At 38.0% G+C, this 144179-nt stretch overlaps 9 protein-coding genes across 11 annotated transcripts; 4 read left to right on the forward strand and 5 right to left on the reverse strand.

Annotated features, from left to right (window-relative positions):
* Nucleotides 1-959: 959 nt before the first annotated feature.
* On the forward strand, nt 960-20010 carry LOC145783390 (putative methyltransferase NSUN7). 2 transcript variants are annotated; one of them, XM_082595245.1, is made up of 17 exons: nt 960-1089; nt 2716-2856; nt 4634-4689; nt 5765-5925; nt 7839-8064; nt 8394-8452; nt 9109-9279; nt 9647-9759; nt 10276-10468; nt 11261-11388; nt 11947-12167; nt 12880-13131; nt 13609-13883; nt 14814-14935; nt 16565-16779; nt 17783-17880; nt 18959-20010. In XM_082595245.1, exons 2-17 carry the CDS (start codon nt 2804-2806, stop codon nt 19133-19135), a joined length of 2520 nt encoding a protein of 839 aa, XP_082451371.1. In that variant the 5' UTR covers nt 960-1089; nt 2716-2803; the 3' UTR covers nt 19136-20010. The 2 variants fall into 2 exon arrangements, with proteins under 2 accessions (XP_082451371.1, XP_082451372.1); XM_082595246.1 differs by having other exon boundaries at nt 984-1089; nt 2722-2856.
* An 868-nt stretch (nt 20011-20878) lies between these two features.
* On the reverse strand, nt 20879-32772 carry LOC145783045 (vesicle-associated membrane protein 7-like). 2 transcript variants are annotated; one of them, XM_082594812.1, is made up of 7 exons: nt 32596-32772; nt 24890-25066; nt 24224-24336; nt 23871-23938; nt 23503-23595; nt 22894-22988; nt 20879-22222 (listed from the first exon to the last, which is right to left on the reverse strand). In XM_082594812.1, the coding sequence occupies exons 1-6, from the start codon at nt 32739-32741 to the stop codon at nt 22899-22901; spliced, it is 687 nt and encodes a 228-aa protein (XP_082450938.1). In that variant the 5' UTR covers nt 32742-32772; the 3' UTR covers nt 20879-22222; nt 22894-22898. The 2 variants fall into 2 exon arrangements, with proteins under 2 accessions (XP_082450938.1, XP_082450937.1); XM_082594811.1 differs by having other exon boundaries at nt 20879-22988.
* Nucleotides 32773-34844: 2072 nt separating this feature from the next.
* LOC145782820 (uncharacterized) lies at nt 34845-35192 on the forward strand. Its single transcript, XM_082594587.1, has one exon. It carries the CDS (start codon nt 34845-34847, stop codon nt 35190-35192), a length of 348 nt encoding a protein of 115 aa, XP_082450713.1.
* A 16166-nt stretch (nt 35193-51358) lies between these two features.
* Nucleotides 51359-51946, reverse strand: LOC145782821 (protein FAM200A-like). Its single transcript, XM_082594588.1, has one exon. It carries the CDS (start codon nt 51944-51946, stop codon nt 51359-51361), a length of 588 nt encoding a protein of 195 aa, XP_082450714.1.
* Nucleotides 51947-52037: 91 nt separating this feature from the next.
* LOC145782822 (zinc finger BED domain-containing protein 5-like) lies at nt 52038-52742 on the reverse strand. Its single transcript, XM_082594589.1, has one exon. The coding sequence runs from the start codon at nt 52740-52742 to the stop codon at nt 52038-52040; it is 705 nt and encodes a 234-aa protein (XP_082450715.1).
* Nucleotides 52743-61399: 8657 nt separating this feature from the next.
* On the forward strand, nt 61400-64021 carry LOC145783543 (dynein regulatory complex protein 9-like). The gene has a single exon (XM_082595443.1). The coding sequence runs from the start codon at nt 61481-61483 to the stop codon at nt 62612-62614; it is 1134 nt and encodes a 377-aa protein (XP_082451569.1). The 5' UTR covers nt 61400-61480; the 3' UTR covers nt 62615-64021.
* A 4-nt stretch (nt 64022-64025) lies between these two features.
* On the forward strand, nt 64026-102279 carry LOC145783544 (von Willebrand factor A domain-containing protein 3B-like). Its single transcript, XM_082595444.1, has 40 exons — nt 64026-64124; nt 66863-67117; nt 67508-67599; nt 68100-68222; nt 69438-69565; nt 70362-70521; nt 71050-71219; nt 72075-72328; nt 72637-72836; nt 73246-73400; nt 74127-74265; nt 75151-75274; nt 75706-75812; nt 76667-76696; nt 78220-78402; nt 78845-78964; nt 79398-79528; nt 82929-83101; nt 83240-83371; nt 84081-84141; nt 84411-84567; nt 84887-85059; nt 85415-85536; nt 86176-86288; nt 86896-86990; nt 87204-87357; nt 87661-87753; nt 88163-88305; nt 88747-88876; nt 89062-89151; nt 89514-89602; nt 91863-91930; nt 92382-92465; nt 94785-94890; nt 95435-95558; nt 96575-96712; nt 97367-97487; nt 98257-98385; nt 99294-99402; nt 100462-102279. The coding sequence occupies exons 1-40, from the start codon at nt 64049-64051 to the stop codon at nt 100553-100555; spliced, it is 5145 nt and encodes a 1714-aa protein (XP_082451570.1). The 5' UTR covers nt 64026-64048; the 3' UTR covers nt 100556-102279.
* A 146-nt stretch (nt 102280-102425) lies between these two features.
* LOC145783545 (uncharacterized) lies at nt 102426-115483 on the reverse strand. Its single transcript, XM_082595445.1, has 7 exons — nt 115364-115483; nt 114228-114415; nt 111534-111678; nt 107756-107927; nt 107135-107332; nt 103716-103837; nt 102426-103003 (listed from the first exon to the last, which is right to left on the reverse strand). Exons 1-7 carry the CDS (start codon nt 115466-115468, stop codon nt 102668-102670), a joined length of 1266 nt encoding a protein of 421 aa, XP_082451571.1. The 5' UTR covers nt 115469-115483; the 3' UTR covers nt 102426-102667.
* A 14615-nt stretch (nt 115484-130098) lies between these two features.
* On the reverse strand, nt 130099-136492 carry LOC145782825 (uncharacterized). The gene is made up of 7 exons (XM_082594590.1): nt 136382-136492; nt 135692-135879; nt 133758-133902; nt 133090-133270; nt 131757-131954; nt 131243-131421; nt 130099-130542 (listed from the first exon to the last, which is right to left on the reverse strand). Exons 1-7 carry the CDS (start codon nt 136490-136492, stop codon nt 130207-130209), a joined length of 1338 nt encoding a protein of 445 aa, XP_082450716.1. The 3' UTR covers nt 130099-130206.
* Nucleotides 136493-144179: the final 7687 nt, after the last annotated feature.

A 144179-nucleotide genomic window follows, 5' to 3' on the forward strand; every position in this document is an offset into this window, starting at 1 on the left:
GGAAGCAACGCAAAGCAACATGGAAAGAAAACTATAAAACATAAATAACAAAACAAACAAGTTAATTTAGTTTTTCTATATTTGCGCCCCGATAGCTCAATTGGTTAGCGCGTCACTTCTGGAACGAAGAAGCTTCAAGATCAAGCGGCGCTGGTTCGACTCTCGGGGTGTGCGTTTGAGCACCGCACGTTAAGGATTGCTCTCCATTCAGCGGCATCTATTGGATGGAATAGTTCCCAGGCAACAAGACTTCAACAATCGGAAACTTCACTCTGTCAATTTCGGTGACCGGGCCTGCGTCAGTGATTCAAAGCCTCTGCAAGTATGCAAAACTGCCAGGATTAAGCTCTGCAAGAAGCTTTCCCAGTCCGAGGATAAAGATTCAATCAATCAATCATATTTGTTCAGCCAATGTCCAAAATAGTTTGAAAACCACTGCCTTCTAGGAAACTAGTCCAACCCAATTTAGTACACCTTGGTTAGAGAAAGTGATGTTTTAACTAGGCTACCTGCTGAACTGTTTTTTTTTACAGCCATTGATTATTCATTGACTGATTTTTTAGCAAAATGTCCGAAAAAAATTATAGTCAATTTGATCAAAATGACCAAAAAAATATATAGTCAATTCGTTCAAAATGTTCTTTTCTCAGATAAAGCACGACAGCGTTTTTCAGCGAAACTTAATGTTGTAGCTAGTCAGGAAGTGCAAATTTTGGTTTGTTTAGCTAGTTGAAAGGAAGTATTTTCATCAGAAAAAATAACCGAAATAAATAAAAAATGACCGAATTTTTTCAAGTCATTTCGGACAAATGATCGAAAAGTCTCAGCAAAAAAAAACCAGCTGCTGAAGCCACGATGGAAACATCGCTATATAAAGTGTTTGACTGTTTGTGACAAAATGTGAATGGTACAGAAAGCATCACGACATCTTTCATCATACCTTAACATTTTCATGCTTTAGAAACATGTTGTCTGATAACAACGTTATTAAGAAAAAGTTTTAATGCCTTAAAAATAACTATAAAAATCAATGTTTTGTTTTTGTGCATCCAAGCGAATTTGGTTCAATCCTGCAAATAATAATACAAGGTACAGTATGTCAATAATTTAAAGCTGAGTGTGGATTTTCCATATAAGACTATGGATGCATTTTTTTATTTTTAATATGAAGCTTTAAACGTCATCAAAAGCTTAGTCTATATTCAGGGTCAATATATATATATTGTATTTGTAACCGACTTGTAGTTGTAAGCTATTGAAAAACTGTAGCAAGGTTTGTCAAAAAAAGATGTATATATTTTTTATACAACATCCAGACAACACTTTTACTTCTAACGGTCTTTTCAATAAGCCATGTGTTGATTGTGACATCACACTGCCGAGTGTTGGTTTACTAGCCTATATAAGCTGATAATTGAGACATCATATTCTGATCTTTTTTAATTGAGATAGATGAGCAATCAGGAAAGCTAGTGGCTAACTCTGAAAGTACTTTCAGAATGCAAAATTTCAAGGTATTTTTTTAAATTTTGTGATCTTAGACCGCCCTCTGGATTTGTCGCCTTCGACTCCTTGATATTTGCAACAACACGCATTTGCCCCCTCCCAAATTTTGTACCGGTTACGCCCCTGGCCATATTCTAAGCAAGAACTATGAACAACTAATTTGTGTTAACCTTTTCATTGACTATAATTGGAAACATAAAAAACAATTTTTTATTTGTATGACATCATTGTTTATTTGAAACATACATTATAACACATTGTGTAAGTAAATATGATTTGCAACTAACTGTTGTATTGTAGTATAAATAATTAGCCTATTATATAAGGCAGGGTGGTCCAAACCCTGGCACGTGGGGTGCATGCGGCCTGCGTGAAGCTTTTGTGCGGCCCGCAAACACTTTGTGCATGCCGGAATTATCAGTGCTAAATCTAAAGTTTAAAAATACACCGACGTTTTATAAATACATTACATTTGCCACAACCCTAAATAAGTCGCGCATAATCGGGTCAATAGGTAACTATGAGGGAACAATGTCGGTTTGTGACGACACAAACATGCGTTGATATTTTGCTTTTGTTGCTGCACTTGCTCCGTTATTAAGGCACTTCCTCCGTTATGAAGCGATTAAAAAGCGACACATGGAACAGAATGGCTGATGAAACCCTGGATGCCTGCGTACGTCTGCCGACCACTGAATTTAAACCAGAGATCGACACTATATGCAGAAGCAAAAAAAAACAATAAATTGTTTTGGTTTGCTAATATGTTGACGTGTTATGTATCGCATCTTTTTTACTAGCTGACAATCACTTTTTGAGTTGCAAGCAGAGATTAAAAAGTGAGTTAGGTGTGCAGCAAAACATTAGGTCGATCAGAACAGTAAACTCAGTCCTTTCATTGCAACTGTATTTTGTCAGCGACAAGATTTGTTAATGTTCATAGCCTGCGAACAGTAAGAATGTAGCTAAAACAGATTGAAATCTATAGAAAAGAAGTTCAAAATCGCAACCTAGTTAAGTTTTTATTTAACAACGTTTCTACTTTCAGCAACGCGTTATCATTTCTCACTATGCGGCTCGTGAAGTTTTTCTCAGACCCTAATGTGGCCCTTCATGTTTGCAGTCTTGGACCACCCTGATATAATGTATATATAACCTAGACTGTATATATCTACATTTGTGATTTGGCTGACATGTTAAATATTTTAGTTGCAGATAATGAAGTAAAGAAAGCCTTCTGGAAGCAAGCAATTCTTTTTTCTTGGTTAATGCTATCAACAACCATTAAATCAGCAAAATGTTTCGGAATTTGAAAGGACCGAGCACTAGCAGAAGGGCTTCTGTCAGACGGTAATGATTATTTTGCATGGTGGGCGGTGGCATGAAGTACCACACTGTAGGTTGCAGCTCACGCTTGTCCAGCACTTTTTACTTGCCTTTTTCCTAGACCATTATTTAAATGCACAGTTGAAGACGATGAAAATTTTTGAAAAAGTAATATTTGTAGACGATGAAAAAGCAATATTTTGAAGTGAAATGCTAGAAAACAACAAAAATCTAAAAAGGTGAACAACTTGTTGGCACAACATTGCCATATAATTTAACAATACGGTACATTAAAATTGTTTTTGTTAAATTATGTGTAAAGTAGCAACTTGCCATGCAGTAAGTCATACTGCAAGAGGAAAATTTTATTAAATTCCTGTGTAAACTTGCGACTACGATTTGATGAAGATAATTAAGATATTTTGGTTATATGGAAGCAGTAAAATCATCATGTATATATAATTATATATACCTGCTTGTAAAATTGGAACCTCAGCAAAACTTATAGTGAAATATTTAGAGTATTAACACTAGCCTAACTATGTTTAAAACCGTCTAGTCTTTCCTTTATATGTACATTGAATTGAAAAACGCAATATTATGAACAGTGAGGTTAGTTTGTTTTGCTAGATCTGTCACAGGTGATGTATAGTATTCACTATTCAGCCGACTTGCTCGATTTACAGAACATAGCTAAAAACCATAGATGAAATCAACTGACGACAATAATCGGTAATGTGAGGCTTAGAAATCCAGAGCGGCAATCTAGTATAGCCTTGACCACAGTCAATTGCTGTTGAACATAGCAGTTTGCATAGATGCCACTCATATGTTATGCGACTTTAATATATATCAACCTATATGGTTAACAAAACGTCAATTCTTGTTGTAGCCTACTACTACTGGGTCTGCTACTATTCGGCGAGTCCAACTCGGCTAGTCCGATTCGGCGAGAGTCCTTTTCAACGAGTTCCCTATTCGGCGATTTTTTGAATTTTATTTTAAATTTTTGGGCACCGCAGCCTAATTGTCATTGCTACTTTTACATCGTTTTAACGTCGCTAAACGTTGAAATAAGACCCTAACCTCCAACCCTTACCCCTAACCTTAACCTCTGATCCCTAACCCTAAAACGGCAATGATAATAAGGCTACGGTACCCGATAATTTTTTTGAAAAATTTCAAAAAATTGCCGAATAGGGAACTCGCCGAAAAGGGCTCTCGCCAAATAGGGCACTCGCCGAATTGGACTAGCCGAATTGGACTCGCCGAATCGGACTCGCCAAACCGGGCCATTCCGACTACCACTAGTGAATGTTTATAGATCACATCTAGGACTTTATCGTGCGTCCTTTGTCTTGCGCATGGTTTTCTACGAACAGAAAAGTGGGACAGTTGATTGATCGCAATCTATCTTTATCAGTCTAGGCCAGCGGCTCTTAACCTTTTGCCTTGTCGGCACCACCTTAAAATTACCAATAAATTCTCGCACCCCCCTCCTAGGATTGGCTGAAAAGTAATAAACGCCTACAGTTCGAAATTTTTATTGAAACCAGGTAAAACAACTTTGTTCTTATGTCATATTATAACAAACCTTGATAATTCAGCCACCTCGCACCACCTAGGCACAGGTCTCACACCCCTTTGTGACGCGTGCGCTCCTGGTTAAGAACCTCTGGTCTAGCCTATGCCGTTACTTTAAGCGAGTTTGTTTGTCAAATCGACTTCAGGTGTTGAATTGAAAAAAGTATTCGTAAACTTTCAAGGTACCGGTAGGCTATATAATTTAAATATTTTTTAGGCAGCGCCAATCATTAGTAGCATCTGCGGAAAATGTTCTTTGCAAGCACGGTGATGGTGAGGTTTTGTATATTTTTGTTATTAGCTTGATCAACATATTATGTTAGACAAGACTGTCTTCATATTGAGCAAGACGTACTAACTCAGTTCTATTTGATGATTGATTTCAATTTGGGCAGGGCAGAAAGTTTGCCGAAAACGTTTGAATTTATGTAGCTATTTTTTATTTTATGTATTGTTTCTAAATTATGCAATTCAAACCCCTCAAGTTGCTATCAATTATTTGTTGTCTATGATTTCAGTTTTGAGCAGATGACTGAATTACTGTAAAGACAGTTGCAGCTTCCAGTAGTCTGTTGATGTCACACCGCTTGATATAGAGGTGTCTTCCTGTGCAAAGCCAAACGCTTAGCCAACAGAGCTATCTATTCTTTATAGTCTTCATATTATGTAAACAATTGTATATACTAAGCTAAAGGCATCACTATGTCCAGTTTTACTGCATCAGCACAAGACGTTACTTTTGTTTCAAAATGACAAATATGTTTTGACGAGCAGTGTTAGAAATCATTTCAAAGTGTTTTCATTTGTTTTTTGATACTTTTTCATAACCAATATATATAAAATTTGAACGCCCTTAAAAGAAAGCATTGAGTTTTATGTCGCATTTGCCCAAAGAGCCAAAGCCAGCTTGATTTAGCAATATCTTCCCAGCCTTCGGAAAAGAATTCCAATGGATTTATGTTTCAATTTTGTTGGGAGTTACTTTTGAGTCAACGAAAACATGTCGATTGTCGAAGGTGCAACACAGTTAACGTTGCAACATCGTTTTCTTGCACTGCTTGGGAGCATGAGTTTGTGACCACTCATACATCAAAATCCGTCAGTTTTACATTGGACGTTGAAGCAATGTAAAAATGAAGGATTTTACTGCCAGGGAAAGGTTACATGATCCGATCGTGTGTTATGTCGCCTTCTGAGATTATTTAAAATCGAACGTGCTTCTAAAATCTGTTTTTCTTCTGTCAAGTCTTCTAAATTTGTATGGTGGTCCACGAATTGACACGTTCTACTACAGAGTTATACGTTAGAAGTTGGTGTAAATAGTTACGTTTGGTGCCACTTTTTGTAGGACGCATTGTGAGTGGATCTGATGGGTCAATCGCCGATTCGACCACATCAATTGAACGTAATTTTATGTTTGGAACACCCACCCGTCATGTGAGCGAGTCGTTCATGATCAAGGCGACTTTTGGGAACGTACCTGACTTTGTCACGATGCAAGAGCTTGAGGTAGTGTTTGAGGTTCCGACTTATATATAATTAGGCTACATCTTATGTTTTTGCTTTGGGGATAAATTTACTTTTTTTGGGGAATTTTATATTTCTTTGCAATGTCTTCAGTCAACTTACATAAAATTTGCATCCTGCAATTAACTAAAACATCTATGAATGTTCTTGCTCTTGTAACAGCTTTTTAAATCTATTTTTTATGCAAGTCCGTAACAACACAACAGTTAAAATGACACAATTTCTCGGCCATGTAATAAGAAAGCAAAAACTGGAGCATCTCTCTTTAACTGGTAAATTGTTGGAAAGCGGGCACCTGGCAGACAAAGACAAACACATCTGAAACAATTCAACGACAAGACAGAAACAATCATCCATGCAACATACAATAGGAATATTTGGTCTAATTATTCATCTGAGGCCGTCGATGCCTGCTTCAGGCAAGGCAATTGAAGAAGAAGAATGACCACTTCAACTAAAGATAATAGTCAAAGGCAGGTCAACTGCATCTTCAATTGCACGGCAACGGAAAACTGTTACGTTATAGTCAAGTGGGGTAAAAAAATAGCGGGGGTATTAGGGTAAAAAAAAACACTTACCATTTTACATCTAAAATGAGTAGATATTCACTCAACTTTTTTAGTTTCTGTTTAAGTGGTCTCTGGTGAATACTTTGAGGGGTAGAGGAAAAATATTCGATTTGACAAAGAAGATATATGTCAAATAGAGAAGCTACTTGATGCAACAAAGACTGGGCCTCCAAATGTTTGTGTAGATTCTTATTGAGGTGTTTTTTTTACCCCAATAAATTTCGTTGATTTGAAGTAAAAAAAATTTGGGGGATGAGAAGATAAGGTTCTCATTATACTAAGCCTTCGGCACAAACGAGAGTAGGGTGGACAGTTCCTTACTCTCGGCCGCCTTTACTTCAGCAATTACGCCAACCCAATTTATTACACCCTGGGGCCTGGGTAACAACCAGCATAAGCCGGGAGTCGAACCAGGATTGCATAATTGGAAAACGAGCGCCTTATCCGCTGCGCTATCCCAGCCAAGCAGTAGGCTATATCACCAAAAGATACAAAGACAAACTTCTGGATGCATCAGTGCCAATGTATGCATGTGTTATGCACAATCAATTGATGTAGTTGGAATTGGGGGTCCGAGGTTAAGGTTATTGTTGCGGGTTAGTCGATCATTTCACAAAGCTTCTTTCCTCCTGTGGAGAATCATTTACACTAAATATGAAATCAATAGCAAAACATTATATGAAATCAATATTATGATAATAAAGAAGAAGACGCAGCTATACTAACAGGTGTTTTTACCCCATGAAATTTTTAATTTTTTTCAGGTATTTTGTGCATAATTTCTAACCAGTTAATGGATTTAAAAATTTTCATTGGGATGATAGACATACATGATCTCTATATTGTGACCAACTTTAGTGGTCATACTTGATAAGCTGAAAAATCTAGGACAACCTTTCTGAAAAAAATTTTTTTTACCCCACTTGACTATGCCATGACTTTGTTCGAGTCAAACAGTTTCCGTATTCTCGTGTTAGTTGCTAAATAAGTTCATACCGTACGTTTTGTTCCGTTTCATATTTTTGGACCCGTGCTATGTCATAACGATTTTTATTTTTTCATGATATGATTTTAAATCTCTACAGCGTATGTAAAGATCATAACATTGATCAGTATGGGGTCAGATATTCGAAGCCGAAGGTTTCATGTTTTTTAAATTTGAGTTTCTAACTTCTACTGTAACACATTTGTATATGAAATGTGAATTTAATTTGTAATAATTGTCCAGCAGCCTAATCAACAAGTGCAATAAATCGCTTGCCAATAAATCTGTTTCATACTGAAACTGTTAGTTACAAAACTACTCAACTAGTTTCTAATTTGCAGTACAAGCAACGAGCTCGTAGCATTCCAAACTTTCTGTCTGGTGGTGCCTATGGTTACACTCACAACGTTTACGAGGTGGCTGCTGACATCTTCGAGCGCTTAGCGGAACGCAGTCCTGACGGCTGTGTGCAGTACCCCGCACCGAAGGAGGATTCACTACCTCCCGTGTTCACATCGCAAAGAATAAAAAGACAAGCATATGAGTTAGCCTATGAAACCTTGAAATGTAAGCAGATTGACGTCATGCTTTTTTGTGGAAAATGTAGCTAAATTTGATTTTTTTCAGTTTTATTGTTGAGTGTGTTTACCAAGTTATAGTAGATCTACCTTGTTTTATTATTTCGTGTTTCCACGAAGAATCTGTGCTCTCCCATGTCAAATAAGGGCTTAAGGGGGTAAACTGTAAAGAAATTTTTCTTGGTAGCGACAGATGAGAAAACATGATTTTTAAAACACTTTCAGTCACTGCAAACTGTGTCGAACCAGCAGATGTCCACTGTGTAAACTCCACGATCCATGTGCCGAGTTCTGCCATTAAACTTCCAAATTTTTTAGATCAAGAGCTTTTAGAAGAGATGCTTTCTGAAAGTGACTATTTCTTCGAATATCCGGCTGTAAGTGCTTCTTTTGGTAACTTAAACATCGAAAGTAATGTTCTACAAGAATCTACACGTTGCATGAATATTATTTTGGGGGCATGTTGAACCAGTAGCTGTCTTGTTCCTGAAGCTGCTTTGTTGTGGCTTCAGCCGCTGCTCTAACTCGCCTTGTGTAGCTTTGTGCTTGGCATTGTGTTTGTTTGTAGTATATTGATTATATATTTCAAAGCAGCTATGGTTGTCATCATCACAATCTGACACAATACTGCAGATTTCTATTGCGTATTGAAGGTACAAACACGTGTCTAGATCTTTATCTTATTTGTCAATGTCGACAATATTTATTCTTTTATGCAAGCAGAGAGATGTTTGGTGACAAGCGTAGCCTAATCTAAATGGCAATATTTAGTTGTAGGTTGGTTGCTGTATGCAATGGCCTGTGGTCCATCAAAATGAAAACATTACTTGCTATAACATAGCAGAGGTCGGAAAAGTAGAAGCGACAAAATGCAAACGTCAAAGCGTGCTCGAAACCGACGTAATTTACCAAATACAAAAATCATGTTTGTGGTAGGCTTGGCAGGTCGTGTTGTTTTTAGAGATGCAGCAGAATGAGATTTTGTTTCAAGACGAATTGTATTTTATGAGTCACAATCTATGATTTTCACAAGAACGATGACACCACTGCCTTGATCATGGTCTTACTCTTCGACTTCCAAAACCGGAAGTGGACACCGCGTTGCCACATCATCGGCGAGAAACGAGACCATCATATCTCCGAGCTTGAGAACAGTCTTTACGAACACCGCGTCAAACTGGCAGCTGCCCTGGCTAAGTGTAGGGTGAGTGCTGGTAGCTTACTGGTGCAGATCGGACCCTTTATGAAAAGTCTTCAAAACAGTACGTTTAAAGCCTGCAAAGTTGTCTGCGAACGGAACAAAAAGGGAATTCAGTGGTGATGAATTCACTATGTTGTTCTATCTTTTGTATTTGTAAATAATTTTGGCATGATGTTAACCTCGTACTTTGCTCGATTTTGTCAAAGTATTTCATTTTGTCGTCTTTTTGTCCTGTTGCCTTACACGATATCATAACAATGAGTTTAATTTGAGAAGAAAATATCATACTATAGCAATGCACTACAAAGAACGACTCAATATAACAACATAACAAAAGTCAAAGAAATTTTGCTTAAATTGATCCACTTAGGTGAAACATCAGTCGCAGAGCATCGATTACGTCTTGCACGACAACGTACGTCAGCAGGAGAAGTGTGCGTCTACTTTGCCGCAGTATGCGTGGGTGAACACTGCTAAATCAAGGTGATGGTGACCTAGACAGCAACGTCTACAGACGTTGAATTAATGTAAATTTGATAGATTTTGTTGTCTGGAGACGGTGTGGTTATGTATGTATTGATGTTCTACGACTGTTATTGTATATTTCTCAACAGTCGAGTGTAGCGAGAATTGGCAGCGATAGACGCGTGTTTCGCCCATTAGGCCGGGCTCATCTTTTAGGCGCATACCGCACTATGGTACCGTGTCATTCAAGTATGCACACTTGGTCGTGGTGATTTTTATGATACTTTGAGTAAAGTATATTTCATTAGGTGCATCGCCTATCCACTTTTTAAACATTAATCATAATTGAATGAACTAACCACTAGACCAGAGAACTGGTCGACGTGAGAATGTTTGCTTACCAGACAGCAAAATCCGTCATTTTTAAAAAATGTAAAAATGATGGATTTTGTTGGCTGAGGTTGTTAACGCGATTACTAAGCACTTTAACGTTACATTTGCGTTGTTTTAACCTCATATCTTTGTTAATTTCAGCACTGAGGCTGTTATTGAATCATTGAAGGAGAATCAGTACGAGGAGTTCGAGGACAATGATGTTCTCATCCCGCAGAAGGGAAAGTTCTACCGCAAAGATCTCCACTGTGATGACGTACTCGTGTTTCCTAGCGACCAGAAGGAAGCCTTGAAGTGTCTCGAAGTTATAGAGAACGGAGACCTAGTGCTGCAGGTTGGAGCTTAGTTTCATAACTTTTTGCACCACGGCGGATCAGTGGGGAAAGCGCTTGGCTTCCGAAATTGCTAGCTCGAAACCCGACTAAATCGTATACTGAAAAATCTCACTGACATCATCAAGAAACTAAACAACTAGAGACGATGACGAAACTGTTTCCACTTTCTACAAACCTGCCCTGGCGTTTCACTACCTCCTTTAAACGTTTGATATTCTGTCTTATACGAAAGAAGTAGTGTAGAAAAGAATGGATCCTAGACCTAGTGACAATATGTAATTATCTTACTTTTTTTAATTTGCATTCTGACTTTCGACGCCACCAGAATGTCCTTTCTCAATAACACTCTTACTACCTGATGTATTTCAAATAATTTGTTTGCACTACTCAAGTACTCCTTCAGTCAGTTTCCCTTTAGCATCGGACCATAATTCCACCCACACCAACTTGACTGGTATAAAGCTTATTAGGTTTTTGCTACTACAGTAGACATCCTATACCCAAATGTTCGGAAGTCGATGATTTTGAATTAATAAAATTATCTCATCGAGTTTAATTTAATGCTAAAGCTTTCATTTTCGGTTAATTCTGATGGTCGAATGATACAACAAATGAACGTTTCAGTAAATTATAAGAAACCTTACCTCAACTCTGTGAATTAACCATGGGTGTGGAGACGGAGGGATTTTGGTGTGTTTGGAGTCGGAGTCTGCCAGTTGTAAACCGAGGAATCGGAGTCGTATATTTCTGTCCGACTTTACAGCCCTGAAATTAACCACATTCCTTGGCAGGATAAGACGAGTAGTTTGGCAGCAAGATCTGTGGGAGCTCTTCTCACTGAAGATGATGAGTGTGATCTCATCCATACTGAGATTGGATCAGGTCTTACCACAGCGCACTTGGCCATGATTTTATGCAAGTAAGGACTCTTAAAAAATGAAGGAATGCTTGTGATGTAGACTGTTCAATTTAGCATGCCATAGCCCTAAGGAGGGCCGTAGACATTTCTCTCCAAAGCAGCACAATGTTTTACTATGAGAAAAGTCAAGGCCTATAGTCGAAGGGGCGTCACTGCATGTCTAAAATTACACAATATTTAGCATCAATTAGCTTATACAATATCAAACATCAATTAGCTTATATGAGCCATGGAAGTCTGGCAAGGGTACAGAGGTGAGGTATGATATGGCTAAGCGAACATTAGGATAGGTAGATTTATGCCAATGTTGATGCTAAATCAGTAGACGTGCATCGACTTGCAAAACATGCGAAGTGGCAGCTGCGATATTGTCAGAAATAAACAGGTACAAGTGTGTGAGATCGTCGTCTCGATAGCTCAGTTGGTTGAGCGTCTGATTTGCATTGACTCAACGTTTGCAGACGTTAAACTAATGCAAAAATGACGGATTTTTCTGTCTGGAAAACCTCGTTGTTATCCTTGTTGCTTCATAAAAACCTCATCCAATGTTTTATCAAGCATTACGAAGAAGCGCATGGAGGCCAAAGAATATATGACTTTTGGACGAAACCTGGCCCTACAATCGAGCAACTTGGGCCTTGCTGGCCCTAGCCACGCCACCACTCAGCTCGGGGAGGGAGATGATTTAGAGCCCCAGCCTACCGTGTATGCATTCGGCCTTCGAAACGAGGAACATTACGACAAGATGGCGCAATTTATGCTCCACATGGGATTGTTAAGTGAGGACGCACCGTGTTGTTTGAAACATAATTTATTTGAAAATACAAATTGTTTGAAAAATTATTTGAAATATAAATACAAGGACCAGTTACAATGCACGTTTGCTTGCTTGCTAATGCCTGAGATCAGTGACTAAAGTCTTTCAACGTTGATTAACTGTAATGCCAGCGGAGACTAGATCAGTGCAGCAGCAAGCCGCTTTATCCAGCTTGGAATAACGCATGGCAATCAATGTCGGCTACACAGGCCTGCGAACTGAAGGCCGGTGTAATTTCGATTGTGAACTTTAAGCTACATTTTACTTTATATTGCTTTGAAATGATAGTTTTGAGAGTTCAAATTGCCACAGTGTGATTACTGAACGTCGAATCACTGAAAAATGCTTAATTTTATTTAAAAAGAGCAACAAATATTCCTTATTACCAGGGTTGCCAGACGCTTTTTGCATTTTCCGCACAAGTGCTAAAATCTGGTTTATTATTTTTATGGTAACAATAACATGGAAGTAGTTCAAAATCACACGAAATATACAGAAAAACTATATTTACTAACTACTACTCAAACAATCAACTTACACTAGCAATTTTGGCTACTAACAGATCGGCCTCAAGTCAAATTTAAAGCTGCCCGTTGGCATTGCTTATGTAGCCTACAGGTCGCTATAAAATAAAGTTATTCAAACTTGCTAACACTTATTTTTTATGCACTTAGACGTGAAGCTGATAAGAGAAAAGTTCGAGGATATTGACCATAAGCACGATAGCCGGTTTGACCGCGTCAAAGCTATTTTGGTAACGCCTCAGTGCACACGAACAGCGGTAGCCAATCCCGTTGAGTTTATGTTGAACGAAGGGGACAAAGAGAACTACGACACTTTGAAAGATCTGTCTCATGGTGAAAGGCACAAGAAAGCAGTAGAAGCTGGCCTTCTTCACATGGAAACGCTCAAAGCTGCCCTCCGGTGTAAGCTGTCGATCATAGTTTATCACCACTAACTGGCACAAGCCACAATACCTAGATGTAAATTGCTATTTGTTTTATTGTCATTTTTAACACCGATATGGTAGAAAAATTGTTAAAATAGTTTGTTTTTTGTCATATCCCCTTTGCTTACGCCGGCAGTTGGAAATTTAGATTAAGCGGACAGGAAGGCAAGGAAGCCAATCTTCGTGTCCATCCTACCAATGCTCGTTAATAACTCCTCCAGTCAGCTGCATTGCCTAGTGGTGAGGGCACTGGTACGGCAATCGAAAGGGCGCCGGTTCGACACCGCTTGCGACTGTGTCTTAGGCAAGACACTTAAGGGCATGCCTGAAGGTACACACGAAGAATAGCTTCCTTGTCTTCCCGTCTACTGCTAAATCTTCAACCACCGGGCGTAATCCTGGATACGACTAAAAATAACTCCTTGATTAAAAAATTAATTTAATGCATTTCCAGTCCCTCACGCTCAGTCAGTTGTCTACGTCACAAGAAGTACCCACGGTCACGAGAACGAGCAAGTGGTCAACGATTCAATCAAATGGCACAGGGAGTTTGGAGAAGGGGTACGCTCCTTCAAAGTTTGCCCCCCAACCCTCCCCATCCTATCCAACGAAATCGAGAAGCGCCACAGGTTCAATCCTCGCTCGATCACTCACCCCAACCATAATTTCCTGAGGATGCGGCAGACGGCACAAATGAACGGATGCTTCATCGCGGTCCTGACTCGAGAGGTTTGCATCACGATGATATCTGCCACCTCCCACCCACGTGGTGGATGCTGGCAGGAGTAGTTCAAGTATCATGTGACTTTGGGATGTGTTTTGGGCCATTGTCTTACGTCACGAATTGATGGCAATGGTTTGTCGTTTGTCGTATCCAAGCTTACACCCGGTGGTTGAAGATTTAGATTAAGTGGACGGGAAGGCAAGGAAGCCAATCTTCGTGTCCACCTTCAGGCATGCCTTTAAGTGTCCTGCCACAGACACAGCCGCATGCTCTTGAGCGGTGTCGAACCGGCGCCCTTTCGATTGCCGTTCCAGTGTTCTCACCACTCGGCTACGCGGCCGACATGGCAATGGTCATATTTAGCCACCTCTAGAGGAGTGCAGCGGTGGGATGGCGCAGCGGGTAAGGCGCTCTCTTTCCAATCACACAATCCTGGTTCGACTCCCGGCTTATGCTGGTTGTTGACAAACACCGCTCACCTCTTCCCAGGGTGTAATAAATTGGGTGGGCGTAATTGCTGAAGTAAAGGTGGCCGAGAAAAAGGAACTGGCCACCCTACTCTCGTTTGTGCCGATAGCATAGTATAATGAGAACCTTATCTTCTCATCCCCCGATGCTTGGATTCAAGTATAGGACTCACCTAGAGGGGTGCAGAAAGGAATATACGTCACGTGATACTTTAACAATCCATGTGCAATAGGATGTTGATCAATTCTGAATCAAAACTTTTTATTAAATCCTTACAAAATCAAGATTTTGATTGAATAAGAAGACATCAAAACCAATTCCCTTAGGTCCTCGTAGTTTCCAAATAGTAAGTTTTTTCAATCCGATAAAAAAATTTGTACTCCAAGTTCAGATTCGGGTTGGAGTGTTCGACCAAACCACAGCCGCATGGTTTCGGCGGGATTTGAACCGATAACCCTCCGTTGCAGATGGATGGGACGGATCCTGCCATGGTGAGAGATGTTCTTCGTCGGGCAGCCCTTCAAGGTTTGATCACACCGATTGGAGCTAAGTCGGAAGAAGCTGAACCGCCAACCACTTCGGGAAATGAGTACAAATGTTTTTCTGGCAATTGTGACCCTAGACCTTATCAATATGTATCATAAGTTAAAACTTAAACAATACCCTAAATAAATACTATAATGCTACAATAAAGTACTCAGCCAATACCAACTCAAAAAGCCTAGCAGAAAGAACTATAATATCAATATCACGTGTAGTTTCTATTCACCTGAAAACCTTACAGCGTGTTTCATCCGCATTGGGATCATGAGTTTATTAGAACGTTTTGATGACCCCAATAAGGGTGAAACAAGCTGTAAGGTTCGTTATATGTGACTTTTTGTAGGATACCTACGTAATTGTCATTTTTTAATATTGCAGATGCAATCTTTGTTATGTTATTTCTGATGGGGACGCATCGATGTGTTGAAAACATTTTGTGATTTTCATCGTTTATTTATGTTAACAGTAGTCTCTGCTCTGCTTATTAAACCTTAATAAGCCCACCCGCTTATTAGGCTAAGTCCAATTTGGTCCATTTCGGAATTACTGGATGTATGGGAGTGACAGAGAATCATCCCAGGTTAAGCCTAAAATCGCCCGTTCACGAAGTGGGCTTAATAAGCGGGGGACTACTTATAGTGTTACTTACACAGGGCAACCCACTACAAGGTTTGGGCTTAACGCTATTATCTTGGTTGGTTTCAATCTTTACTCTAGAACTGAAAAAGTCTCTGATAGTCTTTTCCTTGCAGTTTCACATACTTGTAAAAGCTTTGAACCAATGACGCGGACCCGGTTGCCGAAGTGTTGTTGTCTGTGAATTATTTCCTGGAATTCGAAAGAACGGATTTTCCAATTAACCTACGTTAACTGCCAAAAAGAGAATGTGTAAAGACAAAATGTTGCCAGATGTTTTTCAAATATCAAGTAGAAATGATACTTTAAAGTTGTGGCCGCCCGAATTTTGCCCTTTTAAAACTAGCCCAAAGTTTGAGATTAAATAAAAATAGTCTAAAACAATTTGTAATCTCCTCATTTTGCTTATTTGATATTTGTAAACTTACTGAATCCAAAAAAAAACTGCTAGCTTGAAAAATGTTTCAATAAGTCTTTGTAACCAAACAAAAAGAAATATATCTATAAAAACTACGCCAAAGGCATATAAAGCATCATGTGTCAAGTGATAAATCTTGTTATTTCCTTCTAGTGAAAAGTTCTGTATGTAGATTAAATTTGTAAACATTATTACGGTTTGATGAGTTTAATTGAAATGATAAACAATGCTTTAAATTAATTTTAAAATAATTTTCAATGAGCAAGATTTCGGCTATCACTGCTGTAAAACCACACTTTACCCTAAAAATACTGCACTTGGTGGTAAGCTGGGGGCACACAATAAGATGGTCCGCTGCTCGGGGCTTGGTGCCTCAGATACATGATATTGACCCCATGTTGTAGCCCCACTTTACCATTGCAGATTTAGTACTGCCAACACCGGTTCGGGGCCAATTCAGTGTTTCCACTTTGCCCAAGGGGAGTTTGCTCCAAGGGAGAGGGACTCTGATGGTAGAACCTTCATTTCCGCGTGTGATGGGTCATGGATCTACTTTGTTCAGAGTGCTGTCACGTTTTTAACGTTACCTTGGTTTCATGACGTCATTCTCTGTTTTGACAGTCCATTTGAAGAGGCTGATGAAACGCTAGCAGTTGATAAGCTCCCCAAGCCAGTTGTCAAAGTGGCTCATCCGAAGCGAACGAAGCCTGCGGAGAGGCCTTTGCCTCTTCAGGCGGCGAAGCGAACCATTGTCCCCAAGCAAGCTGTTGTGCTGAACCCAGTCGATGCTATTGATGTACACAACTTATTCACTGCGCTTGACTTCAAAACCAAAGGTAGGTGCTGTGAATTCAACTCCGTTCGAGATCCTTTTTTTTCAGTTTTGGTCTTTGGAATGTAATTTCTCAGATCTAAAATCGATAGAAGTATATTTTCGCACAACAAGCTCCACCAGCGTTGTGTTTGTACCTCGTTAGGTCTGTTTAATGTAGGCATCATTTCAGGGGTGACATTGGGCCATATTGCATAACTTTAATTTGCATCCCAGAGATGTACTTTGACGTAAAAGATTGAAATCATTTGTATCACTTCGATTTATTGTGGAAATATTTACACAGCGTATTTGTCTTTTTTGACTAATAGCACTTGGGCTTATAACATTGTCTAGTGACCCATACTGTGACACAGCGTTTTGTAGCCAGGGAAATTCTTATAGCTAGAAAAAGCATTCATTTGTATGAGAAGATTGCCACTTTTCTTACAAAGTCTTTAACAGTCCAGGTCATGGCGCTATATTCAATAACATGTAATATCGGCGGCGAGTTTGTCTTAACGCTGTTGGCGTACTTTTTTAAACCACTTTGGGGTAGGATTCTGTTTGCTATGGCCAGCTCCTACAATAATGTGTGTTTTATATAGCGCTGTATCTATCGCAGAATGTGTCGCTCCTCACCGCTTTACAAAGCAGACAGTGTCAATGCAGCCGTATAGCGGCCGAACTGAGTACGTTTTTACCCCAATCCATTCCATTGCTCAGTGCCGAGCAGAAATTAAATTCGGCATCATTTTTAAATTCTCTACGATGTGCCTTCTTTCACGTTATTACCCGAATCCATTTCATTGCTGGGTGGCAAGCATGATAGGATTCAGTACCACATTTTATAAAGTCTTTGGTATGACCCGATAGGGTATCGTACCCATGACTATCGATTCAGAAGCGGACACACAAACCACTAAGCAATCGAACCCGGTTCATCATTATCAGTTGAAGATTTAGACAACGTGGCCAGGAAGGCAATCTCATGTCCTCCTCTTCACCAAAGTTCTATCTTTTTCCAGAGAAACCGATGAGTCCTTTCCGGCATGCAAATCTGACACTGAGTGGCGCTAATGTTAACTCTCCCACTAAAGACCCAAGAACATCTGATACCGAACAGGTTTGCAGTGGTGTGTAGTAGTCCAGTTTTCATCCAGTGATATCCCCGTTACCGAGGGTGGCCGGATCCACCTCCAAGTGCCGCAATCGCCTTCACACCCTGCCTCCACATCGATCTGTCTAACGCGTCCTCTCCTGCCAAGCCCACTTTGCTGCTTTCCTCCTCAACTTGCCTTTTCCACATTTTCTTGGGTCTTCCTTGTTTTCTACGACCCTCCACTCGCAACTCCAGCGCTCTTCTCAAAACACCATCTTCACTCCTTTTCAAAACATGCCCATACCACCTTACTCCATTCGCTTTCGCCAACATCAACATTCTCATTTAACCAAAGCAAGGTCATGAGTTCTTCGGTATTTCTTTTGTCCGTCAGCTTCACACCATTCGTTGCCCTCACCATCGCTCTCTCAGTTCTTCCTAAAATTATCCATTCGTTTTCCCGTAAGCACCATGTCTCACTTCCGTACAGCATTGCAGATCTCACGCAACTACAGTAGTACAAATTATTCCTCTTACTTTCAACGAAAATCTTCTACCACACCTTTTACCACTTTTAACAATTCTCGACGCTCTCTAAATTTCACCCAACCAAACCTTACTGGACATGAGACAAATAAGACAAAATGGACATGAGACAAATTAATTATATTTTTACATTTTTATAATTAATTTGTTTCATGTCCAAATCATTCTTGTTCAATTTTATTTATTTCTCTTCTATCTTATGACTCTAAGATTATTTACTTTTTATTTAAATTATTACTGCTAATGGTTAGTGGTGGTCAATCACTAGTCAACATCAGTATGATCAGTTCTGTAAAGTAAAAAAAAAAATTAACATCATCCGAGAGCCAACTCAACTCAGAGCTGGCCTTTGTCAGTCTTCACAGCTATGGCTCACCCAAACCTTCAATCCGTGTTGAGTAAATGTGCCGCGAAAGAAAACCCCCTCAGCTGAAAAGAATAAACTGCTTTCTTGTTTGAAGAAAAACATACATATTATTTCTACAGAATAACACAATTGTGACGTACGGTAGCGTTCGAGTTGCGCTATATTAGAAAGCTACGTTTGTATTTACAGGGGAAGGCACACTCCTCTCAGACTCCGCATTCCAAGAAAACCCATGGAAAGCATCACAGCGGAGAGCATGGAAAGCATCACAGCGGTGAGCATGGGAAGCATCACAGCGTTGAGCCTGGGAAGCATCACGGTGGTCATCATGGAAAGCAATCAAGCCACGATAAGGGGAAGAAGTAGTCCGTTGCATCTTCGACAACGATAAATTTAAAATATGTAGTGTTTTTATTGGTAGTCTATATTTCACATTGCTTCACCCTCTCTGACAAGCTCGCACCCAAACAGCACAATCCGCCATTTTCACATCAATTCACATATAAAAAAGACGAATTTTGCTGTCCGGGTAGTTGTTGTTGTGTAAACTAGTATTTGGCTTCGTATTCCAATGCATCAATTTCTGCAAATAAAACAAAGTAAAAACGTCTACGACTATTTTACATAAGTTCCACATTTCTTTCTTTCTGTAATCCTCATCTATAACCCCTCACACGTTGCATGTTTTCTGTGTCAATTTCGGATTTCTTTGTAGACATTTTTGTTTCGTGCCTCCTTAACCGCCTACGTAATATTCGTTTTAACTGAATAGAGTGGCCGCCGAGATATTTGTGCGATAGTTTAGCGTTTCACATTGTGTCAAATGCTCCACACCAAACTGTGAATCACAATTGCTCTTTGGTTAAAGGTTTAACTCAAATCTTCGTGAAAAATCGTTGCTTTTCAACACTGTAAACTCTACGTTGTATCTGCTGCTGTTGTGTCAGTTTGTTCCAAGTAGCCTGCCTTGATATCCGCCATTATACAGAAGAACTCATGCTGTCAGTTTTTAATATCTATTTTTTTCATTTGTGTAACATGTACAGTGGCGTACTCAAGAGGAGGGCATTGGGCTTTGCCTCCCGTTGTAAAGAAAAGTTTCAGTTATTTAACGAAGTAAAGTACTAATCAATGCTCCCCTGCGTACGCCACTGAACTTGTGTTTAATTTCATGTCCAACGAGACCCGCCGCGAGATTGTAAAACCAATATACGATACTGTACACAATAGTCTGGTGCATAAAGCTGCAAAGTAGCATAACAAAGCGCTGTACATTACATTGTTCAGTGAGAAGAAGCCTACTTTTTATAAACTTTCCAAGTTTCGGAAAACAAATTATGTCATCGCTCCGCTTTTATAGCAACTTATCCTTTTCTTTTCGATGCAATCCAGAGGTATGCAAATGCATGTACTGTAGAATCTTATATGAGCTGCTTATGGGACAGAAACAAAGTAAATTGCCAAGTATTGACAACAAAAACGATAAGTAAATTAGAAAAGTATTCAATTAATTCCTTCTACAAAGGCGGTGGGATGGCGCAGCGGATAGGGCGCTTGCTTTCCAATCATGCAATCCTGGTTCGACTCCCGGCTAAGCTGGTTGTTGAAAAACACCGCTCACCTCTACCCAGGGTGTAATAAATTGGGTGGGCGTAGTTGCTGAAGGAAAGGCGGCCGAGAGAAAGGAACTGGCCACCCTACTCTTATTATTGCCAAAAGCGTAGTACAACAATAACCATATCTTCTCATCCCCCGATGCTTGGATTCAAGTATGGGACTCACCTTTCACCTGCTACAAAAGCAGGCTTACGGCTAACACAAAAATCAATAGATTAAAATATAGAGCTTTCGCCAAACAATTGTGGCTTCTTCAGTATAATCTTATTCAAATAGAATATATTTGCATTTATGTATTCGTATTTATTTCTATTTAAAGATAATACTGAAGAAGCCAAAATTGTGTGGCGAAAGCTCTATAGGCCTATTATAATAAATTGATTTTTCTGACTTGGTGTGATATTGTTTACTTTATTTTTTTGAAAGGTTGAATTTCGCAACGACCAATTTGACGAGCTGTGACACTGCGTCTGTGGACAGAAGCCTCCTTTAACAACGAAGTTTCCCAATTCACTACAGAAGTGTTACACTGAAATAAAACAATGGACCTTTATTATAGTTGCACAATAAGACTCACATACTGTAATAGACAAACGTTTAACGCGAGAGGTTTCAACCTTCAGCTTGGCATCGAAACTTCCATTGACGTCACAATAAATACCGATTTTAGGGGCTCTCTGCCGGAAATATTCCTTTTCCATCACAAATAACATCACAATGAGAAATAACATAATTAACAAGCTATTAGCTTTAAGTAGGCTACAGTGAAAACAAAGCGATTGCTGTCTGGTTATCACAAACGTCAGGATGAGATATTGAAAAATTTCACGCCAGTTCAATGCAAACAAGAGCAAAGTGAAAAATGTTGCAAACACAAACTTTACATTGTCAATGCAATTGATGCGTTATGAAACGTCTTTCAAACAGATATGAGGATTCGACGTTTAAAACTACCCCAATAGCTATGTGGAAAAAGACAAAAGCATCGGATAGAATCAAAGCATGGTACAGGCATCGCAGCGGTTAGCATTCTTGTAAACACTTTTCTAAGAATGGATAGCTAAATACATTCACGCAGTACGGTATGTTCTAGTGGTCTGGTTGGTTTTGAATATTTATCCTCGGACTGACAAAGCCTTGATAGGTTATTCCTGGTAGTTTCGCATACTTGTAGAGGCTCTTGACGCAGGGCCGGTTACCAAGATTGACAGAGTGAAATTTTCCCATAGTTGAAGTGTTGTAACCGGAGAATTATTCCATTCACTAGGTGCCGCTGAATGGAGAGCAGTCATGAAATGCGTTGCTCAAGCGCACACCTCGAGAGTCGAACCAGTGTCGTATGAATTTGAGCTAGGCGCGTAACCACTGAGCTAACGGGGCGGACTGGTCTGTAACGTTGGGTGTATTTCGTGTTTGATTCGGTTAAATAAGATTAAATATCTATCGTAATGTTTTCTATTGATGAACAATTTATAAGTATTTTAATGTTTTTTTAATAGGTCAGAAGTGTTTAAACGATTAAATACTCTACGAAACATTGCCAACAGAATGGACAACCACTATCGACCAATTCAAACACAGCACTGAAACAGACGAAAAAAACTGACATCACAAATTGCAACAACACTGGTAAATCACATAACATCTGTAATGCGAATGGATAAACTCGGCCTATTGATCAAAACCAATACAAGTTGTCGCGGTCACAGCCATGTGTGTATCAATGTAATACAACCAATAAATCGTCTCATTGCAAAATCCCCTGAACAATATATCGAGTGGTGGTATATATGCCTCTACCCGAAAAACTGCCTCCCTTGCATCATCCGTAGTTACCTAAACATGATTGATAGAGTTTGTAATTTACACACGGTGTTGAATGCACAAGGGAAAAGTGAAATTGTTTACACCAAGGGCCAGCAACCTTTTTCTAACGGCGGGCCAAAACCAAAATTTACATGGCCTCGGCGGGACGTAGCCTACCAATACCAGTTTTGATAGATTGGGACACATGACTTCAAGGCGTTGACGTAATGCCTTCAAAATATCGGCTTCAATATTGTTCTTCCATTCGATTATAATATAATATAGCACTAGACGGGAAATTTGTCATATAATACTATAATTTGTAAAGGGGCTGCGGGCCGGATGATTTTCCTTGGCGGGCCGTAGATTGTCGACCCCTGGTTTACGCTGTGTCGTAAGAATCTATTTTTGAGCCAATCTTAAATGATTTCATCACAACAAGAACGAAGTGTCTTTTGGAAAGTGTACTATCAAAACCTTCTTTGATCTTCAGAGAAAGAAACAGAATATCAACAAAATAAAGTCTCAGGAAATTAGCTCAGGAATGACATCTACTCTTTCCACGTTTTTACGCAAGTTCAACGTCAAACAAACGTCGACATAAGTAAATTGGATTTAATCCATCACATGTTTCCAGATCTTGACTTCACGCTCAACACAGCAAAAGAAAAAGAGCAATAAAATATGAAAGCATGTATCACATTAGTCATGGCATCGTCTTGTTTCCATTCTTGTGAACACAATTCGGCCAACTAAGTCCCCCGCAGGCAGCCGACACGATTGCGTAGAGAATAACCTAAAAATCGTCAAAATATCGTTAGTAAAATGATGGGCCTGGCCTATTCCTATCCACTACGACAGCGGTTCAGGTAGATTTGGCGTGATGGAATTCCACACATTCGACACCAACTTTGAAGATCAGCTGACAAATAATAATTTAATCTTCACATTGAGGACCCGATCAAACGAAAATGGAAGACACCATACTCAAGTTTCACCCTTGTTTGGGAACATCAATGGTGCATATCCAAGTGTCTTGGGCGGGAATCGAGTATGACATCTTCCATTTTTGTTTGATCGAGGCCTTAATGGTTTTACAAATCACCACACCCCTTAACTCTTGATAATAAACAAACTAAATTTAAGTATTTCTCAGAGCCGTGAAAGAAAAAGTTAGCACTTCCGGAATATTTCCTCGAAAAATGCTAGAACCAACTCAACCGAGCAGGTTTGGCCAGTCTCCACACCTTTCGTATTTCTCTAACATGTTGCTACTAGTAACTATGAAAGGTAACAGATTGTTGACTTACTATGGCGAGAACAGCAAGAAGGATAGTCAGTTTAATGTTCTTGCATCGCAACTTCCTGGCTAGGTTTGTACTTTGCTTCTTGAAAGTGGTTGACTGTGGTGATGACAATTACAGAATTACACCAAACATACTGCAGTAGTGTCAATTCAAATACAATCCAATAAAAATCAGACAACGGACTCTCGCCTTGACTCCCACAGTTAGCAGTTTTATTTGAATTTTAAAAATGCAAAGAAGTTAACAATAGGCCTAAACAACTTTATCAGTTTATGTACGCTATATGTTGCATATCATTGCGTCATCAATAAAGGTTTATATAACAAATCAATGAAGTAATCTGTAAGACAAAAACTTATTCATGAACTTACTGATTCTGACAGATCTTCAGTTTTATCAACAAGAAGATTCAAATTCTCTCCTCTAGCAGCAATACTGTCTGCACAACGTATAGAAACACATTGTAGGAGTGCAACAATAAAAAAACTCTGTAGAATCATTATAAAAGAAGTAAACTGTACACGACATTTTTTCACAATGGTGTTATTTCCATGCGGCTACTTTACTTGTATATAGTACAGCGAATACAGGAGAAAACTTGATTTAAATATTTCTTTGGTTTTGACAAACATATTGCAATTGTGATTACACACTTATACCATGAAATGAAGATCACACAAATTCATGACATAAGCGTTTGTTCACCGAACGAATGTCCACATACCTACATTCTTCACCATAATATCCTTGAGCTCATCAAGTTGCTCTTGTGTTTGGTGTATTTTACTGAACTCATCTTCAGTTGTGCTATACCGTCTCATCTGCGCCATCAGCACACTGTTAACAACACAACACTGTCAAAACAAACAGTAAATCCAAAACATCAATAGCCTACTCAGTACTCATAGAACCTTCCCAGATTGCTCTTGTGGTCATGTATATTGTTTACTGCATTTAAACATTGAAAGGAATATAGCTCACAATATAATCGCAATCCGATATACTCAACTGTATGATATGCATTGTTTAGCCAAAATTAGTGTACAACTAGTCGAAATAGCATATCCTAATGCCAGAATTTACTTTTCATTTATCTGAAAGGTATTAAACATCATTAGGTCAACTTATTGCAATACTATAAAAATACGAAATTAGCAAAACAACTAGGCTACTAAACATCGAAAAGTTAGTGACTACATTTACAGTAAAGTACGTAAGTAAGAAGCAAACATGTTTTATGGCTAAATTCGTTTGTTGTATGTGAGAACAAACGCAGTAAAATATAAGCATTGCATAAAACTGCTATATTTAATGGTAGCGTAAATGTAGTAACTTGAAAAAAATACATCAAAAAATAAAAAAACCAATTTAATTTTCTACATCTACATACGATGAAAATTCAGTGTCCATTGAATAAGGCAAAGCAGTTCTGGCATTCTTGCCGTACGAGATTTGAAATTTTCTTTTAATATCAGAAAGATATCGAAATGCTCTAGATCTCTCAAAATCATCTTCTGTGATCGCCAAGTATACAATGTGATCTTCACAGATGTAGTGAAATAAAAAGCTAAAAAATAAAATGTGTGACATATTGATTCAAAGTTTCCTTGCAATGTTTCAAGTATATATAATAATAGGTTAAAATAAAAAAATCATAGGTACTATACTGTAATAACTGATATACCGACCGACACATAACAATATACAGAGATGTACGTATACGCCGCAAATTTTACGCCGCATACTTGCGGCGTAGACTTTTTGTTTACGCTAACGCTTGCGGCCACATTTTTTGGATAGTTTGCGCTTGAGGCTACGCCGTAAAGTTTTCGCGTTTTTTTTGTGCACAGCATCAACGCATACTTTTTAATGTATTTTTTTCGCTACTACACGCCAATACCTTCCAGCGCTGCAGTTGAAAAAATGTTTTCAATGGGCAAAGACATATTGGAACCAAAACACAGCAAAATGTCAGATGAACACTTTCAGATGCTTGTGTTTCTTCGTGGAAATTCAAAATAAAACTTGTTTGTTTCGAGTGGTTTATACCGTGTGAATGTTTGGCACCTAGCAAACAAAATTAGTTTACGCTAGTGTATGCGCTGACGCTGACAACTTTTTTTAGTTACGTTGACGCATACGGCGTATGGTTTTTCGAACGTTTGCGTTTACGCTGACGGCGTCAATATATTTTTTGTATGCGCGTACATCACTGACAGTATATGGTTATTAGGGTGTTTTTAATTTTCTCATATCGTAAGTTTGATTTGTACAGGGCACCAGGTTGTTACAATTGGTAAGAAAACAATGTCTTTCAAATTTCAAGAAATTATTTCAACATTTACAACTTGCGCAAAGAGGTTGAAAAATTCGCAAAATCAATAAAACAAGCAACTTTACAACACGCAACCAAATAACCAGCTTTATTCAGTGCTTTTAATATGCACGCATTTCAGGCACGTTTATAGGATAACAAAGCAAATATAGCAACAAAGCAACTATTCCTCTAACAACCTTTACACCGTGTTTCACCCATAACCGAGATGATCAGAAGCAGTGGCGTATTTAGAAAGCTTATTAGGGGGGGGGGGGCAATACATTGTGTCAGTCAGCCGTGTAGCGGTCCAGAATCTAATAATAATGTGATGTTGACAGGCTAAATTCAAGAATTGTTTCTTGAGAGAAGCTTCGATCAAAACACAAACTAAGTTCTGCCAGCCAGTATTGACACTGGTTGTGTCGAAACACATTGCACGTACAAGATCCGCTATGCCCCAACTATATATTTCGGAGACCACTGTTTCAGCTTCGACGATTGATTTCCCGATTCTAGTTTTGGTACAGCCAGAAGTTTGGTAACGTCTTTGCCAGACACTAAAATTGGCAAACGGTCTACTTTGATGTGATTGTATTGCTCATAATCACCCATGATCTTCCCATCCCAATGTATGGTCAGTGGGGTGCAAGGGTCAAAAGCCTCCCTAATTTCGTCCGCCAGCTTTTGGCGATAGATCTGGCGAGCTTTGTGAATTGAACTTGGGCTAATCATCAGATCACGGGTTGGATGGAGCAATTGCTTGGACACCGCCAGTGCATTTAAAATATGAACGGCCTTCCTCGAGGTAGAATTGGTCCTGTCCAATGCTGCTGCTATCTCGAGGGTTACTACAGCAATTTTACCTCGTCGGAATTTCGGCAGACAGCTTGCAGCACTGGACCCAGGCTGTTCGGAGCACGTCGATCCACCAGCTAATGGATGACGCCCATCTCCAGACTTGTCGAGATTATCTTCTTGCTGAGTATACATTTCTGAACCATTGGATTCCAGTATGGTTAAATTAGTAGATTCGGCAACACGAACTGCTTCCGCCTCAACTCGTTCTCCCTCCTTTAATGCTCTATTCCTCACTCGCTCGTCTCTCCTGCATAGAACCATATCAACGCCAACCATGGAACCTAGGCGTCCCTCTTCTCTCTGGGCAAGAAGGAACTGGCGATCTTCTATGTTGCTCATTTCCAAAGCATTACTGTGTGCTATATCGAATAGGTGATCCAATGATTTCTTAAAGTCTGTCCGTTTGATTAACTCAAGCGCACTCTTACGATTTGATAGATTTTTTGCCATTTCTGGTGTAATTTTTTCACCTGATTAATCACATGGTTTTGATGGCGTGTTGGAATTCGTGCTCGACTCCAAATAGGCAAAAGCAAACTGAAATAAATGCAACAGCACAACAGACTTGACAGTGTAATTTTTGTAGTTTTACGAGGTGTTGCAATTGTGACGTAACAATGCTTTATTTGTTCTGTGAAGTGACGTAGCCTACAAGTACCGGTAATTGCTTATATTCCGCTGCTAAATTATAGGCTAAACAACCTAAACTTTAGCTTCCTTGCGCAAGTAGTAAATGTCGACGGATTTCAACAAAAATTTGCCAAAAGGATTTTTTTACTGAAAGGAAATGAACACCACCCTGTACATTAATATTAACAATGGTTAGAATTTTGCGTATTACGCTAAAAACACCCTAATGGTTATAGGCAAATTGTTCGTAAGCAATTGTTCGTAAAACAATTGTTCGTAAACTGTTTTTCGTAAAATGAATTCTGTAAAACAATTCTTCGTAAAGCATTTCTTCGTATATATACATCAAATTTTAACTGCATGCACGAAAAAATGCTTTAGGAAGAATTGTTTCACGAAGAATTAATTTTACGAACAATTGCTCACGAACAATTGCTTTACGAACAATTTGTCGGACACCCAATATATGAATAACATAAACTAATATAATTCAATTTTATAAATTATTATTAGATCAAAAAAGCCTACATAATAAGTTATAGAAAGTGCTCAAGGATGAATGTTGAATAGCTGAACAAATACAATTTGCACAGCCTTATCATAATCACAATAAACTATGAATGATTTGCTGACAGCCTACGGGTCTTCTTCAATTGCCTTACTATACATTGATGAGTTTGAATTCATGATAAGTTGAAGTGCCGTATTCCTATTACATATATGTTTCATAAATAATTGTTTCTAACCGGAAATTAAATACAAAAAGCACCAGCACAAAAAAAAATCGGGTTACAAATATATATATATGATACACAATAAAACTAGTGATGGAACAAACTCCGGTTCCACACAAACTCTGCTTATTTTTCTCAATTTCGGCTCCAGGCCAGAGGACGGAGGTGATAGTAGCTTCCGCCCAGAGTTGAAGATTAGGGTGGAGTGAAAAAAGTTTTTTGTTTAAATCGAAAAAAACGGGGTTCTTAAATCCCGACAAATGACCTAAAACTTCATTAAAAATTGACTTTAGGGGGTTGCCCCCATTTTCCAGCCGGCAACCCCCCAATTTTTGCGTGTGAGGGGGTAAAATTGCCCATCTCGGCAACCACTGGTCGTAGAGTCATGATATATAGCTCAAAAGCTGCGAAAACATCATGTTTCTATCTGTCCTAAGAAGAAAGTTTGCTCTATTTACAATACAAAACGAGTTATAGCCAAAAAAACAAAATATACACACATTTTTGTTAAAGTTCAGCATTTTTTCTGACAAATTGTGGTCTGTCATAAGTTTTTTGAAAAAAAAATCTGATATGTTGCACAAGATATAGTAACACACTGATAATACCGAAGATTGGGCCCATGATACAAAAATATTCACAACACAGTCCTTTTAACATCGGTTCAAAACATCACAATGAAGCACTCACATTAAGCATGATGTTAATTGCAGCAGTGCAAAAATATCACAAGTGTTTGGTGATGAACTTCAAAGAACTCATATTCATTTTGCAAAAAAAAGTTGCTTTGCCTGGTGTGACATGTTAACGACATGGCCGAGCGGAACTGCTCGTGGTTTTCAATACTGCAGCGGCAAAGCACGAGTTTGATTACGGCTGGAGGCAGATTGTGTTTGACATATATTTGGGTGGCTGGAGACTCGAAGAGTGGTAAACTCATTTCCCAGTCGCCCCCAAACTTACGTTTTTTCATAATTTTGTTGATTTGTAATTCCTCAGTTGAAATATTTCAAGTGTGAGCTTTGCTAATCCTAAAATGCTCTGTTTTTAAAATGACAATTCAGGCCTTCTGATGGCACAATAGTCACAAAAAAAAATTGAATAGGTATGTCAATTGAATTAAAACGACTTATTTAACCCTTTGAAGGTTGCGGGCGGGACTGTCAATTCAACTTTTTTGGATCAACAGTTGTATCTCTAAAACCACTGAGGCTGCGACTACGAGATTTCTTGACTTTTCCTAACTTTTATGCACCTCTATTGAGCTGAAATTTTGAGCAAATAAAGGTTATAAATTGAGAGATATAAGGTATTTCTCAGCACATCCTGAAATATTTCATATTCTATTGTTCAAAATTTTCCCACCAGCTGGATGAAAGTAATTAATTTGGCCCATGTCTCGTTAAGCCTAATTATTTCACAGCGTGAAGGGAATTGGCTGTATGTAAAATTATGTAAAAAAAAATTAATCACAACATTGCAATGCATGTTCATTACTTTACCAAAAAATAATGTGTAAACTCACGCTACAATTACAGTCATAAGTCACCTCAACATTTCAACGTATATGAGCAGTTCTAAAATTCACATAATTTTAATTTTCGGATATGCTCAGCGTGAATAATTTTACAAAGTGAATCCCAAATTTTGAAACCGTGCCTTAAAAAATAACAGAGATATCACTCCTAAAGCATAAGAAGAATCGACACTCGACAGCCCCCCCCCCTCCCAAACTGAGCAAGACTCCAGGAACCCAACCTTCTTAGGGTTAAAATGCAAAGTGATCAAACGAATCTGTTAAAAATAAAACATTAACTTATCAATAACACATTAGCTTATTGAGAGTAAATAACTGCACTGTATGTTGCAAGCTGTAGTGTATAACGCCAAAATTTGAAAAAAAAATAGTAGCTTTATTGTTTTTTGGCTATAACTCGTTTTGTATTCACAATAGAGAAAACTTTCTTCTTAGGACAGATAGAAACATGATGTTTTCGCAGCGTTTGAGCTATATATCATGACTCTACGACCAGTGGTTGCCGAGATGGGCAATTTTACCCCCTCACGCGCAGAAATTGGGGGGTTGCCGGCTGGAAAATGGGGGCAACCCCCTAAAGTCAATTTTTAATGAAGTTTTAGGTCATTTGTCGGGATTTAAGAACCCCGTTTTTTTTTATTTAAACAAAAAACTTTTTTCACTCCACCCTATTGAAGATGTGGGACTGTGGGTGCAAGCTCACCATCTTATATGCACAAATTCTAAAACTGCTAACAATCAAAGATGACTTAATAATCAGGTATATAAAGCTTTGGTAGAGAGTTTGCTTTGTTGAACCATAGAGAAATAAAACATAGTAACTTTAGCGGGTTTAGCATACTTTATTTCACACAAAATATAACATAATTAAATAAAATAAACTCAAACGTTTTCGACACGTACGTGTGTCCTCATCAGGAATTAAATCTGCAATACACTGTTGTATTGCAGATTTGTTGTATTGCAGATTTAATTCCTGATGAGGACACACGTACGTGTCGAAAACGTTTGAGTTTATTTTATTTAATTATGTTATATTTTGTGTGAAATAAAGTATGCTAAACCCGCTAAAGTTACTATGTTTAATCAGGTATATATCACTTAATAATAATGTTATTTTGACCAATCGCAGCAATTTGTCTCTTAGTGGCCTGTGACTGTGATCAAGATCATGACCAAGGGTAAATGTAATCTATTGAATTATTACTATGATGTTGTACTACCAATAATCCAAGAATACACTTGTTACCTGTAACATTGGTCCTAAGACAAAAAAATACCCATCAAGGAATTTATGAAAAATTGTAATACCAATCTTAATAAACAATTGCTAAATCGGGTTACACTTTCATTCGGCGGTGGGATGGCGCAACGGATAAGGCGTTGGCTTTCAAATTATGCAAACCTGGTTTGACTCCCGGCTTCAGCTGGTTGTTGAAAAACACCGCTCACTTCTACCCAGGGTGTAATAAATTGGGTGGGTGTAGTTGCTGAAGTAAAGGCGGCCGAGAGAAAGGAACTGGCCTCCCTACTCTCTTTAGTGCCGAAGGCTTAGTATCCTGTATTTTAAGAATGGGAAAAAACCCACCAACATTCAAGTATATATACCATGATTCAAGACTATACTGACAACTCAAGAAAGGAATTGACATTTGTGAGTGACTATAAGGACCTTGGTGTAGTTATTGATCAGGACTTATCATTCAGAAAACACATAGAAAAAATGGTTTCTAGAGCTAACAGTATGATAGGACTGATTCGACGTTCTATATCTAATTTTGATACCACAGTATTTGTCACTCTTTTTAATGCATTAATTCGTCCAATTTTGGAATACAATAATTTGATCTGGTTCCCAACATATACGTACTCTGTAGCTGTAGTAGAAAATGTTCAAAGACGCGCAACCAAATTGGTTCCTGGATAAAGGCATTTGTCATATTTTGAAAGATTAATTAGAAAAATTAAACTTGCCTACTCTAGCATTCCGACGTCTTCGCCATGATATTATTCAAATGTATAAATATTTAAATGGTTTTTATGATGTAAATTATACTGTATTATTTCAAATGAATCCAAATACCTATGATACATACAAGAGGCCATAACTTAAAATTGTATAAGCCACCAACTATGTCAAGGCTGAGAAGCAACTTTTTCACAGTACGTGTAGTAAATGCCTGGAATAATTTACCACCAACAGTCATAAGTGCACTTAGCTTGAATGCATTCAAGGCAAGGCTTGACAAGCACTGGAGCAGTGTTCCATTCAAATTTATCTTGAAATCATCTTGTGATGTTATGTATTAAGTGACAGTTACTATTGTGTATGTATTTTTCATGTATATTAGGGTGTGACAGCCGCCCCATGATTTTTGAAACTTGGTTTTACAGTGCCTACCTTTTTTTGGTGGTGAGGTTTTACCTGTATAAGATTTCTGTAAAGTTTCAAAAAAATTGGTCAAGGTTTAGAGGTGGCCGTGGCCACTAATGTTTTTGGGGGGTGCACGATGCATTTTTAGGGGTGTTTTTGTTATAGCTCAGCTCATAGACATGATAGAACGTCATGTTATAGCTCAATCGATGCTATTGCCAGCCGATGTAAATTAGCACTTCGGATTAACATTTTGCTAAAATAAACATCGGGAATTACAAACCAGACTTATAGCTGGTGATCACAGCTGGATATTTTCCATACAATAGCAAATGTTTCTGCACAATACAACAGTGGTGATTATGATGCGCTGACCCAATTCTGCGTCACTCTTTGATACTAGATATTTTCGACAGTTAATCCACGATCATTCTATTGCAAAATTAAATTCGGTAATTAGTTAGAAGATACTGGCGGCCAAATTGGCCGACTGAGGAGGTAGCACTGGCGGACATTCAAGCACTACTTAGCGGCCATGGCCGCGATGGCCGCCGACTGCTTAGGCTTGCAACGTCATACCTGTTCAAGCTGCTACACACCTATTTAAGAGTGCTACCATCTTTTCACTAAGAGCATGAGGCCTTACCTTCCATGTGAATATGTCATCTTTGAGTCTTTGCTTGGTATTTTCTCCAATATCTGTTCTGTGACTTCTTGAAAATTCCCAGCACATGATGCATATTTAGCTAAAATAGTCGTTCCTCGAGCAACAACAGTATATAGTATCGACATTTTGATATTAACAACGTAAAAGTTAAGTTAGCAGAAACTGATGGAAAGAACATAAATTTAACTTAATACAAGATATCTTTTAAAGTTGAAGACACTTTGGATTACAAATCAACACAATTTGTAAGAGTAGGCTAGCAGATGCAGTAGTTGCACAACGGATAGGCGCTGTTTTTCCTTTATATGTATTTCTGTTACCCGCTACTTTCTAAATTTCTAAAGTGGAAAAAAATAATTTGTTTTTAAAAAGTTTTGATGGAAACAGTGGTGTGGTCAAACAAGGCACTTTCATTTTGGTACTTTCACTTTTGTCCACTTGCATTCGTACGTGAAACGTTTTCTCTTCACGCACAAATCTCTCATGCCGACGATAAATATGCTGATAAACGTTCTGCAAAAGACTGAATGTCAACCTATAAAAACTCATCGACTAGCTATACATTTACTTGAGATACAGTGCATTTAAATGCAACTGCACATATGTTTCAGAGACTTGTTTGCGTTGTTCTTACCTGGGTGAAGGTAAAAACACATGATATCAATTAACCGATTTCAAAAACAACATCTCAAAAGTGACCAAATCTTTCGCTTAGCTAAGCAGATGAAAAAAATAAATAAAGATGTCACAGGTGAGAAATGCATAAGAGATGATGACGATAACTTCTCTCTTGATGACCAGGGTAAGAAGTTAGCTTGGAAGCAACATTACGAAAAGCTGCTCAATGAAGAATTCTCTTGGAACCGCAACAACCTAACCTCGGAACCTTCTGTCCAAGGTCCACCCGTATACATTACCAAAGACATGATCATTAAGGCACTCAAACAGATGAAAACTGGAAAGGCAGCTGGCCCATCTGGCATCACAGCTGAAATGCTCAAAGCATCCGGCGACACTGGAATCCAACTCACCATGGATCTGGCCAATGATATTATCAGAGAGGGTGCAATACCGGAAGATTGGGAGGAGAGCATCATCATCAACTGTTATAAAGGCAAAGGAGATGCCCTACAAAGAGGTAACTACAGAGGTTTGAAGCTATTAGACCAGGTGATGAAGGTGATTGAAAGGGTTGCTGATAACATCATCAGAGACACAGTCTCCATTGACGAGATGCAGTTCGGTTTCATGCCAGGACGAGGCACTACCGACGCCACCTTCATAGTCTGACAACTACAGGAGAAATTTCTCGGTGCAAACAAGAAACTCTACTTTGCCTTTATCGATCTGGAGAAAGCTTTCGACCGGGTCCCAAGAGAGGTTCTCTGGTGGTCCATGAGGAAGCTTGGAGTGAATGAGTGGATTGTCAGACTCGTTCAGAGTATGTACAAGCGAACTAAATGCATAGTACGTGTAGGAGACAGTCACAGTGACGACTTCGAAGTCAAAGTCGGTTTGCATCAGGGGTCTGTCCTCAGCCCTGTGCTATTCAATATAGTACTCGAGGCACTGTCATGTGACTTCCGCACGGGTTGTCCTTGGGAACTCCTCTATGCTGACGACCTGATCATCATCTCTGAATGCCTAGACGAGCTCGTGGAAAGGTTGAAGATATGGAAGGACGGCTTGGCTGCCAAAGGCCTAAAGGTCAACATGGCCAAAACCAAGATCATGATCAGCGGAAAGGAGTTGCATCGACTGAAAAACTCAGGATGCTACCCTTGTGCTGTGTGTAGGGCCGGTGTGGGCACAAACTCCATCCAATGCCACACTTGCCTCCTCTGGATTCACAAAAAGTGCAGTGGCCTAAGAGGAGATCTGAAACCCGACCCATCCTTCAAGTGTAAAAGATGTGCAGGAGAAGCCCGGCCCATAGAGGGTAGAACTATCACTGACATCCAAATAGATGATGGAAAGTTAGAAGTGGTAGACGCTTTCTGTTACTTAGGTGACATGCTCAGTGCAGGTGGAGGTACCGTCCTCAGCTCCACTACCAAGGGTGAAGACAGCCTGGGCTAAATTCAAACAACTACTGCCCATACTCACCAACAAAGATATCTCTCTTTCCAGTAAAGGCAGGGTCTACAACAGCTGTGTCAGGAGTGTGATGTTGTTTTCGAGTGAATGCTGGGCTGTGCGAAAAGAGGTACTGGGAAGAATCAAACGAAATGACAATTGACAACGCAACGATACGGTGGATCTGCAACATCAGACCGCAAGAGAACCAGTACACCAGCTCAGACACTCTACTCGCCAGGCTGGGCTTGCGAAAGATTGAAGATGACCTCCGATTCAACCGTCTCCGCTGGTTTGGACATGTTGAAAGGAGCAGCGGATGGATAAATCAATGCCGAGATGTGCCAGCAGCTAGGACAAAGAAGCCTGGGCGTCCCAGGAAGACATGGAGTGACACTGTAAACGATGACAGGAAGCGGTGGCGGATGACCAACACTAGCCCCCTAGATCGTGATGAATGGAGACTGAGGATGTGCTTGCCAGACCCCATCCTACCCTGATTCTAGGAAATGAGACGTAAAACAGGAAGAAGAACAACAACAAATTTTTAATGGATTTTTATTTTGGCTGCAGGAAAAATAAAAGAGCTTAGAGACCTGTAATGGATGCCTACCGCTGTAAGTATAATTGATTCTTTCCTCGCACGCAATCGGTCAACAACAGTACTTAATCATTTGCTGACATACGTAACACACAAAATAGATCACACAACACTTCAAACAACTATGGAAACTTTACTCAGCCAAGCTCGCTAATCAGCCTAGCATCAACGGTCCAAAGCCTCTCCATTCTACAAGTATGTGAAACTGTCAGAAGTAACTTATGAAAGCTTTTGTTAGTCCATGGATAGTAGGGTGGAGTGAAAAAAGTTTTTTGTTTAAATCGAAAAAAACGGGGTTCTTAAATCCCGACAAATGACCTAAAACTTCATTAAAAATTGACTTTAGGGGTACGCCGGTCAACAGCACAACTGAACGCCACAACTTCCGCAGCCCAAAGTGAAATGGAAGTCGAACCGGCTGCTGGCCATGCCTCAGAGTCCAAGTCAATAAGTATATACAGATTCTTCACACCTTAGTCACTTATCAAATGTTTCCAACTTTTCATCTAAATCACCTCAATTTTCAACCCAGAATCGCAAAAAATGGCCGAATTTCGCCAGAATGTGTGAAAGGTATCAATTATCGGATCGAGCTGAACTGCAGTTCTGCAATGGTCTATACTTTGATGGACGTAAAGACGCAACACAAACGGTTGTGCAAGGTCCAAATGAAAAGCACTACAAATCTGTTCAATTGGAATAACACTATACTGCAGCTGGCGAGCCGGGGAGTTATTACCTCACCCACTTTTCTCCTGAAGATGGCAAGGGCAGAACCATAGCTCAACATCTATTCAATTCATTACAAGGTACAGAATTGCAAAATAAACTGGCAGTTGTTAGTACTGATGCCATTGCATCAATGACAGGACAACACAACGGATGCATTCGAGGCCTGGAAGAGTTGCTGAATAAGCCACTTCAATGGATAGTAGGGCCTATGTCTGCTACATAGGCTACTAATGAATTGCCTTTGCAACATGTGTTACAGGTCTCGATGGTGCTACAAGTGGCTCAGACACATTTGCAGGTCCAATTGGAAAATAACTACATGGAACTGTATCCTGGTGGCCAGTTACTCAATTCAAAGAGCTCTCACTACCACTTTTGGCCTTTTCAAAGCTCCCATCCGAAGTTGTGAATGACTGAAGTACGGACCAGTTCTATGCTTATAAAATGTGCTGGGCAATTATTGAAGGAAACGTTGATGATGATCTGGCTTATTTGGAGGTTGGACTAGTTGTGCATTCAAGATGGCTAACTTTGGAATGCAGAATTTTACGTTATTATGTGACAGTGGATGAACCGCCTTTGAACCTGGAGATTCTGGTTCGTTTTTGGCTTGAAGTATATTTTCCGACTTGGTTTGAAATCAAGCTAAACAACCATATAACCAGGGCCGGATTTATACCATGAGAGGCCCTAGGCTATTCCATTTGTGAGGCCCCTTCCTATTTTTGAACTCAGAATTTCTCTCTATACAACATCACATGTCATCGCTTGTTAAAAATATGAGTGCATTAAGCTCTTCGTTCTTTTCATTTTCCGCATTCATGGGTGCAAATTTTTAATAAGAATAAAAATTTAGTTACGGCAGTTTTGCTTTTAATTTTATTTCTTTAAAGGGCGGGAAACCCAAATTAACTTTGCGAGTTTTTTGTTTCAGTGTGATGTCATTGTGTACAACATGCGTTTTAGCAATAAAAAAATCCAAATTTTGTTACCCTCGTCTCGCTAGGGCCGCTTTTGTTTGATACCCGTTTGCGAGGTCTCGTTGCGCATCAAGCTGTGATTCTGTTCGCTATGACGTTACAAGGTACATATAGTTGTGGCCAAAAGTTTAAGACCAGACTTGATTTATGACGATTTTTGCATTACTTCAAAATACTGCATCAGATATAAGATGATGCATAAAGATGATGCAACTGAAACAATATATGATGCAGTATTTTGAAGTAATGCAAAAATCGTCATAAATCAAGCCTGGTCTTAAACTTTTGGCCACAACTATATGTACCTTGTGACGTCATAGCGAACAGAATCACAGCTTGATGCGCGCGAGACCTCGCAAACGGGTATCAAACAAAAGCGGCCTTAGCGAGACGAGGGAAACAAAATTTTAATTTTTTTTTTGCTAAAACGCATGTTGTACACAATGACATCACGCTGAAACAAAAAACTCGCAAAAAGTGAATTTGGGTTTCCCCGCCCTTTAATGAAACAACCGCTACAATAATTGTAAAGTTTATTTACGAGGACATAAGAAATAGTTACAGTCATCAAACAGAGTAAGACTAGGCTACCACTTTATTTTTCTAGCTTTCGTCAAAGCAAAATCATGCAAAAGTTCATCAAAATTTATCTGTTTAAGTTTGTCACTCTCAATGCTCAGTGCGGACAACCTTTTCTGAGACATTGTCGATCTCAGTTTATTTTTGAGCCTTGAGAAAGATCTCTCTCCTGAGCAGTTAGTGACCGTTAAGCTCAGAAACAGTCTTAATATTGCTTCCACATTAGAAAAGGCAGTGTTAATTTTTCCTTGCACATAATTTCATAAAGGTCTCCATGAGACATTGAGACAAGAAAATATATTGCTCTTCTGTGCCGGTAAGCCCTTGGTTTTGTGTTTGTCTCACGTACAAATGAAAATGTAGAAGTTCATCAGTAAGTTTCGGTTCAACATCTTCCGGATACGCTTCCGTTAAAAGTTCTACGCCTCGTACAATTTCTACCTTTGTTGCTTTCAGATTACCAAGAAAGAGGAACATTTCTGCAATGCCACTGTAGGCTTACACATTAGCTCTTCTTTTTAAATTTGCTTCAAGTGCGTCGAGCATAGGGATAAAGGAATTTACTTTAAACCTTTTCTTTGAAGAGAGTTCACTTAAGGGAACGTTCAAATATTACGTAACGCCTTTTTTCCGAATTTTTGACCCCCCCCCTCTCCCATGTAACGCCAACGTAACGCTTTTTGCAATCCCTCCCTCCCTCATGTAACGCTTTTTTACTACGAATTCAGCACAAAAAACTACCATTCCGTACTCGAAAGCGTTACGTAACGTTTTGCTTGAACCCCCTCCCCCCCGATGTAACGCTAACGTAACGCTTTGCATAAACCCCCCCCTCCCCCTCGTAGGCGTTACGTAATATTTGAACATTCCCTAAAGCGTCAGGTAGGCTACATTTCTTTGTCTCTTAGTGACAGCTGTGTACTAGTTAATATTAGGCAAAGTTGCTTTTGCTTGCTGATCAAACTCATCTCTAATTTCGCTTAGAAAGTTTGTCAAACCAGTTGTGTACAGAATTTTCTACTCTAAAAAGCTTGATATATATATACTTTAGGTAGGGTTTAAACTTGTCAAGTTTTTAAAAGAATTACAAACTTCGAACCGAATTTTGAGGCCCCTGGATGTTGAGGCCCTAGGCTTCAGCCTGCCTAGCCTATTGGTAAATCCGGCCGTGCATATAACACATGGATCCATTAACTGTTTCAACTTGATTCAACGGGTTTTGAATTTTTCTGACCAAAACGTTCGGAAAATTGCTTTGAATGTGGTGACAAGAAACGGTTATTTCGCACACCCCGAAAATATTCTGATTGCAATGCTGGGGGATGATAATGAAGACATACGAAATAAGGGTGTGGCCAAGGTGTTTGCAATTTGCAAACATGCCGCTGAAGAAAATTCAATTATGCCCAATTGTCGGTATTATCAGTGTGTTACTATATCTTGTGCAACATATCCCAGGTTTTTTTGGTTTTTTTTAAAAAAAGATGCAAAAAAGGGTAGATTCATGCTTATTTCACCTCAAAACTACTTTTTACGACTGAAGTGCCTTTAACTCACAGTACATGCTTGCATAACTCAATAAAATAATGCACTAGGGCTGTTGTTGCTTGAATGTTGCATCATCCATTAATTTCAAGATCAAGAACTGGATGTTGCATCATCCACTGATTTCTATACCAAATTGATGCTACCGTGGTAGAAATCACATTATTGCATCATTTGCTTTAGATTTGAAGGCAAGGAATATTTATGCCATCATGCTCTGAAACAGCCATGCGTTAGAATCCAGAATCTGTATATAATTGGTAAATAGCCTCCTAAATTGCATTTCACATCATATATATATACAGACTACAGTAGAGTACGGTAGTACTTTCACCAGTTTAACTATTAGGCCTTCTTGCATAAATGAGTTTTAGTGTAGTATATACACAAAGTGACATTACTTGATTTTTGTGTACTGTACAATATCCACTGCGTTTTCAGTTTATTTTTTGAAATTTACTTCACAATCACATCCTTCAGTCCTAATTTAAAGTTTGTTTTAAGTGCCTTGTAGTGTTTTTGTTCATTTTTTTAATTTTCTAATAAAAACTGGACAAATATGATGCACTGGTTTTTTTTTGGGGTTTTTTTACGTGGGTTTTTTAAAAAAAATCCACCCGGGTTTTTTTGGGTCGGGTAAAATACCGACAATCCTGAACATATCAAGACTTTTTTAAAAAAAAAAATTATGACAGATCACAATTTGTCAGAAAAAATGCTGAATTTTAACAAAAATGTGTGTATATTTTGGTTTTTTGGCTATAACTCGTTTTGTATTGTAAATAGAGCAAACTTTCTTCTCAGGATAGATAGAAACATGTTTTGAGGCAGTGGCTATTTGACCGGCTCCGGTCTTTGAATCTGAAACACTATTTGACCGGTCATGACGTCACTACATAAGTACTTTTTTCTTTCAAAGCAAAAGACGATAAGCGCGTTAAGTTTTAAATTCAACACGTTTCCTTCAACTGAGTCCGTGGCGCATACGTAACGTCTCGGGCTGCCATTCTAGAGGGAATGAGTTCAATACTTAACCAGAAGCGTTCATTTTCTTCTTTTTTTTTAACTGTAAAAGGATACAAACTGATATGAATGAATCAACAAGTGAATAAAAAAGTTTCAAAACGAATTAAAAAAGTTTTTTCTAGTCTTTATTTTTAACAAATTCCTTTCATTTCTTAGAACAAATTCTCTGAAAAAATCACACCTTCTGATAGGCTGTAAGATTACGTTTCGCTGAAGTCCGAAGTTAAAAATTAAATCCAGTCTCATTGTCGCACAACAATCAGTCAAGTTTCAAATCATCATCTCAACCAAGTTACCAACCCTTCAAGACAACTTTCCACTTTCACTTTACTACGCTACGCTGAAGAGGTCGGGAGATCGAAACACTGGCCTTTGTTCGTAGTTGCTTTTCATAATGTCTTTTTAGACATTCTTTTTGGGTCAATAATGTCTTTTTAGATATTACTTTTAAAGAAATAAAAAGGAGTCAAAAGGCATGTAAACTTCACTCTGTGTGGAGCTACATGTACTTGAGAGGTTAACTGTTATTCTTTTATTCACAAATTAAACAAACTTAACTTTATTACTCACATTTGGAAAGATTTAAAAAAATGGGCTGTAGGCTACTCAAATTAAAAATTGACCACAAAAATGCACTTTGGGTCAAAATTTAGTTAAAAAAAAAAAAGAAGAACGCTTCCGGATAGTATCGAACTCATTCCCTCTAGAATGGCAGCCTTAGACGTTACGTATGCGCCACGGACTCAGTTGAAGAAATCGTGTTGAATTTAAAACTTAACGCGCTTATCGTCTTTTGCTTTAAAAGAGAAAAAAAAAAGTGCTTATGGAGTGACGTCATGACCGGTCAAATAGTGTTTCAGATTCAAAGACCGGAGCCGGTCAAATAGCCACTGCCATGTTTTGACAGCTTTTGAGCTATATATCATGACTCTACGACCAGTGGTTGCTGAGATATGCAATTTTACCCCTTTGCGCGCAGAAATTGGGGAGTTGCCAGCTGGAAAATGGCGGCAACTCCCTAAAGTCAATTTTTAATGAAGTTTTAGTTCATTTGTCGGGATTTAAGAACCCCGTTTTTTCAATTTAAACAAAAAACTTTTTTCACTCCACCCTAATGGATAGAGATTCAAAACTAAATGCAATGTCACCAAACCCTACCTCCCATACATTTTGATTGCGCTGTTTGTTTTAGCAGAACATTCCAACTGTTAAGTATTGTTAAGTCCACTTTCAATTATACCGTACTTTATCTATATTTATGTTAAATACACCACCGTCATTCTGGCAGAATAATTTTTCCGCTTTCCGCCTAAAAAAGTTATCCGTGAATAAGTGCGAGGAACAAAATGCGACATGACATACCTTCGAAAGATCTACGATAAAAAACTATAATCCGCAACACGTGCCACTTAAATTTTACATGCATCGGATTCAGTATTAAATTACCTTTCCAGGGATGTGCATCAATAGGTCGGCATTTGGAAGGAACTCCCAGCAGAACGCTTCAAAGATGGAGCATATATTTACGATAAACATTAAAATAATACGATTTTTGCATAATAGACACTACTCCAAACATCTTTGAATAAAACTATAATTCGCAACACGTGCCACTTAAATTTTACATGCATCGGATTCAGTATTAAATTACCTTTCCAGGGATGTGCACCAATAGGTCGGCATTTGGAAGGAACTCCCAGCAGAACGCTTCAAAGATGCAGGAGCATATATTTACGATAAACATTAAAATAATACGATTTTGCATAATAGACACCACTCCAAACATCTTCGAATAAAACTATAATCCGCAACACGTGCCACTTAAATTTTACATGCATCGGATTCAGTATTAAATTACCTTTCTAGGGATGTGCACCAATAGGTCGGCATTTAGAAAGAACTCTCAGCAGAACGCTTCAAAGATGCAGGAGGATATATTTACGATAAACATAAAAATAATACGATTTTGCATAATAGACACCACTCCAAACATCTTTGAATAAAACTATAATCCGCAACACGTGCCACTTAAATTTTACATGCATCGGATTCAGTATTAAATTACCTTTCCAGGGATGTGCATCAATAGGTCGGCATTTGGAAGGAACTCCCAGCAGAACGCTTCAAAGATGGAGCATATATTTACGATAAACATTAAAATAATACGATTTTTGCATAATAGACACTACTCCAAACATCTTTGAATAAAACTATAATTCGCAACACGTGCCACTTAAATTTTACATGCATCGGATTCAGTATTAAATTACCTTTCCAGGGATGTGCACCAATAGGTCGGCATTTGGAAGGAACTCCCAGCAGAACGCTTCAAAGATGCAGGAGCATATATTTACGATAAACATTAAAATAATACGATTTTGCATAATAGACACCACTCCAAACATCTTCGAATAAAACTATAATCCGCAACACGTGCCACTTAACTTTTACATGCATCGGATTCAGTATTAAATTACCTTTCTAGGGATGTGCACCAATAGGTCGGCATTTAGAAAGAACTCTCAGCAGAACGCTTCAAAGATGCAGGAGGATATATTTACGATAAACATAAAAATAATACGATTTTGCATAATAGACACCACTCCAAACATCTTTGAATAAAACTATAATCCGCAACACGTGCCACTTAAATTTTACATGCATCGGATTCAGTATTAAATTACCTTTCCAGGGATGTGCATCAATAGGTCGGCATTTGGAAGGAACTCCCAGCAGAACGCTTCAAAGATGGAGCATATATTTACGATAAACATTAAAATAATACGATTTTTGCATAATAGACACTACTCCAAACATCTTCGAATAAAACTATAATCCGCAACACGTGCCACTTAAATTTTACATGCATCGGATTCAGTATTAAATTACCTTTCCAGGGATGTGCATCAATAGGTCGGCATTTGGAAGGAACTCCCAGCAGAACGCTTCAAAGACGGAGCATATATTTACGATAAACATTACAATAATACGATTTTTGTATAATGGACACTACTCCAAACATCTTCGAATAAAACTATAATTCGCAACACGTGCCACTTAAATTTTACATGCATCGGATTCAGTATTAAATTACCTTTCTAGGGATGTGCACCAATAGGTCGGCATTTGGAAGGAACTCCCAGCAGAACGCTTCAAAGATGCAGGAGGATATATTTACGATAAACATTAAAATAATACGATTTTGCATAATAGACACCACTCCAAACATCTTCGAATAAAACTATAATCCGCAACACGTGCCACTTAAATTTTACATGCATCGGATTCAGTATTAAATTACCTTTCCAGGGATGTGCATCAATAGGTCGGCATTTGGAAGGAACTCCCAGCAGAACGCTTCAAAGATGGAGCATACATTTACGATAAACATTAAAATAATACGATTTTTGCATAACAGACACTACTCCAAACATCTTCGAATAAAACTATAATCCGCAACACGTGCCACTTAAATTTTACATGCATCGGATTCAGTATTAAATTACCTTTCCAGGGATGTGCATCAATAGGTCGGCATTTGGAAGGAACTCTCAGCAGAACGCTTCAAAGATGGAGCATATATTTACGATAAACATTAAAATGATCCGATTTTTGCATAATAGACACTACTCCAAACATCTTCGAATAAAACTATAATCCGCAACACGTGCTACTTAAATTTCACATGCATCGGATTTAGTATTAAATTACCTTTCCAGGGATGTGCACCAATAGGTCGGCATTTGGAAGGAACTCCCAGCAGAACGCTTCAAAGATGGAGCATATATTTACAATAAACATTAAAATAATACGATTTTGCATAATAGACACCACTCCAAACATCTTCGAATAAAACTATAATCCGCAACACGTGCCACTTAAATTTTACATGCATCGGATTCAGTATTAAATTACCTTTCCAGAGATGTGCACCAATAGGTCGGCATTTGGAAGGAACTCCCAACAGAACGCTTCAAAAATGCAGGAGGATATATTTACGATAAACATTAAAATAATACGATTTTTGCATAATAGACACTACTCCAAACATCTTCGAATAAAACTATAATCCGCAACACGTGCCACTTAAATTTTACATGCATCGGATTCAGTATTAAATTACCTTTCCAGGGATGTGCACCAATAAGTCGGCATTTAGAAGGAACTCCCAACAGAACGCTTCAAAGATGCAGGAGGATATATTTGCGATAAACATTAAAATAATACGATTTTGCATAATAGACACCACTCCAAACATTTTCGAATAAAACTATAATCCGCAACACGTGCCACTTAAATTTTACATGCATCGGAATAAGTATTAAATTACCTTTCCAGGGATGTGCATCAATAGGTCGGCATTTGGAAGGAACTCCCAGCAGAACGCTTCAAAGATGGAGCATATATTTACGATAAACATTAAAATAATACGATTTTTGTATAATGGACACTACTCCAAACATCTTCGAATAAAGAGTTTTAAAAGAGTTTTGCATCATCAAAAGATTTGTAAAGCTTTCAAACGAAGAACTTTGATAACGGCATGCTAATTCATATATCAAAGCGCTGTCAATCAAGAAAAAAAGGCATACAGCATCCCGGAATTTGGCAATCATTTCATCATATATGAAAATTAACTTTTTAATTTTTTTATTTTTAAATATATATCGTCCATTTTTACCCGTTCTGCTGGCAGTTCGTTCTAAATGCCCACCTATTGGTACACATCCCTGGAAAGCAGTGGCGCCGCCAGACCTTCAACATTGGGGGGGAGGGCAAAATATTGACAGTGCAAGACAATAGCGTAGTCAGTAATTTTGAAAGGGGGGGTGTTGACGGCAGGCGGGCGAAGCCGGATGGCGCGTTTGCCGAAGGTGAAACCCAGTGGCGGGGGGTCTGGGGGGCCTCCCCCAGACATTTTTGAAAAATTGCTTTCAGTTTGGTGCATTTTGAGAGCATTTTCAACAAAATTGTGGGTATGAATATTCCTGTAAAATGGTACTATACCCAGTGGCATAGCAAAAGGATAAGATCATGTTTTCTTCGGCATTTTTCGGAAATAAAGCTAAGTCTATGTTTTGTTGTTGCTATTTCCAGGCTGAGATATTTGAATGTTTGATATTGGCAAAACTCGCTCTTTTAATGCAGTTTCGTTTAGGGCGCGTTCACACTATAAGAAAACATCGTGGCAGCAACGCGAAGCAAACGTTTGAAGAGAAAAAAAAGTGTCCACACTACAGTTATTTCAACGCAGGTAAAGCAAACCGAATACCCATGCCTTTATGACGCAACAATGCTTTTTTCAGCTTCTGTAAAAATTGTTTGATCAGTGTCAATGGTGCCACTACTAGTGTTTTTCCACTAGATCTGTTTTTTTGGATTGCATCTAGTGTTCTAGTGTTTTTTTTTCGCTATCTAGTGTTTTTTAGCGATTTAGCGCTATGTTGATGTGCATAACTTTGGACAGTGTTCAAAGTAGCCCTACCTATTGTTTTGTTTGTTTGGCTGTATCAATGTGTGTGTAGTACTTTTCAAAGTGGACTATGATGCACCCAATGATGACCAAATTTGAGATATTTAGCATAAATACTTTGAAAAAGTACACGCAAATAACTATGAAAAGTGTTTAAAGTAGCCCCACCTCATGGTACGCTTAGTCGCTTACATTTCGGGTGTGGATTATAATGGTAAAAGACGAGAGACCATTTTATTTTGTTCTTGCAACCTTTCCACTCGGGCTTTGAAAGTTAAACACAAGGACCTTATCCAAACAGGTTACTTGTGCAGATTAAATTATAGCGACATAGCGATTCTACTATATTCGCTCAGTCTGAATTTAGAAAACTATTAATCAGTGGGCAGCTTGGACTTCCAGCAGATAAACCGCTTCACTGACTACAAACCACCCATCAATGCCGTTTGTTTTGTAGATGAAGCTTTTTCCCTTAGTCAAAATTTGATGTGACCCTACCCTGGTTCAGGCCTATCTCATGATAAAAAAAAATATTCAACTACAGGCTGTCGCGTGCGCAACGAATGGTAGAAAATGCTTTTGGCATATTAGCTTTAAAGTTTAGATGTTTTTCTAGTTGCTCCTACTTCTGCAATTGTTCTTCACAATTTTCTCCGACGTGAGTGTGGTAGGGCCTACACAATATCAAAGTCCGAATTCTACTGACCATAAAGATAGCAATGGGACCGTCACCTTGGTGAATGGAGGGCATTTCTCAAATGCGTCGCATCGGAAGACGAAGCTCATCTGAAGCCATGAATGTACGCGAATCTTTCAAAGATTATTTCAGTGACGTTGGAGCAGTTTCATGGCAAAATGAAAAAGCTCTGAGCACCACGTAGTTTAAGATGAATTGTAGCATGAAATAACCGTTTTCAAGTTTGTTTCATCACAATGTATTTCAATGAAAAATGTAGAAACATCAGAAATGGCACACTAATATAATAGGCTACTAGTAATGATTCCACTTGTTGTGTGTACTTTTTAACCAGCTCCATCACTTCGTTTTGGAAATTCATCCTGATTAGTTTTGACATTTGTCTGTTTGTTTGTTTGTTTTGTTTGTTTTTCATATCTTTACCCTGCATTGCGGGAAAGCGGACTTGAGCGCTATCCATCGGTGTACGCCTTCCGACGTACTCCTGACCCACGCTGCAGCCGACGGCAATATCTGTTTCCGGTTGTCTACTCTACTTATTACTGAAATTTGGTACTACCCATTACTCGAAATCGATCACTGGGTAGAGGCAATTATCGTAAAGTTTCTTGCCCAGAGAAACAACAGCAAGTGTGGGTGGCTGGAGTCGAACATGCAGGCTCTCGACTGCGAGCCCAACGCGCTAACCACTCGGCCACTGCTGCCGACCATTTTTTCATTTTGTCTGGCCCCTTTTGCTACAAAGTCAAAGAAAGAGCCGGTGGAATCATGTTCTTGTTCTGCAAAAATGAAAACAGATACGTTATAACATCATCATCAACTAATTTTGATTATACAGGCCATGAATTAGTCCTCATGTCGAAGGTGTGGCCTGTCTGTCGGGAACAAAGTCTTACCCTCCACACCTCGCGATTTATTGGGTTGGCAGAGTCCATGTTCAGGACTACAAGGTCACGTTTTACAAGTTCTTCCCAAAGAAAGTTTTGGTCTACCTTGACCCCGCGGTGCTGCGATGTTGACACATCTGACCTGTGAGATCTAGCTCGAGCTGCGCTCCACGTGACCAAGCCATCTCAGTCTGCCTAATTGGAGGACTTCACTGATGTCTTTTAGTTTGAGCTTTGATAGAAGAGTCTCAAACTGGATGTTGTCTTCAGGCTTGACTAGACACCAAGCAGATCCATCTTTATACCATCGCTCTGTCATTACGTTGTAGGCGCTTGACGGTGTTCAGTTCAGTTCAGTTGTTTTTTATTTCTGACCATCATATCAAAAAACAATAGGCCCCTACACGTCAACATAGCAAAGGTCGAGAAAAAGGTAGAAGCGACAAAACGCGAACGTTAAAACGTGCTTGTGACCGAAGTAAGTTATTAAGTTGAGAAATTTGGCACGGTCGCAACACCTTCAGAAAAATTTAAGATATAAAATGAAAATAAAAAAAAGAAACTGTTACAAAAAAATAAAATAAACAACATATATTTAGGCTATAGCTTTATTAGCCCAAATAGCTTTAGCTGATATAGGCCTATTTAAGATTTGTATGGACAGTTGCTATGAAGATTGGCCATGGTGCGTTATCAAGAGTGCTGATGGTCTTGATGCGTTTAGCTCATAGCAAAGAAGAGCAAGAGGTGCTTGCTAAAGTAGCCCACGTTTCAGAGCCATAGAGCATGACAATCCTCACACAACTGGAGTAAACTTCTTCTATGGTTGCAGAAGGAAATTGTTTGCTTGTGAGGATAGGTGTTAACAAATTGTTAACAATAGGTGTTAACAACAAATTGTGTTAAATTATTTCATGTAGCCTACTTTCAAACTTGTGTGGAGTTCTCGAGGTTGCAATGCCAGTTCAGTATCATACCTATCTGTATTTCTGACCAACAAAGCGGAAAAATAAACTTCATATTCACAGCCGGGGTCTAGCTAAAAGTTGAGTAGGCCTACCGAATAGAAATTAACTACAGAACATTTTGAAGTTTATTATGACAAAGAAAGATAGGCTATTGTAGTTTCAAAACAGCAGATAGTTTGGTTACCTGCTTCCTTCTGTATGTCTTTTAACTCTTTTATGCAAAAGCTAGCAATGGATGTCGTACAATCGCTTAATTTGCGTTTGCGACCGCCGGTTCTTTTCTTTTGCTTTGTACAAGTATCTGTGAAAAACGTAAAGCAATATGAAGACATGTTTGGTTGGTTTTTGAATCTTTATCCTCAGACTGACAAAGCCTCAATATGTAAGTTTCGCATACTTGTAGAGGCTTTTGAAACAGGACTGGTTACCGAGATTGACCGAGTGATGTTTCCGATAGTTGTTGGCGGAAAAATGTTCCATCCACTAGGTGCCGCTGAATGGTAAGCGGTCCTGAAATGTGTCGCTCAAATGCACACCCTAAAAACCAAACCGGCGCCGCTTGATCTTGAGTCGAGTGCTAAGCCACTGACATCTGTTAACAGGTCCATGAACACACACAACATAACCCACAAACGATTTGCGATGAATTCAGCATTTACAGGATGCAAAAATCGTATTACTTTAATACTTTAATGTTTATCGTAAATATATCCTCCTGCATCTTTGAAGCTTTCTGCTGGGAGTTCCTTCCAAATGCCGACCTATTGGTGAACATCACTGGAAAAGTAATTTAATACTGAATCCGATGCATGTAAAATTTAAGTGGCACGTGTTGCGGATTACAATTTTATTCGAAGATGTTTGGAGTGGTGTCTATTATGCAAAATCGTATTATTTTTATGTTTATCGTAAATATATCCTCCTGCATCTTTGAAGCGTTCTGTTGGGAGTTCCTTCCAAATGCCGACCTATTGATGCACATCCCTGGAAAGGTAATTTAATACTGAATCCGATGCATGTAAAATTTAAGTAGCACGTGTTGCGGATTATAGTTTTATTCGAAGATGTTTGGAGTAGTGTCTATTATACAAAAATCGTATTATTTTAATGTTTATCGCAAATATATCCTCCTGCATCTTTGAAGCGTTCTGCTGGGAGTTCCTTCCAAATGCCGACCTATTGGTGCACATTCCTGGAAAGGTAATTTAATACTAATTCCGATGCATGTAAAATTTAAGTGGCACGTGTTGCGGATTATAGTTTTATTCGAAGATGTTTGGAGTAGTGTCTATTATACAAAATCGTATTATTTTAATGTTTATCGTAAATATATCCTCCTGCATCTTTGAAGCGTTCTGCTGGGAGTTCCTTCCAAATGCCGACCTATTGATGCACATCCCTGGAAAGGTAATTTAATACTGAATCCGATGCATGTAAAATTTAAGTGGCACGTGTTGCGGATTATAGTTTTATTCGAAAATGTTTGGAGTGGTGTCTATTATGCAAAATCGTATTATTTTAATGTTTATCGTAAATATATCCTCCTGCATCTTTGAAGCGTTCTGCTGGGAGTTCCTTCCAAATGCCGACCTATTGGTGAACATCACTGGAAAGGTAATTTAATACTGAATCCGATGCATGTAAAATTTAAGTGGCACGTGTTGCGGATTATAGTTTTATTCGAAGATGTTTGGAGTGGTGTCTATTATGCAAAATCGCATCATTTTAATGTTTATCGCAAATATATCCTCCTGCATCTTTGAAGCGTTCTGCTGGGAGTTCCTTCCAAATGCCGACCTATTGATGCACATCCCTGGAAAGGTAATTTAATACTGAATCCGATGCATGTAAAATTTAAGTGGCACGTGTTGCGGATTATAGTTTTATTCGAAGATGTTTGGAGTAGTGTCTATTATACAAAAATCGTATTATTTTAATGTTTATCGCAAATATATCCTCCTGCATCTTTGAAGCGTTCTGCTGGGAGTTCCTTCCAAATGCCGACCTATTGGTGCACATCCCTGGAAAGGTAATTTAATACTTATTCCGATGCATGTAAAATTTAAGTGGCACGTGTTGCGGATTATAGTTTTATTCGAAGATGTTTGGAGTAGTGTCTATTATACAAAAATCGTATTATTTTAATGTTTATCGTAAATATATGCTCCTACTTTGAAGCGTTCTGCTGAGAGTTCCTTCCAAATGCCGACCTATTGATGCACATCCCTGGAAAGGTAATTTAATACTGAATCCGATGCATGTAAAATTTAAGTGGCACGTGTTGCGGATTATAGTTTTATTCGAAGATGTTTCGAGTGGTGTCTATTATGCAAAATCGTATTATTTTAATGTTTATCGTAAATATATCCTCCTGCATCTTTGAAGCGTTCTGCTGGGAGTTCCTTCCAAATGCCGACCTATTGGTGCACATCCCTGGAAAGGTAATTTAATACTGAATCCGATGCATGTAAAATTTAAGTGGCACGTGTTGCGGATTATAGTTTTATTCGAAGATGTTTGGAGTAGTGTCTATTATACAAAAATCGTATTATTTTAATGTTTATCGCAAATATATCCTCCTGCATCTTTGAAGCGTTCTGCTGGGAGTTCCTTCCAAATGCCGACCTATTCATGCACATCCCTGGAAACGTAATTTAATACTGAATCCGATGCATGTAAAATTTAAGTGGCACGTGTTGCGGATTATAGTTTTATTCGGAGATCTTTCGAAGGTGTGTCATGTCGCATTTTGTTCCTCGCACTTATTCACGGATAACTTTTTTAGGCGGAAAGCGGAAAATTATTCTGCCAGAATGACGGTGGTGTTAAATACGGTTACCGTGCATCAAATTCAATTACACAATAAATGCTAATAATTAATACTACAAAAAGTGATCAATGCCAAGCAGAGCAAATTATATCAAATTCAAATACTATTTTCTAATAACCTCCACAGAATGTTTTACCGTTTACAGCAGTGGTTCTCAACCTTTTTGACCCACGGACTATTCTCAAGCTCGCGTATATATCCGCGGACTCAAGCTATATATTAACGAAAAATAGGTTTTTTGATTTTTATCCAAGAGAGTTTAATACGGTATCAACGAAAAAAGCAAGCACTGTTTTTCACTCAACACATACTCAATGAGAGCCTTGTCCTTGAACTTGCTTGACAAGTTTATCGAATTCCGGAATTATGGTTGTCAGTGTCACATCTGATGTCATCTTCCGGTTGAAGTCTATTGCGATACTTCGTTTTGATCATCGTCAGAGTTGAAAAGCCAGATTCACACAGGTATGTGGTTGGAAATGGCAAAAAAGCTGTTGCAGCTTGCTTGCAAAGATCTGAAAGACTAGGCTCCATCGGCTGCACATTTGCCCAAAATTGAGTCAAAGAAGCCTTTTTAAACTTGTCTTTCCACATCTGTCGGCTTTGCAATTCAAACAACTGTTCAGCAATGCAGTCCATATCTGAATGAAGTTCTAGCGCTGACACCTGAAAAGGATTCCGAACCCAATTAAAAATCCCGCAATAATCGTTGCAAGGAATATAACGATCCAATTCAGAAAGAAATGTGTTGAGGTGCTCAAGAAAGATGGGAAGAATGACGCCCAAATTGATATCTTTCTCTTCCACAAATAAGTTCAATCCTGGGAAAGCAGCTAACCTCCCACTTTTCATTCGATGCATCCACAGCTTTATTTTACGTTTGAATGCATCAACACTTTCCAAAACATCAAAAAATAGTTTCTCTTTTCCTTGCATAGAACTATTCAGTTGGTTTACATGGCTGAAAACATCGGCCAAAAATAGCAACTTCGCAATCCATTCATCATCACGAAAGCGATCAGCAAGTTCATGATTTTGCTCTAGGGACTTTTAAAAAAGCATGGGTTTCCTCTTTAAGAGTAGCCACTCTCTCAAGCACCTTTCCTCGTGACAACCAACGAACAGTTGAATGGAACAGAAGCCCACTGAGTTCCGCTCCCATTTCGTCACACAAAGCACGAAATAAGCGAGTGTTCAAAGGACGAGATTTAATATAATTTACCACAGATACAACCTCTTTGAAAACTATGGCAAGATTTTCTTGTATTTTCTTTGTTGCCAAATTTTCTCTGTGGCGAAGACAATGAACAACCGAAATGTTATTGTTTTTCTTTTTCACAAAACTCATGAAGCCTTTCTTACTTCCCATCATGGCTGGAGCACCATCAGCCCAAACAGACACGCAATTAGACCACTCAAGCTGATGTTCTTCAAAGAAGTAATCCACTTTCTTGAATATTTCTTCTCCTGTGGTATTTTTAGCAAGTGGACAGCAAAACAGAAACTGCTCAACGAAATCATTTGTGTCAAAATATCGCACAATCACCATGAGCTGTGCATCACTGCCGATATCGGTTGTCTCATCCAGTTGCAAACTAAATCTTTCACAGCATCTTATGGCAGCGATTGTTTGTTGCAGAATATTTCTTGAGATTTCTTCGATACGTCTCTTCATGGTGTCGTTTGACAAAGGAACCATTTCCAGTTTGTTAGCAACAGCATCACTACACATTATCCTGACCATTTCAACAGATGCTGGTTTAATCAAATTTTCTCCAGCTGTGTGAGGTGCTTTTGCACAAGCGATTTTCCATGCAACCGCAAAAGAAGCACGCACTGCATGACTGTGAGAATATATATTCCTCCCCAAGCAGTTGGGCGATCAATGCGACTTCGCTTCACCTAATGCTCTTTTTCTTTAAATACTTCAAGACATTTGTTAACAAAATTTCCATGGTTTGATTCTAGGTGCCGACGAAGTTTCGTGTCCTTTAAACAGCTGTGAGCTTTACGTTTTATTTGTAATACAATATGAACTGACTAGGCTACTAGCAAAAGCAACTGTGCTCGCGGACTCATCCAGGCCCTTCCGCGGACTCATTTGAGTCCGCGGACTCGGGGTTGAGAAACACTGGTTTACAGGGATCATCAGAAGGTCCTTATTCAAATGATGATAAAATGTTTTATTTTGATCAACAGCGCATGAGTGGCCTACAAAATAATTGACATGGCGAGACGAACAGTCGAACACAATAAACATAGCCAGGTCAGGGACTTTAAAGATCCGCCTGCCATGCCGAGCGGCGGCGAGGAGTGGCCATGCACTCGGAAGGGAAGTTCACCAGCTTAGGTCGTGGGGCCATTCTGTCTAGAGTCTAGGTACCTGTGGAAGAAAGTGTAGATCGAAAATGTGCGTGTTATGTGCGTGTGTGTTAAACCGTGCGTGTTAAACTGTAACTGATCCGTGTGTGTTAAACCGTAAGAAAAAGGTAATCGCAACATCACGTGTTAAATCGTAAGAAAAAAGCAATCGCAACATCACGTGAGCTTTGGTAGCCTAGTAGAGGCCTACAGTACTCTCAATTCTCAAGAGATTTGATGCATAAAAATGTTGAGAAAGTGAGGTCTGCTAAGAAAGCTGGTTTTGCCATCTGTGAGGTCAAGAAGGCCCGACACTGGCTATGTGTTTACAAGGCCAGACAAACACACATCGGATTCCGATTATGACCCATCATCGGATTCAGAAATTGAAGAGGAACCCCAAGTAGATTGAAGACTCAACGTAGATTGAATGTCTTGCCTAGATAAACTGTTGTTACTGTTATTGCCATTCTATATTTCCATGTTATTGCCACCATTCATTATTGTCGTTTTAAGGTGGTTTTCCCTGGGTTGGCCTCGTGCTTCCCACAAAAATCTTGTTTTTATCAGTAAACGGGACGGACCAGTGCGATCTCGTACAGACAAGTGCAAATGGTGAGCCACTGGTCCGGTTGGCCAGTGCGAAAAGAAGTTAAGGTCGAACCCTGATTAGTTTGTTAAATAAAAGAAAATTGTATATACTGACAGGCAAGACGAAAGTCACAATCACAATTTTACAAGTTATTATTCTAACTAAACCTGAAACAAAAACAAACTGAACTGAAACTAATCTCCAAAGTTGCCAAAAATATTAAAAATTGTTAGTTTAATTGTTACTGAAAAGCACAAAAATAGCAAAAATAAGATAATTAAGCGGAAAATATAGTTAAACTAAAACAATTAATGTAAAAATAAAACAAAACCAATAAAAAAAATGAGCCTGCATACATTTTCCCACGAATAAAAAACAAAACTAGCACAGTTCCGCGGGAAAACTGCTAAACTGGCAACTCTGTCTAGCTTTGTCTTATGCCCAAAGTTGCCAGATATTTTTCATATTTCCAGCACAATCACTTCAGTTCAGTTAAGTTGTTTTTATTTCTGACCATCATATCAAAACAATACACGTCAACATAGCAAAGGTCGAGAAAAGGGTAGAAGCAACAAAATGCGAACGCTAAAACGTGCTTGAGACCGAAGTAAGTTATTGAGTTGAAAAAAATTTGGCACGGTCGCGACACCTTCAGAAAAATTTAAGATATAAAGGGAAAAAAAAAAAAAATTTTATAAACAAAAACAAATAAACAACATATATTTAGGCTATAGCTTTATTAGCCCACATAGCTTTAGCTGATATATTTAAGATTTGTATGGACAGTTGCTATGAAGATCGGCTATGGTGCGTTATCAAAAGTGCTGATGGTCGTAAGGGGAACACGTCTTGAAGCGTTTAGCTCATAGCAAAGAAGAGCAAGGAAGGCAAAGTAAACCCCACAAAGAAATCCTACCACAAGCAAAGCCATTTCAAGCGCAACGCACCATAGGCCTTGCACGACTCACAAAATAGATAGGCTATAACTTGACGTCATGAAAACAATGACAAAAACAAATAAAACAAACTAGCAAAAACAACATCATCATCTTGCGGAAATTCAATTATAGGCTACCCAGGGAAGTTGTTGTCTTGAAGATATCAAGCGTGCTTTGATAAAAGTTGCGTTGATAAAGCGATAATTTTAGACCCCAGTCAGCTAAACTCGTCACCTCCACACTGATCCAACAGTAGCAAACGTTGAATTAATGTAAAAACGACAGGCATCTCCATCTGGGATGTAGTTTAGTTGGGATTGTAGTTGGGATTGAGTTTAGTTGGGAGTTTAGTTGTAGTTGAGTTTAGTTGGGATGTAGTTTAGCTGGGATTTTGTTTAGTTTTTGATAGCTACAAGACAAAACATAGGCCTACCTGCCCCGATGTGCCACTGATTTGTAACACTCATGCAGCGCAACCTGTGCGCCGGTGATATTAAAAAAGGATCAAGTGCCCTCTCCTGAATGGATCCATTCGGCCTAGTTGCTTTAATGCAACTGTAGGCTAATTGCAATGTAGCTTATGCAGCCCACTGTATGTTGTCGCATTGAGAAAAAAAATTAAACATGTTATATTGCCATGCAATTATTGTTTTAGAAATACAAAAGTCTAAAGCTGCTTGCAATCGTTTCCGCAAAGGCCAGGTGGCTTTGCTTAATCGTTGCAATGAAAAGAAGTAAACAAGATAGACTATCCAATCATTCCAATACACATTACACACACCCAGAAAATGTAATTCTAAAAATAGCCTACTCTTGGCAACAAGCCACCCCTTATTATTATTTTTTCTTGGCAGTAGGCTTATGTTCATTTATTGTACTTATTTTAATATAATGACTTTCAAAGCCAGGGCCAGATTTAGGGGGGGGCAGGTGCTCCGGGGGCCCCCGACTTTTGAAGGGCCCCCCTACGTGGAAAAAATGTGATTTTGTGTTATTTTTTCTTCCTTTCAGCCTTTGAAATTTTTGCAAAATGCTGTGCAGTGCTGGATTGATGCTACTGTAGGTGCAGAGGTGGGTTTTCGCGCCGCAAGGCGCGAAAAATTTTTTTTTTGCAGGAGGCCCCCCGATCTAAAAGTGCCCCAAGCCCCCCATCAGCTAAATCCGGCCCTGTTCAAAGCATAGACTAATAAAAATATACAGATCTACCGGCTTCTTGGTGATTCTTGTATTCTTTTGCAGAAATCTCTTCATCCAAGCATGACAAATCGTCACAACACGCTCGTAGCTGACGTTACTTTCCCAATTAACTACTACTTTCATTCGGCGATTGGCGGATCATCACGTCATTGCTTAGTTTAACATACTGTATACCGGTAGGCTATCACTTGCATACATAAGTTACCTTGATAATTCTTCATTAGTGCACGCCAGTTCACTACGATTGGCGTGTCTGTTGTAGGCTACGTGGGTCGCTGCGGTGTCCGACGTTTTCTTCGTAAACAGTTCTTCGTAGGCTAAAGCAATTCTTCGTAGGCAATTTTTCGTAAAACAATTCTTCGTAAAGTTAATTCTTTGTAAAACAATTCTTCCCAAAGCATTTATTCGTGCATGCAATGGAGATTTGATGTATACGAAGAAATGCTTTACGAAAAATTCTTTTACGGATTTCATTTCACCAACAACTGTTTACGAACAATTGTTTTACGAAGAATTGCTTACGAAGAATTGCTTTACGAAGAATTGTTTACGAAGAATTCGCCTATAACCGGTCGCTGCAGCAGATGGAGTGTTTTGACTGTAGACGTTATGATTATGAGCATAAGACGATTTTTCCTGTGGACCAGCTGACTAGTGACTACAGTCGCAGTGACTCTTCTGGCACTCAGCCAGAGAGTGAAATTCTTGCTTTAAATTTTTGTAATTAATAATAATTAAAGAAATGATGGCAGATAGACCTATGAGGCTCGGGCCCTCGTTGTCGAGGTGGATGCTTCCTGGCTCTGGTCCGTTTGAGCTAAGCTGAAGACGGCTGAACGTTCTCATAGCTTTTTTTCTATCACTGATGTTTCGAGAAGACACTCACAACATTTCGTGCTTGTGGCACACCATCTCCTGTGGAAGTCTATAGCTTGCAAATAATGCTACGGTTACGACTAAGCGAGACACAGTTTACTGACTATCGATATCCAATTTACGTAGGCCTAAGTTACAAAAGGAGTAGCCTACAACAAACAGTTTATATTTCTAAGCTGTTTCAATACTAAGTTATTCACTGTAGCCTAAGGTAGGCTATCATGTTGTATAATCTTGCAAGGTCTGTTGCGTTGCGTTCTGAAATGGCTTTGCCCGTGATAAGATTTTTTTGGAGCTTTTTCTTTCCCAACCTTGCTCTTCATGATGAGCTCACGGATCAAGACTATTCCCCTTAACACCATCAGCACTATTTGATAACGCATCAAGGATTCAAGGTCGTTCATCATAGCAACTGTCTATTTTGGCTTGTTTTTCAATTACGTTTTTTTACTCATAAATTTAAAAAAGAATTCTCTTGCCTTTTTCTCTCTTCGTTTTTTTTTCAATTTTTATTTTTAATTTTACTGAGGTGTTGCGGCTGTGCTATATTTTAAACTGATTCTCCTGCTTTGGTAATGGTATCATGCACTTTGTAACGTTCGCGTGTTTTCGCTTCTTCTATTTTCTAGACCTTTTTTATGTTTGGCATAGGCTATATTGCTTTCGTTGTGATTGTCAGAAATGAAAACTAACTGAACTGTTTAAACAGTTTTGTAGTTTCATTCAATCAATCAATCAATCAATCATTTTATTTTTCGTCATTTTCGCGTCCGGGACGAAAAAGATAAGATACTACTGTAACTACAAAAATCGATATAAACCTACCAGCACGTTAACGAACGGGAAAAGGTGGCAAAACCTTGAAAGGTTTAAAACGTGCCTGAATGAAAAATTATGTAGTAGGCTATATATCCGTAGTTAGCACGGCCACAAAACCCAAAAAACAAATAGCAAAAAATAAAACAAAAACAGAGAGAAGCACACATGTAGTAATGAATGACAGCCCAATGAAAAGTGTTGTGGATTAAATTTGCCAGTTCCAATATTGATGTGGATGAGCAGTCATAATAATAATAATAGGACGGAGAAAGAAAACCGGACATAAAAGAAACCCATCCTCAGGCAAAAGCCCGTTTCAATGTGGCCCAGGAGAGCAGGTGTTGAGCTCTTTCTACGGTTAGACCAGAGGCACATCACACAGTAGCCTAAGACGTTTGAGGTTTGATCATGAACAAAATTGCTTTTGAAAAATAGGCTACTCACAAAAAGCAAGCCATTGACAACAGTTTTCATGTTATGCAACTTAAATTTGCACAACGCTTTTGGTAATTTCACATTCAGAGAGTATTGAACTTCGTCAGTATATGACTTGTTCTTGTCGATAGTGCTTTTGATAATGCACCAAGGCTGATCAACATAACAACTGCTTATTTTTGAGTTTAGTCTGTCTTCTTCTTCGTTTGAACCTTCTTCGCCACTTCAAAGGTCGAGGAGCTCTGCCTTTCACCACCCTTTGGCAGTGGCGGCGACGCGGTCTAGATGTTCGGGCAGGTGTCGAGCGGCCATTGAATTGATTCGTCATCCAGTTCACGCAGTCTGTCTTTTTTTCTCATACAAATTTTGAAACTTTTACTTGCTTTTTTTCTTTCTTTTTTCTCATATTTTAAACTGGTTATTCTGTTTCGGTATCAAGCACGTTATAACGTTCGCGTTTTATTGCTTCTACCTTTTTCTAGATCTCTGCTATGCTTCGTAATATTGTTGTTGTTGTGATGATCAGAAATATACAAAAAAATGAACTGACAGCTGTTTCGTTGAAAAAGATTCTTTCAAATAAAGAATTGTAGCGCCACCTAGCATTGTTGGTACGGCAACATACACCGCGAATCAACTCAATATGAAGACTAAGAACTTGCAACCACAGCCTTAGCAATAAATCAACGGACCTTTTGCGTTCAATGATGACTAATTTTAACTTGGACATCAATTTTTGTTGTGTTATAGTGTATTTGCGTATATATTTTTGTTTTAAGTTACAAGCGTTTGCCTAACCTAGTCAGTCACATTGTTGGCAGCTAACTTAATTTTGTGGTTTCACCACAGCAATGAGGTTGGCTTAATGACATTCATAAGGCCTAAGGGAGGAGTGAGTGAAGCATGTTTATTAGAATTTTGTAAATTTTTAATGTGCAGCAGTAAACATGCATGATTTACCAAAAATAATGCAATTTTCAAAGTTGAGTTAATATATATATCAATCATTTTATTTTTCACCATTAACACGTCTGGAACAAAAAAGATACTACTAGCTACAATATTCGAAATACCAGAACGTCGATGAGTAGAAGTTGGTGAAAAAAATCGTTATTACGTTGGTGTAGCTTGGATGCATATATTTAGCCTACTCACAACTTCATTTCAAGCAACCCATCAAAGAATATGATGGTGTGTTTTGTAATCAATAACTACACCCTTCTTTATGACTTCTGATAGTGTTAAGATGATTCCTTTTGCCGGTTTTAAATTCGTGTCTTTATTTTGTCTTTCTCAACATGTTCACACCAGCAATGAAAATTAAAATTTTTATCATATTTCATGTAAGAAATTTTATGCTGTGGTTACTGATGCTTATTGCAAAAAGTTAAAGGATCCGCAAAACACTTAGGCCTATGGACTGAATCTGAAAAATAAAGTTGTTTGTTTTTAAGTGTTACCGTAACTTCTGATGCTTAGGCTAAACGTCTAATTATTAATATTATCCAAACAGATGTAAAAAATTTCAAATAGAAGCATGAAACTATACTTGCATTTTGCTTACTGACAAAACTTGTCTTTTTTGTGCGATGAACATATGGTAGGTCTAACTTGACTACAGTAGAACTCGGTTAATCCGGATTCGGTTAATCCGGATCTTCGCCTAATCCGGATAAAACTGGAAGTACAACTGATTGTAATCTTTTTCTTGATAAACAGCTTTGGATTATCCGGATTATTTAATCTGGATCTTCGCCTATTCCGGACAAAAGTTGCGCTTTCTCTATCGCTTTATCCGGATTTGCCCGACAGTTTTGCCATTTTATGCTAAAACTAAAACTTTGACTGTGATTTTTTGTAAGTTTTCCATAGAAACTCGTCTTCGGTAACTGTTTTTAAAAGTTCTGAGTGACTACAGGTTATTCTGACACGCATGTCTGAAGATGTAACTTTTGCCAGCATATTCTTGCGTTAGACGCAGAGTCTACAAATACATTCATTTTACATGCATTTCAAAAGAACTCTATCACTGGGTCGCTAATGTGGTGATCGCGCGTCTCGGAATTGGCAGATGACCACACTAATGCGTTCAATTTTGGTGATTTTTACCGATACCGTACTCTTCTATCTAGACAACGTCAGGCTTGATCGAACCGTCATCGGTTAATCCGGATGGAATTGCCGGTCAAATCGAATCCGGATTAACCGAGTTTTACTGTATATGTTATCAGTGATCATCAAGCATTACCACTGATATTTGCTGTTAATACTTTGTTAAATAATTAAAGGGCTTGATTTTGTGAACAAAGAAATCACAAGATCAAGCAGCGCTGGTTTAACTCTTGGGGTTAGTACCTACTTCAGCACTGATTTCAAGGATAGCTCTCCATTTAGATATACATGATGAATGGAATATATTTACAGAGAACAACACTTTAAGAACAAGCAGAGGTTCACTTTGTTAATCTTATTGACTGGGCCAACATTAGCGATGGAAAGTTACCTGCACGTACGTAAAACTGGCAGATTTATGGATCTAAAGGGGGTTTATTTTTCTGTGATTATTGTTTTCATTATTTGAATATTCTTATTTAATTTAATATTGTCTTGTCAAGTTTTCTGTTAATCAAACCATTTGTATGTAATATAGCTTTGGTAGAGAGGTACTTTTTAAAAACCATAGACAGACAATCGATAACAACTTAATAACATTGAATTGCATAATTCAAAATTAATACAGAAATGAAATAGATACATAATTTCAAACGTTTTTGGCAAAACCTTCTGCCCTCTTCAGGAAAATATCTTAATTCATCTAAACAAAACAATTATTCGTGAAATGTTAATAATAAATGACTGAAATTCAATAAAACTGCACTGAACTGCGTACAAGCAACGCAGTACTTGCTTGTACACAGTTCAGTGCAGTTTTATTGAATTTCAGTCATTTATTATTAACATTTCACGAATAATTGTTTTGTTTAGATGAATTAAGATATTTTCCTGAAGAGGGCAGAAAGTTTTGCCGAAAACGTTTGAAATTATGTATCTATTTCATTTCTGTATTAATTTTGAATTATGCAATTCAATGTTATTAAGTTGTTATCGATTGTCTGTCTATTTGTATGTAATCCATGTAATCTTTGATATATTTAAATTTATTCAAAGGTTTTGAGATTAGGAAAATGTTTACATTTTAAATGAGGTTAAATTGCTTTTAAAAAGTTTAGTCATCATATTTGGCAAATCAAAATGTTTAGCCATGCCACTGCTGTTAACTTTGCTTGTGTTTTGGAAGATTGTGTTGACCAGCTTCATATCTTGGGAAAGATTATGCCAGTGTCCCTTCAGGGGAGGTCTGATGCTAGTCAGTTAGTTGCTGGTGATATTGGTGCGGTGCTGAACGACCAGAGAATGATTGAATCTCGTCTGGATGATGCTCTAACAGCACGAAGTGATGGTAAAGCCCGGCCGGCTGTTCAAAACTTAGTAGAAACTCTTGCCTCCAGCAATCGTCATATTGATCAATCAATGAGACAAAGTCCATTGACACGAGATATTCTTCAAAAGGTTCAGGATGATAGACAGTTTTGTGAAAATGTTCTTGCTAAAACTTGCCAAGAACTTGTTGAGAAACACGACTTCACTTCATTGCTTGATGCTGTGAGGCTGCAGATAAACAGAAAACTTGGTTTGCAGCAGACTATTATTAAGGAAGAGCATGGTCGTCGTAAAATTAAGTTACTTCAAAAACAACTGGTTGATATCAGAAAAGAAAAAGAAAGTGAAATACAGCAACGTAATGAAATGATTGCCCACTTGAAGGATCAGCTTCAAGAAATGAAAGCTAAAAGCAACATGGAAGGAAAATACGTTAAGAAGAACGCCGAAAATCAAGTTCATCAAAATCAACAACACTGCCACCTAGACGAACAGAAATTGAAAAATGACGTTGATGCCTTAAAGAATGCCTTGGAAGAGGAAGTCAGAACTCATGCTGAAATAGAAACGTACTTGAAAACTCATCAGAAAATCTTGGAAGAAAAAGTCGAGTATTGGATGGATAAATATGAAAAAGACGTTGAAGCAAAACAACATGAGCTAAGTGTGCTTAAAACATCAAAAGCAAATGATCTTGAACGCCTCCAAGAACTGACACGAAAATTTGCAGAGCATGAGAAGGTTGTGGTAGAAGATCGTATAGAGAAAGAAAAGCAACGACGTAAGAGAGAACAAGAAGAATTAGAGTTAAAATCTGCTGTGTGTTTGCAGTCATGGTGGAGAGCCATGATGGTCGTGAAACAAATCGGACCATTCAGTAAAAAGAAGAAAAAAGGTGGAAAAGGAAAGAAAGGCAAAAAAGGCAAAGGCAAAAAGAAGAAATAAATTAACTATGTGTCAGGCTTTTTTTATGTTTTTGAATTCCTGCTTTTGATCATCTTTTTATGTTCACAAATTTGAGTGTATTATATTGAATGAGGTAGATACAACCCACATTCTTAACAACGGAAAACTATCTTTTGAATACTTTTATGCCTTCACACTTTGTTTACAATTCAAAAGTTTATTATTTTTTAACAGCCATTGTAAAATTTGCTATAATATTTTAATTTAGTGCAAGACCCCAAAGTGAATAAAAAGTATTAGGCCTATAGAACTTTTCATAGGCTACCATACAATAATTCCTTTTGAATCTATTAATTATATTTTTTTGATGCATAAGGCATTAAAATGTAGCCTATATCATATAATTATAATACAAGAAAGTGCACACTAAACTATTCAACCAGTACATTTGTAAGGTATTAGCAGTGTAATTGCTTGTAAAGTTGTATTCTGTTTTAAATTTTCCAAATGCCCAATTTTACCCAGTAGGGTACTTTTATTTTAAAACACAAACTTGTCACATGTTGCATTTCATTATTTTCATATCGATAACTGAATTTTACAAACAAGTTTTTATTTTTGAGCAAAATGGTTGGGACGCCGGGCTAATTTCTTCAAAACTATAGGGCCTAATATGTAGATACTAGACTTATATATATTCAGCAAACGTTTTAAAAACTGAATTGTCTTCTTCAGTGCTGTTGATAGTTTAGTTTTTGAAACGTTTACTGAACATGAGTTTAGTATCCACATTTTGGGATTTTTATTTTATGATTAATATTCATTATGTGTCACAGTTTGTTCATGTTCAAATGTCCATAGACCATAGTAAAAGTCTACGGTCTTTAAAACATTAATGTTGTTGACAATGGATCTTATATATATGTCTTTGTTTTGTCTATACCCTTTTGCCTATTGAGTAATGAGCATAACATCAGGTTTTTTAATCCCCTTTTTTGGCTGTGCATACTTGTGCTTCATGATGTATACACCGCTTGTTCAATAGAACTCTTGATTGTTATTGACAATATGTGACATTGCACTAAAGCCATAATGTCATTGATGATGTACCAAGTAGCTTCAAATACCAAACTGTTTCCAATCTTGACATTTTTGGTTTACATGTATCTACACTACATGTCACTCATTCAGTAAAACTGGGTTCTGGTGTGAATGTGTGAATTGAGTGCTAAACGGATTGCACACGGATGTAAAGCTTTCTGCAAAATTTGCTGTTTTTCAACTGCTGATATTTCTAACGTTTACTATAGAGTCATCTATTCACCTAGATGTTTTTTTAGAAATGTGATTTACATATTGATGAATTTACTGAGATGTGGTTCTTTTGTGATAATTACTTGTTTGAGTAATATGGTTTTGTAAGCATGATATTGATTTTCATTTTAGCGTGATAAGTTTCAATAGAATCTAAGTATGACGGAAGTGGACCTAGGCAATCCTGATCTGCTTCGGAATATAGATCCGATTAGGAAAGCTGTGTATGATGAAGGTAAGTTGGATTATTTTGAAACTAGTTGTGTTGTTACTTTATGGCTTCACAAAATTTAGTTTTGCAGAACCGGTTTTCGTCAACGAGTAATGGGTGAAAACTAATGGATGAAAACCGCTTCTACAACATTAAATTTTATTTGAAATACTGTTGTGAATGATAGACTAGCCTGATGATTTCAAGGTTTAGACACAAGACAAAAAAATATTTGCTTCTGGCTACCAGGTAGATCTCCCTTTGTGAAAGTGTTATATTACCCTATCACCTTTTCCTGTTAGCTTTTCTTTATTTTGAATAGCTAATCAAAACAAAGAAGACCGTATCATGTTATTTGATTTAATGCCTTTAAAGAACAGTTACATTAAATTCTCGCCTGAATAGCCTGATAACTTTAGTTTTGTGTTGTTATAAAATAAAGAGTTGGCATTATTCCAAAGCTTAGCTCTAAAGCTCTCCAAAGCTTAGTAAAGTGAAAGTGATGGTGAGTGGAGCAGAAGGAACAGTTGTTGAGAGCAAAGTAGATCCATGTGGAATATGTGGCAAGAGAGTGATGAGAAATTCAATGCAATGCAAGGAATGTGGAAAGTGGGTACATGCAAGATGTGCTAATGTCAAGAGAGCCGCAACAAGATTGGCGAAGTGTTTTGTTTGTGGGAAATGCAGTAAAGGAAGGAATGAAGTGGAAGGCCATGATGATGAGTTCTGCCATGGCATCGAAACAGTGACAGACTTCTGTTATCTGGGTGATCGGATAAATGGAAGTGGTGGATGTGAAGCAGCGGTGACAACAAGGGCAAGATTGGGCTGGGCAAAGTTCAGGGAATGTGGGGAAATGTTGTATGGCAGAAAATTCTCACTAAGGATGAAAGGGAAAGTATATCGGAGCTGTGTGCGGCCTGCAATGCTATATGGTAGCGAGACATGGATATTCAGAGAGAGTGAACTGGCAATCCTGAGAAGAACGGAAAGGTCAATGGTGAGAGCAATGTGTGGGGTGAAAACGAGAAGGGAAAAAAGGACTGAAGAATTGTTGGATATGCTAGAGATGAGAGAGACCATAGACCAACTGGCAAGGGCAAATGGAGTAAGATGGTATGGACATGTGATAAGGAGGGAGGAAGGAAGTTTTCTTAGAAAGGTACTAGATCTAAAGGTGGATGGGAAGAGGAAACGAGGTCGTCCAAGAAGAACGTGGAAACAACAAGTGAAGGATGAATTTAAAAAAGTCGGACTGAAGGAGGAAAATGCAAGGGACAGGGTGAAATGGAGAAAAGGGATTAAAACAATTGCTGCGCGGAAACAATCGGCCACCCCCACTAGTGGGGAACAAACCGACGATGGATTATGATGATGATGATGATTATTGAATACAGAATGCTGTTTCCTGTGTCTGCACAGCAGCGTTTAACACTGCCTTGTTTTTCTTTTGTTTAAGGAGTTCTTTCTAAAGACTGCATTTCATTGGGGTTAACAACAATGGTGTCAACATATTTTGTTGCACTATTAGACTATACAAGTGAATGAATATTTTCTTATTGCTTCAAAAATATTATGACCTATTTTCGAGCAAGATCTGGTTTCTCAAGTCTAGTCAGGTTGGATATCCTATTTTTGAGGTGCAGTAGTCTATTTAGTGGTGGGATGGCGCAATGGATAAGGCGTTGACTTTCCAATTATGCAAACCTGGTTCGACTCCTGGCTTCAGCTGGTTGTTGAAAACACCGCTCACCTCTATCCAGGGTGTAATAAATTGAGTGGGCATAATTGCTGCAGGAAAGGCAGCCGGGAGAAAGGAACTGGCCACCCTACTCTCTTTAGTGCTGAAAGCTTAGTAGCCTACAATGAGAACCTTGTCTTCTCATACCCAACATTTGAATCAAGTATGGGACCACCTTACCGTTTTAGTCTATTTATTGCTTGGTTGTTTGTGATTGCAGATATGATATTAAATAAATTATACTATATTCTGCAGTTGTATTTTTCCCTTCAGAACAATTGTTATAATAACATTATGCTTTTTGGTCTAACTTAAGAATACCTTTCTTTTACTGTTTACCACGTTTTGGGAAAGACTAGACCCTACTTTAACTCTGTAGTCATTGTTCACTTGTTTAATTTGTGGATATCACAATGGTTTAGTGTAATTTAAACTTTACCAAATTCTTTTGTTGTAATTCCTGATATATTAGTTTGCTTCGATACTGCTTAGCTTTGTATTGAGGTATTTAAGAGGCTTGCTGTTGTATATATCAGATGATTTCAAAAAGACTTCGGCTTGTGGGCTGGGCTAGTTGCCTCGGTGAAAGAGTTGGAATGGTAGATTAACACAAACTTCAAAGAAACATTTGCTAAGTGATGACCAACTTTGCCACTGGCGAATTAAATTTTGCACAAAACTTTAATTTAGGTTTGATACATTGAATTTTAACATGCAATTCATATTTTGCTTTTCTTTATGAAGCATCAGATGATGTTACTGTTAAAATAACTGATATACCGTTATCATTTTCTAAGTTGAATTAGTTCGTTTTCTTGTTGTTTTGAACTCTCCAAGTTGTCAATAGGTTCTATTTTTACACCGTACAGTGACATTGACCCCACTAGAAATGACCTGCTTCAACATCTATTTCATGTCTGGAAATGAAAGGAAAGCTTGTTACTAACTCAAATTAGCTGTTTTTATGAATCTAATTTTATATGGATTATATGTTTTCAGGCCAAATTGTTTGTGTTTTCAGAAGGAGCCGCAAAGTTCCATATCGGCCATCGACACGAACTTCCTCCAACGGACTTGTTTGGATGGGCGGACAAAGAGAGGGGGAAGAAGGCTTCATATGAGATGGTCGGAAGACAAAGCCTTCCAGTCGACGAGTGGGAACTCGATGTCAAGACACTCATTAGCTCCACTAAGTGGTTGAACATTCACGGGCTTCATCGAACCCGACTGACCATGAAACAAATCCTTTCTGCCATTGGATTCAAGCATAATGAAGGTAAAGTTGTACTAGCATAAAGCTATAAATTTAAAATGTTTGCTTTTTAATTGTTTATTTCAGTCTTTTCCATATTTTGTGCATTTTAGTGTATGTCGGTATATGTTGTTCTTGCAACAAATGTCACGAGAAGACTAACTAGATTGCAGTATATATCTCATAAACAAAACACCGATGTAGTAGTATGTTTGTCATAAAGAGTTCACTATGAACAGCAATATGTTTATGAGCTTTCATAATGCTAAATTGCATGTGTGCTCTGCTGTATTTGTTTATGCTACTATATAATTTCACATTTGTGATCTTTGTTTGTTTCTTTATCTTGCTGCATTGTGGAATGATCTCCCTGATGCTTATTTGCTTCAACAAATCCACTTCTTGATCTTTTAGATTACGTACAATCACTTGGCAGGCCAGTGGGGTCGTATTACGGCCTTGGACTTTTTCAGCAGTTTAAAAGAAAAGATGGCCAGTTGTATAATGTGAGTGTTTTTTTGCAATGTGATAATCCTTGGGGTTTTGTAGATGTCTTTGTCCCATTACATTATGTTGTAATAATTATGAAAAGAGTGGATATAATACAACAACTCATTTTATAGTACATGACGTGAGTTGTCAATCTATAATCTTCTTACATTTCTTTAGTGCTGAATGTAGTTTTCATTTTTCACAATGCATACACTGTATGCCGATATGTTTGCTTAGCGAGAAGATCATTAAAAGCTTTCCTTGCGCTCGTACAACGGTAGTTCAAAAAGGCTAAACAAACACAAACGAACGTGATTTGTTGTGTCATTCGTAGGCTATATATCTCACAGTTGTCTAATGAAATGTTGCTTATTTAAGTATTTTTTTTAACTCAGTAATTCTTATTCCTCATTGTGTCCCAGCCTATGGTGTGGTAGTCTATTTACCTGTTTCCACCGTAACTGCATCGGTACACCCATTTGCAAAGTGATCGCCAATAATTTGCTTCTTCCAGATAACTGTTGGCCGTGAGAAACTGAAGCAGATAGAGGAAGGATTGTTACGAGCGTCGCACCTCTTCAGGCGACGCATGCAGTGGCTGACCACAGGAAGCAGGAGAATATTTGGAGTCATACAGGTTTGCCTGTGCTTCTAATCTCAGTGATAGGCTCAGTCTAAAGCGCGCTTGACGAAACAGAGTGACTCCATAATGAAAAAATTATGAAATACTTGACCTCACTTTCTTTACCAACTATCATTTATGTCATATCCAAGCTTATTACTTAGATAGCTGAAGATTTAGTTTAAGTAGACATACAGCCAAGGAAGCCAATCTTCATGTCCACATTCAGGTATCATGTGTCTTGCCAAAGACACAGCAACATGCTTGTGACGGTGTCGAACCAGCGCCCTATCGAAAGTCGAACCAGAGTTCGGATATGCAGCCGACAACCAATTATAACATTGTGATGAATATGTGAAGGTTTATTGCGTAATCGTGGTAGCGAGAGCGTCTGACTGACGCTTCAAAGGATGTTGGTTCGACACCTATCGAGAAATTGAAGTTGGTCACTTCCTTCGTTGCTTTCCCGTCTAAATGAACAACCACCGGTCAGAAACGGCAATTCGGGAAAAAATGCTTTTGTTAAACACGAAGCAATTTTACAATGAACCTCGAAACTTATTCACATTTTTATCATTGCATCTATTATTTCCATACTTTAGGCAAGGTTAGGGTTTATATATTTGTTTGTTGCTATAAGGTTGTTTATTTCCTTGACAATATACAATCCAGAACCAAAATACAACACGTAAGCTCTTCCGTTCTGTCCAGTTTCTCAGCAGCCACTTTTCATTAATAATGCATTGGCTTAGTGGAAATTAGGAATCATCACGTCATTTACCAATTCATTGATAGTGCGATCGACCAGAACTATTTGACCTACTCGCATAATAAATTACGTTTTTGTTTGGTTTTCAAGTTTTCGTTATTCATGGAATAAATATCCATAATTTCCTACAGTAGTAGGTCACACAGTAGCGGATGTATAAAAACGTCTCCTGGGCACTACAGTTTGCTTCCGAATAAACATATTGGCAGATAAAATAAATCAGACAAAAACGCAGCTTGAAAGGGCTTTATCTTGGCTGCTCCCCATAAAATAGTCAATATTTTAAAGCAGCGCGAGACCAAATGCCGCCTTCAACGCTTGACAACGACTTTGCAACAAAGGCACTTTTGCCAGCTGAGTTTGTGTTTCCCTTGTCATTGTTTTTATGTTGATTAATCGTTTCGTCAATTTATTGCTTTGCATTTTCTATTTATGACGTAATAAATCATTTGACGTTGCAGGAACATTGTATTTGTTTTGTCCTTGACGTCACCACCATGTCACAAACACAGTTCGACTTGTACCGAGAAGCGTTGTGTGACGTCATAAGGAACCAAGTGTCCCAACTAGCCAAGTTCAACATGATCAAGTGAGTCAGGTTATGTTAGTAATGGTTGTACTTTCGTAAACTACAATTGCTGTTAAAATTGTTCACTTGGCTTTCACTTTAAGTTGTGTAGCTTACAAGTTGTCAAAATAATTTTCGTTAGCAATCGCCAAAAATTCGATAGCATTTCAATTTTATAAGTTTTCTATCATTTGTTTTTATTTCTATTATCGTTTTTATAAGTTTTCTATAAAAATTCGATACTGAAAACGATGATTTCTTTGGCTTGCTATTATTAAGTTTCTCTTTCACCATGAAAGTGTTCGAGACAAAAAGTACCAGCTGCACCAAGCGTTTTTCCAACAAAACACAGCACGGAGACTCATATTACGTCATTGAAGGGTCAAAACGTTTACTAAAGTGTTTAAAACAGCTGTTTGGATAATGTAGTAATTGTAGTATATGCAGGACCACAGAGCTAGCACTGCCACAAAATCTGCACTGCACGATGCACATGACTTCCAACACATGCAAGCATCGGCCTAATGCTGTGTACTGTTGTCTCCTACATCCCTGACATACGTTTGGCATCGTATAAACAAAGTAGCCCATTCCTTAAAGAGTTGAAATTACACTGAACAAATGTGGGCACTGATGTGATGCATGTATTCTCGCTTGTTCAGTCACTTTTTTCAAGCGTTGTCACCACTTGGCATAGCCTACATTTGGTTTAGAACATAACAATCCATCAAAAATACTTACTAAACAATAACTTATCAAACAAAACAACCCATACCTTTGCTGTGCTCTCTCATGTGTCATGCTTCATTGCTCACAGAGCACAAGCTGACATGCAAATGTGGCAAGAACATGCTATGCCGGTTACCGAGGTAACCATCAAGAGCGCCATCGAGTGGGTGAATAAACTTGACAGGATGGCGGAAAGCTCACGAACTGGCTGCGCTGAGGCTATTGTCAAGGCAATGGAAGATGACTCGGTGAGTTGGAATTTTTGTGATTTGCAGGAGGTTATTCGATTGGCGTTTTAGCATAATGGTTTTTGTCACATTTCTGCAAGAGTGCTTTGATGCAATCGTAGCTACGTGCCGTTGTTCGGCCAAAATTACCTTGGGAAGCTAAAAGATCGTAAAAACACTCAAAGATCAAGAAAACACCAAAATATTGTAGAAAAGGGAATTTATTGGGATCCGACTGTTGTAACCGTGAGAAGTGGAGAATCAATGTGTAACCTGCCATGCGTGCAGCTAGCCAGTCATCTGGAGTGGGGCCCACGAATGTAGAAATGCCCCCAAAACCTGCACGTTGAAAAACAAAACCCGAAGATGATAATATCACCTAAACATCATATTTGACCGTATTACATATTGTTACTACGTAACCACTGCTTTGTTGAGTTGCACAGAGGGACAATCTGCCAATAGCTTGAATCCCTCCAGTTCATTATCCCGCTTCTGTATATTATTGAAGTGTTAATGATTTTTCACAACTGCTTCCAATTTATTCAGTTGGAGTCGGTCTACTTATTCGCCGAGGGAGATTCGTGCGAGTTGTCAAAAGAGATATTACGTAAGAAGCTCAACGATGCTCCCCACGTCTTCCACACTGTCTCCTTCAACGCCACCAAAAGCGGAACTGTTAAATTCTTGAAAGAAGTCGCACAGCAAACTTCAGGAAGGTGCGATCTTGGTTTTAGATGTATGCAAATTTGCAGATATATTTTTAGATATAAACTGCTATAAATAACTCTATGATAACTATTCCTACTTTATATAAAACGAGTTGTTTATATGAGTTTATATCTAAAGATATGTTTTTATATCACATGGGAGTTATTTATCTGATTTTCATGGTAGAAAGCTAACGTCCAACAAACACAACCAATAATAGGTTCAGCTGAAGGGAATGTGTTCATTAAGCTGATGCTTGTGGTGCACATGGTCTGCGCGTCTTGAATGTTGAGACCAGAGATATGGATCTTTTCAAGGATCATCTCAATGTTCTCCGGGCTGGACAAACCGCCAGAACAGTCGACCCAAATATGTTATACGTATTTGAAGACCACTGCTTTACCGAACTTCCTTTGCGTAATTTTTAAATCAGTATCTCTTTTGCGTCTAACGTTTTTCCGCAGATTGGTCGAAAAACTGAGGTAGTGCCGCCAGACTTTCTTGCAAAACTCGATTTCTGATACGGCTTCCTAGAACTTGAAAATTTTGCCAATTTAAAATGTGTGTCGCAAACAACATTGATATTTTCCATCTATCCACACGCATTTCAAAGGAGTCAATAGTTTTATAGATATCCTGTTACAAACAAAGCTTAGTATTACCAGGTGGCCATGGTGTTAGGCATTAATTGCCAACATTTTAAACGATCTTGGGAATTTTAAACGAATCGTTTTGAAATGATGCTGGGTGCGAAAGAGTTATTTCTGAATTGTTTAGAATCATGCAGCGCAGTACTTTTGATTGTATCAAAACTGTAGTTTCAATAATAACAGGAAACACACTGAGTTCTCCAAACTTTTCAGGTTCCATGCGTTTGTCGTTAAAAGCATCTTGGAAGAAGACGCCGAGGCTTTGCCAGCCTCTGCTGCGCCACCTGGCGGAGATGCAAATCGAATATCGAATCGTTACGCACAAAAAACGAAAGGAGGTATCCCCCCAGGCGCAGGGGTGCGAGAGGACGTGTTCAAGATATGGAGCGAGTTAGAGGCATGCAGGAACAACCATGCCCAAGTTGTGACCTTACTTGCCGAGATTCCTGATCCTAAAACTGAAACTGGTATGGAGGCTTGCGGGGTCCGTAGAATATTACGAATCAATTGTTTGAGCCGTTTTTATTATGTTTATAATTTTTATAGCTGTTTGCATTATATTGCTTTTACATGTTTATTTTTATTGAATCAGAGTTGAATGTATTTTGACTGGTTAATATGTTACCTACAAAACTTCATTATTCCTTGTCGTTATGTGGTTATTTTTAACACACACTACTGTATTTTAATCAGTCATTGATCTGTGACATGTCTGCCAGTACAACCTCGCGCCAAGCACTCCTTCAACCAATACGATTTGTTTCTTGTTTTCCAGCCGCTATCCCAAGACCTGCCATCACGGAGGGGAAACGCCTTGAGCAATACATGAGCTCCAAGGAGTGGCTATTACGTCATGGTCTGGAAGCTCGTAAACTCACAGCGTTTCATGCGTTGGCCAGCTGCTCATTCAAGCATTCCGATGGCGTTGTCGACCTTAAGGGAAAACCTGGTCCTAACAATGTGTCGTCAGATGCGGTAAAACAACGTTATCTTTGTGTTTGTATTAAAAGAAGTCATTGCCAAATAACTTCAAAATAAGAGTTGCTTTGTTTCTTGAAATTCAGAAAATTTTGAAATTCAGAAAATTCAAAAAAAGGATTGCGGTCGCCAAATTGAACACAAGATAGAGCATTAGTTCTAACAACATACACAGATAGGCTAATTAAATAACAAATAACTGCCGTGATTTTTGTCGTATCCAGGCTTATGCCTGGTGGTTAAAGGTTTAAATTATCTCGACGGGAAGGCAAGAAAGCCAATCTTCCTGCCCGTCTTCAGGCATGCTTTTAAGTGTCTTGACAGCGACACAGCCTAGGTAGATCAAGCATGAAACTACTTCGCTTATTCAACGTATTTCCAGTGATTTACATTTTTAATTCTACAGGAAAACATGCGAAAACTCGTGAACGCGAAATACTGTGAGCAGTTCGCGCACACGGAGTGGAAAGACGGTACGCTTGTGCATGTGCATATCACTGCTGAGCAGCATAGAATGTACGAGAAAAGAATTAACACTGCATTGAACGCCATTCAAAGAAGGTATGTGAGTTGATTTAGGAGATGCAATAGATTGAGTTTCGCTTTTAACAGCACGGTTAATTATCGCACAACTGTAGATTGACCAACAAGCCTACAAGTGGTTTTGGAGTCAGAGTGTCGCTGTTTTTATGATGATAAAAGCAGCCACACTCTGCCTCCAATACCACTCGTCATTTGCACTTGACGAAGAACTGTGTTCCGAAAGCTTGTGGAAAACAGCTATTACCACAGGGACCCCGCAGCATTAGGCTGAAAAAGAACACTCGGTCTACAGTTGTAAAACTTTTGGAGATGCTTAAAATCTCAATAGTTCGGTTTCGATTCTCACCGACGACACTTGGAAATAAGGACATCACTGACTCCGACCTTCATTCTTTATTAAAGCTGTTCACTATGAATGTACTCTGAATTTTTTACGTTCTTCTGGTGACTAGTCTAGGCTACCACAAGATCTAGAAAGCTGTAGCCTGTTTTAATGCCGACATTATAGTCTACGTAATGGAATGCATCGAGAAGTTAGAAATGTGTCACAATCAAAACCTTTAGACAGGTAGCTGCATGTCATGATGAAACGGTAATGATTTTAATAATGCAATGATAAAAATCAAACAGCTCCACTCTGAGCATAACGTATCACTTCAACATCCATTCTGCTTATCTAATATGGAAATCTCCTTGACTTCAAATAATGCATATGAAACGTATTAAAGATTTTCTTCTCAACAGAATCGACTGGCTACAACAAGGAAGTAGAGAAGTATTCGGCACGATTCTTGAAGAGCAGGTTTACATCCTCATTGATACCTCACTATCCATGCAGGATAAGCTTCCGATGGTGAAAGAAAAGCTCTTCCAACTCATGCAGGTGGAATTCGTACTGTACTTTTGTGTAAATGGTCACGTAAAGGACCAAATTACGTGCTTTGCTTTTAGTGTAATATCAATTTTCTTTGTAATCATGACCATCTCTGGCTTCTTGTCTTTTCTTGTTTATAAGTTTGATGATTATGGCATCCTTTCATCCTGTGTCTTACCATGTTCAACAAATGTTGGTAAAGAGAGTAATAAAAATGTGAGATGTGGAGGACAACGACGCCCGGATGGTCACGGTTGCTTCTCAAGTTGGGTTGTTTTTCGCTGAGACTTTTCGGTAATTTGTCCGAAATGACTTGAAAAAATTCGGTCATTTTTTATTTATTTCTATCATTTTTTCTGACGAAAGTACAGTATTTCCTTTTTGACCGAATTGACATTTTGACTGAATTGACTATATTTTTTTCGGACATTTTACTAAAAAACGGTCAATGACCGATAAATGACTGAAAACAAAACAGTTCTCGACACCGTTCAAGAGCATGTGGTTGTATCTTTGGCAGCACGCACATACTTGAAGGTGGACACGAAGATTGTCTTTCTTGCCTTTCCGTCCGCAGTTTTAGTCTTTAACTACCAGGCGTAAGCTTGGATATGACAAAAACTGTGGTTGGCACTTCTTCATTTTCTCAGTGAGTTTGTATCCCCAGATTTAACCCAGTGATGTCCCCGTTACCGAGGGTGGCCGAATCCACCTCCATGTGGCGCAATCACCTTCACAGCACCCTGCCTCCACATCGATCTGTCTAACGCGTCCTCTCTTCTTGTCAAGCCAACCTTGCTGCTTTCCTCCTCAACTTGCCTTTTTCACGTTTTCTTGAATCTTCCTTGCTTCATTTCGCCATTTACTCCCAACTCATAACTTTATAATGTGCAGGAACAACTCCGCCACAAGAACAAATTCAATTTCGTTCAGTTCGACACCAAAGCGGTGGCCTGGAAAGATAAGGCTTGTGACGTCACAGAGCAGAACTTGCTAAACGCTTGGAGTTGGATCAAAGGTGTGTCCATGGATGCATTCATTGGGGTTGCTAACCTCTGTTAAATCCAAATTTAATGCAGCAAGACCCAGACTGCTAATCAACCGTTTTTTACATTGATTTTAAATGAATGTTTGCAGACATTGAATCAATGTAAAAAAAACGATTGATTTAATGTCTGGGGAAGACAATGGCCATATGCAATGCTTTCAGCATCGTGATAATGAACTTGTAGTTGAAATGGTTTCTCCAACAAATTTTGTTTCACCTAATTCAACTCAAAAAGAACTCATTTGCGTGCCCAGTTGCACAATTTGAATCACTGTTTATTGATTTGTTGGCTTTTTCGTTTTAGTTTGCAGAACCAGGTTTACGAATAGAAATATCCTGACAAATATATGAAAGTCGTATCTTTTTTCAACAAATTTTCTGTCAAACTGTTTTCTTCCCAGACATCGGCGTCGGAGGCAGTACCAACACTCTTGCTGCTCTCAGGATTGCTCTTTCGGATCCTCATACCCACGCCATCTACCTGTTGACTGACGGAAGACCTGACCAAGTGAGTTGATGCAAACAATGCGATTGTGATATCTGGGCTTTACTGTACTGTTATTGCTACTTGTATCAAATGTGGGAAAAGCTAACTGAAAAAAGGCGATCTGGTACTAAGACACTTCATCAAATAGACGGTTTACTTAATACAGATTACAGAAGCAATCACTAAGAAAACAAATCAATACAGTATACATATTTTTTTTCTAAAGTTTAAACCTATTGATTTGATACCTGTATGTATTGATTAGAAAAAACAATGAAAACTATTAATACTACAAAAATGCTCAATGCCAAGCAAAAAGGCAAAGCAGAGCGAATTAAATCAAATATAGTTATTACTATCTGAAGCCTTTACAAATTGTTTCACCTAACGGATCATCAGAAGGTCTTATTCAAATAGAATTCTATTCTAATCCTATTCTATTTGAATAAGACCTTCTGATGATCCGTTAGGTGAAACAATTTGTAAAGGCTTCAGATAGTAATAACTATATTTGATTTTATTGATTAGAAAATATGTTTTGTATTAATTATACGTTTTACTTTATAACTTTGGTGCTTTTCACAGCACAAAAACTTAAATCGATCTAAGTTATAAAAAAAAGTTTGGACAGCTGCCCTTTTTCATTTACTGTTACTTGACAATCCGCCTCGTCTATTGCTCCAGAATAACGACTAAGTAACCAAAACAGAACAAATCGTTTTTTTTTTTCTTTATTCAATGTGTGAAAACTGTTATTCACTTAAATATGAATAAATATTCGATTAAAAGATGGTCCACCAGGAATCTATATATCTTTGAATACGCAAATAGCGTTGTGTTTCGGTTGCTTCAATAATCTTAAATTTTCTTTCAAGTCTCCACAGATGATATGGAAGTTTATACAGGTTTGTCTCAGCATGAAAGGCACGCTTCATTCTATCATGTCATATAGTTGCTTATTTCACTGCCATTTCTTTATTTGTTTCATATCTACATATCTCCGTCTGTTTCACCAAACAAAACCGCACTCTTGAAGGGTTAATGCAGAATTTTAAAAGTGTTGTCAACTAAACATAGCTTCTATGCGGATTTTTTTCCGAATCGGAGATTTTCATGTTGATTACTGTGACGCAACTGACGTAAAATGACGCTGTATCACTTTGTGTTGAAATCATATCAAACATCTTGACACGAAAAACTCCGTGCTTACAATAATTTATTTGGTCAAAAGCACTTTCCGCATGCGACGTCCAATTTATTTGTGTTCTTTTTCACAATCAGCAAAACAAAGTGTAAAACGCACGGAATGAGAATACTTTAATATCATCACCAGCTTTGCTCATCTCATGCATGTCATCAGTTTGTTTTCCCACTTCCTTTTCTCTGTTTTCTTTTTCTTTGTTTCTGTTCCTATGTCTCTCTGTTCCGCCTGCACTTGCCCCATTGTCCTTATCTTTATTTCTGTCAACATAGCCTATGAACCTAATTGGTACAATTTTCTATAATATACCATGTCATATTTATCTTTTCATGACGTCATTGCAAAGTGTACTTATTCTCTTGTTCATCTTGTGATGTCACAGTGACGTAGCCATCATTGGGTCTTCATTGATTTGTTTATTGTGGTTTACTTTACTTTTACCCAAACTCTCGAAACACTGAATAGCCTCAGTGATGGTTGCACGTAGCTCCTGTCTATTCCATTCATGTATTGTCCGGTGCATGCAAGAACATGCGTGGAATGTGATCGCACAATTGTATATTCTACTCTCATTATTAAACGATTGTTTAGTTATGTGTCGACTGTCAAATGATGAAACGTTCAATCGAAATTAAGACCAGTAACTTTACCAGGAATGCAACACTGATGCTCCACGCAAAATAGATAAAACCATATTTAGAAACTGATGCAGCTTACTACAACGGATGGTTCAGAAATAAATTTTATGGCTTACTGGTGTGCAAGATTAAAAAAACGTCATGCGACTTTCTTGAGTTTGGTCCATACATTGTTGCATTATATTGGTACTGAAGATACTGATTCGATTACGTGCGAAATGTCAGTGAAGCATTATAAAAAAATTGCTTTTTGTTTTCCCTATTTTTAATATCAAACAAAAATTGCGAAAAATATAACTATTCACTCATCACTTGATATGTTCTGTAGTTCTTTCACGTTTCACATGTTAGTCTGTCATCAGATTTGTTGTGCAAACCGGGTAATTTTGTTGTCATTTATTTGAATAAGATGTTCATTGTACTCTAAAGTTGATTTTTCTTGTTGCTTGTAGTTTTCACGCGATTCAACAAGAAAAGTTTCAAAGTAAACAACCCACTATGTGTCAGCCCTTCGCTTTTGTTCTGTCACTGTTATAAAACAATGCTGACAGTGACCACACAATTTGCTATAGATCTTAATTTATTTCAGCAACCACGGTCGGTTCTCGCGCAAGTCCAGCTCCAGCATCCAGTTCCTGTACATACCATCGCTTTCAACTGTAACGATTTGGAGGCGAACCAATTCCTCTATCAGCTCTCTTCCGATACTGGAGGCCGCTACCACAACTTTGCCAGCAATGGAAGCCTCTCCGACTCCCCTCCCCCCTTCGAGGTGAGGTCATCTAAGGCAAACCGGTTCATATACATATAACCGGTTGACCGGTATGCTGCATACCAATCAGAGATAATTTCAGATCATATAGTTCTGTGCAATGAAGAGATTTCTGTAATTGCTTGTTCCATAGTTAGCTGCACAATACGTTGCAGAAATGTTGAATTTTCAGAGTTTGTGGTGTTTGTGACGTCACTGAAATGCAGTGAATCTATTGTTTGACAACACTTATATTTGCAGCTCTAAACAAATGTTGTGCCGTGGGTCTATTGCTCCACTTCTTGTTTTGCCTCGCTCTTTTGTCTTTGCCTTCAATACTCAAACAGTTTTCATTTTAAAGCATAAAGATAAAAACGGTTGGCGTTGTAATTTAGATCTTGTTCCAACACTGGACAAGTCACTTCTCAAATGTCTATCAACAATTTGTTGAGTCTTTGTGCAGAGTGAAGACGTTTCTCTGTTGAAGAGAGAACTTGAAAACGGGAAACGTGACTTGGAAAAAGTCTCAAAACTTCGTGCAAGATGCGTAATGTTGGACTGGTATCACAACAAGAAAAGCAAGGTTGGACGTTTTTCGATTTTATTTCTGATGTGATCTGTTAATTTCAATGATAACGAAAACTAGGAAAAACTTCCAAATTGCAATCACCCGAATAAAAACTTACTTGCCCTTAAACTTACTCAAAAAATAAACAATCCAAAATGTTGATACTAAACTTACATTCAGCAACGTTTCGAAAACTAAACTTTTTCATCTTTTGTCCTATTAAAAATGTAGGCCTACTGTTAAGATGAAAAATTAAAAGTGCACATTTTAATCGCATTAATGATAAAAACAGTTTAGTTTTCAAAACGTTTTCTGAACATAGGTTTAGTATCGACATTTTCGGCTTTTTGTTTATTGATTAGATTGACCAGACGTTCCAACCATTTTCTCTTACGTAAATTTATATGTTGTTTGTGTGTAGAAATCATTTCTTTGAACTTTCTCACAGAGCGGAACGTCGTCACCTACGTCACCAGCTGACGTGTCGTCTGCGTCATCGCGACGTCATCCTCGGCCGCTTTCTCGTCCAAAAAGATCCAAAAGCGCTCTTGCCCGGAAAAGAGATGATAGCTCCAACAGGTGAGTGAAAAAATCAAATATTAGTTAGTTAGCTGGTTCGGTACCGCTCAATGGCATGCAATTGTATCTTTTAGGCACTTAATGACACGCTTGAAGATGATAAAGGCTAGATGTACAGCCGAAAACGCTCACAATTTCTGTTTACTGTAACTAAAATTTTTGTTTTACTAAATGCCGTGATTGGCCTTGGCTTCCCGTACACTTAACCGAACTAACCACCCGGCGTAGACAGGAAAAATTGCGGATTGAAAAATGTTGAAAGTAAACAATGTCTTCTTTTGGTCTTTCCATGTTGTTATTCTCGAATTTTACGAGGTTGTGATGCAGCGGTTTCGAACCATTAATGCAGGACCGACCACCTAGATTGATAATAATTAATTGGAAGTTTCGAATTTCTTGCTGCAGCTTAAAATGCATCACCGCCACTAGATGTCATGGAAGAGCTTCTTTAAACCGCTCAGCCCAACTGCGCATAGTCGTTCACATTTTTGTTACCAGAATTTTAACCCAATTGTTGGAGTGCTTTATGAAATGATCTTTTGTGATGAATTCCTACCAATATATTTTTAAAAATATTCATTTTGTTGTTTACAGGTTTTCTTAAATTTGTTTAAAAACTTGATGCGCATTGTGATTACAGAGCCTTGTATCTTGGCATTCACCACAACGCTAATTGAATTAAATGGCCTTAGACTTGTATTTGAATTGTTGGATGTTATGTATGAGCAAACATCGTTTGAAGCAAAGCAAGCGTTGGTAACTACTCGTCAAAACAAATCTGAAGAGCTTTACACAATACGATGGTTTAGTTCTGTTTGCTTAACCTTGAAGGCGGCTTAACTTTAAATGTATGAGATCTCACTTATGTGGCCAGGTGCTTCGTTGGAAGGTAAAGCACGCGCAGGCAGAGATATGAGGGTACAACATATTAAATACAATTGGGTAGAGGAAATATATAAATACATTGCTCTCAACATTGCCCTTTCCATTCATCTTAGAATTGCAAGTTCTCTCTCGAGACATGGATAGACATGGAAAGAAAGTAAACTTATAATTCTGAAAAGAACGGAAAGGGCTATGGTGGGAGTAATGTGTGCGATACAGACGAGGAGAGAAAAAGACTGAAGCGCTGATGGATATGCTGGAGATGAGAGATACTATTGAACAACTTGCAAGAGAAAATAGCGTAAGATGGTATGGGCATGTACTAAGAAAGGAAGAAGGAAATTTTCTTCGAAAGGCATTGACCTTGCAAGTAGATGGGAAGAGGAAACGGGGACGTTCAAAAAGAACATAAAAGGAACAGGTGAACAATGAAGCAGACAAAGTCGGATTGAAGAAAGAGGATGCAATGGACAGAACGAGATGAAGGATAGCAATGAAAGCAATCGCTGCAAGAAAAGAATCGGTCACCTCCACTAGTAGGGACAAAACCGAATTTGGATGATAATGATGATTACGCGCAATATCACTCGTTTTTTAAAAATCACTAGTTGTACGTTTCAGCACAAATCAAAGGAACTTAGAGACTTTTAGAGAGTTAAACTTTGTATCGTAGGCTATTATTAGTGTGAAACTTGTGAGAGGTAGTTGAAGGATACTTTGCTTCCTTTTTTAAATACAAGTTGTCAAAATACTACAAATGCTAAAATGTTGATACAAAAAATGAAGTACGGTACTCAATGATCTTGCTGGTTGAAAGGCAATAAGCTGCTGCCGTCATCGACTGTTTTAACGTAAGAGCAGTATTTCTCCTTCAAAATCAATAGCAACTGCTAACAACAGTTATGTACAGTTTAAACAAATTGCAAATTGAGATTGCAACTTATTTGAAACCTTCAGCCTTACGCAGAACTTTTGGTTGCAAAAAAAAAAAATTATTAGAATTTTGAGTATTGCAGTGTATGTAACTCTCTGTCTCGCGTTTGGTGACGCACTTTTGGAAGATACACCGAGGACCGAGCGGCATTTTCTCGTGTCCGCTGTCATACTAACTTCCCTTTAACCTGAAAAAAGACGTCGTTTCAACGTTACTAACGACGTATGTATTTGGAAAAGTGTATTTGGGAAACGAGGAATGCGTGTTTGTACCATTGTCATCTGCTTTGTTGTTGGGACAATTTGCGACTCGCCTACTTTGTGTGATGACAATGGCGGGTATTGTTCTCTTCTATTGTGGCTTACCTGGAGCTGAAGTCGCTTGAGAAGTTCTGCTTGTACTGACATCAAGCTGAGGCTTTCAAAGCTTAGCTATGCTCCCATGCCGAGTACAAACTTAAGATTTGATAGAAGCGACTTCTGTGCCTTGTGTCAACGAAAGCTGCTTGTTTTGGTTTCTTCATACTTTCTGACATTTAAAGATTCCAGCAATTCAAAGGTTTGTGAAGAGAAGGTGTTGCCAGGTTAGTGTAGCAAGAGAGGTCGAAGTTACGTGAGTTTATAAAAATAAGCGCACACTACAATTTATCTTGTGGTTATTGAATTGAGTAATAATTATACGGATTTATCATTGTCGATTAATTGAAGTAAATTATTTTAAACGCGAAGGCGTCCTTAACTAATTTTTGAAGCACTTATTATGAGCTGTTATGTTAGTTTTCAATGCTACGATTCTACTCTAAACTTTATGCACAAAGTCGGTACTGTAGTGGCCTGTTGGGGTTCGAAACCTCTTTTGAATGATGTGAGCTTACGGCAAAGACCACGATGTTTGTTAAGATGCAGTTGTTGGAGAATGTTTCTTTCAACTGAGTTTCAGGACTGATTTTGCAACGTTGTTTTGTAGAAATGTTTCACTCTTTGCATTATGAATTTGTTTGTTAAATTATTGCTGAATATTACGTTTGTATAATGTACGCTTGTGAAAAATACATTCCGTTCAATTATCCCCACATTGAACTTCCTATCCTCACAACTACCCAAGTCGTCGCTGACAGGTTAAGCGTCTTTGTTACTTGAATCGCAGTGTGAACTTTCTCGTCGATTTAATCTGCAAACCCCTACCACGTCAAAAGCTGTGTTGGATATTTTGAAATCATTGGCACATGCCCATTAGTGCACAGACTGTTGTTTTACTCTAAATCAGAAGAAATGGATTCCATTCTCAACCAAATAATCAGTTGCAATAAACGCCTTTGACATCCGTTGCTGGAAGTCAGCATTGAGGAAATGAATGCAAGGACGAACTTGCTATAAAATAAACGACTTATACCAGGTTCCCTGAAGATACGACCTGCGTGTGGTGTGTAGCCCATGGAAATATTGCAGGCTTGAATAATTGCAAAAAGTATTTCGTGCGTTAATAACAGAGTCATTTTTCATATTTGACTTAATCCAGTTTATCAGTAAAAAGAGCCGATTTAGAATTGCAAATCATCCACGAAAACTAATTTCATTGCAGTGACAACTCGTATCCCCGCCCTCACACCAGCCTCGGTCACTATCCCCGCCCATCACCCCCAAACACCCCACCACCTACTATGGAGGTTTCTCACAAGAATCACCGCGGGACCAGGGGGTCAAATGACGTCATAATATCATCACAAAGACGTTCTAGAAAATCTAAAAGCGCAGGTAAGCGTTGTATTTTGGTAAGAGTTCAGTTCATTTTTTCTCGAGTAAAATCATGAAAGTTGGATTAGTTTATGAATAAACAAACTCTATGAAACGTCATTGATTTTATCCCAATCTTTGCCCCTTGCAACAATACAGGACGACAAGCTGGTCACACTCGAACAAGCATGTTACGCTTGAGCGGTCAAGGTGAATCTCACGGTTGGATGCTTCCAGAAACCGAACAGTTCTATGAGCGACAGATTGACAAGTCTGTAGAAGCCTACCAAGGTGACAAGTCGCATATTGTGTATCTCATTCCTTCTACTTTAATTTTTTTAAAGATTGGAGTTGGTTTCATTTTTTCTTTTCTAGGATCGCACCCTTATTATTAACACAAAACAAAAATGGCGGCCCGGACTATTTTAAGCAGAAACAAGAAAGCGGCCAGGGCTAATCGGTATTTCTACCCCCATAGCACGCACACCTTCTCTGCAATTCACTTCTTTTCCAATGATCCAGCGTCTTTAGACGTTAAATTAATGCAAAAGGTTGGATGTTGGTTGACAGTAGTACAGCCCCATCACGGTCGACATGCATGAAAATTTAAGTTCCGTTTGCCCCCCATTCAGGACAGGTGTGGAATTGCCTATAAAACGCCATCCACCCAGCCATTTCTTAAAACTATTTTTCGGGTTTTTATAGATTCCTTGTACTGAACAGCATTCTGGTTTAACATTGCTGTATTGTCTAGTAATAATAGGTGTTAGCATTTCGATTTTTATGTACATATCAACTTCAAAACATATACCTCTAAAAGTGCATTTTACTAGATTTATTTTGTTCTTACTTATCACTGGGTAGATAAAGCTCTATTGGCAAAAGAGCGTTACCAATCAAGAGAATGAGTACTCCTTAACTTTATTTGTTTTGAAGTTTTTGTAAGAGCTGGTTGCATCATTTCATAATGTAGAGTTAATGTCTCTTAATTTTTTCACAGACGTTATGAGACTGAAAGCTGAGAAGAAGGAAACTCCAAAAAAGAAGAAGAAGCAGACAAAGTAAAGGTCTTCTTTTTTGCTTTCCAGTTTAATGCGCCAGTTAATACTAAGTTCAAAATATTGCCAGCTTGCGTTACTTTAAGGGTATGATATTACACCTTGGAAGAGTTAATGCCTTGTTTGACTTATTATATATGGTGTTCAAAACCAATTGGCTGTTATCTTTTATCCATGTACTAGCGTATTCATTCTAATGTAATTTTTTTTTGGTAGATAGGTGACTTTCTTTGCGGCTACTTGATAAACATTTTTATATTGTCACTTGTCAGTACTTTAGACATACCGAACGCTACGTGGCTTAAGAAGAACGGTCTAATAGCCAAGAAACTAACAGTCATGGACGTACTGACGCCTACTGTGGTCAAGGTCAAACCGAAGTACATACCAGTCCTCAACCGCCATGTTGTTTCTAAAGTCTTCAACGATGTGAGAGTTGGTATCAATATTCATGAACAAATTGCAAGAATTTTGCGTTTGAAATTTATTCCTTTGCTTTTTCTTTAAAGATTTGTTCTTAGTTATGACGTAATAATTTACGTTGTGATGTTGCAATCACGCACAAACGTTAAGCGCTTGACGTCGTGTGTGTTGCCTTAGATGCTTTGTCAGGGCGTTGCATATGAAATGAAAGACGTTTTATCGTTAATGAAGGTAGGCAACTTACACGGCCCACCCAGAGAAACAAATAACCGCCCATGCGTCACAATTGCCAGATTTGTTGGCGCATAATTGTCTGTGTTTGCAGGTGATGCCAATCGCCCATGTTTCCCCTCGCAACAAACAGGAAATTCGTCTGGTCAACCCAGCGGCCGTTGATCTTCCGGGTTACGATGAAAAATTGAAGGAGGCGATTGAGCAATTTCATCAGAGGTTGGACCTCCAGGTGTGGGGGAAGCTATCGCAGGAAGAACGAGAAAAGTGAGAAAAAATGGAATTTGATCTTTTGTAAAATTTAAACGCTTGTTGCAAAATGCCGTCGATAAAATTGACATAATTTCCTTGCGAATTTCTTTCAAGGAACAAATTTCATTTTGCCTCCTTCAGAGCGCAACTAGATACTTAGCCTACGTGAGATTCGCAACTTAAAGAAGCCTTCACTGACCATGTGCTTGCAACAAATGCTGTAATTTTATTTTAAAATACAAGACGAGTGAGCTTTTCTATAACTTGTCAAATATTCTTAGCACTTTCCTAACTTGCTACGTCCCTAGGCTTATTCATATTCTAACACCTTTGTATCGACTTTCACCCAAAGCCCTGTTTTGCTTTTCAGGTTCGAGAACGGACCAGTATCGTACATAAACAATAGCGACGCGGTGCATCAAGCCTTTGATAGGCTGGGCTGGCCAATTGAGGCTCAAGAACTACAACTACTAGTTGACGAGATTCACTTAGGTTGGTTGTGAATACAAGCAAGATTGTTCACCACGACAAAAAGTCTAAAAAATTGTATTAAGAAACCAAGCTCCATGAATTTGAAAACCCATTTTTTGAGCTCTGTTTTTACTCTTTGTCTTTTCATTGCTGTCAGTTAACTTCATCACGTTTGCATCTATGGTTGTGTTGTGTAACTTCTCGAAATAATGATAATAATTTAGATTTGTCCTATAGTTGCCAATGCTGGTTGTTGATGCAAGCCATAACATACTTGAAGGTGTTTTGATTTTTCTATTACAAATTTTAAACTAATTTTTCTATTAAAAAAGGGTTGAAAAGATGGAACGAATCAATTCGTAATACAATTTGCACTCCTTAACTCGTTATTTCTAAACATTAATTTCGGTGCCTAAAAACTTATGGAAGGAGCTCAGAATAATGATAAAAGTGATCACTTCATATTAAAATTAGTTTAAACTTTTATTCTTATAAAAAGTCTTTGTTAGCAGATCTAAAATCGTCCTGAAAAAGATTTTAAAACTTAACGCATACCTTCGCTTGACAAGATTAGATTTCTATGCAGTTCACAATGTTGCGTGCAGTGACTATGCAAGTGTATATACAAACTTTTACATTTGAGCTTAATTTTTTGTTCAGGTGAGCGGTACCTGCAGCAGTCCCAGGACCTCCAGAACACAGCGAAGAAGGTGGCGATGGGGCGAAAGAGCGACTCCGATTCCTCTTCATCTTCTTCTGCTGCTTCAGAACAGGTAGATGTTGGATTCATTACTTTTGCTTATTGTGGCGTAATCAATAGTAATTTATGACGTCATAAGTCTTCACAATGTGATAGAATTATAAACACTTAAACGAACAAAAGGCTTTTGTTTTTTTGTGATTCTGATCTGGTTTGCCGAATTGTCCGAGGAAACACCTCTACAGATGCAGCAAGATAATCAATCTTTTGTGTAGACAAATAACACTTGAATAAATAAATATCAGGTAAAAGTGAGTCTCCAACATGAATCCAAACATTGGGTATGAGAAGATAAGGTTTTCATTATACAAAGTCTTCCGCACCAACGAGAGTAGGGTGGACAGTTCCTTACTCTCTGCCGCCTTTCCTTCAGCAACTACGCCCACCCAATTTATTGCACCCTGGGTAGAGGTGAGCGGTGTTTTTAACAACCAGCTTAAGCTGGGAGTCGAACCAGGATTACATGATTAGAAAGCGAATGCCTTGTCCGCCGCGTCACCCCACCCGCAAAAAATATCAACCCAATAAATGAATCGATTTTGCGAATACAAACATTTCCAGCTCTCTGAAACGAATCAAATTCTTCTTATAAAGCATTCACTTTGTCATTGTGTTTCCAGCCTTCAAGAGATTATGAAGTAATAGAGCAACCAGGGAGACCAAGCACGAAACAATCACGCATTGACAGGTTGAAAGGTCAAAAGGTCATCGCAAGGTGAGGTTTCATGCTGGAATAGTGAGGCCACAGTTTGAACTGCAGCTACTTTCCAGAAAAAGTCATAGCAATGTTTCGTCTAACTCAATGATTAACTGATTGCTGGCTGCGGTTATTTCCAGACAGCAAATCAGTCATTTTTACGTAAAAGAGGACTGATTTGCTCTCTGGGTGGTTAAGGTGCTGATCTACTTTGTCATGTTTTCCTTCCAGAGACGAGGTGGATGGCTTCTATTACAGCGGGATAGTCACAAAGAGCACAGACGCGAGGCACGCTCTTGTAAGGTTCAAACACGGCACAGAGTCAATTGTGCCGTCCCGATTCGTCATCCCGCGCTCTGGCGCCGTCTCCTGCCCTCGTCTACAGGTGCGCATGCGCATATGTGCTTGATAGACAACCGTTTATGTGGCATCTTCATCAACTGTTATGTTTAGAAACGCCATTCTAGTTTAAAATACTGTTTTTGTGTTTTGTTGTGTAATTTATGACATGATGAGATGGACTAAGGTCTTAGCGACTTAAAATTAAGCTTTCATGCTGCCATGTTCAAATTAATGTATTCTCTTCATTGGAGGTAAATTGTTCTCTCCAGTGGTAGATTTTGACCTTTACATGAACTATCAGTCCGCATGCGACCCCTGCTTGATCTTGTACATTGGTTCCTTGTAGATCGGCGACCAAGTGCTTGCCTTCAGCAAGAGGGAAAGCAACGTCAGTTGTTACGTGCCTGGCATCATCATCGGTGTGCCTGCCAAGTCACAAGTGAGTTGTTGGTAACCATCAGATACTGCTTGCTGATTGCTTATTGATTGATTGAAATCTTCTCACAAAGGAAATTTTATAAATTTTAATCTCCAAGTAAACTAGGCAAACATCGCCATTTTCCCAGCTCATAAATCATACACGATTTTTATCAATTTAAAAATTGTTAAAACTTGTGTAGGCTTTCTTAACCGTCATTGCCAATTTTATTTTTTATTGGACGTTGCAAGTTTGCATCTGCGGTTTACTGTTTCCCTGTGCAATTCAAGTTTGATACTTGAATTAAATTTGCATTGCGTGTCGTGGCGGCAACATTGTGAATCATATAAATTAATTGGCTTTAAAAAAACAAAGCAAAGATGCCACCTGATGCCGACAAAGCACCAAACTTTCACACTTTGACTCAAAGGTACGAGACAAGTTCTACACGGTTTTGAAATACAACGACACCAAGACCAACCTTCCAAGGAGCAAAGTGGTCAAGATAAGTCAAGTCCGTTACTCCTTCGCAGTGCGCTACATCCAACGTGCCTCACAGATAGACACCACTGTGTAAGTTGGTGAAAGATTGTTGCTTCTGTCTTGCGCATGCGCATTAGTGTTTTTGTACTAAAATATTTTATGCTAAGTCAGTATTAAAAAAAGTGTTTTTTTAAGTAGTTTTAAAAGTTTGGTTTCTTAAAAATGTTTCTTTAGGGTTTTATTGAACAAAGGTGTGTTTTTAAACTAATTTTTTTGTTTGTTGTTTTCTGCTCTGAGGATGTGCATTATCATGATACGCTGAACGTCAGTTAGCCAGGCATATGCCAGCAGTGAAAGTTTTACTTGTACTTTTTACATCCTTTGAAGTTTGACTGTTGAGAAAAGTAAAGGTCATCATGAACCTCCATCACTAAACCATTCCTTCTATGAGTTGGTTCTTGACTCTTTTCACATCATTTCACTATCGTTACAACATCAAGAAACATTAATTAGATGAAACTTATTTTTTAGACCAAGCGTGGACTTCGTACCGGCCCAGTCCCCCCGAGAACCCGGATACGTTGAGGACATGAGATCCAGTCTCCAAGATCTTCAGATACTCCTGGATGGGAACTGCCGGGAGCAGCAGGAACAGAGGGAGGTTGGTGTTCCGTTTCATGGATCACAAGTGGCCATTCTTTAGTTTGTGACGTAACGATTGCTATTAAAATCAACTTTTGTTGCGCCACCTTCGTAATTGCTTGTACAATGTACATTGCCCAACGAAAGATTGTTTATGTCTTATCATCACCGTCATCAACATCAACACCTTCATTGTTATTATAGATATTGGCGCAGCAGTCGCTGGAGCTCGAAGGCACTAGGAAGGAGTTGAAAGACATGGCTAGCAACGACGAGAATAAAAAGCAGTTATTGGTTAGTTTTGCAAATATTTAAGTAAACAAACACTTTTTACAAATCAACATTGAACACCTTTGTAACAGGTGCTTGTATGTTGCACTTGAAATCATGAACCTATTGCAAACTCCGCAAGAAATCTCTGTTGTTGTTTCAAGCATACGGCCATGTGCATTGGACGTTCTCAACTGTATACTTTTGAATAGTTTTCCGTTTTAATGTGAACTAAAGAACTCGAGATAAAATTCTAATAACTGTCGTTAGAGCCAACGGTTTTGACACAAACTATTTGCTTGAACGCAACCTATTGCTATTATGTACACTGTACAGCAATAATGCTACTGTGTGGTCAACCTGGTTTTGTCTATACCGTCGTGCAGAAAGACTTGCAGATGCGCACATCGTCCACCAACACTGGTCCAATGACAAATGATATTTCAACTAATACCGACCCGACCACCCCGGATTCGTAAGTCAGCATGCGTCATTGCATGGTTGGTTGGCTGCGTGACCTTTGACCTGCTGTGCCATTTAGCCAATCAGAATCAACCTAATTTTGAAGAACTCATTGTGTTCTTTTTATTGCATCCATGTTTCACCTTTTCGTCACTGTAATTTGCTTGTTTCGTAACGACTTCAATGCAATCAGCTTAAATTTTATTGTTTTGCAAAGATTCATATTCACATAGAAATTAAACTATAAGTACTATTAATTTTACAAAAAGTGCTCAATGCCAAGCAAAAAGTCAAGCAGAGCGAATTGCATCAAATATAGTTATTACTTTCTAAAACCTTTACAGCCTATTTTACCCTAAAATAATATTTAATATAATATAAAATTCTATTTGAATAAGGACCTTCTGATGATCCCCTTTTATATAGTTTCGATTTAAACAATAACCTTTAAAGATCTCGCCATTGGTTAAAAAAGCTGTTAAGCTCAACAGGTGTATACATCGTTGTGACCTACTGTCTAACCCTAACAGAGCTTGGTAGGCTGCAGTGTTTACTGACTGATGACGTTTATCGACTGACATCATCTAATGTAAACTTAATCATGAATTGTTCACGCCATGATATGTTTTACGTTAGAAAGTTGTCATATGTTGTACGCACATTTCGCGGCATTACTTTAACAACAACTAGCACAGGCAACTTCTAACCAGGTCCATTTCGTCATTTGCATGCTGCGGCTTTCACCTTTCAACTAACCATGAGTTTGAATTCTAGTTGTTGAATTGTTGTTTTGTGATGCTATAATTCTAACTTACGTTTTCAAGAAAAGTGCCTGAGACTTTTCACTATTATGCCTTGCATCCTTTACAACGGTTAAATAGTGTGATTTTTTATTGATTCATCATGCCATGGTCATAAAGTTATACTCACAATGATAGCATGGATTGGTACATTCAGTGGCGTACGCAGAGAGGGGGAGGCATTGGGCTTTGTCTCCCGTTTCAAAAAAACGTTCCAGTAATTTAACGAAGTAGGCCTACAGCACGGCATTATGTTTGGATAGCACTGTTAGACGACACGGTACTAATCACTACATCAAATTCCAATTTAAAATATTTACTCGACATAATCATTCAGCAAAGCGAGAACCTCGGACTTGATTTGAACGCAACGAAAACCTTCTGCATGACAATTTCAGAAAAGAAAATAATTTCTGTATACTCAATCAAAATACAGAATACACCAGTCTCACAAGTAAATAGTTTCAACTATATGGGTTCTGTAGTTTCTTCGAATGGTCGATGCTAGGGCGATGTAAAATCAAGAATTGCACAATCCAAACAAGCTTTCATCAAAATGGCCAAAATCTTGAAATCAAACTCAATCCCTTTGAACACTAGATTAAGAATTTTACAGGTGTACGTTTGTTAACAAACTGAATTCAGTTCCATTGTATGGCTGTGAATCCTGGACTGTATGTCCGCAGATTAAAAAGAAGATCAACCGTGCTGAAATTTGCTTCACGCGGAAAATGATAGGAATTAACTGGATTGATAAGATCACTAATGAAGAAGTGTAGAGACGTTCTGGGGATACCCCTGGCGTCCTCATTAGAACTGTTATAAAAAGACAAATGACATTCATCGGGCACGTCTATCGTAAGCGCGGAATTGAGCACTCGGTGATGATGGGGCGGCTTCCTGGTCAGACGCACCGGGGTTGTGCACGTTTGGAAATTTTTAAGAATTATTTAACATGGACAAACCAGGATTTTTTAAATTTAATAAGAACAATAGACGATCGATCGTTGTAGAAAGTCACGGTAGCTGACGCCTTATTCAGGCAGAGCCGATGATGATGATGAGCACTGTCAAAGCAAATAACAATGTTGTTATACTGTAGGCTTAGCAAATACTAAATCCATTGCTCAATGCCACCCCTCCTGCGCACACCACTCGCTACATTACTAATCAAACAGTATCAGTTGCATTGAAATCAGTTAGTATTGTATTGAAAAAAAAACTGCATTTCGTTTTGAAAGCATCGTCAGTGTTCCAACATCATTCACTAGATCACAGTGTTAGCATATTCATTTCTCTTCATAGTTGTACAGATTGGTGTTGTGGAGATGTATTGTTTTTCCAATCAGTTTTCTTTTATATCCTCACAAATGGGTCGAGATCCGCTACTGTTTGTGTATTTGTTATTATACTGTTTATAATATTTACCCAAGATGCCACAACGTTTTGTTGAAACTCTGTTTATATTTACAGCCCTCCTCCAACGCATACGTCATCGAGCACCATGACAACAGTTACCCCGATACCAGAGAAAACTGAACGTGAGTCACGTAATGATGACGTCATTGTAGGGTCGTCGCAAGCTTTCCAGTCTGGTCCAACGCTGTGTAGTCACTTTTCGTTTTGAACATCTTTCAAGCTTTCATGTTTAATTAAGGGAAGGCTTTTAGAGAAGGTGTTTTGATAATTCTGAGGCAACAATCCTGGAAACGATGTCTTGAGTTAAGAACTTTGCGTGTTTTTTAAAGAAATGACATATTTAGACGGTTGTGCGATATTCATTTCTAATCTCCACATGTGTGTAACTCAAATCATCGTCTCCAAGATTTTTCCTTCTAAGTGATGTTTTTAGACAGCTCTGTCGCTTTTTGTTGTTGATTCTTTTGACTTGACAATCTTTGGCTTGGGCTTAATTTTAACCGAAGCTTCAAATTTAATTGACTTTCGAACAAGCTGTCACTGTGCACGAGCAATATGGAGCGTTGCCTTTAGATGACCAAGACCGCACGGTCATCGCGGTTGACGACGCGAACGAGTCAGTTATGATAACCAAGAACGATGATGGTGTCCATATTTGTGAGTTGTGCTCCTGCATGCATTTCCATCTCATAAATGTTACGTCTTTTTAACGTTTGGTGACACTGAATCATCGTAAGACACTGGTGCAAAGTGCTTAATTAGCTGGAATAATGCATGCATAGTGGACGTTATAATGATCATCTTTTACCTTCTCTTTCTAATCTTCTTCCTCCTCTTTTTTGTCTATTCTATTTTCTCTAATTTTTTATCTTTCTCTTCATCCTCCGTTTTTTTTCTGTTTTTACTCATGTTTTTCCTCATTATTTTCCACAATTCGTTTTCATTTTCTTAATCTTTTTATGTTCTTTTTCATTTTTTTCTCTCTTCTCTTTCTTTTTTTCCTAATCTTCTTCTGCCCTTTTTTTCTTCTCTTTATTTTTCTAGTCGTTCTCCGGCGATGTTTCTCGTTGACGCAAATATTGTTATATGATTATCTGGGTTTTGCCTTGCCCCCGAACTTAGGTGGTGACCGAACCATTCAATTGTGAGTCAAACTGCTGAGCATGGTGGCATCTTGGGAGATAAACACCGAAAAGTAAAGTTTCTGACTTTATCTGTTGGCCCCCTCATTATAATTGACTGAGTGATCAGTGCTTTGCACTTGAACGCGGTTGAATTTTTGCGACAGAACAAACGCGGTTGAATTGTATCTAGCCACAAAATCAATATTTTCGTTGTGTGAGCTCGACAATCAAGCAGCGTTTCAAATCTTGCACTTCGATAAAGATTAAATCATTAGATGTCACCTGATGCACGATTCATTTGACAATAAAATGACGTAGTTAAATGACGTATTTGACGTAGTTAAATGACGTAGACGTAGTTACGTCATTTACAACTACGTCATTGTAATGACGTATGACGTAGTTAAATGATTTTTTATCATTGAGAATAAAATGACGTTTTAAAATGACGTCTTTGGAAGTGTTTGTTCTTTCACAGTGAAAAAAATTAAGTTCCTTTTAACTAAAATTTCGTCATTTGAATATTGAAATATGTCAGAAGTTATGGTTGCTTATGCATGATAGAGCATCTTTCAACCCCATTATGATGCTCAATGCTGTTGTATAATGTTTCCTTGTGTATGTAAAATGCAAAATTACTTAAAACTTTATTAAAATTCAAAACTTTTGACTTCATAACTTGGGTTATCAAAAGACTTTGGGCATTCAAAGCTTGTTGTTTGTTTGACTAATTTATGAATCCGAAATCCACTCTCATTTGGATAACCGCTGTTATGGAAACAAAATGGCAACCCCTACTAGCGAGGGCCACACCTAAATTGGATAATTTAAACTTGTACTTATCAGATATATTTTATCTGTATTAATGTTTACAAACGTTAAATTGATGTAAAACGGAAAGACTTTTGCTATCTAGTATTTGGGTTTTAACACTAACTCGTGAGGAAAACTCCTATATTTCCAAATCACCTACAGTGATGCAAACCACACCCAATCAGCGCTGGTTTATGCGATTAATCACTGCACGTGTGACGTCATATTGCGTGTAGTGATGCAATGTAGATTAGTGAATGGTACGCTTTGTTTTGTCGATTGTCTTGCAGCACGCGCATTGCATTTTGATCGGCGTGATTGAGGTAGCGAGGCCCATGTTGGCCGATGAGGCGATGTCTGCCCCATTTTTTTTGGAGTGAGGATAAACAAAAGTCGTATTTATTCAATTCTGTTCACATCATCTTGGATTTTGTTGCTGGTCAATTAAAACCTTTAGATCTCCGACTCGAGGAAATAAAGTTTTAAAATTTTAAGCAAAATTTTGATTAGGTTTATTAGGTTGGGTTAGTCGACAAAAAGTTTAACCGCTAAGTTGCACAAATTTTTCATCCTACTTTTGTGTGGTATCACCAGATCTGTGTTTTAGTTTTTTTTCCGAAGTTAAGCAATAGTTTCTTTGCAACAATAAACAAATACTTTATGGGCTAACCTGACAGATGCTTGAGTTCTAAGCCTCTTTTTTTTCTTTCAATTTTTAAATATTAGTCTTTGTGATAAAGCCACTTTTAAAAGCGCCACAGTGAAGTTTGTTGAACTTTTATGGTAATAAAAAAGGCCACAATGATCTATCCTCTTTTTGTTAGACACATTTGCATTGATTTTAAGCATACACTATTACGCAGCTTATCACCATTGTGAAAATCCATTTGATTTTCACTTGCAGCTACTGTATTTTCAAAAGCAACCAAAGAACATTTTTAATTTGCTCTGTAAACTTGGAAAACTTTGTTTTCCAAATTCAAAGTTCCATCGATCCGCCCAACTACTTTGTTGTTTACCGATGTAGCGTTGTTTGAAGCTCGCAGCCCACCGGAAGTGATCTCCCCAGCTGCCGCCTCAGCACGAGAGTTACCACCAGGCCAGGAGTTGCTGGCGCGGTGTACCGACGACGGCTGGTATTACAGGTCAGTGTTGCCATTTCAGTTGTTCATGTAATAATAGGTCGTTGGGTGTATGTTGGTTTTAACTAATTTAGTAATCGCTTTTACACGATTCAACTCTAAATTAAATGCATTTTAAAGGTCACATTGCCATTCGAAAGTTGAATAATTGATAGGCCTAACCCGTTTAAAAATAGACAAATATATAACCAACATATATGATCGAATTAGAAAAGTTAATCGTTTTCTGTAAATCATTTAATTGTACTACGATGAATCGTCAGCAGAATTCTTATAGCTTACCCCAGTTGGTTTTTGCTACAATGTGAAATGGTATAAAGTTTCAAGAAAAAATTTGTCGCTAACATTTTTTGAAATATACTAAAAGTCGCACCAAGCGCTGAATTTATGTACAGAATATCTGCATTAGAACCTGTGATCAAAAGTGACCTCCAGTCTCATTTGCTGTTGCGTTTCTCACTCACTATGACCTATAGTAACTCGTCAGATGTGACCTGTAGTGACCCACCTCTTGTGACGTGTTTTCCTTCATCCACTTCTTTTCCAGAGGAACAGTCCAGGCCTTCCATCCTGATGACAGCTACGACATCCTGGATTGCACAGGATTTATCCAGCGGACCTACAGAGAAGACATCATCACTGATGAAGATGACGCGAATAGCGTCATCAAGGTAGCTGATTGCTCCAGATTGCATTTTCGCCATTTGAATGTCCTCTCTAGCCCTCGTGCACAGTGACAGTTGTGTGCTCTGCAACTTTCATCTGACGAATGAGGAAGTGAAAGCAGAAACATATGAGTTGTTTTCAGATGAAAGTTGAAACTGCTGCTAGAGAAATAAATACTTCTGATGAATCTAACGTTTTCAATGGTCTTTTATAATCATCGGTATGTAATAAAAATTGCTATGATGATTTTAAAATCCGAATGAATCTGCATTAAAAGTAGTCATCCTTGTTCATCTACCAGTATAGGGTCGGTTGTCGATAAACATTTTTGAAATTATTTTATTGATCCGGCCAGAAAGCATGCCAACTTTTTTTTGGTAAAATGACTTTTCTGTTTTCTGTTATTTTATCGGCTCCATGGCCGAGCGGAGAAAACGTCTACTCCATCATTCGAAACAGGACAGCAAGTTGTTTCTTTTTCTTGCTTATAAGATTGCTGTCTTGATTTGTTGCCATTTGCTTGATGGCAAGAATCGATTATCAGGGCTCACCACTGTGAAGTTGACAACATTAGCCCCAGCACGCTACTATAGCAAGACCATTCAATGACTAGCTTTAATCTTCATCACTAAACATAACCCCGAACATTTTTCATATTTAAATCAAGCGAGATAATCAAATCAATATTATCCATCACTTGAAATGAAACGATCTGTAGTATCCAGGGCCGGATCCAGAAAGTAGCCTTAAGGGGGGCAATACACAATGATGTGTAGGTTTGCATCAGGGATTCATAGTATAGGGATGACCAACTCGGCTGGATATATGACAAGCGGAGTGTAGGAGTTGCTTTTCTGTGTTTTTGGGGGAGGAGGGGCGATTGGGGCCACTGCTAATATTCCTAGAGATCTGTCTAAGATATTCCTGTTAAGAGGACCAGCTCGGAAACATGTAATTCGTCTTCTCGTGCGTTCTGATGCTGTTGCAACAAAATTTATCGTCAACCACTTTGTTCTTCCAGGAAAGAGACACTGTGGTGGCTCTCCATCCCAGTTTCCCCAATAGCTATGCTCCAGGGGTTGTGCTAGAGTGCAAGCCGAACAACTGGTTTTTGGTTCGATTCTACGACGACTCGGAAGCTAATGTACAACGAGAAGAGGTGTGAAATGTTTTATCGTTTGAAGTATTCGCCTTTGCATTGTGCTGTACCTTGGTTTAAGTGATAACACTTAGCGTTGTTAACCCAAGATACAGCAAGATCAAGTGACGCTAGTTCCAATCTCTACCCGTGCAGTTAAGCAGCGTGTTTTCAAGAACAGACTGTCATTAAAAAGCATTTACTGATTAGATTAGTTTGCGAACAATCATGCTCCAACAGCGAACGGAAAACTCACTCTGTTGATCTCATTAACCTGGCCTTGTTAGGAGCTCAACGCTTCTTTAAACACACAAAGAACAGAACAAAGCTTTCTCAGTCTGAGGAGGAGATATAATTCAATGAACAAGCTCTCTTTGTAAAGCAGATGGTTGCGTGCTGAAAATGCCAATGATTGTTGCTGCTACACACATGAAAGAGACAAGCCAGGCCTAATTGTTTTTTTGTTTTTTTTTATTAAAATCAATGCTGTTGTTGAGAGTCAAGTAGTAGCATTATAAGACATAACTTTTTCCAACCCTCTGTTGAGGTAAACTTTCTCTACGAACTAAACTATGCTTCTGTGGAACAACTACCGACCTTTTGTAATGATTCTATCATTAAAAAACATAGCTACTGTGCATTGTTAACCCTTACCTCCATCGCCTATCAATCCAGGTGTACTTGATCCACCCCAGCAAATACAAGCAAGATGTGGAGTTCATTATAAACAAGGAGGAGAAATGGGTTGGAAGACCTGTGGTGGCTCGGAGCGATATGGACGGGCAATATCACTTAGGTGAAGATTGTTTACATTTTTTTCGGTTTTGCTTAGAATAAAATTGTGATTCATTGAAATAACCTTGTTGAGAAAACGACAAAACGCGATTTACGAAAGATAAAGATGGAGTGACTGAGTATGTGATAAGGATTTCATGATATGAACATGACATTAGGATTATTATGATGTCGGGTTTACAAATGAGATTCTTCAGTATGGAGGAAGGCAATGAAATAAGTTACATGCAGGCGTTGAATGGTATGTTTTCATTGAAGATACCATGACAGAATTTGTTTCATAAACTTTGCCATCCATTATATAGCCGTATTATAGCATCCATTCCTAGGCCTTGTTATAAACCAGCCAGGGAGCTTTGCTTATCGAGGGCAAAGTGCGGATTTGATTAACATGAGATATAAAATTGAAAACAAGCTATATGCTGAAATAAGTTGTTTCTAAAAAAATGTTGTCTTAATTTTCATTTGTGCTGTTTCAAATTAATTGTCTTGCGAAAAACTTCTTTCGTTTCGCACCGCTTTTTATGGAGAAATATTTCGTTTCGTATCATACCGACCAAACAACGTCGCCTTTTTGAGTTATTTTTTAATTTATAGGCTTTGTCAGAAATCGAAACTCAATGCAGCCCATGAATGCGGGAACTACTGCAACTCGAAATCTGTTGTAAACTTTGCTACGTAAAATTACATTTGTTCCCTGTGATTTCCGCGCGACGACGCAAGCGGGTTGTTATTGTTTTGTTGCCAACCTCACCCGTTTGTTGTTTCAGCCTCATGCTTCAGCAGGGTCGGCAACGGCCACCAGTACGTCCTACAGTGGCCTGATGGCAGCACAAGCACCCAGCATCTTTCCTGCATGTTTGACGCCGGCTATTCGAAGAAGCGACCTGTCGACATAGGTTGGTGCACCCACTAACAATATTGTGTTGTTTTTGTTGATTTTTGGTCATAAAATTTACATTGATGTTCGCTCTTCGTTTCCGAAGATGGCCTATAAGACCGAATCAAGCTTCAGTACGTGATTAGCGTGCATGGGTGCGAAGATAACTGATCAGGGCTATCTGTGCAGTGAAGCCTCTGCTGCAGGATGTTTGGTGATAAAATTCACATTAACTATAGCCTACATTGAACAAATGGACAATAAGTTACGTTAAAATAGATTATGGTTCAGAAAATCACCTCCTTACCAAAATTGTAGTACGTTAGAATAATGGACAATGGCTATTTTATATTAATTTTAATTAAAGGAAATTTTGAATGAGACTGTCTAGCATACAAGGCCCCTTCTTCTGGCTAAGATACCCTCATGTTTATTTTTACGTTTTGTCAATGAGGCATATGAAATATTTAGACAATGTAGGTCCCTGATCGTGTCTGATTGACGAAACGTTGGAATAATTTCAGGATATCACTTTCAACATCTTGTGATAGATTATTTTGCACCTAAAGATGACATTCGGCTTTTAAATAGATGATTGCATTTCATAGCTTGAAATGTTTCTGTATTTTTTTTGTTTTTTTCTCGGAAGCCAGATCCTTTCAACAACTTTAAAGTTGTTTTCTAAAATATGAGCTACTGCTTTGTATGAGAGCGAAGGCAATTCCGGTTATTTTTTGCACATAACCTTTATTTGGTTTCTTTTATGTTTCGCGTAATGTACTATACTGTACTTTCGCCTTTAAGCATGTTCGTGCACAATTTGATCATCATTGCAAAATCAACATTAGTTAGATCACAATTCCTAATAATCTCATCATAATCCTATTCATTGTTTGCTTCAAAACGTCACACTCATGATCGTTCCAGACGACTGCGTCATCGCCCTGTACGACAAGGCCAACCTCATCTACCTTCCCGGGCGAGTCATCAGCAAGTCTGGAGATGGGGTAGTGGTCAACTTCTGCAACAGAGCAAGGTTTCAAACGACTTTTTGTTTTCGCTTGTAATCCGATAGAGACCGTAGAAGAGCGAGCGTTTGCTTGGCTACCATAGCTTAGAGCTAGAATCAACTGTCAGCTGACGTGCGTCATTGCGGGAAGATATTGAGGACTTCAGTTTATCCCGTTAACGTAGCGTGTGGTGGAAGGTCATGTGGATCAATCAGTTGTTGTTTCGTATGACGCCATTTTGTTACGAGTCCATGCAGTTTTCATTTAGCCAATCCATGAGGACGTTGTTGCATTGGTGGGATGTGAGGTATCCGCCTTGAAACTTAGTTACTGGGCACTCCAATATGAGATGGTCTGTAAACTGATTCGGGGCGTTGCATTTCGGACAGTTTGGTTGAATTGTCGTTCCCCATCAGTAAAGGTTATCATTTGTTTTAGTTTATTTTTTTATGCGGTTGCAGCAGTAAATCTGATCCGTAGCTTTCCTACTTCTTCGGAATCAACTCAGCTCTTAGCGATGCCTCAACCGATACGCGTGTATGTGTGTGGGCATAGTATTCTCGGGCCCCAAATCGAGACACTTCTACGAAAAACGCACTAACTTATATTTAAAAATACTTGGTGGTTTTTTTATATTTCCGGGCCCCTTGAAAGGTTACGGGCCCCTAATATCATCCCGGGTCCAAAAATACCCCCTGGATTCCCCTGTCAACTCTACTATGTATGTGACTAATGGTTAAGGTTATGAGAAACCAACCAATTTGTGTTCACCAAATATGTAACTGTAAAAACAATCGTTTGTTTTTCGTTGGTTTCGAGTCGAGGCCCGCCTGAACGTAGATAGCCTAAGGTTCGACTCAGCCTCCATAGTTTTTTAAATGGCAATTAGTTTTCCTTCGTATACCACGTCTGTTCCAGGCTTAGGCGTTCATGCACAGTTCTTTCAATTTATCTCGATGCTTTAGTTTACATAAAGGTGTTCTTAAAAAAAGGCCTTAAATTACATAGCCTACTGAAGTTGCAATGATTACTGACTTTTTGCTCAAAAGAAAAGTATCTTTTTATTGAGTTTCTCTTAATTTCAGATTGAAATCCGTGGATTCGAATCGGTGCTTTTGGATTTCTCGTCAGTACCACGATCTGGCTGTCGCATTCTATAACAGCAAACAACACTCCTAAAAAGCCAATTGATTCGTGGAACAACACGGCAGTCACCAGTCAGATGACGTCAGACAACCTTTCTGCAAGTTTTAACTTCATGTGCAGCTCCATGAAGTCTCAAGGTTGCATAAGAACATACGATTGCCAATTTCTTCATGCGTTCAATGCGGAATTTCATGTAAGATACCACAAAAAGAAGTTACTAAATTTGAAAGACATTTCAAAATAATTCAGAAATTTATTTCTTGAAATATTTATTCTTACCGGCCAAATGGGCTGAGCATTTTTTTAACCCTCTAGTTCCAAAGGTATGTTTTTTCAACCTCAAACTATCAATAGTGGGACATGATTCGATGCTTTTGTTTTAACATACACTTGATTGTTTGAACGAAAAAGTATTCGACAAGGTATTTCTAATCTATCTTCCAAAGACTGGTGCTAAACTATTCACTGTGCACAGTCACTGTCAGCAATGTAACGCCATGTTAATGCTGCGATCTTTTTCATAAAAATACGTTTGTAAATTAGCAAATTTTACCATGCTGAATGTTACATTGTGCGCTGAATAGCGGCTTTTTAAATAGTTGTTATAGATTTGGTATAATTCGTTTTCTATTTTTATGATGTAAATTTAACTTGTGTAGGTGTACTCTGCAATTACTGCTTGTTTTGGTTCTTTTTTTTTTTGACAGAGTGCCTTATTTCAGCTTTTGACTAATTCAACGATATAATGCACTTACATTGATTTCTCATTCCATCTAATGATTTTTGCTGCGTCTTTGCCAAAGATAAATAAGACCTGTTTGCTTTTACAAAAATATTCAGAGATTTGCGACTGGTTACGCTTGCCTGGATTCTCATAAGAAAGATTCAGTTGAAGCCGCTGTTGTTGAGATTCAATTCATTGCGACCGTGCTAACTTAACCGCCGTATTTTTCGTAGTAGGCTATAGCCTACGTTTTTCTTTCACATCGTGATATCTCGGATTATGACATAAATACTTAAAAGGCTGTTTAACCTGTAGTAAGACGTTGGATATGATTCTTACAAACGTTATTCATCAGAATTTCGTCGCCGCCTTGTAAACAATTGGGCCTGCAAATATTTACAAAATTATGTTTTGTTTCCTGCTTTGTCACGTGACTTCCGATGCTTCATGCTAGAAAAGGCATATCGTCTGTTCATTATTTGTTTTGTTGATTAGTCCAACAGAAGGAATTTAGTTTAAATTTTCGAATTACCAGGCCTATTGGGTGATGGACGTTTTGTAAGTTCTGGAAAACTTTGTTTTATGTAGACATGTGCTTCATTGTCATCTCAATCCCGAGATTTTCAACCTCCCATTGTGACGTAACATACAATATGAACTTGTATACAATTGTGAGGTGAAGCCACGAAGACAGATGGCTCCACCATTGGAATGTGTTCAATGCTTATGTCTTTTAAAATAACAACTAGTTAGCGGTGGAATGGCGTAGCGGATAAGGCGTAGGCTTTTCGATAAATGCCCACCTGGTTCTCCAAACAGCCTGAGCTAGTTGTTGATACTGCTCACCTTTACTCAGGGTGTAAAATAACCCGAAGCTTGGTAACCGAGTATGGAACCCACTCACCACTTCAGGCTGACCATCACTTAGGAAATGCTTCATATGTGTCTGGATCATTGCATTGAATACAATGTATTCCTATACTCTCGAAGCTATTTCCTTCTGTTATTTCCAAATAAATGTGTAGGCAGTGTAGTCTGTTAGAAGTAGTGCTCATGTAGGCTATGAAATCAAACAAGCTGGAAATCACTTTTTAGGAAAGACAATCAGATCAGTTGAATAATTTCCAAGACATTTTGGATTTGGGCTTACCGTAGCTTAGCCTACTTAAAAATAAATACATCATTTCGCAAAACTTTGTTTCAAAACCCTCTTGGATTAGCTTGCAGCATGCACGTTTTTGTTCAAAATAATTTTATTGGAAAATATTAAATTGTATGTGTGGGCTAGTAACCAGTTACAAAATAAAAGCAATGAACTTCTCAACATCGCCACGTTTCATGTAAGTTGCCTAGCCTAAGTATCATAGGTGACATCACAAGAGACGCAGCTCATTGTTCAGGCCTACAACGATACGACCCGCTCAACGCGTTCTACCAGAAATATTACCAGTAACAATAGTTCTCTTACAACAGCTGAGCCTATAAAGAATACAAATTACAGCTGCTTTTAATCCAGCCATGTAATGAACTAACACTAGCGGCGCTATTAAGCTATACAATAAACAAAACAAGTAAGGGAGTGTTATTTCGTAAAAGCCCAAGATAAACGTATTGCTGAAGATGTCGATAAAAGTAATAAGCATAGTAGGCAAAGTACAGAGAACAAACAAAACAGATATTATCAACAATAACTTGATGTTGTGGTTTAATCCTGGTATCTTGAAGCATCGGCTGCCACTACAGGTTCCGTTTGAGTCCTGTAAGAAAACAAAACAACTTGGTTTTTGCATCACTGCAATAAGTTTGTAAATAGATCGTTTTTATGCCAAACTTGCATTGACACAGTTGTTTTGTTAGGTTGTGATGTATCAAAAAAATGTAGGCCTACTATAGCCTACTTGCAAAGTTCAAAAAATGCTGTACACATCAAAGTGCTATCTATATTATTTGAATGTTTGCTAATATTAAAGATTTAGATTCAAAGAAAAAACATTTGAAACAAAATTCCGTTTTGGTGCAATATTTCTTCGAGTTTTTAGTCGTTTTAAGGTTTTCTTTTTGAAGTAAAAATCTTCTCTTCGAATCGCCATCTTATTCATAAATTTGTAGTACCGGTAGGCCTATAGTTTGGTTGTGAATTTCTATAATTTATACAGTAGTATGTATGATTTTAAAAATAAGTTATACAGTAGGCCTGATTGTAATTTTGTTTCACAAAAAGATTTGCGTCTAAAACCCCGACTATTTTTCTTTGTGAATATGGACTCATATCAGGGACGGAGCTACGAGGGGTTTTTGGGTGGGCAATCGTCCCCCAAAAGTATCTTTCACCTCCCAAAAAAATTTTTTAATGCCGTTGTAATTCATGTTGAATGACGTGTGCCCCCCCTAAGATTTTCTTTGTAGCTTCGTCACTGATTCATACACAATTCAAACAAAAATAATCTATGAAATCACTATCAAGCTTACATTTTCAAAGTTAAGTCCAAGGTCAGCTCTTGCACCCTCGATGCCGTTAACGGAAATGGCGTCATCTAAAGCAGGACCATTTCTTAAAACTTCAGTAGCAACACTGATGTTTGCTTCTGTTCCTGGTGACGTAGTAGAAGTAATATTACACAGGATACTTAGTAATAATAATAATAATGCTATTTATATTAATAATATTATTATTATTATTTAGTAAGTCAAACTTTTGCCGATTTTTAACAAAAGCAGAAACTCAAGGGCATACAGCTGCGTCTTTGGCAGCAGGGCCTCCAAGAGCCCTGCCGGGCCCCGGTGCAGATGTTGCTGCCGGGCCCCCCAGCGCGACATGTCGCATGATATCTCACAAATCACAAGCAAAATTTGCGGTGCGCGTTAATCCACAAGGCCAATGCATAGGCCTACATGGTGTTTCGCACAGTGTTTTTATTTTAAAACCAGACCTGTTTAAAAAATAATACAAAGAATACATTAGGTTAAAGTATAAACACTCCACCATTTCACAAAGAATGCAGTATATATATATTGTACTGGTGTTTATGACTTTAAATTCAGAGATACACACTAGTTATACACAAAGATAAAAGGCTGTGGCTATAGTTACACTATGTAGTGTAAATATAGCCTCAATAGTGTTGCAAGATAAGGAATTCTGCCCAAATTTGAGAAAAAGTTTATAGCTGTTGAAAACAAAAACTTGTACGGTATCATATTTTGGAAATTTTTTTTGTCCCTGGCAAAGATCAAAACCCTAACCTTATTCCTAACTCTAGCCCTTACCTTAACCCTTCCTAACTTTAATCCTAACTCTGGCAACACCTGATTGTAACCATGGCAAAAAGTGGGTAAAAATATCCACTTTGAAGATAAAAATGGCAACACTATCCGGCATAGGTGGCATACATATGTAGCATTGCATATGTGTGCATACAGCTTTACATTAACATACCGTACAATATCATTTCTGACCTTAAAATCAGCAGAGACTAGGAGACCAAACTTGGATGAATGCATTGCTATTGTTCATGACATTAAGAAATATATATATGATATATACCAACTTCATTTCAGGATCAATAGTATGCTTCTTATTTTTACTCCTTTAGTTTTCTTTGCTTGTTTGAGTGAAACTGCATTCAAGCAGGATTGAGGGTCACTTTCTCTTCATTTCTACAGCAAGTGGTCAGTAGAAAACAAAGTTGAATATATTTCTATTTTCAAGTCCTATCAATATAAATGTACCTACATCTATCGCTATACTATGTATCGATACCTTTACAAATACCCTGCATAACTACAGAATGCCTGTGTTGAGTCAATATTGACACTGTTCCTGAAATTCAAGAGTATGATTGGATTGGCCTGGCTGGAGAAGACTGCTAAGAAATACTTAGTGAAAACAAATAAAAAGGAAAACTTAAGATATATAAAAAAATATTTGTTTATATATTATACTAAGCATATTTTTGAAAATCAACACCTTTCTGCAGCGCTGGAAAAAGTAAGCTACATTGCAATTATTAGGACACTTCTGATTCTGTCTAGAGTTAAAAAAACTGTACTTCAACAGAAGTAAAGATCTATGATTTTTTACTCAAAAAATTACACTTTCACTAATCTTTTAACTTTTTTTCGATTTTTGTTAGACTGCTATAACATTTGGCCCTGCTACAAGGACAAAATTATTTTCCAGCACTGCCTCCACGAAACTTGCTTGCATTCCAATATAGCAAAATCATTCAAGTCCTAAAAACTCAAAAATACTGTACTGTCTCAGGCTATATTAGAGAAGTTCCATGATTTCAGTATATATAATTAGTATCCAAAAAACACACTTGAGCATTTTTGTACTGAAAAAGTGACAGTTAAAGACTTCTTGCTAAGCAATTCTAACAATATTTCAATACCGGTATTTTTTGCTATTTTCTGAACTCTTAAAATATCACACTAAACAAGATTATCTACAACTAAAATTGTACCAGTTCAACATGATTACACATAACTGTCACTGCTTGCTTGTGTCATAAATTGACAAGATGTTGGAAAAATGCATGGAATACTTTCTGTGTAAATGTGTAATGACTGTAACCTAACCTGATCAATCAATTGCTTATTAAAACATACCATACACACCCAAATATTCACATTAAAACAGCACTGAACTTAAAACACTAACACTGAAATTAAAACATTGAAATAAACTGAAATATTCACTCACACTGCAATATGTGTTTTCTGGAGTTTTTTAAAAAAGAATGCCCATGATGGGCCCAATCGAAATACGAAACTAACATAAAAAATAATATTTCATGCAAAATCGACCTTGGCACGCAAATTTAAACATTTTTTCAGGCCCCCCTGAAAGTAAAAAATTGAAAATTCTGTAGTCATAAAAAGAGCATACCCATGAGGGGGTCCAATCAAAATACGAAACTAATATAATACGAAGTAAAAAACAACATTTTATGCAAAATCGACCTGAGCACGCAAATTTAAACATTTTCTCGGGCCCCTTGAACTCAACAAATTGAAAATTCTGTAGTTTTGAAAAAGGGCATACCCATGAGGGGGCCCAATCGAAATATGAAACTACCGTTAATATAAAAAACAATATTTTATGCAGAATCGACCTGAGCATGCAAATTTAAACATTTTATCGGGCCCTTTGAACTTAAAAAATTGAAAATTCTGTAGTTTTGTAAAAGGGCATACCCATGAGGGGGGCCCAATTGAAATATGAAACTACCGTTAATATAAAAAACAACATTTTATGGAAAATCGACCTGAGCACGCAAATTTAAACCTTTTGTCGGGCCTTTTCAACTAAAAAATTTGAAAATTCTGTAGTCTTGAAAAAGGGCATACCCATGAGGGGGGCCCAATTGAAATATGAAACTACCGTTAATTAATATAAAAAACAATATTTTATGCAAAATCGACCTGAGCACGTAAATTTAAACATTTTGTCGGGCCCCTTGAACTCAAAAAATTGAAAATTCTGTAGGCTATTATAGTTTTAAAAAAGGGCATACCCATGAGGGGGTCCAATCGACATACGGAACTAATATAAAAAACAACATTTTATACAAATTCGTTGAAATCAACTTTAACGCGTGAATTTAGACATTTTGTTGGGCCCCCTTCAACTCACCGGGCCCCGGTGCAATGCACCGGTTGTCCCCCCTCTTGTGGGCCCTGTTTGGCAGTATGTACACTTGATGACCTGTCTGAAGGTGAACACAAAAATTGGCAGTCTTGCCTTCCCGCCTATTTAATCTAAAATCTTTAAGTATCTCCATAGTTTGAATACGCCAACAAAGAAAGGGGTTTAAGTAGGTCATTTAAAATTTAAGAACAATTTTGCACAAACCGGCTAGAACCAGTTAAATCCTGCCACTCACCTTGCTCTGAAAGATTGCCGCTTGACACAGTGGAAAGATGTCCTTGTCTATTGGAGCGTACAATGCGCAGATACTTCCTAACAGTGCTGGTGATCATAGCTGCCATAACCATGGTTTGGATCAGCCAGATAATGGCCGCGAGAAGCATGAACGACTTGGTTTGGGGATGCATGATTCTGGAGCATATGTGATTCTCGTCTAACAATATGCAAAGCAGAGAAATATTATTCTATTTTGAACCAATTTTTTTAGCCTTGTTTGTCAAATTTTGTCTTTATTTTAGCTTACTTTTTATTAAACCGAATTTTTTCTCAATGCATTGAAAGTTAATAAAATGTCTGTAAAACTAAGAAGCTTTAAAAAACTCATTTTTACTTACATTTTTGTTTTCTAAAACTACAAAATGCTGTAGCCCAGGGGGGGGGGGCGATCGTCCCCTAAAACACATTGTCAAAATCGCCCCCCTCTCCAAGACTAATTGCTGAATCCAGCCCTATGTAAGCCTATAGGCTACTACAGTGTAACCTATATATAGAATACTCTGGAATAATTACATTAACAAAACGAAAAGATAACAAACTATTGCAACTTGAGTTGAGGTATTCAATTTTTTAAACCTACCAGCATGACATAGCAGTATGTCTGAGTAAAACGTTGGTGTGCACTCACAATATCGCACACAGCTCCACCCAGCGGCTGATGCGATGCAAAGAGAAATGGGCACAAGCCAAATGATGATTATTATGCTCCACATTTTAATGCGCTTTTGAGATTTCGATATTTCTTTCACTTTCTAGTAAAAACAAAAATCAGTTTATCGAACAGATTACAGAATATATTGAAAACATCACATCTGTTTGTGGTTGATAGTAGCCTACCCATGAACATGGTTGTGCAAAATAGCAGGAGGGCAATTTCTCCTATCATAAAAGCGTGAAAATAAATAAGAAAAAATTACAACTAGGATATAGACAAAAAATCTATAAAAAAAGAGATACAATTTTATAGCAAAGATAACTAAATAAAAAGATAAAAAATTGCTTCAATTAGAAATCGCAAGTTGAACAAAATATGTAGCTATAGACCTACAATAGGCTACGCTTTGGCATTTACGCGAGACCATCATCCTCGAAGACAAGGCATAGCCATCATAGCTATCATTATTATACACTCATATTGATGTGTTGATATCGTGTTGTATTGTGACAAAACTAAAAAAAAAACTTTTAAATTTGGTGTTTTTACTGTACAACTGCATCATGTTGGTTTGGGCAATCACAAAATATCTTGGATCTTAGTATCCTCATCTTTTTGTAAAACTTTCCAAACCAACATGATGAAGTTGCTACAAAATTAATCCTAGACAACCACTTTGTCTGGTCCAGATATGGTAAAGATCTGATCAGATTTGTACCCGATCAGGTAAATATCCGGACCAGATGAAGTATTGTCTGGAATAAAATCGTTATTTTCGTTCCTTTAAACAACTCCATTGTGCTTATTTAGAGAGTCACAATATGTAAAACCTACGTAAATTTGTTAAAATTGTTCATACAACTTCTCAAAACCACCTGATGTGGTAGCCCATTTTATTGAACACAGGAAAGGTCTTGTTTGTTTTAAGATTTTTTATAATTATGTTTTAAGCACTGCATAAAAGATTGATTTGAAATTGAACATGAGTGCAAATTTTTGCTTCGCCTACGGAGATGTTTATTCCCGTACGACTGTGGCTATGAGTACAAAAAACCAGTAAAAGACAAAGTCAGATACAAATATCTGATTGATTTTTAAAACGTTTTTCTCGGACTCGACATTTTTCCCCCTTTCTCTATCTTTTTCTTATTACCTTAAGCATTCAACTATGGCTGCTTATTTTGCCAATTTAAAAGTGCCAGATGCCTGTAGTTACAAAATAAAGACTAGCTAGCGTATTTTGGTCAAACATCTTCAGCATAACATGAGACTAACGTGTGTCGGGACCTATTGTACGACAACATTAGCTGCAGCAAAATGTAGGCTACTAAAAATAAATTCGTATTCAACTACACATATACACAAACACAGGCCAAACTTAGAACAACCAAGAAACCTAAATTGATACAGAAAGTCCCTAACTCAAGTTGAAACGTTAATATCCGCTGAAACGGAACAATGCTGCTAAGTCTTTCTCACAAGTATCATTCTTCAAAGGAGTAATGATATTGGTGAGAAGTCTTCCACAACTAAGTGGCTATAGAAAGGAGCGTCAACTACAAATAACAAACTCACGCTAAACGTCCACTTGACCCCACGTTAGAACTGGGGCATGCTAAACGAATTTCACATGCACGCAAAAACAAAATAAACGCCAACGCGATTGCAGTTTTTCACTGCATAAAAAGGCGACTTTTCCGCTTCAGCACTGATGAGCACTTTGCAGACATCAGTAAAAAGTAATCTTAGCAATAGCTTCGTTTATACTTTTGGTAGGCTTCGGTTCGATTCCACATTTAGTCATATCAAAAACTTTATTCATGACATTGTTTGCGCTATTCCTTGCATCAATCAATGTGAATGTCTTATGTCAGGGGTCACCAACTGGCGGCCCGCCACGCTGTATCGCTGCGGCCCGCGGAAGGTATCCGCATACAAGTATAACCAAAAATACTTTCTTGAGGAGTTAAAGAGCATGAAGGCAAAAAATACTTTTCGGGAAGCATATTTTCGCTTTGCATACCGTACGATTCCACCGACCGACCAATCGGATTGTTGTTCTAGGTGGGGGTGGATTAAAGTTATTCCAATGCGATGTCCAGCCACACTGTCCCAGTGGTTGATTAAAACGTCTGTTTTCGAATTTCGAAATTGTCTGTGAGCATAAGGTTGCTTATTTTAAGTTTGTAAATGTCACGTAAACCCTAGTGTGCGTTTCATGTTTATTGTGTTTCACGAGCAGTGTTCCCTTTATGCAAGTTTGTAGGCAAAATAGGTCGGTGTGCCAACTAAATTTATAATAAATTGGCAAAATATTATATATACATTAAAAGACTTTTTCTGGTTGTATTATGAAGACATTTAGCTTAGTACTGCAAAATGTTGTTAATCATCAATTCTTATCATGCTGATAAGCACCGCAAGTGAAAGTTGTCCAGTAATCAAAGAAAGACGGTTTTATAGACTCTCACAAAAATGATGAAAAACCAACTCATTGCTTTTTTAGAGGGAAGACTGTTCATGAATTACGATAGAAACGTTTTTTCAGTGATTTCCACAAGCGTTTGTTTCATGGTGCTTGGTTTCTTTTTCTCTGTTATTGGAGCCTATTTTTCGCTGATATGTTTGCAGGTCACTATTGTTGCCTGTATTGCGATGTGCCAAACATTTCCTTGTTTACTGTAGCTGTTAATTACAACTTGCAAGATATCTTTGTGAAGCGAAATAACAACACCATACTCTTGCTTGGCGATGAATATTCTGATGAAACCGCTCGCCTCGCTACAAGTGCGCAAAACAAATGGCCTCATTTATTAGGCATTGTTAAAGAAGTCAAAAGTGCTGTTAAAGGAGCTTGGCGTGGCAGTAGCGTTGTTCGACTAATTTTGTTGCTGCGGTATTCTAAGATAAATATTAACAACATGTAACGCTGGATACTGGGTACGACATGCGTTCTTTTCTAGCATATGAATCAACCTACCTAAAATTTTATTAGTGCGGCCCGCCACAGCTCTCCTTAGTACCAAAGTGGCCCGCGTGCAAAAAATGTTGGTGACCCCTGTCTTATGTGGTCAAGTCGTAAATACAATAGAGAATTGAAAAATATAGTTAAAAAAATCTTCAGCTGGTTGATAGCGTCATTAAGCGAATCAACATATCTGAGCAGCCAATAGTACAACAGTAAGAAGTTAGATCAATAAAATTTTGGCCACTCGTCTGGCCTTGTCAGTATCGCACCACTAATTCTGCTTTAGAGGTCCCTAATACTTCTAATCAATGTAGTTATTCATTTTTCTCAAGGCCGTTGAGACGATAATTTGGACCCGGTACTAATGAGATCTTCGGTGCCCAAAAATAAGACACTTCTGAAAAAATGGACTATATACAAGGAATATGTGGTGGCTTCTTCAAGTTTCTGGGCTCTTTGATAAGGTGTGGGTCCCTAAAATCATCTCGGGCCCGGGTCCAAAAGTATCCCCTGGACCCCCCTGTCAACGCTATTGATTATATTCACTACCAGTAAGAGTTAGTTTGGTGAGCCTGAGAGACCACTTCCACTTGTCATTAGATGTTGAAATGATGTAAAAACGGCGGTTGTTGTTGGTTGAATAAAGCCAGTCAGCCGCTCAAAGCGGTGAATGCTGTATAGAAACTGGCAAGATAATCGACAAATCTTAACTATTGAATGTATTTCAAGTCTCACATAATGAGCTGTCCTTGCAACGAAGTAAGAGCTTTCCCGAATTCCATAAATAAGCGCCGAAATGCTCCCACCCATGGCAATGAAAAGACTGACGATCATTCCTGTTCGAAAAGCCCACCAGCCTAGCCATTGTTTACCGTATGATCTGTTAAAACAAGAACCAATTAAAATCGTCCCCTGCGTGGTTCACCACACAAAAGAAAATTGTTTCAAAAGGAAACAAAACTTTATTCTGTTTACAACAAAATAAATTTATTTTAAGCACTCCCAATGACCCGTTAGCTATCATGTCGAAGATCGATTGGGCATTGGGTTTGACTCCATACCTCTTGTCCGGTTAGTATGGGAACACTATCTCATATACCCACACGAGTTTGCAAGCAACAAAACAGATTTGTCTTAGAAAATTTAGTAGCTGTAAGTGGTGCAAAGAAGATAAAATCTCTGAAGCTTCACAACAAACTACCATGGTTTTGAAATGTGGTTTCTAAAATAGAGTATCAGTGTTGATTTAATTTACAGCATAATATGTTGAAGCATTCACATAATTATGTTTAGGTTTTTATGCACAAAGCAAGTGCAGTGCAAGAAATGCCAATATATGTTACGATGCATGAAATAAAAATAGGGAAAATTACAAAAATATTGATCATCAAAAAAACCCACCTGCCAATAATAAAAAAAGCATAATTTTTTATGTTTTTAAAACCAGCCCGAAGCAAACTCAGTAACATCTAAAATTACATTTATAGTATTTGCTTAGAAACTGTAGTTAAAATTCAAAACGAAAATGGTTTCATTTTAAAAGCATTGTCAACAATCGCAAAGCTGTTACTCGTAACTCATCATCTAAAGTACACCACAGAGTAAATCGATACGTGAACACTGAGCCTGTTGAAATAGCTAGAATCAATAACTGCAGATTTTTGAAACACATCTGCTACAATTCGACTGCAACGTGAAACAAAATTTTTTATTGATAACATTTTATCAAATGACAATAAATTTTGTGTTCGCTTTGTCAATCTTGTCAAGAAGCTTATGCTTAATCACGGCCTACTAAAACACGGCCAAATATGTTGCTATTTGGGAAAATTTCTAAGAGTCTGAATTGTTACAATCATAGCCATGATAAACCTGTTATTTTTCCACTTACAGAAGTATGTAAACAAGCAACATTTGCATGTAGACATATTTTTGGCTTGTTTTACCAGAGATTAGATATGTATGTTAAGCACAATTTATGCAATAATAATGTAAAATATGTAAGACTTTGCAACTGCATCCTGGAGGTAGTCTCATCATACAGTCGTTAGGTTTTTTTGTAAAGCAGGATGTTTCACCAATAGCCATATTTTACTTGCAAAACTAAACTTGGAGAAAAACAACTGAATTAAAATTTAAATTGACACATCAAATGAAGAGCTTACAACATTGAATCCACAAAAAATCCTTGATATTTTAAATGGAACATGCAATTGCACCAAACGATATTACCTCCAGGGTACAGTTGAAAAGTTTTACATATTACATTCTTATTGTGTAAACTGTGCTCAATGTACATACCTAATCTCCGGTTAAACAAGCCAAACATATGTCTAGGTGCAAATGTTACTTATTTTACTTACTTCTGATAATGGCAAGATGACAGGTTTATCATAGCTATGATTGTAACAATTCAGACTCTTAGAAATTTCCTCAAATAGCAACATATTGGGCCGTGTTCTAGTAAGTCGTGGCTTAATCAACTCGACTTTCAAAACATGCAAAATTTCATTGATAAGTTTTAATCAATATCGTAAAACAATGTGATTGTTTATCTTTTGTCGCTCTATAACGCATGAAGCTATATACCGCCAGCAATTTTTACCATTTGTGTCATATTTATTTATTTACGATGTAAAAACACTGCTACACCAACCTATTAGTAATACTTTATGCAAGCAACAACATAATCGGTGTGTTTTTTAAAGTATATGGCATGATCCGACCTGGAATCGAACCTACTACCACCAGCTTCAGAGACGAGGGAACCAGCCAACCACGCTGTCATTGAACTGATATTAATTGATTTAAAATAATTTCCAAAGTTTTAAACATTACGATAAGCTTTACAATGCTTGTTGCTGCGTGGATGTATCAATAATGAAATATTGATAGAGCGACTAGAACGACGAGAACGACTAGAACGACCCAGAACCACTTATGCCCACTTTTGCATTTAATTTAGATAATAACTATGAGATGTACTAAAAGTTTTCTCTGCATGAATGCTTTACAACAAATATATATCTAAAAGCAATGAAAGTGATTGACGAGACCTCTTGTTATGTTCTCCTGGAAGGCAATTAACTGTCAGGCTACCGAAATTGCTGAGATTACAGGTTGCCGAAAAGGCATTGATCCGTTATGTTATTTTTTGTCTTGTCTAGTGCTTTTCTTTGACCATGAAAATTTACATGAAATGTATAGATATGCAAGAAACGTGTTAACTAGCTCTTCAAAAAGAGCCATATGCTCTCCATTAGACTCGAACCGACGCCTTTCCAAGCGTCATACACGTGCTGTCACCGATAAGTCACGCAGCCGATGATCCTCATAAAAATAGAAGTCTCCCAGCCAAACTACAGCGCATTGACGTTACGCACCGACGGATACGTAACAACGTTACGTGACAACGTGACTAAAAATTACCTGAAGGGCTCTGGTGAATTCCAATTTCTTTCAAATGCTAGAGAGAGATTCAGCAGCTCGTAAAGAGAGAACAACCCAAACATTACATTTGCCATTGACGTATTGATGACGTAAGCATAGACGAAATTGTGACGCAACTTTTGTCTGCTGTCTATGACAGCCACTATGACGATTACGTTGATGGCAATCTAAAACAAAACAACAGCATTGTTACATCATTGATGCATATAAACACGAATGCAAACAGACCAGACCAAGCAATCTTGTATAATTATACAACTTTGATACTGAAGAAAAACAACGAAAATTATTTGCGTGGAATGAAAGTGAACTTCTCTAGGGAAATCATTTAAGCTGTGCTCGTTGCTTAGCGCGGTACTTTCCTTTATCGCAATATTTACGTTATATCACGTTGTGCAATAATCGAAGAACACAATTGTATTCGTAGGAAAATAATTTACGGAATGTTTTGAAATGAACTTTTACTTTGGAATTCGGTTCATTCATTGGTCAGTTAGTTACATTGCAATTCATATCTGGCGTCAAGCTGCAAGTGATTTACTTAGTTTTCTATTCCAATTTTGAACGAAGCTAGCTGTGTTTCCAACACAAGAAACTTAAAGTAAATAAAAACAGTCATCATGATAAAAAACAGTGATTCTATTTGAATGATAATACTGAGGAAACCGCGTTTGCGGCGGAAAAAACTTTATAAATAAACTTTGTTAGTAACCAAACCTAAACGTTTTTGTTCACTGATCTCGTTCATTTGGTTTTGTAACAGATGACCTGAATCTGATGATGATAAATGATGATGTCATTCAATACGTATTACAATACATACAATACGTGGATCCTGATAAAGTTTATGATCTGCGATTCTCCTAACATTGAGAAGCCAGAACTGAGGTTTGGAGACATCTGAATTACTTCATTTGCAAAAAAAATTGGTTTGAATTTGATATAAAATATTTACAATTTTATTGCAACAGTACAATTTGAAAAAAAAATCTTCCGCTAACCTAAATGAAAGTGTCATGAAGATTATAGTTTGACGAAATATATCAATATGAGCATATTTTTGCTTGTCTAAGTATAAAAACAACTTAAATAAATAAAACTATGCAACTTTTTACTTGGAAGACCGGCACTGGAGCAAAATACAAAGGAGTGTGGGATAAGTCGGGATTGCAACGAGCAGACAAATTTGGCGCACTTGTGCTAAGATTAGAGTCGTTCATCCTACCAAAGCTTACAAGCAATCTGAAAACGTTGCAATAAAATTTGTTACCACAAGTATTTACAATTAAGTATACAAGCCCTAGCAACGCAACCCAATTTAACATAGTATTTACAATTATTTTTTACAGTTACAGAAAAAAAAACTATGTTAAAACAAATTATATATAACAAACGTTTTCGACATCACACAGTGTCCTCTTCAGAAATAACAATAAACTGAACTGGTCTTTTCATGATACAAAAGCTACCACAGACAATTAAGCTCTTTCTTTTCACGCCTCTGGATCGAGTTGCAGCATATCTAATCAACAAAGCCCGCCCATGCTTGGAAAAATGACCCGACCCTTGCTAAAATTAGAAAGCTTAAATAATTGATGTATATCAACTTCAACATTTGTTCTTTGGCCATGCCAATCTTAGCTTTGCTTACTTACCCAATTTTACCAGTCAGTTGATTTTGAAACAAAATCAATTAAATGCCTCAACTAATTTCAATACTGCACTTGAGCAATACAAATGCTTTCACTGTGTAGTTTCCTTCAAAAAAATATTTCAAACGCTTTCAGTGTCTAAATTGTTTTTTTTTTTTGCTTATTCAAAGATGTTTTTCCTTTACAGCGTGACAATAAGGCATCTAGCGAAGTTGATTCTCATAAAATATTTTCATCCCTATATCTCTCAACTTCAGCTAATGAAATGTCGAGTTAATGATTGGGCAAAAATAAAAATTGGCATGTAAGAACCATTTGCTGTCTCCATTTGTTAAAAACACATCTTCGGGTTAAACATTTCACCAACGTCAGTTGATCTTTCTTGAATTTACATCACTTTTATGACTGACGTAATAAACAATGCTTATTATGATACAAATTTATGTAAGCATTGTTGCCACAATATTTGACACTAACGCGCTATTTGTTACGATTAGAAACAATGTACTGAGTGAAATACGGAGATCTAGGAAAGTTACAACTTTAATTTTTGAAACAGTTTTGCTGAATAGATTCATTTCAATTGAATATAATGTTAGAGCAGTATCCGTATAAAGTGTGTTAAATTGAAAATATGTTTTCTGTTTTATCTTCTGGTCGTCATGTAATCTACCAGCTGTCTATCCTTCAAAGCTGTTTCTTTTAACTCTACTTGACAGCCTACTGACTGAAGAAATTCACCAATAAATATAAAATACAATAGAAACATTACTGTAACACAAAACTATAAAAATGACTCAGCTTTATGGTTATCTAGCAAGAGAATCGGCCGTTTGATATAAACAACGTCTGCAGACGTCGAATTTATGTAAAAACAAACTAATTTGCTGCAAAGGTATGAGCCCAAACAAAAGGTGGTTATAAAAGACTGCAGGTGGTCTCGAAGCAAATACTAAGAAATAAAATAAGAAGTCCTACAATCGATCGATAACATAAAGTTTATGGTGAAGGTGAATAATTGGTTGGTTGGTTTTGAATCTTTTATCCTTGGACTGACAAAGGCTACAAAGCAATGACAGAAGCAAAAGACTGAAGCAAAGGACTGACAAACAATCTTTATCCTCACACCGAATGGAAAATCATGTTGACAGCAAGGAAGATGGGAAGGTTGGCAAAAGTGGTGATTACTATCAAATCCAAGGCAACAAAAGAAGCTCATACTCTCTCTCTCTGTAGGTATCATGGCTGATACAGCCCCTCGATGTACAATGATGTTAGTTTGATCGATCTCGTGCGTCTTGCCAAATTTTAGTAGGGTTCTTGGTATGTGGTTGAAAATTGTGCAAAAATGTAAATCTTTGAGCTCCTCTTGACCGTTTTCCTAGTATTTTTCCACTTAAAGATAAATCTTCAAGTTCGCCTTTCCTTATGATGTGACCCAAGAACTTCAGTTGCCGCATTTCTATAGATCTCATTATCTGCTGCTTCTGGCCCATCTGTTGGAGAACTGCTCTGTTGGTTCGAAAAGCTGTCCATGGAATTTTGAGAATTCTTCGGTAAAACCACATTTCTGCAGCTTCAAGCTTTTTTCGTGTTTTTGCCGTTAGCGTCCAGGTTTCACATCCGTACATCAAAATTGACCAAACAAAGCATTTTAACAAACGAATTTTTAAGGTTTTGGAGAGCTTTCGATCTTTAAAGATACTCATTTGCAAAGACTTTCGAAATTCTTTTTTTTAAACTGTGTTATAAACTAACAAATAGTTAGATATTAACAAAATTCGGAAAAGATGGTTTACAAAATATTTCGCCGGGTACTTCAAACAATAAATACTTCGTTATTTTACCAAAGACATAAATGCATGGTTCTACCAATCACGCCTTAACTCTCGAAGTGTGCATTTTAACAAAACAACGCCAAGGACAGCAGTCTATCTAGATCAGGGGCGGATAAGCTTTTGGGACCAGGACAAAACTTAAAAAAAAACATTGTTAAACAAAGTTTCAACAATTGTTCAACTGCGATGAAACAATAAACTATATTAACAATGCTTAGTTGTGACATAACTATAAACCATAGATCTTACATCACAAAATTTCAATAAGATAGAATGATTGTGTTTGCATTAGAAAAAATAGTAATGAATTGGGTTAAAGCGTTCGTTTCCGCCAATATCAGGCGGGCTAGATTAAATAGCCCAACGGGTCGTAGTTTTCCCATGTCTGATCTAGATTCTAGAAACACTTAGTATTATTTTAAAAACCAAAGTCTGACCCCAGTATTCCTCCTGGTTTGGGCGCTGAGTAAAAGCAAGATAAAGTAACAATCTATCCACTCTAATGTTGTGCGTTTAAGTAACACACTTCAAGAACAAATTTCTATTCAGCGCTAGGCTAATGGATGGAATAGTTTATAGGCTTAGAGAGCAACAAGAAGAGAGAATAGTCTACTCTGTTAATCTCTATGACCAGCATGCTCAGGTGGTTCATGCACAGATGCCTGCAGTTATCATACCTTCTTGCAGTTCATAATTCTGTTGCAAGTAGACATACGTGAAAATGCAAGGATTAAACTTTCAAAAAACGACTGCAATTTAAAAGTAAAGATATTCTCAATACGAACGTGATTTCAATTTACTGTTGTAAAAACTCCACACTTTATTCTCCAATAACCAGACAAAATCATACCATAACTAAAAACATTAACAAAACAGAGTTACTTCTAAACAAAAGCCAAACACAAGTGATTTCCTTCATAATATTTGAACAACATGTGTTTGGTTGGTCACGGTTTCCGTTTGATGTAGGCCTGTATCTTCACACACTCTTTGTGCTGTCATAATCTGTAACCAAGTAACTAACATAATCAAAGCAATAAATGTGCATCCAAGGTCCTTACGCGTTAGTTTACTTGGTTGTGGTTTACAAACACTTCCTGGAGTTGGTTGGTTCACCGTATAACCGAAAGTTTGTTTCATTTTTTCACGTTCCAAGATTCTTAATCGAGGTAAATGTAGGCTACCTCATGGGGTGACTTTTTATATTAAGAAGGTGAACTGATCTCAGCAGAAAGAATTGATTACCGTACACGACAAACATTGAAATTCTGATCCAAATTAAGTGGTCAAGCAAATCTATTTTTATATCCTTGAAAAGGGGTGAACGAGTGAAAAAAATTTGAGAACCCTGGTTGAGAACTCTAAAAACATTTACTAACTAGCGTCTGTTATAAAATGTACTTTCCCTGGCCAGACTTTTGGCGCAATGACGCCACAAAGCACAGATCCGCCACCGGTTTTACTTTTACGTTCCTGCAAATTTGTCGATTCCATGGTTGGTGGGTTCAGTTACTCCTAAAACGTTAACTGGATTGATTTTCCTTGATCTATTACTCGTTCCTTCTATGGCTGTTTAAACTGGTTTGTATAGAATATAAACAACCTAACAAAAGCGCACTTGTGTTAGTAGGAAGTAGGAACAACAACGACCTGCCTAACAAAATGCTGAAACAAGCTTCCTTAAAACTTTAATTTGAATAAAAGCAATTAAATATCTAACTGCAACAACAGAAAGTAATCTCATAACTTAATCAAGATTTTGAAAATGTAACTGTTTTAGCTGTTGTTGAAGCTTTTTATTGCATCACAGTCAGGGCCTCCGAGAGAAATCAGGATTGGTCGGGAAACAATGCCAAAAATGGGCCCTAAATTTTTTTTTTCAGCAAAAATAAAAGCAACGAATTTGTATCATGCGTTGTATGATATGTTTTAAGCTGAACTTGGTCTACTTTCCTCAGCGTGAAATTGTATTCCTTTGAAGTTTAGATTTTAACAACATATCAATATGAAAAAAAAAACTTTTTTCAACATGAAAATCAACAAAAATCACTCAACTACACTTGCCGCAAAATTGCTAAGGTTGTTCACTATTTTGTTTAGAAATGATTGTAGTTTGCACATCTCATACGCGGTACCTTTGGCACATTCAACCAGCTCTTTAAAAATGTCGTCACATATACTGTCATTCTATCAGCATCTACACACACGGCTCCATATCCGACACTGATTTTGGTGACTGGGAAATCCTTGACCAGGCGATCGACGTCCTGAATGATGGATTCGCAGTGTGGGCATTGACTCTATTCGTTCATCCCCGACGCCGACACACGCCCCATCGGTCTAACACTACCAAGACAGGCATGGGTGCGCCTCAACCGTCTCCGTACGGGCGTCGGGCTTTTCCGCTCAACCATGCACCAATGAGGAATGGCCTCTTCCTCCTCCTGTGAATGTGGTGCCGAGGAACAGACCGCAGACCACATCATCAATGACTGCTCCATCTTCAAGACACCTAACGGAGTGGAAGGTCTGCGTGTCATGGATGATGAAACCAAACACTGGCTGCTCTCTAGTAGCCTTCCAGTATAGTCCGGGAAAGTTGTGAATCTGGGGTGGTAAAAGGATAGACCCTCGGCCCCAGACGCTCACACGACGACGACGAGTGTGGGCATCCAGGACTGCTGAAAGTACCCTGCCTATATGTAGTCATTGAGCAGTGCTTGCGTGTTTGCTGATGATCTTGTTATCCACTTTTGTCTGTTTGTTGAGTAGAATCTTGGAAGAGCCGTTGTTGGGTCGGTGATGACGTCTCCTCTCCTTGACAAGTCTGCGTACCAGTAGCCTATTTGTTCCAATCATGATGCAAATCGAACTTATTATGGCTGGCAATTTTAGTATAAGTGAAGACAAATTTATAAGCACACAATACAGACAATGAAAATAGCTCAACAAAGCATTCAATGCATTCCGGATCTTTTGCAATGCAAAATTGCGGGTCACAGCGTCAAGTAAGCTAATAAAGATTTTGCAACATCTGATTTAAATGCACATCATGCATACGCTGTTCAATCGGTTTTGGGCGTGGCCGCGGTTTTGAGTCATGGTAAATCGTAAACAAGTCTTTACAAATTTCTGTGCCCTAAAATTAGGCTTTGAATCTTTATCCTTGGACTGACAAAGCCTTGAATAGGCTATTCCTTGTAGTTTCAAAACACTTGTAGAGGCTCTTGACGCAGGGCCAATTATCGAGATTGACAAAGTGAAGTTTCCGATTATTGAAGTGTTGTTGCTGGGGAATTATTCCATCGATTAGGTGCCGCTGAATTGAGAGCAGTCTTCAGAATGCGTTGCTCAAGCGCACACTCAGAGAGACGGACTAGCGCCGCTTGATCTTGAAGCTTCTTCGTTCACGAAGTCACACTCGCTAACGAACAGTGGCGTATATTCAGGGTGTTCAAGGTGTGCACTGCACACCCCAAGAAATCCAGAAAAAAAGAAAATTTCCATCGGTTGTCGATGTTCTTTACTTTCATGATATTCTAACATCTTGCTGCATGCTGATTGCTTTCTTTTCAATTGCAAACTCTTCTAATTTTAATACTCCAACGTTCGAGGTCATTACCTTTAAGCTGGGTGTGCACTGACAGCTTTGCGAGTGCTATTTAAAATAAACAATTAAGAAAAATGACGTCACAAGGCAGCGAAAACAGCAATGGGTTTAGGTCAGCCAGGCTGTGCACTCGCTGATCTGCACACCTTGGCGCGTCATTGGGGGAATCCCAGGCAATAGCAAGTTTTAGCTTGTTGGATTAGAGTTTGAGGTGATCAGCGTTGGAAACAACTTTTGCTAGAACTGAAGCAAAAGCAAGCTTTCTACGACGATGTAATTCAAAAATTTATTGCACAAACAAAAAGAATCGAATTATGCTATAGATGAATTTTCCTTCTGTAGTCGAGGTGTTAAACATTTTCGTTTTTACTAAGTAGTACGGCGGATAAAAGTACAGCGAACCAACATAGAAATCGACTTTCTTTTCTTGTTTATTATCGAGTTGCTTTGCTATTGTTTTTTGTTTTAACTTTCACCTGTTTGCTTTTAATTCGCTTGTACATTTCTCAAGGTGTTGCGACCGTGCCTAATCCTTTTTTTCAGACTCCTGCTGTGTTATGGCAAGTAATATTGTTCGTTTTGATGGTCGGAAATAAAAAATGAACTGAAGTATGTGACTTTAGAAATGCAACTTAATGTTTGATATTATTAAGTCTTTCATTCAATGCGCTGTCAAATAAATATATATTTTGTATTCTTCTCCATTCCGACAACATTATTTTTGTCAGTTCTGTTCATGTTCAGAATTTGTGCTGATAATGCTCTCAGAACGCACCAAATTCAATGGTAATTTTAAAAAGTTTCTGGGGGAGGCCCCCCAGACCCCTCGCTGTTGCTTTAACGTCACTGAACACCCTGTCAAAGTGGTCACGGTACGTCACTGCTAACGAACTGAGCTATCGAGGTAGACATCCATTCATTGAATATCTTGCTATCCATTGAACAGTTCAACAGTTCTTTGTCGTTGTATGAATAGGTTAGTCGAGTGAATATTTTTTAAAACTGTAATCCACAAAATGCAGAGAAGCATAGATCTGAAACTGTTCAAGTAGGCTGCTTGGATGAGACAGCTTTCTTTAGAATTTCCTATCTAGCCGGGTTACCATTGAAAATGACACAAGCTTAGCCTACAGTCGATCAACTATTCCGCAAAATCGCAAATGATATGACATCTGGACAACACCATGAACTCCAAACAGATTTAAGCAATGATATCCATAAGCAGACAATAGGCAAAAAAGGTTTACTTCCCTTATATTGAATCTTGCTTGAACAATTTTAATCTTTCTAGACATGTTGGATCAATATGCCTGGCCAACGCAGTTTTTAATATCAAGGTTCAGTTGGTCAAGCAAAATAGTAGCCAAAGCTACGCGCTTAGCCAAACGCAGCAGCACCAGTTTTCAAGATTAAACAATAGAAACCCTTTAATTATGCAGAAATCAGTAGGCTCAACAGCATCAAATTTTACCTCTTGAAGCAGTTTAACATCGCCTACCTTAATACAAGAATGATTTGTTCTTGATGAGAAACATTTGAAGACTGAAGTAGCATCTCCCATGATCAAAAAATGCTTGGAACTACCTATTTCATTCAAAAATTTGTTTAGTTTTCAAGTTGGTACACTATTATCTTAATGGCAAAAATGGCTCCTCTCAAACGTAAAAAAACGAAAAACTAATCGTTTTTCCTCTATGCTAGGGGGGGGGGGGGAGTTGCCCGACTTCTCCCCCTCTTAGAGCCCCTGGTCACAGTCAGGAATAAATGCAACAAAGAATCGTCGGTCTTAATGTATTTGCCCTGAAACTTATCGTCATATTTCATCCTTCCACACTTTTGACTATGCAACTAAACTTTCCTGTTCGATGGCTTTTTTAATTAAATGACTATTCTATACGATGATTCTTGGACTAGAGCGCGTCTTAATCCGAGCTCTCTTCTCACATGTGTCTGTCACTCCATCTAGGTACTTGAAGTTTTACAATTGGTGTTTTTTCAAATATTGGACAGACACTTGAAGTAAAAAAGGTTCTTCAGTGTCAAAAACTAAAAATAACATTTCAAATTGGTTTGCTACAAACAAGGTTTTAAAGATTTCTTTAGACGAAAGACAATGGAATGTTGGCAGTGCACTTGTACGTTGAGTAACGTTATAACGACGTAAACATTGACACAATGAGTTCTCTGAAAAGCCACTCTGCCCTAAGTAGTCACACCGACGCCATTATAACAATACAGATTAGTCGAAAATCTTCAATTAGCGACGCAAGAGTGATGTTTATTGTTCGCCCTTCGTTTTCCGAAAATGGCCAACAAGACTAAATCAAGCTTTAGAAGGCCTATGTGATTGGCGTGCATGGGTGCGTAGATGACCGATGAGGCCTATCTGTGCGGTGAAACGATTGCTGCAAGACGGGCATGGAAAGGATGGTTGGCTGAACTTCTTGTTCGAGGCTCGGATCTTGCGCTGTTGTTGTTTTTTGACAGTAGTACAGTAGATCATCTCTCTTTATCTGGTAAAATTTTTGGAAAGCGGGCACCTGGCAGACAAAGACAAACACATCTGGAACAATTTAACGACAAGACAGAAACAATCATCCATGCAACATATAATAGGAACATTTGGTCTAATTATTCATCTGAGGCCGTCGATGCCTGGTTCAGGCAAGGCAATTGAAGAAGAAGAAGATAGCGTACGTTGTTTCTCGACTGATTCTGCGCCTTCAGAAATGAGACTGCGCCATGTTGGTCGTTCTTCGGCTAAGTCTTCCCAAGAATCAACGTTGATAAAATGTTCTTTTGTGGAGGCTTTCAAAGTGTCTGAAACGTTTTCTTTGACAACCCACTTGGCGTCTGCCGTTTGTACATCAGTTGTGCGGGTATGCGATGGTTTGGCGTCCGGTGGACGTGACATGTCTTTTAATTTGTGGCTTCTTTAAAATCGCAAGCGTAGGGTTGCCAGTTCAGCATTTTAGCTCATTTTGATGGTCGATTGGCTCATCTCATATATCGGCACCAGTTGACCTTGTAGATAGACTGATAAATACTAGCAAGATCTCATCACAAAACTTTTGGTTTAAAAATTGAGAAGCTTTTATTTAATTAAACATGTGCAGTTGCTTCGGTCCGAGATTGGTAAAGCGTCTGTAGCGCCATCAAGTGACAGTTTCTAACTGGAAACGTTCAAATATATTTCACTCTCAGACATTTCACTTTTTGCAAGTTACATTTGTCTTAATTTGTTCATAACATATTGATTTAAAATGTCAGAAATAGCTGTTATCTTCTTATATATCAAGCATGTCCACAATGTTATAGTCTACTGTATGTGCTCGCCAGTTGAAGCCGAACATTAAGGTTGGGTTCCATGCCTTCCCGGCCACTTAAACTAAATCTTTAACTGGCTTGAACAAGATATAACGAATTTTATATCTTTCAAAAGCTAATTTTCAAAGAGCTTGATCTCATCCTCTTGTGGAATCCCATGATTTTCATGGAACTCCAACCCTCTTTTGAACACACCTTCGAAACTAGGTGCGCGGACATTTTGCCGAAAGGACATTATGCAGAAAGACATTTTGCCGAAGGGCATTTTGCTGAACGGACAAATTGCCGAATGGTTATGACATTAGGTCATGATAATACATTTGTGTAATTTCGGCAATTTGTTCAATCGGCATTTAGCCCTTTTGGCAAAATGAGTTTCGGCAAAATGTCTGAATACCGGAAACTATTGATCTTCACTTTTCTTTACAGATAAAGTCTTGCTCTTTGTCTTTGTTATTATCACAATTATTATAGGTATTGTTAAGCTACAGTATATCTTTTTTGCATTATTTCTACCAAAATCTAACTGAGTTTCAGAACTGATAAGGTAGAAAAAGTCTTGGAAATGGTCGTAGGCTTCGCCTATCCCTACAAAAATGCCTTAACATGCACCACAGTGGTTGCCTGACCGGCCCACCAAGAAAATTTCTTAAATCTCGGAAGACTAGTCTGGGCTAGCCACTGGTCACGAAACAAAAAATTGGATTAGCCATGCAATAAAACATCACCTCAAAGTGATATTTCCAAACCATCATGCAAAATTGCATGAATCAAAAATTGCATTGCCAGTCACACCAACTGGTCACGTGATAGAGTTAATCCAATTATAATCTACTTGGAAAAGGTAAGAGTACTTATTATCATAACTGTAAAACAGTAACGAATACTTTGATATGGTAAGATTGTGACGTAAAAATTGCTTCATTGTGAACGATCTGTAAACTACATTGTTCCTTGTTCATAGCCTGCGACAGCATATACAATCAATTGTGGGCCAACGATGGAGGGCACTTAATCACTTGCGATCACGAAATCGAGAAAAAACACAATTTTTCACCTTTTTGCAAAATTTTCTCGCTCTCTCAATCACAATATTCATTAACGAAATCGGCGCCGTTCAGCACGCAAGGGTTTAACAATAGATTTAAGGGGTAGACACTTTGTTCGTTCCCTTCAAAAACTAAGAAAGTAATGCAAAACTCCGGAATAAATTTACATTGCTCACTTAACTACAGTCGTGGCCAAAAGTTTAAGACCAGACTTGATTTATGACGTTTTTTGTATTACGCCATAAAACTGCTTCAGATATTGTTTAAATTGCATAATCTTTATTCTGGGTCGAAATCGGATGTAATCAGTCATTATTTAGGAAATATCAATTGAACATTAGCCAGTAGAGATCACTTTTCTGTATTATTTATCTGCCTAAAATGGGTAAAATGTGCTCCCTTTCGGAGGTTCAGGGAAGTCAAATTGTTGTTCTCCGCAGGGAAGGCTACACAGAACATCAAATTGGTGAGCAGCTTGGATTTAGAAAAACTTTTGTGCATCAGGCAATTGTGAAATTTAAGAAATCAGGAACTTATGCTGATGCAAAACGCAGTGTTTGTTCTTGAAAAACAACTCCTAGATCTGACATCTTCATGAAAAGGCAAGTGGTGAAGTCTCCAACATGTTCAGCCAAACAAATCAGGGCCGATTTGAATGAAGCCGGTATTCCAGTCAGCAGGAGGACTATTAGACGCCGTTTAGTTGTAGAATTTGGTCTGAAGTCACAAAAAACAGCAAGAAAACCGAGGCTTACACCAGCGATGAAGAAGAAGGGCCTCATGTTTGCATTGCAGCACAAAGACTAGACTTCTGCCCAATGGTCTAAGGTTAATTTTCGGACGAATCAAGTTTCCAACAGCTTGGTGCAAGAAAAAGAAATGTCCGTCGACCCTCAGGAACACAATTTGATGAAAAGTATACTCGGCATTCGATGAAGCATCCACAAGGTGTGATGATATGGGGAGCCATTTTGACCAAAGATACAGCCAAACTCATTTTTATAAAACCAGGAACTACGATGAACGGCCAGAAATACTTGAACTTAATGAAAGAGAAGCTACAACTGCACAATAATGCACATGTCGGTGTACAAGTGTACAATTTTGGTGCAAGATGGAGCCCTATGCCATCGTTTAAAGACAGTAACAGAGTTTTTTAGGGCTAAGAAAATTACTCTTCTGCAGTGGCCGGGGAACAGTCCCAATCTTAACCCTATCGAAAACGTTTGACTTTTCTTAAGAATAATGTTGCCGAAAAATATCCCTCGAGTATTCTTTCCTACTTGAAGCAATCAAATTAGTCTGGATCCGTAAATTTCCTGAAGAACTTTGCAAAAATTTAATCGAAAGTATGCCCAGACGAATCAAGGCCGTCATCAAAGCGAAGGGGGGGGGGACACCAAATATTAAAAATTTGAGATTTTGATGCAAAATACAATATGAATGCTTATTACTTTGTCTTAGATATAGTTAGCAAGAAATAAGTAAAAAAACGACAAGAAATAGGACGGAGAACTGATTTTCTCGAAATTTGCGGTTTGGTCTTAAACTTTTGGCCACGACTGTAGTTAATAATTAAATTGATCTATTTCAGTGTATGGAGTGTGAGGGGAAATGTGTCTTGTAGGCTACCAATAAGCGTATTTCGGCAAATCGTTGAAATTTTATTAAAAGGCTTATCATAAACATGTGTAACCACTAAACAATCGAAATTCTTTTGTGGTGGTAAGAAAGTTTATTTGAAACTAATCTAACTTATACTTTACTAACTACTAATTTCAACTTTATACCAAGACTTGTAACTCGAACTTTGACGAAGCCTCAGTGTTGATGAATTAGGTCAAATACAAACTGTGTAAAGCATCTTAATCAATAAAACATTATGCGGCTAGAAATGCAGAAAAAAAACACGCAAAAAGGTTAAATTTGTCAAAATTTTGTAGGAGACCAGTCAGGGGCGCCAGAAGCGGGGGGGGCAGGGGGGAGGATGCCCCCCTGCCCTCAATTTTTCTGCAAATGGAGGGGCAGTGGGGGCAATGGTGCCCTTTTAAAGTCATGTAAGCAACTGCACATTTTGCAATATAACAATTTCTGCTATTCGCTTTTAGCCTAATAATAATCTTTCATTTTTGCCTCAAACTAATATTTACGGCACAAAATTTTGCAACATAGTAGCCTACAGGCCTTAAAACTCGTTTTTTTTCGGGAGCTCCTTCTCGGCGGCCAAATCTGTGTGCTTGGAGGCCAAAATAAAAATAACGATAGCACAAGTAAATAGAATTAAACTTGCAACAATGCTAAAATGATCACTTAGCGTTGTTGAAGTCTGGGCCTGGGCGACGTCCTACAATAGAATCGTTGCACCACGCAATAACTGCTTTATTGGGATTGTAATCTAGTACTGCGGGACCATTTAACGACACTCGCACGAGTGTCTCCAATGTGGCTGATTTTAAAGAAGTTCGCCACTCCTCTAGAATTCTTTTCAGCAACGAAAAACAACGCTCGGCATGATTGTGTTGACGATGACGGCAAGATAATAAAATAAGTATTTCAATGATGTGAAGGACATTACTAAAAGAAGCATAATTTTTGCAAAATATGATCAAAAAATGTTTTCCCCTCACATGTCAACTAACCTAGTTCTCCTTTTTAACAACGGTTCAATGTCCGACAACATCGAATCGACATAAAAACGACAATATTGCCAGCCGATGTAAATTAGCACTTTGGATTAAGACTTTGTTAAAATAAACGTCGAGAATTACAAACAAGACTTACAACGCTGGTGATCGCAGATGGATATATTCCATCAATACCAAGTATCCCCGCACAATGCAACAGTGGCGATTATGACTCGCTGACCTAATTTTGCGTCACTCTTTGATACTACATATTTTCGACAGTTAATCCACGATCATTCTATTGCGAAATTAAATAATTGGTTAGAAGAGACCGGCGACCAAACTTGGCCGATTGAGGAGGTAGCACTGGCGGTCATTCAAGCACTACTTAGCGGCCATGGCCGCCGGCTGCTTTAAGGCTTGACAGTAGGTTACATCATTATAACATAACATGATGCCCTTCTTTGTATACTGGACACTTGTAGGCTATCATTACTCAATACATAGTGAGCTGATAGATTAGCATTATCGCTATATCTTATCTTAAAACTTGACAAAAAATTTGCCTTTTAGTAAAAAAAAATGCCCTTTTTTCGTAATCTTGCCACCCCAGTCAAAAATCGTTCCGGTGCCCCTGAGACCAGTCTCCTTAAATACATCACACTGTTTTGTTTTTCCCACCTCTTTGACATTATCTAATTTGTCTTAAAAATTTTACTTTGTTAAAATTTTGATTCCTCTTCGTAAATCTTTTCTAGATCCGCTACTGTATAATAATAACGTAAATACCATCAACACCGCAATAAAAATGCTCAATGCCAAGCAAAAAGTTCAAGCAAAGCAATCAATGTTAATGATTAAACCTTTGTCTTTCCAAAAAAAAGGCTTGAGATGCTTAGTTTATCGGCAGTGTGATGCCACAAAAGTCAAATGAGGAGAGAGAAAAATTGTGCAAACTAAACATTGCGAACCAACTTGTTGCATTGCAAAAAAAATAGATTGTTGTTTTATGGTAGACCTTCGTTTTGCAACGACAAATGAATTTAGTCAATAAATTTTCTGTTTCTCGTGAATTCTTTCGAGCACTAACTTTTTCAAACTACCACTTCTTCTTTGTACACCTCGTCACTAATGCCGATAAATATCTTTGCTCATTTAACCAACAGATTTAAAGGTATTTTGGTCAAGATCAAGACTGCATGAACCTGCTCGGCTTGTGTTATTTGAAGCGTTTTTAAATTAAATTTAGCTCCGATACAAAACCAGAGGCTCTGCAAGATCAATTCAAATATCATAAAGCATCTTTGTGACGTCACTGATCGATTTGTGTTGCGTTGATCGACGTGAAACGTCACAATTGCTTGTTTGCTGATGAAAATTTAGGTCTTCTTTCGTAATTGGTGAGGGCTTGGCAGATCGGTTACAAGTTGAGAAATTTTCAGCTCTTTCTACTGCGGAAAAAGAGTGGAGCTTTTCAACATTGACTATTACTACAAGTAAACGGTTAGTAAGTCCTGCAATTGAACGGACTAACCTGTTAAACTGAGATTTTTGTTGTTATTAGTCTACTAAGTGTTGAACTTCTGAAATACGGAGAAAAATTCAACTGGAAAGGATTTGGCCAGCGAACAGAACAAATTCGACTATATTCAGAGCAACTTCATGTACAAAATACTTCACTCAGATTTTTTTAATTTTAGTAAAGATTTAATAATAATGGAAACAACATGTATTCACAATATGACCGTTGGAAAGTTGAACATACACCACTGGGAAACGTAATGCACAATGCACATAGCAAATCAAATGAAGTTATTCTGCATCAAGTTTAAACCTTAAACATGAAAATATATTTGCATCAGTCTGATGCGCTGGTAACACTGTTTGACACTGTTATAGTCTTTGTAAGGCAACTGCAACGAAACAGCATTCGCATCAAAGCTGTTCTCAGGCCGGCCATGTAATATACCAACACTAGAGGTGACACAGAGCTGTAACAGAGGCAGATGACGTAAGGCATGACAACTCCCAGGTAGCTCAGAGCATAGTTTTTACTGACAGAGTCAATGATGACAATACACATGACCGGAGTGGTGCATAAAAGGAAAAAGATTGATATTGCCAGCAGGAGTTTTATGTTGTGATTCAATGGGGGCAAGTTAATGCACCGGTTCCTCAATCCCTTGATGGAGATCTGGATTGAAAAAAATGTATATTAAAAAATGCTTTTAAATAGCTACCTGATTTTTCAACGTGGTGTATATGATTTACACTGCTTAATTTTTTGACTACAGTCAATCACATTTAACAGGACCACGCAGAGATAACCAATGAGAAGTGATTAAGTGGAAGTGGGTATTCCCATCAGATGTAGGCGATTACGAAGAGTTAAATGTACTTTATGATCCTGCACAATTGTAATACTTTATACATTATGTCTCTCCAAATCTTTCAATACTTTTTCTTGTCATCAACAAGAAACTTTTTGCCTATATGAAATATCTGTACTTATGAGCAATAAACTATCACTAATTTTTTATCTTTTATCGGACAAAATTATGGATTTCCTGTTTATTTATTTTGACTTTAGAAGATCAATCATTGTTTGTAGCCCTTTATTGTTTCACATTTCGATCCAAATCGGTTTGCAATTGTCCACTTGAAGTAAGTAGACTACTCATAGTCATTCAATTAATCATTATTATTGTAAGTTACTCAATAATGAATTACTCATAATTATTTGTAGTGTTTTGGAAAACTCCTATAATGGAGATTTAGAATCTCAATTTGGAATAATATTTTAATTTGGTGGCAAACTTGACATTGTGCTATCGATCAAAAATCGATGTATACTTGGAGGACGTTTTTCAAAGATTGTGAAGCGGAACACTTACCGTGTCCTTGGTAGGATGAATCGCTTTGACGTTTATGCAAGAGTTTTGCATTGATACTTGGTCATCAAGAGAGATGTGACTTTTAACGCTTTGAGAAACTCTGTCGTCTGAATTGATGGCGTTATTTGACGTGTTTCTGGGAGCAGGATCAATTTGCATCGAGTTTTTAATCTCTTCGCCTAAAGGGAGTGAAATACACTTGAAAAGCTTCCTAATTATTCTTCAAAATGGAATACTTTGGTTCAATAATAAACCTTACTAAAATTGTACATTGGAAGTTATCGATCTACAAAAAGCTTCAGTAATAAAGTAAAAAAAATAAATGACGAAGATAAAAATATTTCTCAGCTTAATTAAACGTTTACTGCCAAAGTTGTTAAATAGTTTCCTATGAAAAAAATTTTCCCAAAAGTTTTAAATTAAGTTTCTATTTTCTTCTCACTCAAAAAATATCATATTGTCTCATCCTCCAAATCTCACTAACACGAAAACATCTTAGTCGTGAATATCTTACCTTGATCAGACGTGTAGATGCTGGAGACGGTTCCTCGTTGGTTATACTTTTTAGAAGTCATTGCAACTTTGTACTTTTTCACAGTTGTGACAATCATAAATACAATCCCAAGTGACTCCAGAAGCCATAGGATTGTTGAAACAAGGGTGAAGTTCTTTCTCAAAGGAAGCATTATTCTAGAACACTCGGTGAATATATCTGGAATTCATTGCACAATTGTCGTTCAAAAAAACGTGCAGAAAGTGCAGGAAATTGTAAAGCTATATGATAGCCTAATTATAAGTGAATCATGGAACGAATAGCGTAACTGTGAGTGAATCACGAATTCATGCATAGTTATTAGTTTGTTAAAAAAAAGCTAAACCTTGTAGATTTTATGAATCTATAGTAATTACTGTAGCCTACATTTGCTTAATTTTGTAAATTCGCTTCCAGGCTTGTTTTACACTGAAACAAACTTTTCAGGTTCAAAACATAAAATTCGATGAAATACAGTAGACGAATGAATTTCAAAAAATTAGTTTTTTTTCTTTTTTTCAAGAACAATAGTTTAACACTTTGGAAACTAAGTCAAGGGGAAAGGCTTCACAATGCGTTCAAACAATCATTTGCATCGTAGCAGATCTATCCAACATTGGAAAGAAATACAAATAGGCTAACAGTAGGCTATAGCGGGCATTTAAACATCCTCTGAAGCATAGACTACTAACAGTTGTTTAGTGCAGCTTAGGCCTTTTGTTCCGTTTGCAATATCAACAAGGGCATTTCTAAATAAATACAGTGATATCCTAGTGGTGTAGGTGTGTGTCATACGACAATCGTGACTAACATGATATTTGTGCATGTAAGATGTATTTGGGTTTGCCCAGTGGTGGGATTTAGGTGATTATCAAAGTTATTTAAGATATACAAGCCGGCTGTACGACTATACCTACGAAATCTATTCGAAATATGTTTCTTTTGCCATTATTTTAGGCCGAATCAAAATGCAAATATTGTGGTGGGTCATGCAAATACCTTCAAAAAACTCAACTACTGACAGTGGTTGAGTGCAACGTACAGTAGGTCTTTTTTCTGTTTAACATACCCGCATATGCATATTCTAATCTATAACTGGTGCGGTATAGGCGCGTATCCTTTGATTATCTTTCCACACGTGACATTTGTGTATGTACGATGTATTTGCATTCTCCTAGTGGTGGGATTTAGGTGATTATCAAAGTCATTTACAAAGAATTAAAACAGGTTGTTATTGCAGGCTACGTTGAGTAGGTTATATTTCATGACCAAAAAACGGGCTAACAGAATTTGTGGCCCAGATTATTGCATTTACCTGATCTGCAAGGATATATATTGTCCCCATAAAACGCGGGCGTACATTCACAATGCTCCACGCAGCTCCAGCCAGACGCACAGGCAACGCATAGAATGAGAGGAATTATCCAGTTGATGAATATAATGGTCCACATCGCGCGACGATTGTGTAACTTCCGGTCCTTTCGGGTGCTAGATTTCTAAACAAAATTTACAACTAGACATAAATAAAATGCTCTGCTTAAAATGCTTGTTGACAGAAGTGTCTAGGGAGTACTTTTCGATCCGGGGCTGGAATCATTTTAGAGGCACCGTAACTGTAACAAAGGGCCTAGAAACTCGAAAAAAACGCCTGTTTTTTAATATAATGCGTTTTTCTAATAAACGTCTTGACCTGAGGCATGAGGTGCTTGCTTGTGCTAGGCTCAAATTATCTTTCAACAGCCTTGTTGGTTGTTAAAGGTTTTTGATACATAAACAGAATCACCAAGAAGTGAAATTTTGTATCTACTTTTAAGTAAGTTTCTGATCAAGGCACAAATTCGCGGTTTTTGCAGATGTCAAAGCAAGACAAGATTTTTTTGTTAAAAGTTGGCTTTTTGTTTTTGGTATAGAAATTAACAAAAATAATTAATTCTACTGTAATGTTTGTTCTCAGTTAGTAAAAACTAATCTACTGTAACTTACCGGTTTAACAGTCCTTCCAATAAAGTACGAGCTTTCCCGAATTCCATAAATGAGCGCCGAGATGCTTCCACTCATTGCGATGAACAAGGAAACGATCATTCCAGCCCGGAATGCCCACCAATTGAGCCATGAAGCTCCATTGGCTCTGTAAAAAACATAACAAAGAACTTTGTTACGCGATATTCCACAAGCTGTGCATGACAATGATGCTTTGTTTACGGAATAATCGTTTAAAATAAAATAGCAAACCCTGCACAAGTTTTTCAGCTCACTTAGTTCTTTTCTAGTGGCGTTTTGACATTACTTTTGCGTTGAATGAAATTGTTATGTTGCATAACAGCAAAACTGACGTTATATTAGTCTAAAATACACTTTTGAAGCGTGTTTTCTGTGTTTAAAAACTGCACTGCACACATCTACTTCATTGCGACCTCGGCAAGGGCAAACAGTTGGTGTTTTTTTATAATATTTTAAAAAGTTCTTTTTAGAAGTTCTTTTGACTTGGCTATTTCAAGCTCTGTATACTGTGAATAATTGTAGACAAAAACTTTAACTTTCGGTTGATTTTTTTTCATTATTGGAAAGGCAAGAATAAAACAATATTTTATTTCAAACACATCTGACAAAAGTCTAAATGTTGTAAAAAAAAGTGCTCGTGCGCTTGTCATTGGGTGCCTATTATCTTGCGTTGTATGTATGGCACATTTCAATATAATAACCAATAAAGAAGGCAATACAAACAGAACTACTAAAAGCTGTTGATAAAAGTCAAAATTTGTGATCAAATTTTACATAATTGTAACGAACAATCAGTTTTATCGATAATAGTTTCACATCACCGCGTTTAAGAGGAACCAAAAAACGAAGTCATTAGGCTAATGAACAGTTCAGGCACTTGTGATTATGCGTCAGACACCGTTTTTTTTTAACACAGCTGCTCTGAGTTCTAAACTGCGCTCCTACCGATACTATTTATGGCATTGTTGTTATTAGCCAAGTCCGGATGCCAGATATTTTCTAAAAAGAAACCCTTAAATTTGCATGTAAAAACGTTTTATAATCATGCATTGTTCTGCTTCTTATTTGGTTAAAATGATAATCAGTCTATTATGGTTCAACTCTTAGAGGAAACAGCCAAGGAACACCTTGGTTGGAAAAGCATTTGAAAAAATTCCTGTAAGAAGCATTTCCATTTTTCATGGAGTTTCTATAACCTCACGTTTCCCTTCAACCAACAGTACAGTTTTGGAAAAGCATGGCATCTGTTGTTTACCTTAAATGAAGATTAGTTCTATTTTTAATAATTTCTTCCTTTCAAAAGAGTGGATACCTTCAACACAAGATTGCACTTTCGGTTTTGATTTATTTGATAAAATATTGTGGTGTGTCTTTCGTTTCAAATTTTGAATTTTTCACGTGCAGGCTAGGATATTTCTCCAACTGTAGCTGTAGCCTACTTATTTTTAAAACTTATTTCTTGATACAAAAACGGAAACAATAGTTTTTCTGTGTGGAACCAAAACACTAAGAACTCCGGCAACTTTTCTTTAAACTGCAAGTTATCTCTATGCAGTTCAGTGAGCGTTCCGTATGGAACACAATTAGCTGCTGAAGATTTACAGCAAGTGATTCACAAGGTTACATACACTGCGAAAGTTTTCAACACAAAACTATTCAAGTGCAGGCCTGCCTGTAAGATCTTGGCTACTTGAGTCACAATTTTGAAATTGTCCATGCGTTTGCTCCATAGGTGGTTTGCTGCGTGTTTGCAAAACTCTAGCCTTCTATTTCTTAAGTGTTTTGCGACTTAAGTAGCCTAGATTTTAATCTCAATTTTTTAAATAATCTCTTTAATTAGAAAAAAAATATTTTGTACCGGTAGGGAAAATAAGCTGTAACGAAATGCCTTTAATGCTTGATATACTTTTGATTACCTGAAAGGTTCCGCGGAACTCCAATTTCTTTCAAATGCCAAGACCAGGTTCATCAACTCATAAAGGGAAAATATCCCAAACAAAAGGTTGGCCGTCAACGTGTTGATGACGTAGACGTATACGAAATTATGACGTAGCTTTCGTCTGCTGTGCACAACAGCAACAATAACAATGACATTGATGATGATCTGGAAAAACAATGGTGATTATTTTTGAAGCAAATAATTTCAGTGTTTGGTGGAGTTTCCGTAGACGCTATGATTTCGAAAAAAAATTATTTTTACAATATGCACAACTTTCCACTGAAAAGTGTGATTCATCTAAGATTTCCTATAGAACAGTTAAATATAGAAATTAAATTACTTTACAGCAGAAACAGAGAATATCCTGATTATCCTGACCTATCACAAGACTCAAGCAAATTGTATTGATTTTTTTTTTTAAACAAAAACCCTTGATTTATGAAAAAAAAATTGCTTCCACACTTTCGCTTTACATCGCGCATGTGACGCAAATCATGCAGAGATAAACAACTATTGTTTTTTGCCTTCGTCGTCGAATACTCTCAGAATTTGAAATTTTGAATTCCGCAGACATCAACAAAATAATGTACAATATTTCAGTAAATTATTATGACTTACATATTGATAGATTATTTTTAAATTTGTTTTTGCACAAGTTACAACCTACCTGGAAAACTGGAATGATGGTAAAGTAAAGCATTCCATAGTGCATTCCTGGTTTGCATTGGTATTGGCCCTCTTCTGTGACATCAGCGGGGTCCCAGCCCGACGAATTCATTACCTTAATTTGTTCTCACAGAGTTTCAAAGCAGGCAGAACAGTTTGGAAACAAGTGAAAAATATGTTTTTGTCAATACTGCTGCTTTTTTCTAAATAAAGATTTGAAATAGAATTAGTGTTAAATTATGACGTCACACAAAACTAAGATTGTGAAGTCAGATAGAAGCTACCACAGTCCAGGATTTCCACATCTATTTTGAAAACTTCGCACTGCACTGAACTGAAAACAAAGTGTTTAGACTTTTGTCAAAATCAAAGACACAAATATATTCTTCTAACAGGTTGGTAGGCCAGGTGATTTATGTAGTAACTTAGTTTGCTTTTAATTTAGTGTGTTTTTTTTACACCGGCAAGCAAAGCTTTAGTAAATATGATTTGAACATTTTACACGTTTGGGTTTACACCAGGATTTGATATGAAACTTATGTAGATCATCTCCAACTAATTCACTGCACATGCTCAAGGTACCTACTTCTAAGCCTGAAGATACAAATTGTCAGGTTACATAAAACTTTCTATTCACAGTGCTGCCTGTGATTGTTAGTTGGTACTTGGATTACAAAGATTAAAATTCGATAGAACTGGGTTTATGTGTATGTACATTTTATCAATAAATGACGTGCATAGTTCTTATCAAGTTATCCATTTGAAAGAATAATATTGATTATTCTTCTCATTCATACCTCTTCAACTACGTCATCTTGAAAGACTTTTCTATGCTATTCCTTCACAGCTGATAACGCTGGCATGCGTTTACACATTTACTTTACCTGTTTATTGTGGTCAGTAAACTGTTTTTGTTTTTCTGCGAGGAGCAACCTTATCTAGTCATTACATTTGTCTGAGGACTTTGATTACAACATTCACATAGGAGGTTGCCTCAAATTGGCATTTCACATAACCTTTGACAAGATAAAGCGTCCACAAATGCATCTATTGTTTATCATCTTGCTACAACGTATTGTCGTCATTAGCTAAGAAATTGGCAACGTAGGCGGACTGAAAATATCTCAGACACACATTGCAACTTAACGTTTACTGACCAAGCAGACAAACTAGGCATTATGCAGATAAGTAACAAATGCTGATGTGCAAGTCGTCCACCAATAACTACGTTCTGCCTTGCCTTATCCATCTCAAGTTAACTTGAATTTAAAACTAAAGCTCCTACAGTTTAAAATTAGAATATTTCTTCACATTGATATAAGTTTAGTCGTATGTTATCACTGGTTAAATTTTTAGCATAAGTTCAAGGCTTAGTAAAAGTACGTTGGCTTTAATAATAATTAGTAATGCGTTTCGGCTTTTATGACCTAAAAAAAAAAAAATGAAAGTAATCTATTTATCTACACTTTCACGACCACAGCAAGAACGTTTCACTGTAATGTAATTTAGGCCACTCTACTGAAGTATATGTGGGAATGAAAGTAGAACAAAAATGTATTTCCAGAAATAACCTTAGAACACTTTTCACGTTCGGTTTAAAAAAAGCGTTCATTTTCAACTTTAAGGAACTTTTGCTTTCTATATTTGTACAAAAGACGGTGAGGTATGCAGTTCCAAATGATTCATAATAGCTTCAATCATAGAACGAATACGGTTGATAAACTCTAACCACTTCCTTTACTTGGCATTTGTGACCTTGTTGGTCACACTAAACATGCAGTGTAATGCGTGGTTCCCATACAAACCTGTAGCCTGCTTGCAAACTTTTGAACTGTTGTCGGAAATCGCGATGCCTACCTGATGCCAATCGATTTGTGGCATATCAAGTGTCGATTTCCTTTTTATGGCTTCTCATTTGACAGGCAAGCTGAGAAATTGCTTCAAAAGAGATTTTCAACCTATTAAACATGCTTTCTAATTTGCCTAGTTTTATTGGTTTTAATTTCGTGAAAATTTACTGTTTTAAACATTTGAATTGTCAAAGCTGTTTTTGGCTATCATTCTTTACGCAACGCTTGTAAGCATGAACTGACCTTTTTATATACAGTAGATGTAAATTTCGAGGTAGAAGCCATTTAAATGCTATTATAATTTACATATATAGCACCTTGGCATAAGACAATCAGAAATGTTCTAGCTGGGTACTTTCTAGCAGCGTACTTCAACTTCATTATTATACGCTTTATATACATATCAAAATGTGTATGACACTTCCTTGCCTTTTTACTTATCTTTTCACGAGCCACAATTTGCGTAAGTAGGCTATTGTATCTTCCTTACATTCTATTTCATCACACACTTTGCATTTCCATATTCACAAAGGCTTTGTGATATCATTTAAAGTAGAACACCTATGTTAAAATGACTGACATATCAACAACACCACCTTTCAATTTTGCATATGAGAATCAATTTAAAATTAACTCGACAAAGAATCTGTAAATAAACTGCTATGGGATTGTTATTTAAGAAAGCTATTTTTCATTTTTGGACATTTGAATTCTTTTTGCAACTCTTAACTTCATTCAAGTTATGTGCCTTTCTGCTGCGGTCAGCTATTGCAAATACTCAAGGGTCGTCGTCGTCGTGTGAGCCTCTGGGGCCGAGGGTCTATCCTTTTACCACCCCAGATTCACGATGTTCCCGAACTACACTGGAAGGCTATTAGAAGATAGTCAGTTTTTGGTTTCATCATCCATGACACGCAGACCTTCCGCTCCATTAGGTGGCTTGAAGATGGAGCAGTCATTGATGATGTGGTCTGCGGTCTGTTCCTCGGCACCACATTCACAGGAGGAGGAAGAGGCCATTCCCATTGGTGCATGGTTGAGCGGAAAAGTCTCAAGGGTGAGATACAACAGCTTTCTCGTTTTGTGGCTATGCTAATGTAGGTTGTGGCACGATGTTGCTGGTGCTTTTTTATTAATCCCAGACACTATAATGTCAAAAAATATACAAGCAACTTTGTAACTTTTACCAAATGTTAGTCTGACTCGCAGAGAGAACAGCTGACTTCCTTTTGAAACAACATATGTTTGGTCGACGTATCATCTCATCAAGCAATTATTCCAAGTGCGTCCTCTGAAAAAGGAAATTTAAGATGCGAGGCTTTAATCGAGATCTCGAGTTACTGCTTATGTAGGGAGGGCCGTCAATGCGCTTTTTTGTCAAATCACTTTCAGCAACTCGGCTCAGACAGGAGGCTTAGGTCACAAACAAATAATCTGAAATTTTTTTTAGATCGGGCCGCGGGAACACGCCGCACAAAAAAGTCAATATTACCCAAATGAAATAAAAAACATTTTTTCTTCCAAAAAACAAATGTTGCATAATTAAAAAAATAGAAAATACACAAAACAAAGAAAACAGTCAAAGCAATCACAGAACGTAACCTTTTTTTGACTCAAAACGTGAACGCTGTCAGCGAGCAGCAGTTCGCGTCAGTATAAGTTCATGTCTGCTGTCATGGCCGATGACTTCATCGCTTACTTTGGTGACAAGTTTGATTGAAGGCTCAACTGCTTCTGTGCAGCACAGAAAACTGTCAATCGATATAGGAAGATCGGTCTCGACGAAAAGCTCCGTGAGCTGTTGGATGCTGAAATAGCGTAGATCTTGGTGAGTTTCCGCTCGCTCCACCGGAGCAACGAGTTTGTAGTCAAATCTGTGTACCCAAAATTTAGTTTAGGAATTTCGAAACGATATATCCCACCCGTGTACCCGTCCCTTGCTTTCTGGATCCGATGAACCGCGAGCTCACGCATTCGTTTAGACTCGTCATGCAGAAGGGCCAACACTACATTCTCCGGATGAACAGCAAAGGCTTTTGCTTGTAGGCAACTGTCGACGACTTTTATTGATTGGCCTGTCAGATAGCGAGTCAGCTTAACCAACCGAAGGAAGGACCAAGCAGAAAAGTGAATCTTCTTGTTTCGCTTGGTAGTAAACCACATCGTAGCATAAACTTTACCGATGTAGCATACGTCGTCATTTCTATCAGCGCCTCTGTTGGTTCTGGCTCCGTGATATAAAGTCGGCATATCCTTGAAACGAGAGTAAGCCATCGTGCATGACCCTGTTTTCTGGGATCACGGAATCGAATGCTTTCTGGAGGCAGACTTCCCTCGATGACCAACACGATATCGAGCAGATAGGCCTATTTTTAATCGCCGCTAATTTCCATCACTTCATCGACTTCCGTCAGACTGGATTTTGTCTTCTCGAACTCGACGACTGCAAATTCTCCCATTTTGCAGTTATCATTAGCGAACGAAGACACGGCCGATAAATCCTTTGAAGGTTTGCGGTCCTGATGATTTCCCGTCAGGAGTTTGTTGAGGTGAAACTGGCAAATCGATTTTTGCACCGTACTCCAGATATTTTGCTCAATGGTAGTGATGGCCCTGTGTGCTTATCTGTATTGACGGCAGTTCCGTCGCAGCCAACGACCCGAATGCATTTCACGTCAGTTCCCTTGACTTCAAGAGCAGCCAACATCGTTTTGGCAATCTTGTTCCCAGTTGAACGCCCTTGAATGGAAACGTGGTCGATATATTCAGATCATGGGTATTTCAGCATCACGTAGTAAGCTTCGATTGATTTTTGACGATAGCCAGTTATGCCATTCAATGTAAAGGCTTTATCCCTTCTGTCGTCAAAGTAAAGGCCTTTAACTATTATGCCGAGCGAACTGGACGTGAAGTGACTCATCTCTAAACGGAGCCGTTTTCGTGCACGAACGAGCTTGTTTTTGTCGACTATCATCGTCGGATTGAAATCATCTTTTGTGTCCAGTAATGTTGCGGTTGCGAGGGCAGCTGCTGCTAGACTCGAAATTCCATACCTTTCCGCCTCACGCGCAACTTTATGCAAATTGAAAATACATCGCTCCAGCTCTTCTTCGAGTTCTTCTCTACCAATCGAGCACTCTTAAAAGAAGCGCCTTCTGGGAGTTTCTTCTGTATTGTCGTCATCCGAGTCGTGAGTACATTCTTCTCTTTCTTCTGCTCGTTTTCTCGCTTTTCTCTCGAAAGCAGTTGCTCCTTCCGCTCGTCTCTCTTCTTCTCAGATTTCATCGCCTCTCAATCCAATGAAACCAATGCGTGCTCCGCGTTTGTCTTTAACGAAATCAACCTCGCGTGAGTGCAGCAATTTGTCGTCAACGACGTCGAAAAGAGTGTGGAGGCAAAAACTGGCCTTCAATGAGGTTTTCCATTCGGCCGTCTTTCTCGCCGTGGGGATTTTATTCTTCGTCTTAACCATGGGCCATTCTTTCAGAATCTTCTTGATCACTCCTTCACGCGTAATGATCGCCACTGTGGAGAAATCGTAGATACTTGTTCGAAATCGTAGATAGCTCCATTTCTTTCTTGTAATCTACGGTGTCCTCCGTCTTCATGATTTTCTTCTTTCACTGGGGAGTGACTTCGGAAAACGTCACCACTGGTGGGGGGTAATATCCCAGAAATAGGGTGATTTACTGATTAGTTGGACCGTGTTGTGAACAGGGCATGATTTAGGTGGGAAAAAGGGTGCAGTTGCCCTGGACCCCCTTTTGAAGGGCCCTCCGACGTGAAAAAATGTGAGTTTGTGTTATTATAATTATTTTCTCTCAGCCTTTGAAATTTCTGCAAAATGTCTCCTTTTTCTTTCAAGGTTAGTTTTTAGTCACAAGGTGGCGACTGAGCTTAACCTAAAGACATTAGCAACGGTGTTGGTGACTTTCAAGTTACCTTGTAAAGCTTTACGCGCCCTCGGCGCAAAAAAAAATTTTGCACGGGGCCCTCGATCTAAGAGTGCCCAGGGCCTCCATCAGTTAAACTCACCCCTGGTTGTGCACCGTCTTCCTAGCGTTCAATTAAAAAATGGTTTTCGATTTCGCCATTTACTCGACAAGCCTCCTAAGAAACTCGAGTTGCTAAGCGATCTGTTTCCGACGGCCCTCCCTATACAGTTTATGGTACAGAAAAAAGTGTTTGTAGACGTAGATAAACAATATAAAGTACTATCATAGGCTCTGTGTGCCGTGTTTTATCACAAAAATATCAATAAGTAACATATTTTTGAACTTGCTTTGAAACCGTTCAAAAACGTTACTCTATAAAACAATCAGCAACTTGATATCAAGTGTTGCATGAGAAAAACGTTTTTTTGGTAGTTACTCATCCAGAACGTTACTTTTTTATGAAAAGAAACTATTCAAAGTGATGGTTATTGTGGTGTCCGCTTCTTATAATTATATTGAGTGAACTATTACGTTGCGTTGAGGTTTTCTTATTTATTAAACAATATTGATATTAACATTTTGAGATTAGGCCTACAACATTGAATATACGTTACATATACGTTAGAATTTTCAGAAATAGACTATTATACTACCAAAAAGAAAAAGAAAAAACATTTCTTGCTTCATATTGCAAAGAGGTTGTGTGTGTTCATAATCATTGCACAACAGCAAATCTAAGCTAAGGTATAATTTTTCTTCATTATCAAAGTACCTATTACTGCTATTAATGCATATGTTTGTTAATTTAATATATTATGTTGCACCACGATGTTTACTATACAGGATGTGACTATACTCCATAAAAATTATATATAGACACATGGCCACCTAAAGATATGGCCTGATTTGTCACAGTTTGCAGAAATTACCAGGTTTTTCTAAATTTGGGCGAACGTTTAAATAAATTTTTCTAAAAATTAGATTTTTACGCTTTCTTTATTCTTTTCTCCAGATGACACAATAGGTTTTAACATCCTCACATGTTGAAAAACAAAGAAAATTTGATTTTGTAAATTTTAGTCAGACTGTTAATTTTGAATAACAGTCTGATTTTGCGTTTTTCAACTTACTTTTTCTCATTTGCTACTGCTTCCCCAAAGCAACAAAAAAGTTTTTTGTCGTTAGGAAACCGCAAAAAGTAAAAACATCTCAAAAAATGTCAGTCAAGCACTAGCAGTAGCTGTAATCAAAATCTGCAAAATGTGACAAATCAGGCCGCATCTCCAGGTGGCCTTGATAGACACGATTGCATACAAACATGCCTAATAAAGCTTAGAATCTTTGGTGTAAAGAAAGCGTCAGGCTGGAAAAACGATGGATTAGTCAAGACAAAAGCACACACCAAAATCCGTCATTTTTACATTGATTTAACGTCTGCAGACGTTGAATCAATGTAAAAATGACCGATTTTGCTGTCTGGGGGATTGTGTGTCTGCAAATGCCTTCACAAAAGGGCGCTCAAGGAAATAAAAAATTCCCAATCTATGCAGATTGCAAAAACACTTCCGTTTAATTCATTTTATCCTTATGATAGAACAATACAAACTATTACATCATTTCGACATTGCACATAGGGGATTGTGTTCCGAAAGCTGGTGCAATCCGCTGTTACCACAGCGAACTCGCAGCATCAGGTTAAAACAGGTCGTTAGTATCTCTACATTGCGAAGCAAGCAACGATTGTGCTGCTAAAAGCGAAGGTGGAACAACGTTAAGAGAAAAAAGTACGTCCTCATGACAAACATTGAAACAAACCAAGACTGTCTAGTTACTGGTCCACAAAATTTTCAAATAGTTTGCAAGATGACTCCTGTCATTGTCTGATTGGTTGCACTTTTCTGTAAGATTAACGGTAAACTGCTGACAAAACAGTGACGTTGGACGTGTTGTACTGTACGCGGATTTACAAAAGTAACGTGAATATTGAAGTCATAATAGGAACATTGAAACTAAA

The sequence above is a fragment of the Aplidium turbinatum genome, chromosome 14, assembly GCF_918807975.1.
Source record: "Aplidium turbinatum chromosome 14, kaAplTurb1.1, whole genome shotgun sequence".
Classification (NCBI taxonomy): domain Eukaryota; kingdom Metazoa; phylum Chordata; class Ascidiacea; order Aplousobranchia; family Polyclinidae; genus Aplidium; species Aplidium turbinatum.

Excerpts from the sequence above, each read along its gene's own strand:
- LOC145783544 (XM_082595444.1), top strand. The coding sequence starts at position 64,049 with ATGACGGAAGTGGACCTAGGCAATCCTGATCTGCTTCGGAATATAGAT. Across the intron at positions 76,697-78,219 it reads TGATATGGAAGTTTATACAG|CAACCACGGTCGGTTCTCGC; the intron begins GTTTGTCTCAGC and ends AATTTATTTCAG. Across the intron at positions 92,466-94,784 it reads CGATGATGGTGTCCATATTT|CTCGCAGCCCACCGGAAGTG; the intron begins GTGAGTTGTGCT and ends CGTTGTTTGAAG.
- LOC145782820 (XM_082594587.1), top strand. The coding sequence starts at position 34,845 with ATGACAATTGACAACGCAACGATACGGTGGATCTGCAACATCAGACCG.
- LOC145783545 (XM_082595445.1), bottom strand. The coding sequence starts at position 115,468 with ATGAACGACTCTAATCTTAGCACAAGTGCGCCAAATTTGTCTGCTCGT. Across the intron at positions 111,679-114,227 it reads AATTCACCAGAGCCCTTCAG|ATCATACGGTAAACAATGGC; the intron begins GTAATTTTTAGT and ends TTGTTTTAACAG. Across the intron at positions 103,838-107,134 it reads CGGCAATCTTTCAGAGCAAG|GAACAGAAGCAAACATCAGT; the intron begins GTGAGTGGCAGG and ends CTACGTCACCAG.
- LOC145782822 (XM_082594589.1), bottom strand. The coding sequence starts at position 52,742 with ATGTGTAGTGATGCTGTTGCTAACAAACTGGAAATGGTTCCTTTGTCA.
- LOC145782825 (XM_082594590.1), bottom strand. The coding sequence starts at position 136,492 with ATGAATTCGTCGGGCTGGGACCCCGCTGATGTCACAGAAGAGGGCCAA. Across the intron at positions 135,880-136,381 it reads CCATCATTCCAGTTTTCCAG|ATCATCATCAATGTCATTGT; the intron begins GTAGGTTGTAAC and ends TTGTTTTTCCAG. Across the intron at positions 131,955-133,089 it reads TATATATCCTTGCAGATCAG|ATATATTCACCGAGTGTTCT; the intron begins GTAAATGCAATA and ends AATGAATTCCAG.
- LOC145783045 (XM_082594812.1), bottom strand. The coding sequence starts at position 32,741 with ATGTCGATACTATATACTGTTGTTGCTCGAGGAACGACTATTTTAGCT. Across the intron at positions 24,337-24,889 it reads ATGGACACTGAATTTTCATC|TGTGCTGATGGCGCAGATGA; the intron begins GTATGTAGATGT and ends TGTTGTTAACAG. Across the intron at positions 23,939-24,223 it reads TATTATGGTGAAGAATGTAG|ACAGTATTGCTGCTAGAGGA; the intron begins GTATGTGGACAT and ends TACGTTGTGCAG.
- LOC145783543 (XM_082595443.1), top strand. The coding sequence starts at position 61,481 with ATGTTTAGCCATGCCACTGCTGTTAACTTTGCTTGTGTTTTGGAAGAT.
- LOC145782821 (XM_082594588.1), bottom strand. The coding sequence starts at position 51,946 with ATGCAAGGAAAAGAGAAACTATTTTTTGATGTTTTGGAAAGTGTTGAT.
- LOC145783390 (XM_082595245.1), top strand. The coding sequence starts at position 2,804 with ATGTTTCGGAATTTGAAAGGACCGAGCACTAGCAGAAGGGCTTCTGTC. Across the intron at positions 10,469-11,260 it reads ACGGAGACCTAGTGCTGCAG|GATAAGACGAGTAGTTTGGC; the intron begins GTTGGAGCTTAG and ends ATTCCTTGGCAG. Across the intron at positions 12,168-12,879 it reads GCTCCACATGGGATTGTTAA|ACGTGAAGCTGATAAGAGAA; the intron begins GTGAGGACGCAC and ends TTATGCACTTAG.